At 38.4% G+C, this 144,179-nt stretch overlaps 5 protein-coding genes across 6 annotated transcripts; 3 read left to right on the forward strand and 2 right to left on the reverse strand.

Annotated features, from left to right (window-relative positions):
* Positions 1-15,259: 15,259 nt before the first annotated feature.
* On the reverse strand, positions 15,260-41,002 carry mrrf (mitochondrial ribosome recycling factor). The gene is made up of 7 exons (XM_052117335.1): positions 40,886-41,002; positions 35,528-35,706; positions 35,058-35,210; positions 29,201-29,319; positions 21,646-21,737; positions 18,254-18,413; positions 15,260-15,889 (listed from the first exon to the last, which is right to left on the reverse strand). The coding sequence occupies exons 2-7, from the start codon at positions 35,694-35,696 to the stop codon at positions 15,812-15,814; spliced, it is 771 nt and encodes a 256-aa protein (XP_051973295.1). The 5' UTR covers positions 35,697-35,706; positions 40,886-41,002; the 3' UTR covers positions 15,260-15,811.
* A 41-nt stretch (positions 41,003-41,043) lies between these two features.
* Positions 41,044-55,367, forward strand: rbm18 (RNA binding motif protein 18). The gene is made up of 6 exons (XM_052117342.1): positions 41,044-41,193; positions 41,845-41,958; positions 48,678-48,804; positions 49,377-49,457; positions 54,084-54,169; positions 54,480-55,367. Exons 2-6 carry the CDS (start codon positions 41,852-41,854, stop codon positions 54,640-54,642), a joined length of 564 nt encoding a protein of 187 aa, XP_051973302.1. The 5' UTR covers positions 41,044-41,193; positions 41,845-41,851; the 3' UTR covers positions 54,643-55,367.
* A 2,718-nt stretch (positions 55,368-58,085) lies between these two features.
* On the forward strand, positions 58,086-75,672 carry lhx6a (LIM homeobox 6a). 2 transcript variants are annotated; one of them, XM_052117329.1, is made up of 9 exons: positions 58,086-58,214; positions 58,895-58,966; positions 59,236-59,418; positions 61,255-61,376; positions 70,406-70,626; positions 70,729-70,829; positions 71,771-71,866; positions 71,984-72,179; positions 72,973-75,672. In XM_052117329.1, the coding sequence occupies exons 1-9, from the start codon at positions 58,137-58,139 to the stop codon at positions 73,050-73,052; spliced, it is 1,149 nt and encodes a 382-aa protein (XP_051973289.1). In that variant the 5' UTR covers positions 58,086-58,136; the 3' UTR covers positions 73,053-75,672. The 2 variants fall into 2 exon arrangements, with proteins under 2 accessions (XP_051973289.1, XP_051973290.1); XM_052117330.1 differs by having other exon boundaries at positions 71,984-72,158.
* A 2,804-nt stretch (positions 75,673-78,476) lies between these two features.
* On the reverse strand, positions 78,477-95,320 carry morn5 (MORN repeat containing 5). Its single transcript, XM_052117343.1, has 5 exons — positions 95,195-95,320; positions 94,339-94,486; positions 92,542-92,653; positions 92,324-92,455; positions 78,477-78,663 (listed from the first exon to the last, which is right to left on the reverse strand). The coding sequence occupies exons 1-5, from the start codon at positions 95,251-95,253 to the stop codon at positions 78,575-78,577; spliced, it is 540 nt and encodes a 179-aa protein (XP_051973303.1). The 5' UTR covers positions 95,254-95,320; the 3' UTR covers positions 78,477-78,574.
* A 76-nt stretch (positions 95,321-95,396) lies between these two features.
* ndufa8 (NADH:ubiquinone oxidoreductase subunit A8) lies at positions 95,397-99,475 on the forward strand. The gene is made up of 4 exons (XM_052117344.1): positions 95,397-95,564; positions 98,327-98,490; positions 98,892-99,057; positions 99,147-99,475. Exons 1-4 carry the CDS (start codon positions 95,514-95,516, stop codon positions 99,282-99,284), a joined length of 519 nt encoding a protein of 172 aa, XP_051973304.1. The 5' UTR covers positions 95,397-95,513; the 3' UTR covers positions 99,285-99,475.
* The last annotated feature ends 44,704 nt before the right edge of the window (positions 99,476-144,179 follow it).

The raw sequence follows: 144,179 nt of genomic DNA on the forward strand, positions 1-144,179 counted from the left end.
GTATTTAAATCAAATTTAAATGAATGAAATTTTACATTATTAGAACATTTCAGACTTTTCTTATGAACATGTCTAATCATGTAAATAACGGAGCCAATCACAGGAAGCTTGATGCATGCTATGTAGTTTATTAGACAACATCACCTTGCATTACTAGCAATGGAAACAAGATACAGAGCTGCGCACGCTGACCTGAACACTTCACAAAACAAGATGTTACCAAACATAATGACAAAATCAACAATAAAAATGGTGTAAATATATGTGCAAACAGTGGAACCATGAAAGCTCATTTATCATTTAAGCCCGGTGCATGCTGGGAACACCAGCTTTGAGAAGTTAAGTATAATGTGCTCATTTTAATTATAGGTAAAATTTACTCAAATTAGCAAATAAATATGACACATTTTTCTACATTAGGAATGATACATGATGTCACATTGTAAAGGAAAAAAAAACAACCATAAATAATATTCACTATAAGCTGAAGCATTATTTTTTTAAATTTTTGAATTTAGTACAAATAAAGAATTTACGTAATATTTTCCATTTCATGCTTTAACATATTCAATGGAGAAAATATAGTTTTTGCTATATTTACTTAATCATAAAATCCTTTTTTTTTTCTCAGTGTGGAACAAAAGGAGATGTTAGGGACTGAAATTCATCAGTCACCATTCACTTACATTGCATCTTTATTTCTATACAATGGAAGTGAACGTGACCGAGACTGACGTCTCCATATGTGTTCCATGGAAGAAAGAATGTCATATGGGTTTGGAACAACACGAGAGTGGGTAGATAATTTTTTCTTGTTTTGTGTGAACTATTCCTTTGATGTTGATTGGGAGATATGCAGGCAACATGCAGGCAACATGCTGTTGTTCAATTGTACATGAACAAATATGGTTTATAATGTAGCAGTTTAATGAGTCATTGTAGAAATGAATTAGTCCCAAAATAAGCAAGCAATCGGATATACGGTTTGTCATATCAATAAAAATAAAGCTGAACTATTGTATTTTAATCTAAGAGTCTTCTTCTGGGACCAGCAGCTGTAAGCACAATCATACAAATCTGTGAGCAATAGATATGAGCAATATGAATGTTACAGTCTCATGTCCACATTGTAAATCATAAACTTGTCAAAGACATCTGGATGAATGGATGGAAGTCTCCAAATATATAGATGGGATTATCCTTGTCTTCTGTCGCCCTCTACTGGTCGTCGATGTGCAAACATACAACACTGCTTTTATTTTTTGAAAGCTCTTTTCCGAGATTGAGAAATGGACAAAGTGTGAAAACCAAAGAGATTGATGAAAGTCTTGGTTCTGTAATTCAGCTCTCATTTTTCAAGGGCTGTTGAGGATTACAACCTCACTAAATCACCTGTTCGGATGTAGACACATTCATATTTCAATTTCACGAGGACCCAGCTGAGTGTATGTAAAACGCCAGTCCTCTTTGAACTATACTCTAATATCCAGTGCAGCACCCTTGAGTAAATTGTCAGCTGAACGAAGCCTTGGATGATCCAAGCCGCAAAACGACGACTTAAGTGCATATTTATTTTCTTCCAGAACGCTGAGGGATACCAAGTCTTTCCCAGAGAGCCCATGAGAGCTTGTACTCTGAGAAAATTGCATTCTGAGGTATACTACATATCTGGATAAATCCAGACTGTTAAATCAATTACTTGCATATATGAAACATGATATAGAAATGTCCGTTGGGATGAGGGAGCGCAATGGAATATTTTGAATAAAAATGATAAATCTTCTACAAAAGGTTTCAGTGTAATAATAGATGACCAAGCTGAAAGGGTTGTTAATGCTATCACAAACAACATGCTGTTGTTCAATTGGCCGCCACATGGTGGAGTCTTGTCTAAATTAGATAAATGGCGCAAGGAATTGTGCCTACATGCTTGTTTCTAATGCAAGGACATGAACAACTTTCGAGTTTAGCTGTCAGTAGGCTATATCATTTACAATGTCAATGTAGTTATTGTTTTTTTTATTTTTGATCTTGGTAAATGTACTACTGTAATGCACTATTGAACTCTGTTATTAAAGCAATATCACACGAGCAAGAGTTCTGTATGTCCCATCTATCGGCACTATTGCGAGTGTGATATTGCTTTTATAGAACAGTTCAGCGAAAAAGTAAATAAACAAGTAGGTTCAAAAAGCATACTTTAGAACTAACAAGGACAGCTTGAGATGTTTCAATCAAGTTATTGGAGAAACAAGGATGAGTGTATATGACCGAGAGAGAGAGAGAGAGAGAGAGAGAGAGAGAGAAAGAGACTGAGCATGTGATTACCTTGCAGTGATGAACGGTAAAGCCTAGGTATACTTCCATATTGATGAAAAAGGTATAGTCGAAGGTAAGCCTGTGCGTGCATTCACAGGCGGTTGGCACATACGAGCTACGACTGCTATTAGACACATGACTTTCTCTTCAGGAGTTTGGACCCATAAAGATGTATTTATATATATTGTATATATCTCCAGACCTCCCCACACACGCGCTCTTGACTTGCACATCCACTGTTGTTGCTTTTACATTAATCTCCTGATGTTTAGCTGCGATTACATCTTCTTAGCACTTTGTGACACCAACAGCTCAAATGTAAGTGTCGCCACCTTGTGGACCCACTAATTCATGCAAATAATTCCAGCCGCATGTGCATTCAAAGACGCGTGGTTAGAAAAATCAGGCTGTGCGCGTTTAGTGCTGATGATGAAATTTGCATCACACGTCCTGTATGCGGACGCTCAGCATTCGTATCTGACTGAAGCTGCAGCTGTTAGTTTAACTCTATTCCTCAGCTGTGCTGTGGTAGCAGTCATTTCAAGTCAAGTCATTTTTATTTGTATTGTGCTTTTCGCAACACAAATCCAAAAAGTTTCAAAGCAGCTTCATCGAAAATTTTCCCGTAATATCTTGAAGTCCTCATTGAGCAGTCTAAATGGAAGACGTATTGGAAATCATGCTTTAAAATGTTTTTACATTTGAAAAATGTTCTTTAGGCTCCTAGGGCCGGTGGCACCAGCTATACATAAGTTAGAACTTAGCCTAGTTTTGGCAAAAATGGGCAGTAAGTCACAATTTACACATTACTAAATATTTGAGCATTGCACCATTAAACTTAGGTAGAACGTAACCTATATTTATGGAAGCCTCCGACCAGGCATAACGGATGGAGTCATTCGGACATTATGAGTAACTCGCTCATAAGACGGTGTTTTGTTGCTACCTGCTGGCTCAAATCTTTAATGTCACTGGGAAGTAATAAAATTTACACATCACCAGTGCCACAAACTGAGTGATACAAAATAATGTTGTAAATATCCCAGTGCTGTTGGTGTACTGTTGTTTAAAGTGTTTTCGAGTGAAAAAAAAAAAACACCAGAAAAAAAAAGATTTGTTATGGAAATTTGGATGATCTCTAGGAGCTTTATACAGCACATGTCATTAAAGAGACGGTAAGTCTATCCCTCACAGCATTGCTTTCATTCATCAAATATGGCGTATGGTACCCTTAAACTAATACTTGTCTTGTGGCATTTGTTTTCTTTCCACATTAGGTACCACTTCACTGATGTTCACAAGCTGTTTTGAACATACTGGGGGAAAACAGGGACATTTCTGGCGACAGCTCTAGCCAGCGGGGAAATGCAGCCAAAAATGGGGACGACTGGTCACTCTATCCTAATAAGCCCATTGAAGCGGTTATGGCTGCTTTAAAGATTCTAACCTCTACTAAACTAGAAAAAAGATGCACAAGATTGATATGCATCTTTAAGGATCCAAAGATCAAAATAGAGATAGGCAACAAACTATTTTCGTCACTCTTTATTTTGGCATATCGTCTAAGGGAAAACAAGTATTTTTCCAGGCCTTAGTGTGGAAAGCATATGCTCTGCAGCTTTCTGCACTTGTTTTGTTATTTTCTCCATTTCCCGCACGTGACCTGTAAGAAAAATGATATGCCATGAGAATATTAATTTGGGAAACGGTGCCAAAACCTCTAGCCACATGAAATTATCTACTCTCAATGAGAAATGCCTTACTGGTCCTCCCATACTACACACCAAATGTCCGATCTTTTCCCAAAATGACAGTTAATCCCATCCATTGGTACACTGTCCCATGCACAAGGCCCACTTCCCATAGCAATGCTCACCCAAAGACCCCGAAACGGTTTTAATCATCTTGTAATAATATTCCTGGAGAAAGGACACATCAGGAACCAATTATTCAATAAGCCCCCCAACCCCCATTCTTTAATGTGACGTATAGGATGCTTCTACACCAGGGTGCTCTTTTGTAGTTGACGCTTTCAGCTGGCGATTTCGAAGGGTTCCAATATCACCGCCATTGGTTGCGCTCGATCCTCAACTATTGCATGATGGTAATTGAGATCAGATGTGAGAGCAACCTGCGTGAAGGCTAACCTGGAAGCATTTATTTTATGGAAAAGATGTTTAGTTAAGTGCAGCACTGTGGTCTAATGAGGCTGGACTGGGTTCTGTGATGAATATGATTGGTGAAAGCTCTGAAGGCTGGTTCCTGAGTCCTTCCTTCCTTTCGCATCAGGTTACAGATTAGTAGACTTCCTCGCCATTCTGTACATTTACCATCTAAAAGACAATTCTTTTTAATGAAGGTTATCGTGTATTAGGCGCAGATGCATTAATCCTTTTTCTTCCTGACTTAATGTTTGACAAGAGAGGCTCTGTAACGTATCATGTCTAATTATATAGAACCCTGAGGGTGTGGGGGGATTCAAAATCATGCATCAGCCCAGAGACTGACAAATACGCCTGTACTGGGTTGTTTTTTCTCCGGTCCAGTTCTATTATCAGTAAATAATGTTGCTAGTTCTAATTTGCAAATAAGCAGGCCCATAAAGAACCCCCACCCGCATATATCCACAGAATTTGAATGGCTGTCATTCACAAAGTTCTAGACATGCCCTGTTCCTTGTGTGTTTGTTTATTAAATTGGCTATTTTGGCTAATTTGATTATGCTTTCAGCTACCAATATGTTTGTAGTATTCTAAGCTACTTCAAGGACAATTTAGCTAGTTTAAATGCATTCCACCAATTTCCCCCAAATCAGCTGATCATTTTCAAAATAGTCTTTAAGATTTCATCTGGGCCTGCTAATTAGGCATTACACTAACAATTTTATCCAAACTGACTAGAATGACAGTCCTCCTGGAGCTTGTTCGTTGAATGCACCTGTCAGGGTAGCCTAAATCTTTAACCACTAGGCCACACCACCTCTCCTACAGGGGTTAAAAGTGAAGTTTTGTATGCTACTGCTTAGAAATCTTAGAAGCAGGGTCAAGAATTAACCAGGCCTCAGGGCAAAATTGCCACCAATAGTGACATTTAAAGAGTGGAGGTCTATAAACTTTAAAATACACTGTTTTAAACACCCTCAATGGCAGTTAATTTGAGCATTGACTTTAGGGGCAGTAGGTACACATCACTGATGTTCACAAGCTGTTACAGTAGGTACTTTACCTAATCTTTAGAAATGTTTGTAACACATGACTGGGGTCCACCTTCATTCTTTTCACTTTTGGCCAACTCTGAGGTGGCTGCACTGTCAGGTTTGATCACAAACTTACAGTACTCAAGAGCCCTCTCACCTTAGTCGCGTGTCCCACTAACTAGCATGGCAGGTGCCTCCCTTCTCATTGTGGAGGAAGGACTTGGATATGAATAATATATACTTTTCACAGACAGCTTGCAATGTGTGCATATATGTCATAACTCCCACCCGCCTCATCTCGCGCCTCTCCTTGCTTTGAGCCGTTGATTACGGTCCTCCCAAGGGGGATATCGGGACTCCGTGGAGATGGGGGATCTAGCGTTCCAGTCACTTAGGATCAAGACAGGGGCAGGAAATCACAACAGACTTAAAGCTAAATATATAATTCCTCCCGTGCTGGTAATCACAAGGCCCAGACAATTTGAAATGACAGTTTAACCACTTCAATCTCTAAGACGTTTCCGTTCAAAAGGATTCATCTAATGAGCGCAACCTGCGCGGCTCAAATTCCACATATAGCACAAGTTAAGGTCGTTCAGGTTGGATGGCAGTCAACCGGAAGGAAACAATTTCCCCAGCACAAATTCCTAGTATAGTTTAATTCAGCATAAAAGCTATATTTGCATTTCCAGAAGCAATACAGTACTTACAAAAAATATAACACCAGTGTTCAAGTTTTGGGTTGGATTTTTAGGTTTTAAACTTTGGTGCTGTGTAAATGAAGTGCTACATCAGAGCCACTTGCGGTTGTCATGACATATAGCATGGATTTTATTTCTGTCAGCTGTGCATGATAATCAACACATAATGTGACAGCCTTAAAAAGCACAATACAAAGTATTTTTTGTAACATAATACCATTTGTAACAGAATACCATTATCAAGCCATGACGTAAAAAACAAAATATGTGTTCAAAATGGCATTCTTGCCTTACCCTGAGTCACTATGGTAAGCCTGCAGTAATAATTTTACAGAAGTGTTGTCAGGTTAGATTTGGCGGTAAAATTCAGGCTTCTGTCAATCATCCTTGAGTGTTTATGTCACGTTATGACATCTCTTATACATATAGATCAGGTGGGGTTTATTCGGGGCTGTAGCTCTTCTGATAATATTAGGCATTTCAAGAATATCATGTGTACAGCTGCCATCTCACTTGATTCTGAAAAGGCATTTGATATGGAAGAATTGTATTATCTTTTTAAGATTTTGGTAATGTATGGGTTCGGGAATACATTTATTGGCTGGATTAAAATGCTTTATAGACACTCTGTAGCAGCAGTACAAACAAATGGATTAATTTCAGATTATTTTACTCTGAATACTCTGAATTGTTCCATTATTGTTCTGTCTTGCCCTGGAACTATTAGCAGCCACGATAAGTAAGGAGGCTGACGGCGGGAGGTGTGGCACATAAGCTTCTGCTTTATGCAAATTATATTTTATTAATGTCTTTGACCCTTCTAGATCTACGCCTTGCCTCCACAGAATTATTCATATTTTTTCCAGTCAATTGGTCTAAATCCGAAGCTTTGGCTCTGACAGTGTACTGTCCAGTTATGGCTTTCCAGCCAGGCACCTTCCAGTGGCCCAAACAGGGCATTAAGTATTTGGGGATCTTATTCCTAGCAAATTTGTCTGATTTAGTTAGTGTTCATTTTGACCCTTTAATAAAAAGGTTTTCAAGCGATGTGGGCTGGTAGTTCATTACATTTATCTATGATTGGGAAGGTTAATGTTATTAAAATGAATTGTATTCCATAATGTAACTACCTGCTACAATCTCTCCATAATATAGATCTCCCCCTCTCTTATTTCTCACGTCTCTTACAGACGTGTGATTGTCTGCGCAAACAAGTTGCTCGGTGGTATGCAAATATAGATTGACCGACAGGAAGAACATCCAGTCATTACATTCGGACCAAATGCAATGAATGGTCGATAATTTTTTAGACCACTTAAATTATTGCTTGCTATCAGGATGTGAAGAGACTTTCAACCGGTATAACAAAAACATTTTCTTGAAAAGACTGTACACCCTAGCTTTAAATCCAGGGAAATTAATTTCATTTAATTTTGCAGTGGTCTCTTAATTTTTTCCAGAGCTGTAGTTTATAAGGAGACTTTACATTGAGGTGAATTGCAGAAAATAGTGGAGGAAAAAAGTTATTTAAATATAAACACAGTTCTGCTTTGCAAGCATTGTACTGAATAATAATGGAGGAAAAGTTTGCTTGGCTGATATCAAATAGCAAAAGCATGCTCAAAGTCCAACTGAAGTGTTAAGTGACATGAGCTTACATCCATTCAACCTATCCTGCGCATTCACGTAGGCTATCATCATGATTACTTTTCAATGCAGTTCAAACCCGAGCCACATATTAAGATTTGTAATTCTTTAAAAAGTGCTCAGATTGACCCGAGTTCAAGAATGAATAATGCATTTGCAAGAAAAGGATTCATTTTGAACCTTCTTATACAGTCCCCTGATGTAGGCATGACTATCTGAGGGAAGAGAATCTGTGCTAATTTTCTTTTCCACTTTACATATGCCCTTATACCACCAACATCCTGGCGGAAAATCTCCATTCATCTCCAGCGAAGTGCATCTCACGCTTAAACTGATTGGATTCTTGATGAGGCGGTCGGGGTGGCTCGCGCACTTCAGGCGAGGACGCATTGAGCGCGCGGGAGCCAATTCGGTGCCACTGAAGTGATTAAACGCACTCTCGAGGCCCCCGGTAACTATCTGAGTGTATGGATGCATGCATGGACTGTAATCAGCGTGCACAGACGGGGAAAAGTATAATAGCATTTCTCTGCTCCTTTGCTGGAGACCCTGTTGTCTGTAAAGTGCTCATATTCCCAACTAACCAGCATATCAGTGTTCTGGCATTGTCACAAGACTAAGATGAATAATGCAGTTCAGTCTGAAATAATTTGCATGCAAACTAGGAAGGAGAATATGGAAGATTTTCATGCTTTTCCACATTGCAAGACAGAAAAAGGCTGCGAATAATACGACTCAATAGCTGAAGTGCTGACTCTTAATGTCTTGTTTTTGTGCATGTACTGACACCATTATGACAGGTTAAAAGGTCATGGTGACAGTCAGCATATATGTTTTTTTTTACAGATAAGACCAAGTGTGAATGCCCTCCCAAAATGTATTTGAAACGGATGGCAATCCGATCATTAGAATCTCAGGAGGTGCTTAAGACACATATGATATGCAACTCCATGTGTAGTCAAGTGTAAATGCTTCTGGTTGTTTAGGCCACATGCGTAAACATTATGTAAATGGGACTATGTCAGCATTTGGAAGTTTGGGAGCCCAAAGACAACAAAGGAAATGCAGCCAGCACATAACATTTGTTGCCTTTAGTACTGCAATTTTTGAAGTTTTCTGTTGATCTTTTCTGAGCAATAACATTATTTATAATAACTCCATTATATTTGCATATAGCATGGAAAACCATTGGATTTAGATATGGAATCTGTATAATCGTTTAGCAATACGATTGATCAAGGCGCATGAAGTAACTAAGTGTAAATAGGCCCGAAATGTCTGCAAATCAGAGTTTACTGTCAATTCAAGAGTTTACAGACCCAATTTACATGTATATATTTTCAGCGACACAGAAGGAAAAACATTTGGTCTCCCTGTTGCTATCGCAAACCTCTCCATCATTTTAGTGGTAAACACAGAGAAACACACAGTAATCCACTTGATAAATATCAAGTGAAATGAAGCTATCAGCTGAAAGCAATTTTCGGGGCAGTGCACGGAGCCAGCGACTTGGGATTTTCACCCCTCCATCAATCATTAGCCTCTTTCTCAGGCCAAGGTACACAATGCCCCCAAATTGCTGACATATGGACCATGGGGGGGACTACCTTCTCTAAACTCTTGTTTATTGAGTGATCCCATGTTTTCACCCATTACAGACTATGCTGTTCGGATTAGTTACTGGCACACTGGGGTACAACGAATAGTTTAGGTCTAAAAGGTGTTGGATATTAAGAGATATTTTACATTGCCATTCTTGAATAGTGGGTCTCAACTGGTTTTGCGTTAGAGCAAATCTTACCTCCAAGAGACATGGGTGTTTTGGATGGTTACGGGGGTGTTCTGTGTGGTTGCTAGGAAGTTACTTATTGACTCAAGTAAAAAGTCCCTATATTTTCGACCTTAGAAATGGCTCAGTTCCCTCAAGTCTTTGGAATATTTTTTTTCCCATGTTTTATTGTCATTCAGGTTAAAAATTTTACACTGGACATTTATTGGGGTGCCCAAACAGTGTATTAAAAAACCTTTATCACACCAAAAATTATCAAAAATGTCCTTAAAATAAAACATGAATTTGGCAAATAATGTGCAAAATTATTGACATGATATAGGCCAGTTAGCAAAAACATAAACAGCTTAAAGGGATAGTTCACCCAAAAATTAAAATTCTCTCATCATTTACTTACCCTTAAGCCATCCCAGATGTGTATGACTTTCTTTCTTCTGCTGAACACAAACAAAGATTTTTAGAAGAATATTTCAGCTCTGTAGGTCCAGTGAATGGGTACCAAAATTATGAAGCTCAAAAATCTCCATTGGTTTAATCAATGTCTTCAGAAGCACTATGATAAGTATGGGTGAGAAACAAATCAAAATTTATGTTGTCATTTTTATTTGTATAGTGCTTTGTACAACACACATAATTTCAAAGCAGCTTTACAGGAAATCATGCATTAAAAAAAAGAAAGAAAAAAGAAACTAATATCTATAATGTCTTACAGTGAGAATTGTGTAGTTTGATTAAATATGATTGTAAAATGTGTATAGAAATTAAACAATTAAATAATTATTGTATTTAGAACCCCAGGGAACACAACACTCCATAAGATGTTGGTTAATGGAGAAAAATAATATGGGAGAAACCAGGCTCATTGTGCGGGCCAGTTCCCCTCTAGCTAAACAATAAGAATATAATGCCAATATTAGTTATTTGTGTACAGTGCAAGTCATGGTTTTAAACTGGTTAATTAAGTAAGAGTTAAGGTCCAGTGTTTTAAAAATAAAATACAATTTTTTTTATGAACTTTAAGATGAATGACTAATGTCTCTGAAGTCCATCTTGGAATAACTGCAGAAGTTCACATAGATGCCTTGTCCCTTGTTAGTTGGCTGATGAAGGCTTTTGTTGGCAATTAAATGATAATCTATGTATTCCATTTCAAGAGTGTAGTCCATCATTAGACCGAGGTGATGCAGGCAGAGATCAATGAGGTGCATCACAGTTAAACCGACCGGTCATTTCGGTGAGTGGCATATGAAGTATCTGATGTCTTACAGTTGGAGTTGGCATTAGTTCATACTATGAAGTAAAAAAAATGGAAGTGATGTCTGGCTAGCACCGGCTGTAGTTTGTCATCATCTCTCAGCGACATGTAGCAGTGGAGTCCGACACCAAGCAAGAACGAAGATGGATCTAGCATGCTCTGGTAACCTCTGGATATTAGACATGGAAACAAATAGAATAATATTAGCGTAGATGCCATACATTTTATACAGATTTATAGATCATGATGGATGTTTCTGGTTCTGGCAGACCTAACTAAAGTAGCCTAATTGGATAAATTAGGTGTATGCCTGGCTAAATAGATGAGTCTTTAGTCTAGACTTAAACTGAATGAGTGTGTCTGCATTCCAAACAGTGTTAGGGAGACTATTCCATAGTTTAGGAGCCAAATATGAGCATGATGTAGCATGTCAGAAGGTCACTAAAGTAATGTGTAGCTAGACAATTCAAAGCTTTGTATGTAGTTAACAGAATTTTAAAATGAATACGAAATTTAACAGGTAGCCAATGTAATGACGATAAAATTGGGCTAATATGATCATATTTCTTGGTTTTAGTCAGCAATCTGGCAGCTGCATTTTGAACCAATTGAAGTTTATTTATTGAACTTGCTGGACATCCTCCCAGAAATGAATTACAATAATCTAGTCTTGAGGTCATGAACACATGAATTAATATTTCGGCATCAGCAACCGTGTCGTATGTGTTGTAATTTAGCAATATTTCTCAGGTGAAAGAATGATGTTCTACATACTGTACATTGGAAATTTGATTTTCAAAGGACAGATTGGTATCAAATACAACACCTACGTTTTTTTTAGAAGAAGTCAACGTAACAGTACATCCATCGAGAGTCAAATAATATTTTAGCTGCTTACTTTTAGAGGATTTTGCTCCAATCATTAGTACCTCTGTTATGTTGGAATTGAGTAGAAAGACATTTCTTGCCATCCAATCTTTGATTTCATTGATACACACTGCTAATTTGGAGAATTGTGGATATTCTTTGGGTTAAGTAGAAATATAAAGTTGGGTATCGTCGGCATAACATTAGAAAATTATTCCATGATTCCTGATGATATCGCCCAGGGAAAGCATGTATATGGAGAAAAGCAGAGTTCCTAAAACTGTGGCACTCCATACTTAACTTTTGTTTGATTTGACAATTCCTCGTTTACACATACAAATTGTTAGTGGTCTGATAAATAGGACCTAATCCATGCTAATGCAAGTCCACTCATGACAACATAATTCTCCTGCCTATTCAAGAGAATATCGTGATCTATCGTGTCAAAGGCTGCAAGATCTAAAAGATTATCAGATGATAAGAGCAAGTCATTTGTAACTCTGATAAGTGCAGTCTCTGTACTGTGATGGGGCCTAAATCTTGTCTGAAATGGTTCATATATTCCATTTCTCTGTAGAAATGAACATAGTTCAGTTCATAGGACACTACCTTTTCTAGTATTTTCAATATAAATGGTAGATTTTAAATCGGTGTGTAATTAGCCAATTCTCTAGGATCAAGCTGTGGCTTCTGGTTTCTTGGGACATGTCCTAAGGATAGCGAGGAGTTAATAATATTAAGAAGAGTTTCTGAGATTACAGGGGATACCTCTTTTAAGAGCTTAGTTAGTATTGGATCTAACATACATGAATGTGGCTTTTGATTTTTTTGATAAGCTTTGTTAGCGCTTCATGTCCTATGACAGCAAAGTATTGAAGTTGCTCATGAGCAAAATTATGAGACACTGTTTTCTGAGGTGCTGTGACAGTTGATTGCATTGTATCATTTTATTTCTGATTATTTCAATATTATGTGTAAAGAAATTAATGAAGTCATTACTATTGTGCTGCGACAGAATATCTGGTTCAGTCTATGCTTTTTTCCTAACCAATTTAGCCACAGTACTGAATAAACGCCTAGGATTGTTGTGGTTATTTTCTATAAGTTTGCTCAAATATGCTGACCTGGCAGCTTTTAGTGCGTGTCTGTAGCTACAGACGCTATCCTTCCATGCACCACCAATTACCTCTAATTTTGTATTCTTCCACTTGTGCTCCATTTTCCAAACTGCTCTCTTGAGATCATGAGTGTGATCATTGTACTTGCAAGGCTTTTTTCTTTCATTTTCTTTAATCGAAGGGTTGGGGGCACACTATCAAGAGTGCTAGAGAAGATTGTATTTAAATTTTCTGTTATTTCATCAAGTTCTTCTACACTTTTTGGCTTACTGAGTATGTGAGACAATTTTGGAAGATTATTACTGAAGTTATCTTTAGTATTTGAAAGAATAGTTCTACCTGAATGATAGCGTGGTGTAGATTGAGTGACATTTGCTGATCGCAACAAACAAGAGATGATGTAATGATCTGAGAGGTCATTGCTCTGCAGTAGAATTTCTATAGTATCAACATCGACTCCATATGACAGAATTAAATCTAGCCTATGATTATGGTGTATAGTCCCGTCACATTTTGTCTGACTCCAAGAGAGTTGAGAATATCAATAAATGGTAATCCCAATGTGTCATTTTCATTATCTATGTGAATGTTGAAGTCACCAACAATTAAAGCTCTATCTACATTAACTACTAGATCAGATAGAACATTTGCAAATTCACCAAGGAAACCAGAGTAATGCCCAGGTGATCTATATACTGTAGCAAGGGCAAAAGATGACAGAGATTTTTAATTTATATCTGAGTTGTCATATTAAGCATTATTAGTTCAAAAGACAAACTTATATCCTGTCATTTGAGTAACACCAAAAACTTTACTATAAATTGTAGCAACACCTCCTCTACACTTCAGATGAGGCTCATGTTTATAACAATAACCTGGGGGAGCAGATTCATTTAAACTAATATATTCATCTGGTTAAAGTCAGGTTTCTGTCAAACAGAGCGCATCCAAACTATGATCTGTAATAATTTCACTTACAATTAGTGCTTTGGTAGAAATAGGTCTGTTTAGTAGCCCTACCTTTATATGACGTTTCTCTTCAAATATAATTATTTATTTTTTTTTCAAGTTTGACCTTAATCTAGGCCTGGGTAGCTCAGTGGTAAAGACGCTGGATACCACCTCTGGAGTCATGAGTTCAGGGTGTGCTGAGTGACTCCAGCCATGTCTCTAAAGCAACCAAATTGGCCCAGTGGCTAGGGAGGGTAGAGTCACATGGGGTAATCACTATAATGTGGTTCGCTCTCGGTGGTGCACGTGGTGAGTTGTGCGTGGATGCCACGGTGGATGGCATGAAGCCTCCACATGTGCTATTTCTCCCAGTTTGGAATGCCCAATTCCCACTACTTAGTAGGTCCTCGTGGTGACGTGGTTACTCACCTCAATCCGGGTGTTGCCTTCGCTTCTGTGACCGTCAATCCGTGCATCTTATCACGTGGCTGGTTGAGAACGAAAACCACTAATCGGGACCACGAGGAGGTTACCCCATGTGACTCTACCCTCCCTAGCAACCGGGCTAAATTGGTTGATTAGGAGACCTGGCTGGAGTCACTCAGCACACCCTGGATTAGCACTCGCGACTTCAGGGGTGGTAGTCAGCGTCAATACTCGCGGAGCTACCCAGGCCCTCTATGTGTTGTAGTTTATGTGACCTGTGTGACGTTTCAAGGCAGCTAGCAGACGTTTGGCTTAACCAGTTTGTCTGCTTCCTGACCTGGACTCCAGTTAGTCAAATACTATCATTATTAAGTCTATTACTATAAATCTCTACTTTCATTTTCTTCTTCTTTTGTTTTTGGCGATTAACATTCTTCATGCATATCGCCACCTACTGGGCAGGGAGAAATTTTTACTAAAAATGACTTAAACATACACATCTGGAATGGCATGAGGGGTGAGTAAATGATAAGAGAATTTTCATTTTTGGGTGAACTATCCATTTAAAGCTGACTGAAAACAACATAGGGCCAAATATTTCATTAGCATTAGACATATTATGAAGTAACAGATGAATTTGCACCAAAATACTAGAGAGTTTAATTTGACGCACTGCCTTTAACATCAACAACAAAAGATATGGGAAGCTTTTTCTCCTACCTTGATATTTCTATCTATTTAGCAATGCTAACTATACACAATTATATGGTTAGTTACATCATATTATTTGCATTTTGCATAGGTTTTTCCATGATTTCCGTGACCCTATCAGAACAGACCTGAGACCAACCTTTGGGTTGCAACCCAACAGTTGAGAAACCCTGAGGTAAAATAATCGTGAAAAAGTTCCAACATTAATAAACAAAGAACAAGGCATGCAGAAATCTGCCTCAAAAGTGAATTAAAGACACACAAACAACAGAGTAGGCAACAGGACCAGAACAATAATCGATGCATTTTATTAAGTTTACACTGATAGATGAGATTAATCCAAATGTATAAACGGAAAGGACAATTTTTTGCCCAGTGGCGGCAACAGTGAATGCGAAACAAATGTTGGCAGCATGTTGTTGTGTGCACTCGTTCCCCACCCTGTGCGACTTTCACCATCCTGTAAAGACCACAGTTTACATTCAGTGCAGTGCTTTTACATAAACACCACATTTGTGGAATGTCTTTGATTAGGAGGAGTAGCCCAAATCACATTAAAAGTTCGTTTGTCCTCCATTTGTTTGTTTGAAGATGTTAGCACGAGGAGTGCCACAACCCACTGCCGTGCCACGACAACATTTGTGAATGCATGAGAAAAACACACAAACACCACCCAAAACCAGCATCTTCGGCACTTGCGCTTCCATTAGCACCATCATTAAGTGTTTTTTGTTTGGAATTGAGAGCTCAGGGGATTTTAGTTACAGTCAGAAGAACAGCAGACTGTCTTTGACTGGGGACGTAATAGGAGTTTGGAAGGCCTTGTTGTTTTCAACCAAGTAACTCCTTGGTTTTAGTGGCTAGTTGTTTGTCAATGTCTGCTGCAAAACTGTCTGCCATTTGTTGAACCTGGTGATGTTGGGAGAAAAAGCAAAGCAGAACAAAATGTTAATAGTTACAAATAATACATACTTGAATAATATCCTCATTATTCATGTACAACATAAAAATATAATGAGATACAATTAACTGCAAAAGGCCTATGAGGGAGCAAAACAACTAAAACCCAACCTTACAATACACCATTACATACTTGAGTGGAAATATTGCTATACAATCAAAATGTTCTTTTGTAATTATACTAGTATCGTAGTATGCCATTTTGAACTTGTCTGACATCTTGTTCTGCTTTTAGTGCTAGTACGTAAATATACTTCATCCAAATTGTCCGGTAGTCATTACCAAACGCTTTGAAAGATCAACGGCAACTGGGTCACAATTTAAATTGTGTGAACTTTGAGTGGCATGTCGATAGACAATCCACAAAAGAACTCCAACAAGCTAGCCTACAACAGCAGTCCCTCATCAGTGCCATGTATCATGTGTTTTGCTTTTAGGTGATAGTTAAGATTTGATGTGCGTGACGAGGAGGAGGGTGGGACTTGGCCATGAGGACACACGGCCCAGATAAAGACTAGCCGGAGGTGCCAGTTCGAGAGAGAAAGACGCACGCAGCTACGTTACATGTGTCTGTGTTTGTTTATTTTGGTTTTATGTTGAGTTTTATCATTAAACTTTACATTGACTGTTTAGTCAGTTCGCGCCTCCTCCTTGCCCATCCCTTACCCTGTTACAATGTGCTTCTGTGGTAATAACATTTTGCCCTACAAAGGATGTAGAGCTCTTTATTTTTGTCGCAAATCTAATCTGGATTTGTTTTGTAAGAGTTCCTTTCCCCATCACTTGATCATTGACACAGAATCGCTGTTGTATGAGTTGTTGTGGTGTGTATGTCAGTGTAATGTTGCAAAGGTTCATCACCAAGGTTCCGCTCTACTCCAGACCGTGTTTAGAACTCACACAAAGCTGAATAAAAAGTCAGAATCTAATGTCAAATTGGTAAATGCATCGATCTTGTTAAACAAATATACGTGCTACACACTTTTAATTAATTACGGAGCCCCTTAGAGGACAGGGCGGGACATTTTTTTCCTAAAATAGTTTTACGTTCCCTCGCAAGAAGTTTACCATGGATTTATTACAGAAACCATATTTAACCATTATATTCGTAGTGAAACCATAGTAATAATACAAGACAAAGTATAGTTTTAATATAGTACAATTGTAGACTTTATTAACCATAGTTTTTGCTGAAATAGTATAGAAATAACTATAGTAACCATGACTTTTGTAGGCTAACCATGTTTTGTCTTTGTTTTTTGGCAGAAACCATAGTTTTACTTTACTTTTCATAGTTACTGCAATATAACTAAACAATTTGGGCAGAAACCATGGTTTTATTACAGTATACTGTATCCATATAGTTTAACCGTGCTAATTATTGTGGTTTTAATGTAAATCCATAATAACCACAATATGATTTTTATTACCATAGTTTTCATTTTCCTGTATTTCCTTATTACTATGTTTTTTTCTATGAATATCAAAGTTAAAAAAATATGGTCACTATAGTAAAACCATGGCAAATTTATTGCGAAGGAATGCAAACCATTGCGAGGTCAAACAAAACTATTTAAAAAATAAATTAAAAAAAATCACGCCCTATCCTCTAAGGGGGTCAGTAATTAATTGCATGTGTTAATGCATTAATTTCGACATCTTAAACACACACACACACACACACACACACACACACACACACACACACACACACACACACACACACACACACACACACGTTTGGTTTCCATGTTTTATGGGGACTTTCCATAGACATAATGGTTTTTATACTGTACAAACTTTATATTCTATCCCCTAACTTTCTGCATTTTTACATTTTCCAAAAACATCATTTAGTATGATTTATAAGCTGTTTTCCTCATGGGGACCGACAAAATGTCCCCACAAGGTCAAAAATTTCGGGTTTTACTATCCTTATGGGGACATTTGGTCCCCACAAAGTGATAAATACACACTCACACACACACACACTTTTGTATTCCATGACTTTTCCAGTTATTCATCATTTCTAAATAAGGAATATCCATTTTATAGAGATTAAACTCATGATGAGCAATTTCTAACCAACTAAATATTTTAGAGCAGAGCAGAACTAGAAATATGCATATTTACTCTACAAATTTTCATGACTTTTCTATGGCTTTTTATTTTAGTATTTGTATTTCCATTGACATTTCTAACCCTGGAATTTAGAATTGTAAAATTCCCTGATATTTCCTGTTTTTCCATGACCGTGGGAACTCTATCAAATACAGTGATTCAGATTCGTTAGTTAATCCTCATTTGTATCACCTGTTTTTCTATCAAGCGAATGGTGTCTTCAGAGATGCCCTCCTTGGACTTCTTAACTTGACTGACAGCATTGGAGCGGACTCTCCTCAGTGAGTCCTTTGCCTTGTTACTGAACTGCTTAGCCAATTTCACCAGATTCTCTCTGTGCTCTCGCGTCACCCTAGGAGTCAAATATATGGTTAAACTAGCTTAATACATGAATAATTTTAGATCATAATAATCATTGAAAAAGGATTCTATCAGATGGGCTGAATACATTTGTACATGAGTACATGACATTTAGGCCATGTTCACACTAATATGTTTTCTTTTGAAACAAAACAACTGCGATGACGTTTTTGTCAGACAAAAGTTTTTCAAAAATGCTCTTCCAAGTAGATAGATTTAAAGATGCTGTCTTCGTGTTGTAGTGAGGACAGGGAAAATTGAGATATTTGAAAACGATGACGTATTTGTTGTCTTAGTGATCCATTCAACCCAAAACAATCAAGATGGTGGCCCATGTTGTAGCGGCATTGTTGTGCCTGCTCTCCACTTTGATAGCATTGTTAAAAATGTATTTTACTTTGAACAACCTTCACATTGCATTCTTTTAAAGGCGATGGGACGTTTACATGGAATTGCTGTTTTTTATATCGCCTTTTCTCCCCAATTTGGAATGCCCTATTCCCATACTTACTAGGTCCTCGTGTTGGTGCCTTCGCTTCTGAGACCGTCAATCCGTGCATCTCATCATGTGGCTTGCTGTGCATGACACCGCGGAGACTCACAGCATGTGGAGTCTCATGCTACTCTCCGCGATCCACGCACAACTTATCACACACCCCATTGAGAGCAAGAACCACTAATTGCGACCACGAGGAGGTTACTTCATGTGACTCTACCCTCCCTAGCAACCGGGCCAATTTGTTTGCTTAGGAGACCTGGCTGGAGTCACTCAGCACGCCCTTGATTCGAACTTGCGACTCCATGGGTGGTAGTCAGCGTCAATACACGCTGAGCTTCTCAGGCCCCCAGGGCAATGCTTTTTTTTTTTTTTTTTCCCATATGCAGTAAATGGATTTAAATCCTTTCAGACATTTCAGTGTGAACGAGAAACATTTGGAAAATGTTTGAAAACAGAAGTTTGGATGGAGAGCGTTTCGAAAACGAAAACTGCGGTTTCACATTTATGTATATTATTGTGGACGTAGCCTTAAAGAAAGTTGAATAGCTGTGTTAGGAGTAAATTATAGTCTGAAACATGTTATTTACATTTTAATATTATAACGCTATAATTTCAATCTGTTTATATGACATGAATGTAAGCCAGAAGCAGCTACGAGCTGGAAACTACAAAAAAAAAAATACATTTGACAATAATCATAATTTTTCTCTCCCAATTTCTGATAGGTATAAAAGTTTCCCCATCTTATAATTGCCATTTTGCATTGAGCCATTTGCAAACAGTCCAAGAGTAGTGTCTGTTTACTGCAAACAATGTTCATAATTACTGATTCTGAGCCAATCAAGCCTCCCGCTCTCTTTAGAAATGCAAATGCGTGCGAGAAGGCTGCGCTGATTACGGGTGAGACGTTCAGCCCCTTCATACAAGCTGCCAGACAAGCACCTGCTGCTGTAGCTGTTGCCCAGCTTCATAATCAAACAGTTTTGTGGTTTGTAGAATGAAGGTCGTGTGGCTATTTGGCTTGGGATGAGAGGAGAGCTGTGGAGTTTTCTTTTTTGTATCACATGGGGAATGTATAGATCATTGAAGACAGCATGTAACATTAAAATACAAAGATGTTAAACATGACCGGAATTTGTTTTTCTTTAAATAAAAAAAACCATATTTGGATATATTTCAGATGTAAAAGAACAGGATAAGATTAAAAGAAACACATGGCGTTCAAAGGGAAATTTTCAAGAACAAAACCAAACAAGATTATTAACTAGCTTTGCGTACAAAACCCACCACCAGGATGCAGTTGTGATGTCAGTGGTTGCCAGGGTGTTGCTATGCAGTTACTAAGGTGTTCTGAGTGGTTTTTAGCATGTTGTTGTCGCAATGTGGTTTGTCGGGTGTTCTGAGTGGCTGCATTCTGGCCCAATTCAAAAGAGCCCACCATCAAATCTCCATGATATTCTGTTTCCTAGAGATGGCTCAGGTCTCACCTTTAATGTAAGTCTAAGATATTTTTCTGCCCTTTTTTTCATCAGCCAGGCAAAAACAAGTCTGATTATGTAGAAAAATAGCAGCACACCTCTCCTCAACAAGCTGCATGATTCATTGTCTCATATCAACCTTGTCTCATACAATCAAATTACTATACCTAAATCATTTTTACATGGCTCGTTGTACGTATCGCAATGCTGCACCTGTGAGCACACGGGTCGACAAGTGAGCAAAGTGTAACAGAACCCTTAAAAATTGACATGGTTGCTTGAGAAATTGTTTTTCATCTTAGTTATGCTTTTATGACACTATTGGTTAGGTTTAGGTTTAAGGTAGGGAGTCAGGCTGCATGATATATAAAATTTATAGAAATATTGCAAATCTAAATAATCGTGATTTGTGTATCGCAAGGCTTTGCGATAACGGAATGATTTTAATACACAAACGTTCAAGGTGACTCATATAACAGAGAATGGACTGGGCGCCATGTCCTGTGATTCACTCTACGTTTTGTGTGTGTGTGTAGATAATAATGAGACCAGACGCCAGTATACAAACTCAAAAGTTGCTTTTTTGTTTTTTTTGGCCGCTGTGGTCTGTGTGGATATATCAAAGGATGGGCTTCAATTAATGGATTGTCCAGTGAAATCACTCCTCTCAGCCTCAAGTTCAGCATGGACAGACGACAAGCACGTTATTTGGGGGGTTGTGTTCAAAGTTCAACACGCTCTGATGACGTCTTCATTTGATTATGTAATCTCATATCTCAAAATTTTCCGACAACTTATCACATACTGCATTTTTCCTTCATATCGTTCATCCCTAGCAGGAAGCTTTGAATTCTATTTTGTATAAATAAAATGAAACCTGTTTTTAGGATCATTGTAATTTTTTATTGTCACATACATTTCACCTTGAATCTGCTATGATATGTGCAAGGAACCAAATAATATTTTGCCAAAAAAGTCAACACAGTCACATACTTTTCTTGAGATCAGGCTGGTTACTCGCCAAAGTTAGGGTCAGGGGTTTGTTCAAATGCAATGCTTGCCATAGGAATCATCACTAAAAAGTCACAAAATGGACATTAAACAGACTTCACCATTTCACTGAAGAACAGGAAGAGGCAGCCAGGCATAGTGTCAGATAGTAAGATGGGAACAGGGGAGAAAGTGATGTTAAAAGCAAAGGTGAGAGTGTTCATGAGGACATAGGCCATGGGCGGTAAAACACTCACTTGGGAATAGGCACTCTGATGATAGTGCCTTCCACTTCCGGGTTGAGTCCCATGCTGCTGTCTTGCAAGGTGCGGGTGACGGCTGCCAAGGCCTGAGGACACATCACACACACACATCAGAGCTAATGACAGCCAGCTGAGTTTGTGGTACCTGTTGCAACCCTTAAAGTAGTGCTACTAAACATACTTAGCATGAGCCCCCCCTAAAAATCTGTGTCTCTGCAAACAGCACGCAAATCTTTTGCCAGTGGCACAGCACTATGGCTTTTTTTCACTGTGGCTTTTCCCACTTTTAAAGATTGCCAAATGTATTGGAGTGCCAGCTGTAAAGGAACAAATCATTGGTTTGACCAATTGAACAAATGCATTCCATTCCCCCATTCAATTGTAAATGAGCAAGGATCAGCATCTGTTGACCGACTGAAGGAGCAGTAAATACCTGTATATTTTGTATATTTTGTCTGTACACACACAGACACACACACACGAAAATCCCAGGAGATCAACAGTTACAGAAATACTCAAATCAGCCCATCTGGCACCAACAAACATCCATGCAATTATCTAATCAGCCAATCGTGTGGCAGCATTGCAGTGCATAAAATCATGCAGATATGGTCAGGAGCTTCAATTAATGTTCACACAACCATCAGAATGGGGAAAAATTTGATCTCAGTGATTTGGACTGTAGCATGATTGTTGGTGCATGATGGGCTGGTTCGAGTATTTCTGTAACTGCTGATCTCCTGGGATTTTGACACACAACAGTCTCTAGAATTTACTCAGTATGGGTCAAAAACAAAAAACATCCAGTGAGCAGCAGTTCTGTGCACAGAAATATATTATATATATATATATATATATACACTCACCTAAAGGATTATTAGCAACACCTGTTCAATTTCTCATTAATGCAATTATCTAATCAACCAATCACATGGCAGTTGCTTCAATGCATTTAGGGGTGTGGTCCTGGTCAAGACAATCTCCTGAACTCCAAACTGAATGTCAGAATGGGAAAGAAAGGTGATTTAAGCAATTTTGAGCGTGGCATGGTTGTTGGTGCCAGACGGGCGGTCTGAGTATTTCACAATCTGCTCAGTTACTGGGATTTTCACGCACAACCATTTCTAGGGTTTACAAAGAATGGTGTGAAAAGGGAAAAACATCCAGTATGCGGCAGTCCTGTGGGCGAAAATGCCTTGTTGATGCTAGAGGTCAGAGGAGAATGGGCCGACTGATTCAAGCTGATAGAAGAGCAACTTTGCCTGAAATAACCACTCGTTACAACCGAGGTATGCAGCAAAGCATTTGTGAAGCCACAACACGCACAACCTTGAGGCGGATGGGTTACAACAGCAGAAGACCCCACCAGGTACCACTCATCTCCACTCCAAATAGGAAAAAGAGGCTACAATTTGCAAGAGCTCACCAAAATTGGACAGTTGAAGACTGGAAAAATGTTGCCTGTTCTGATGAGTCTCGATTTCTGTTGAGACATTCAGATGGTAGAGTCAGAATTTGACGTAAACAGAATGAGAACATGGATCCAACATGCCTTGTTACCACTGTGCAGGCTGGTGGTGGTGGTGTAATGGTGTGGGGGATGTTTTCTTGGCACACTTTAGGCCCCTTAGTGCCAATTGGGCATCGTTTAAATGCCACGGCCTACCTGAGCATTGTTTCTGACCATGTCCATCCCTTTATGGCCACCATGTACCCATCCTCTGATGGCTACTTCCAGCAGGATAATGCACCATGTCACAAAGCTCGAATCATTTCAAATTGGTTTCTTGAACATGACAATGAGTTCACTGTACTAAAATGGCCCCCACAGTCACCAGATCTCAACCCAATAGAGCATCTTTGGGATGTGGTGGAACGGGAGCTTCGTGCCTGGATGTGCATCCCACAAATCTCCATCAACTGCAAGATGCTATCCTATCAATATGGGCCAACATTTTTAAAGAATGCTTTCAGCACCTTGTTGAATCAATGCCACGTAGAATTAAGGCAGTTCTGAAGGCGAAAGGGGGTCAAACACAGTATTAGTATGGTGTTCCTAATAATCCTTTAGGTGAGTGTATATACACACCAGGTTAGTCGAATGGGATTTCTTTCCCGAGTGATCTTCTCTTTTGAACAAATTCAAAAGAATCGAGTCACAAGCTAATGTGCCTAGGGAATCATCATCTGGAGTTAATTCATGCCACTAAATACAAATAAAACTTAATGTGACATATATTCTAGAAATATGTTTTTGTGGTGTTTTATATAACTTTAATCTATAAAAGTTGTGAAATTATTGATTCATGTTCTAAAGTTTTTGATAATAAATGGAGATTCTCTGAATGTTTCTTTAAGTGTTTTCAGTTAATTTTCAGTGTTTACTATAGAAAATGACAATATTCAGAATGAATATTAGCTGCTATCTCAAATGATGTAAACATAGTTAAAACGAAAACCCAAACACTATGCAACAGAGTGGAATAGATTAAATGTGCACATCTATATTGTAATTTGAGGCTGAGCCCCACCTAAGATTAAAATCCTAGAAAGAGAATCACTCATAGTCTACAGGGATCCAGCTATGCGGCCCCTGAGCTTTCCAAAGTTGAGTAGCCCTGCCTTAAAGTAATAGTTCTTCTAAGAATGGAAATTCTATCATCATTTACTCACCCTCTTGTTGTCCCAAATCCATATGATGTTCTTGAAAAAAAGTTGAACAACAAAATGGTAAGTCAATTATGACAGAGTTTTAATTTTTGGGTGAACTATCCTCTGCATCTCTCCAACCCTTATCCCTCACTAGACCACCCCCTCCCAGATCAGTAAAGTACCCTGACCCCAGGTCCTTTGATCCAGAAAACGCTGGGCAGGATCTCGTCATGATGAAGCTCCAGAGAGAAGGGTAGAGTGCTGGGGAGGTGGGGTGGGAGGAGTGTGTGATGTAGGAAGTGCTGCGAGGCACTGTCAGCACCAGATCCCTGGGGACGGAGCTGAGATGTTGCAGTGCAGGGCGATGACCCACAGTGACCCAGTTTTGGGGGTTTCTGCTTGTTCACCTCATAACCTATTGCAACTCCTGTGGCCTGATTAGCCTCAGAATACACTCTAAACTTGTGTGGAGGCAGTGTAGTATGTATATATCATGGGGCTTCTGGTTTCATGGATGAAGATTTAGGTTATGTTCGGAATGGAATACTAGTGCACTGCTGACTGCATACTTTGCAGAATTTACTATGTACTAATATAGCATATTAAATAATATGAAGTGCAGAATGCAACAATATACATTTAAACAGTAGTATGCTACAATTTGCACACAACAACTCATTAATTTGAATATTTAATTGAGCATTTAATTAAGCGCCAGTTATCATCTCAGAAATACTTTGGATTTTTAAGTTTGTGAACAAATGTGTAAACTTTTGCACGGATCAAATAATTGAGCAAAGAAAAATATGTTGAAAATGGAGGCAGATATACCGTAACATCCGTTTAATTCGTCAAACTGAAGGGTGTGGGGACAAAATGTCTACCAAAAATGCCCTAAAAATTCAGAATGTGCCCTCCTAATGAATTCTTCATTTTTTTATTTGTAATACCTGAAATGGTTCGTTATATTTCTATTAGGTCTGGGTGATACACTGAATATTCATAATATTTTTGCGATGATTTAGTTGGCGATATAAAATTAAGCAATTATGTGAATATTATGATGATTGTAGTGCACTATTTATTTGGCCACTACATTTCTAAAAAGAGCGTGTCATTGGACAAATTTCATGATCCTTCCTAGATTGATGGCAAACGGCAAGTAGATTGTAGCATTACAGCTTGTTGAACTTGCCAAACAACGGTGTCATGTCCTGGTGCTACAATACATCAAACATGTTGTTCATTTACGTGACATCACTGCGCAAATCTGTGGATTTGCAAGTCAGAAACAGCAGCAGCAAATTGCAATTAACAGCCGGCCTCGCCCTGCCAACATGGAGCGTGATCACATGCACACTACCAAAAACCAGCTTATTCAAAAAACGACAACGTAAGAAACCCACGATTACACAGGGCTTATTATTCTCTGCTTTTGACGTTGAAATAGATAGCCGTTAAGACTGCTAATGCCATTAAGACTGCTAATGTTTGCATGCAAAGTGAAACCACAAAGCAAAAAACATTACATTTGCCGATCAGTTTTTGCTCAAACCGCTAAATAATATTGTTTTATGTACATAATGTAAAGCCAGTAGTTAGGTTCCTCTCAAGATTTTTTTATTTCTTCACCAACTATTGAACGGAGGGTTTTTTCTTTGCCATGGATACATTTAGCACGCTCACTGGGGGCTTTAAGTCTTTAATGCATGATTTTCTACAAAGCTGCTTTGGAATTATGTGTATTGTGAATGTCTACATTCAAGTCTACATTTTAATTTGAATAGCACCAACACATTTTTCTGTGTTGTGAGTTTTTCTCATTTTAATCTGCTGATAAATGCTGTTGTATAAGGTACATTATATAGAGCTCTGCTTTATGTTGCCAATGTAAGACACTGTTGTGTCACTTAAGATTTAAAATACATTAGTCGATTCCTTGAATAAGTTTGAGAAAAGACAATTTGTGGGCCCGTTTTTTATTTAATTTTTTATAATCCTATCGTATTGTGAGGCTTCTGCATAGTATCGTATCATGATAATTGTGTATTGTTACATTCCTAATTGTCATTTGTGATTATTTAAAAAAAGTCTGCAAATGAATTCAATGAATACACGGTCTTTGTGAGCTTCAGAGGGAACAGCGAACAAGTGATGTGCTCTGTGATGATATTATGTTATTATACAAATCTAGAAATGGGACACGGTATCACAGAAAAGGAGATGACAGTGTTTCAACAGATTTGTAATGAGCAACACTGCTGCACCTGCACTTTCAGTGTTCTGCCAAAATAAAAGCTCCAGGTGAAGGTAAAGTGAATTAGACAAAATATACTGTTATTGTACAAAAACAAATATAATCCTCATAATAACTCATATAAAAATTATATTTCAGTATTATATTGTATTATAATAAAACTGAAATGGGCTTCAAAAATGTTTTAGTAGAAATATATTTAGTTATTTAATTATTACTGTATTGTTGTATTGGTGCACGTAAATAAAAATGATTAAATATTGTTCTTGTGTTAATTTAGAGAAAAACATGCCTTAATTATTTATAGATTTTTATTTAATGCATTAAATTTAAAATCTTCTTGGCTACAATGGGTGTTTGTTTGAAAGAACATTTCTTCTGGTTAAAATACAAACAAAAAAACGTTTAATGCCATTTCATAGCAAATACATAATTATCGAAATACATATTAAATATAGCCAATAAGCTGAAAAATATCGAGATTGCATTTTTGTTGCCATTTCACCCAGCCCTAATTCCTAGTTATAAATATCATGGCATAAAATATTAATTATTGTTGATATAATTCTCATGGTAAGAGGTCATTTTCAATCTTGAGAATTTGCATTATTGACTTGATAAGTATTTGACATAAACAAAGGAAACAGTTTATGTTTGAATCGGTTCATAAAAATATGCCCTCGTAAATGCAAAAAATGCCCCTTAATATAAACGTAAATTGCTGACAGGGCGGGGGTATGATATTCTGAACAAAACTTACAAATAAAACAAATTGCAGTATGCTACGATAAACAGAATTGTGTGCTCTGCTTTATACTGCTGCATATCTTGGCAAATGAAGCAGGTCCTACAGGTATCCACTGCATACCTCAGAAGTAGTTTGAGTAGTATGCCATTCTGAACATCCCCTTAGTTTACTTTTAGACTGAATTAGTCCCATGAACTTGCACAATCAGTGACAATTTACTGTTGAATAGGTTTGTTGGAGTTTGACTCATTATAGGTTCAGATGTCTGTCAGACAATTTCACTTTACATATTTATATGAAAACTGTACACACATTCCCGTAATCTTAAATGCATTTCCCAGGGAGTTCTGTGATCTACACATCTGTACAAAACTCAGTGACTCATGCAGTCGTTTGCGTGCGAGTGTGATTTTCTCTTAACTTCATTTCATCATTAATTCCTCACATGTCAGACTTTTACGGTAAAACTGGCACTGTCCTGGTTAATATGTTTTTTTTTTTAAAAAAGCAGTACGATTCGTACTTGTGATTAAAAACCAAGGAAAGTTCAAAGTCGGCACGAAAAAACAAACATTGTAAATGATTCTGGATACCACACATGCACACGGGGAGAGAAAGCTAATGACTGCTGTCTGCACCACAACACATAACAGCCACTGCTGTTTTTCAAAAAGACTTGACCTTCTCTGGCCCTTTAATGAATGACTGAAAAACAATGGCCTCTTCTCCAGAAGTGTGTGAAGCATTAGAATAATCACAAAGCTGTTTGCTTTCGGTCTGATTCAGTCACCTCTTTGTTGTTTTATGCAGGCCTGGTAGGTAATGGCCAGTTTTTCTGACATCCCGAAAGGCTGCATCTGGCATTATGGTCATCGAAGCATGAAAACGTACCAATTGAATATTATGCAGGGTCTTTTTTTTGTATTAAGTTAATATAGAAATGATGAATAGAGAGACAAATCTATTTGCAAGTAGTTAATTGTTATATCAATAACATAACGTGTCACCTCAGTGTCACCGCACCCACTATTACCAAAAGGAAAGGTAAACTTGGGGATTTATCTGGGTATATATTAGAATATTAGTAAATCCTTTATACTATACAGTATAATATAGTAGAGATCCGATATTTCAAAGTACTTCAATTTGAAGTAAAGCAGGAAGTTCTTGCTGCTCAAAGTACAAAGTCCAATAGAAATGAATGAGTAAAAGATATAGAGCAATACACTAAACATAAAGAATGGCAGTATTATCATATTGTGACCCAGGTAACAATATAGTATTACATCCCCAGGTCCCCACTGGTTCCCACCCCTAATATACATGCAAGTGCTTGGAGTCTTGAAGGATGGATGGAGAAACTGGATTGTTGGGTTTTAGAACCACAAGGTAACCAGAGACTTTGGTATTGAGAGGACAGAGGCCAGGATGAGAGAGCATTAATCTGATTAGGTTTATCTGAGCATCAGGCAGTATGACGGATATATATACACATCAACAGAGAGTGTGGTGTAGGAGAAGGAAAGGAAAAAACAGAAAGACAGAGTCTCAATGCATGGAGAGGCAGAAGGACACAAGGAAAGAGAGAGAGATATCACACATTAACAAAGGGATAAGTTCCAGAGGGCATTTTTCGGTCATTTCCTGGCCTCTGACAGTTAACCACAGACTCTTGGCCTACGTTTCAATCGTTCTCCAAGAACAAAGGTCTCCCCCCCCAAATCAATCAATTTCTCTAAAATTCTCAGGCTGGAAAGAGTCCATCACACTCAGGTTTCAGCAAGTGAAAGAGTGTTTTGGTGTGTGTGCTTAACTATGCATGCCTAAGTATGACTGGAGAGGGTATATTATGAGGTTCTGCTAGGAAACCATCCATAGTTTTGGTGCCGTACCTCTGGGAAGCCAGTCATATTGACCACAAGGAGCTGAGGAGACTTCATGGATATCTGGCCCAGCTGGTTCAGTGGAAATTTGCCATCCTTTGTGGTGACTGTTATGTGGTCCAGCACACCTGAACACATAGAAACACAATTTTACACAAAGTTAATACCATAGTTTTTTCTAAAACTGTGAATTATTCACCCATTTACCACTTAAAATTGAAAAAACTAAAACATTTCAAACAAAGTAAAAGCTAATAACAGCTAGTCCTAACTTGGCACATCACAAGTTTAAAATATCAAGTAATTTTTCTGTACTTTGTGAAAGCGAAATGTGAGAAACAACAAAACTGACAGCCACTCAGAACATATTAGATATTTAATATATGGTTATTTAGAGCAGTTCCAATGAGTTTGGACCAACAAGATTTTACTGTGGGCAGAACTACCCAGTGAGATGCAGTGAAAGCTGCGGAACTACTCAGTGAGACGCAACAAAAATCTTGAAATTATCCAGTGAGATGCAACGAAAACCATGTAACTACCTAGTGAGATGCAACGAAAGCCCCGGAACTACCCAGTGAGATGCAGTGAAAACCATGCAACTACTAGATGTGTAACAATTCATCGATCTGGATCAATGCATCGATCCAATAACCAACTATCCAATGTTATCGATACAATGTGTAATTATCGATATCGACATTTTTTTAAGATGTACCTTTAATTTTAATACCCTCATGTCAACCTCATCCGTACACATTTCTGTCAAAGCAACCTTATTACATTTATTTCACTTTATGAGCAATAATATGCATTTCACATGGGACAAGGATGTGCGCAGGGTCTGTGAAGCCAAATTGTGCTATGCTATCTGTGCGGCATGTGCACACATCAACCGGGCTTCCCGTGAAATGCAAACTCCATTGACCGGATCTGTGTGAGTGCATTTGCCGGGTTCTCCTTAAAATGTGAGTTCTCATGACAAACGCAGAGCGGCTCACATGCTCGATTAATTCGGGCTTCCATCGATATTGTTGCACATGCAATCCATTTGAATTTTACATGAGAATTTGCTATTTTATAGCACCATGGAGAAGTTCAACAGCGCTGACATTCTGAAAAGAACTAATGAAGGAAAGAGAATATATCGGATCACAGGCCAAGATAATCGATATAAGATCGTATCGTGATGAAACACCCCTAGTAACTACCTAGTGAGATGCAACAAAAGCCACAGAACTACACAGTGAGATGCAAAAACCATGGCACTACCCAGCGAGATGCAACGAAAACCATGTAACCAGCCAGACTCAATAAAAGCTGCAGAACTACCCAGCGAGATGCAATGAAAGCTGCAGGACAACCCAGTGATATGCAACAAAAACTGTGGACCTACCCACTGAGATAACTACAATACTATGAGAACGCGCAAAATGATTCACAGGCAGAAAGCGTCATTACCCATGGACACATTTTTGTTGGCTGTTTACAGAGTCTAGAGCTATCAAAGAGACAGGTGAGATATCTCATGACACTTATTTCAGTGATATCTTTAAGGGAGTAGGAATATTTTTTGCATACCTTTCCATGAAGAGAAATTTTTTTTTTTAAATATTCGCTCAGCACCTTTAATACATTTTTATTTATTATTTCGGTTATTTAACATATCCGGACAATTAACAATACGTTTTAATGTTTAGAGACAAGATAACTGATTCCTTGTCAAATTAGAAATATATCATAGTTTTATCACCGGTACATTTTATGTGATCAGAATTTCTAAAGCTATGGCCAGTTGTGCAGTCCACCAATAACGTTAATGCAACAGGAAAGGCCACTTGTGACACAGAGTGCAGAGACTAGCAACAATGTCACGCAGGAGCACAACACCGAACTGTTGCGGAGTGCCCGTCTGTGTGGGTGGTGGTGAAAATATCCCCTACTGACTCGGCAACAGCTGCACATATGTATTTTTAACTAGATCAGATATTTTTAATAGTAATAACAAATTAAAATAAAAAAAAAAAACAGGATCTTGTTGCGGGAGCATTTTTTGCTCCCATATTGTTTTTATATTTTTTATTTCTATGGAATTTTTGCCCCAAGCCCCCATTAAATTCTGAACCGGATGCCTACACTTTATTAGCATCATTATGCACATGCTGTAAGAGGTCATTTAATATGAACTACAATATATACATTTTCTTCAAGTCCAGTTTGACTGCATTTATCAAACAAAATTACTTTTAAAATCTGAAATTTAGGAAGGTTGGGGGCACTGAGTTCAGAAAAAAAAAGAATGGAATGGAATGATTTCACTCTGCCTCATGACTAGACATATGTCTGCATTCTGTATACTTTCCCAAACTGTCTTGAAGTATGAACGAATGAAGAGGCTGCTGTCTATGACTTTTGTGACGACGCGTCTCGCTCCCCTCAGGGGATGAAAGCAGCTAACTTCTTCCATTCTCTCCAGAACATTTTGCCTGCACGTCTCCTTCCCTCATCTGCTTTGCCTCACACGACAATGTTTCTGTCTCTCTCCCCTGTCCTTCCTTACTTTATCCCACACTTCTGAGAGAGCGGAGAGCAATTTTTTCTACACTTTGATCTTTTCAAGACATAAGAGAACCTGCATGTGCCTTTTTGCTCTGAGAAAACACTCAAAAGCTTGAAATTCTCCATATATGTACCATTTGTCAGCCCACTTGTTGAAAAACAACATCTAAGAAGGTCATATTTTGCCTTTCAGTGATCTTTAAAAAGCAGCATCTGTCAACAGGCTTAGCAGTGCAAATGGGATTTCGACCAAATCTCCATCTTGACATATGGCGAGCAAAGGTTTGGCTGCATGCACTTGGCCTGGAGTATGGACTTGCCGTGGATAACTTTGGCCCTGGAACCCATTTCAGCTTGTGCATTCTAGCATGCATGTATGTGTTACCTGGAAGCGTTCACATCTGCTAACACTTGCATGGAGCATATTGCTGTTTCCTCTGTTAAAAAACTGAGGATCAACAGGGAAGCTATTAGCCAAATGGGCTTTTTGTGGTCATGGTACCACCTGTTGCCCTCTCTATTTCAAGTACCTAAAGGTTACTCAATATTCAGAAGCTATATTGGCCGGATGCTAGAATAGTTTTCAGGAAACAATTCTGAGTCCTTTGCTGGAAACACGTTAGAGGGATTATCATAAGGAAGCACAGCCCTTGTTCTTGAGATGAGGTGTTTGGAAAAATAAAAACAGGCCTGTGAAGCGATATCCTCTGACGGCAGATTTATCTGGCATAGGAGAAGGTACATTTGCAGAGATCCAAGCACAAACAGTTGATGATCCTATAGCTGACAGACCGACTGGCCGTAATCCCTGTGCAGTGTGCCCAGACACCAGTTCACCACATTAATCCCCTTCTCTGCAACCTCTCTCCCTTGGCCAAGGTGATTCTCCTGTCCTTTTCATCCATCATAATAAATGTACTACTTAATTAAAGCCAGATGATTTGCTTATCGAAAAGACGTCATTCCATTCTGCCATCTCACTGGCCTAAGTCATTCCATGGATTAGGCCATGTCCAAGTCCAAGACTGACCAAAGAGCAAGGATGGGGGAGGTAAGGTTTGGAAAAGGTCATAAGGTGAAATTTAACAACATGGACTTTGAAGAGAGGCTACCACTGCTAGACCCAAATGTCTTAAAATGTCTTTCGAAACTGGGCTGCAGCAAACAGGGTTGACCTGGTTGTATTTCAGGAAGTAGGATCACAAACAAGGTAAGTGACCTCACCTTGTAGAACAATGGTAATGGCCAGAATATGTGAAAAGGTGGATCTCTGTGCATTAATCCTCGTGGGAGGATGAGGCAACACAAAACTCCTTTAGCCTTAAATAACCTAACTGACCTCAACCATACAGATCAACTCAGAAAAGCCTTAATTGGAGATCTGGGCTGGTAATTGAAACATTGGTTCAAACCCAACAAGCAGTGATCAATGAACCATCATCATGTCATCATGCAGGGTTTCATGCTCAGTCCACTCCTGTACTTCCTTTTCGTGCATTACTATGTTGCGCAGCTCCAACTTTACCATTATATTTTCTTATGAAAAAACATCTAAGGCCACATCTCCAATGGAGATGAAACTGGGAGGAGTCAAAGCACTATCAGTATAGTGTGACGACAACAAACTCTCCTCGAATGTTAGCAAAACTAAGAAGATATGGGAGACACAGAGAGGTGAACATGTGGTCCACCTAAATGGAAAGAGATAAAAGCAACAAGTTCCTTGGTCTACACATCATTACCTAATTCACTTTTCCAACTATTCATTAGAATGCCATCTACTTCAATACCCCTGATTCATTACGGCTCTTTTCTTACATATACTGTAGAAGATTTTTATACACTACCACAGGCGTCATTTACAGGTGGGACAGGTCACTACCACTTTTTGCCTTTGCCCATTTTGTTTCCACCACTTTTTGAAATGGATTTCTTCAAGTATCTAATAAAGAAACATATCTCCTGTCTTTGAGCAGGCGTTTCCATTTCATTTGTGTGCGTTGTAATAAGTGGCGATTTGTTAAGTTTATTTTTTTGCAGCTGTTATCCATGGCGTTGAGTGACAGCGGGCAATGATGTTCTCTCGGTAGAGCTGGGCGACATAGTCAAAAATATCATCACAATATTTATTTTTCATATTGTTCGATATCCGTCATTAATGAGGATATGCATTCCACATGTTTGTTAGATCTCAAGAATCTTTGTAAACATACCTTGTTTGTTTAAAAGTAAACCCCAGAGGGTAAGCTACCTTTAAAAAACACTCTATTTAGGATTTAATCCTACATTAGGTGTGTATGACCTCTTTTCAATAAATTGTCTCCAATTTCGTCATCTTCAGCTGAAGTTTGTCTCCACTGAAAGACTTTCTTGTGACACTCCACACTATAGCTCACTAGGTGTCGGTAATGCACCATAAGCTGGACTGCCAAACTCCAATAAACATCACAAGACTAAACACTTTCTTGCCTGTGACAGTACTATGGATCATGAAAAAACATTTGACTAAATAGTACACGAATAAACAGCAATGGTGTTGATGTCGGAGTTGCTATTGTGTTCAGTCAAAAGCTGCATTGCATTGTAGCCGCTAGCCTGCTAATTAGGGATGTGCACGAGTTATCAAGTTGAGTCCAATTGAGTCCACTGGGCAGTGCTGTGGATGTGTTGTCATCAAGGTTTTGGATGAGAGAGAGAAGATATTATGGGTCAGTGCGTTCACGCAAAGCAATGTGTGGCAATCCTTGTACTATTTGGATTCCTATTGAATTCTACTCTATTTGTATTTGATGCATGCAAACCAACAGGTGAGGTTCAGCTTTTATTGGTGGAAAGAAAATGCAAATAAAACTTGGAAGCTGATCAAACCAGTATGTGTGTATGTGCGTTAAATCTCTGAACACCGGCAGAGTGCATTTTACAAAAAGCAAACTTTCACCACTTGTTTCTCTGAAAAATAACATGCGAAATTATAAAAATATGATGGCCTTTATGTAGACATTTATATCTGTACATTTCGCTCATGCCGTCAGTATTGGTTTCTATGTAAGCTCTGTGTGAGCGCAAATGCTTTTATGGTTATTTTTAAATCTTTTTTGTTTTCCATTTTTATTAATGCATATTGTTCATTTATGTATGCCCCAAAAGAATAATAAAGTTCTTTGAAGTTAGCTGTTTTGAACAACTTTTTTACCGTGAGTATTTCGGAGCCTTAGGGTGCTTTACTGTAGGTAAAAGTAATAAGCATGAGATATTTGGGCAACAGAGACAGGGTTGCATGACTGTCTGTGTGTCGCTAGTTCCTGACCTGGTGAGGTTCGGATGCTGAGGTTGCGGCTGAAATCGTCCTTCAGGGTCGTCAGGACAGTCGCCATGTCTTCCTTCACCTCCTCTAGACTGATAATATCCTCCACCAATGCTGCATTGATGTTCACTTTGCCTGTCTGGCCTTTTGCCTTTGCTAACATCAAAAAAGTAACATGAAGAAAGAAACAACAATGTCTTCATCATTGATGGCTTCAAAAGAAACAAGATCGAGATAGAAATAAAAGATTGTAACCAGCATGCAGGCTGACTTTTTTAGCCATTACAAATGAAAGCAGGATTTGGAGGTCAGACGGGGAATCTCTCCTCCCTTCATAAGGGCTCAAAACCCACTTGAGTGAACCTAAACAAGCACTGCTATGGAAAACAAATACAATATCCAATCCCACCCCTATGATAGAAGTTCTTTGTTGTTGCTCTGAGAGGGATAAGTAGCTGTGGTGCTCCACTTGCCTTTACTCTTCTTTGTGGCATAATGACGGACATAATTCGGCAGAACCACAGGACAGCTCGCTCGGGGCAAAGAAGGAACTCTTAAGGCAGCCACCAATGGGATCCTCGTGATGGAAGGCAGAAATCTGCACAATACTGGCCGCAGGAGGCTAAGATGACTTAATGCCATGTCTGTATAGCTATTGAAAAAAGGAGAGAAAATACTTTAATGCAAAGATGCAACAATGTTTAATGCAAAAACTTTATTTAATTGATCAGATTAACTAGATTTTACCACCAGGGGGCATGTTTAAAATCTAAAAGTTTTGCACTATAGCTAATGTGGACAGATCTTTACAGAGATATATGAAGGCTTGGAAATTGGTGACGATTGATCGCCTGATCAGTTGGGGTACCAAGACTAGGGCACAACAACCCAAAGTTTAAGGGCTGTAATCTTCAAAGGACCCAGTTTGTAGTCCCATCTTTACAGTTTGTTTGATCTTTGTTGCCACTTTTATTCGGATTGTAGAAAATAGACAGCAAATATTAGTAAGAAATTATTAAAATTGGTAAATGTTGCAAGACTTACTCCAACCTGGGTCACCAACACAAGCACTACAGCTGCAAACCGTTTGGCATCTGCTCCAACAAAATGCAGTTAAAAAATATTTAGCCTTAGCAAGCACCACTAATAAATAAAGATCACTGGTCCTTTATTTCCCACTCTTTAGTTGCATAAATCTTCAAATTGTGTTTGTTTATCAGTCTGGACTATATCAACAGTGCTTTCCTGCAGGTGCTTTACCACTAGCTTGCTCACGAGCTGCTCGCATCTCTGTCATTGCCTCTTTGTTATGTCTATGTGTGAGGTATCCCTCTAGTCAAAATACACCTTTTGCTTCTTATTCCCCAAAGGACAGCGAATGAAACAAGTTTGGCCTCTTGTGTTTTTACAGTTGCTGTGTTCCACCGTGATAGAGATAACATGATGGCACGAGTCTTATAGCAGCGACTACAGTTTCCCCCTAAACACGCACAAGCTGCGATTACTATCAGGCCTTGATGATGCATGTTAGAGGTTCAATGCGAGCCGCAGTTGTTATGGTTTGAGGCAGATCAAAAATGAAAAGTGTGACTCTATTGTCATCCATGGTAGATGGGAGGTGTCCGACATGGGTGATTTGGTCCAACGGGTGAGGATGGATAGGAGGTGATGGCAGTTTTTGAAGGGAAGTCAAGCTAAAAAACTGTAGCACAGGTGGTCCGTGGGTTACAGTATGCTGCAGTTAGGAATAAGAGCAGTTGCTTTACCCTGACTGTATGAGCTCACCTCATAAAATAAATGTTTATATTGTGAACTGATAAAGTCCTTCCTGTAAAAACCTAGACAGTGTTGCATGTCAGATTGGTTGTAGTATAAAGTTGCCGTACAGTTCATGGCGTACAATTGATCACCGCTTTACACCTTACGTCAGTGCATAGGAGCGAATCACTCACAAGTAGTGCTGCACGATTAATCATATCGTAATCGTAATCGTGATGTAAGCCTGTGCGATTATATGATGGCAAATGCTGCGATTACATTAAATAAATAAGTGCATGTGTGGATGTAACAGCCCATTCTCTCTGAAAGCTGTTTGCCCATTTTCTACACTGCTAATAAAAAGATGACCAGTCAGTCTCAGTTTAGGTAGTGGCACGTGTGGTCTTGTCATGCGAGTTTCCGGTGTGCAGCGTGGAAATCAGGTGAAGATGGACGCCGAGCAGACCGACACTGAGCTGGTGGCCAGAAAAAATAACACAGATCATAGTTTGGCGATATGTCTTTATTTCATCCTTAAATAAAGTTCATATAATATGGGAGTGAGCCATGTAAATAAACACAAACTCCAAAACTGTCTCGGTGCGGTCAGAGCCACATCAACCAGTCGTGGAAGAGACACAATCTGAGCGGGAGTCGAGACCGGGAGAGATATAAAGTTCTGCCGGGTGATGCACTCTAATACAGAGACGCTCGTCTCTCACCCCCGCTGTCTGCAGCTTGCAACGTGTAGCATCGTTGATGAGATCATCATGATAAGATCAATCTTATGTGAAAAATAACAACAAAAATAAAATGTGTGTGTGTGTGTGTGTGTGTGTGTGTGTGTGTGTGTGTGTGTGTGTATATATATTTTGGTTTTGGATAGACAAGATTGGCAAATGCTTATCAATAATACTCTTATGGCTAAAATGTTTACAGTGTTCAGTGGCTAAAATATCAAAATGACTAAATGTTACTAAAATATGACTAAAATGTCAACAATTTTCATTGACTAAAACTACATTAAAAAGCCCAGTTAACAAAACAAAGCACAGTTTCAGATGTGTTTGCAAGTGTCACACCAAATGACAAGTCTTCACAGAGATATAAAGAGACATGATGCACCGTCAGCAAAGTGGGATTTCAGAAAATGATCCACACACTGGACAAGAGGTACCAGCGATAAGTAGAACTTTTTAGAAAGAGGATTTGGAAATACCAGTTGGTAATGAAAAAAAAAAACAACAGCAACAGCAACATCAACAACAGTTTTAGTGTTTTGAGTGAACCACACTTTTATATCCAGTTTCCTTTTCAAAAGAGTTTATAGAAAGTACACGTTACATCCTGCTTAAATGTCCCTGTTTGTTTGGACAATCTTATTTTCATGAAAATGTGGATGTTCTTATTTATTGTTCCATTTTATTTAGGTGTAATATTGAGAAAATAACAAGTTTGCAGTAATGCAAAGAAGTTATTATTTAATTTTGTAAAAATATTTTAATTTGAAAAAAATACTTTGACGCAAAATATGCGCGTCGATTCGTCAGACCCAAAACAAAGATGGCGGCGCCGGAGAGTAGTAGCAACACGAGTGGCTCCTCAGACTATCAGAAGTGCAAGGCACTCGTTCCTCTAAAGTATGGGAATTCTTTTACATTAAAGGAAACAATTCCGTGATATGTCGTCTTTGCAAAATGGAGATGGCCTTCCATTCTAGCACCAGCACCTGAAGGCACACACACACAGTATTCTTAAGGTGAAAGGAAAGTGTCAGTGTAAGTTGTTATTTGCATGTGAATAAAGATGCTTTTTTTTCAGTATGTTCAACATAAATGTTGAATTCTGAATGTTTATTTTCATTATTTATTTTTTGTTGGAAAAGCACTTTCTGTATTACCTTAAAGCCCCCAAGTTTACAATAGTTACTGTATTCTTTCAATTGCTCTATACAAGTATTTTGGGTGACCTTTTTATTTTTTTATTGAATGCTAGACATCAAGTTGTTGTTATTTTAATCTGAAAGAAGAATTACAAGATGCACTTTTTTTTCAGAAAGCTAGGCCTATGTGTTTTCAAGGCTCCAAGGTTTTATTGAATGCTACCTCTGACTAAGAATGCAATACTTTGCACTTGTATAGTCTTTTATTTTGGAATTTTAAGAGCAATAAACATATATTGCAATGTTAAGGAATTCATGTTTTTTTCATGCAGATATGTAAATCAACATGTATAAATTGCTATTAGTCAATTAATGAGGAGATAATCAAATCGAAATCGAATCGGACTGGAAAAATGAATCGTTAGATTAATCGTTTAAAAAATGATCGTTTATCCCAGCCCTATTGAAAACACTGTGCATTTATAGTTGTTGTTGTTGCTAGTTTGTATGTTTGAGTTGAGAAATACACATTTCAGCATTATCAGTAATCTATTTGTGCATTTTCCTAGATAACCAAGCAAGTTGACTCATGTTACCATTTGTTTATTATATCACAATATTAGCCTCAATAATCGCAATATGACATTTCCCCCAAATCGTGCAGCCCTAATATATGTATACACACACACACACACACACACACACACACACACACACACACAGGTGGCCAAAAGTTTGGAATAATGTATAGATTTTGCTATTTCCTTCCGAAACAGGCACTTTAATTCAGCAAAGTGGCATTAAACTGATCAAAATGTATTGTCAGGTCATTACTGATGTAAAAAACAGCACCAACACTATTTGAAAAAAGTTATTTTTGATCAAATCTAGACAGCCATCACTCCAACATCTTATCCTTGAGTGATCATGCTAAATTGCTAATTTGGAACTATAAAATCACTTGCCATTATATCAAACACAGTTGAGAGCTATTTGGTTTGTTAAATGAGCTTAACAGTGTCTTTGTTTTTGAGTTACCACAGTATGCAATAGACTGGCATGTCTTAAGGTCAATATTAGGTCAAAAATAGCAAAAAAAAAAAGAAACAGATTTCTCTAGAAACTCGTCAGTCAATCATTGTTTTGAGGATCGAAGGCTATACAATGCTTGAAATTGCCAAAAAATTAAGATTTCATACAAAGGTGAACACTACAGTCTTCAAAGACAAAGGACAACTGGTTCTAACAAGGACAGAAAGAGATGTGGAAGGCCAGATGAACAACTAAACAAGAGGATAAGTACATCAGAGTCTCTAGTTTGAGAAATAGACGCTTCACATGTCCTCAGCTGACAGCTTCATTGAATTCTACCCGCTCAACACCAGTTTCATGTACAACAGTAAAGAGAAGACTCAGGGGTGCAGGACTTAAGGGAAGAATTGCAAAAAAAAAGACACTTTTGAAACACAAAATCAAAAAGAAAAGGTTATAGTGGGCAAAGAAACACAGACATTGAACAACAGATCATTGGAAAAGAGTGTTATGGATCTTAAACACATTGATCTTTTGTGGGATCAGATAGACTGTAAGGTGCGTGAGAAGTGCCCGAAAAGACAGACACATCTATGGCAAGTGCTACAGGAAGTGTGGGGTGAAATGTCACCCGAGTATCTGGACAAACTGACAGCTAGAATCTCAAAGATCTTTAAAGCGGTCATTGCTGCGTGTGGAGGATTTTTTTGATGAGAACTCTTTGAAGTAGTTTTTTTTTTTCAAATTGTAAAAGTAATTTTTCATGTTATTAATGTCCTGACTATACATTGTGATCAGCTGAATCCCACTTTGGTGAATTAAAGTACCAATTTCTTTGCATAAGACCAAAATCTGTACATTATTCCAGACTTTTGGCCGTCAGTGTGTATGCGTGTGTGTGTTTGTACATGTATATATAATCATTTTTTCACCTTTCATTTTAACGCTAGTACGCACGCTGTAGTACATGACAAATGTACTGTGAAAGCATCTGTCAGGTGCGTTAAACATAAGTGTACTGTAGTTCATTACATGCTACTAGGCTACATTACTGAGCCTTGAAAGAAAAGTCCCCCGTCGTTAACAAGCACTGCATTGAAAATACAGTGTGGTCAAAACACATTTCAATGTAATAATACAAAATCAAACACATACTTACTTTACTCATGTAGAATAGTTTACAGTATATTTACAAGCATGTCTTACTGCGCAATCCCTTTTTGACAACATGGGCTGCCCAAGGACACGCGTGAAATCATAGCGTTGTGTTGTATTACATCATCAAAACAGGCTGTAAACGTCACTGGGCGGCGCCGTTGTTGATGATATGAATGCTATGCTAACTGGCTCGAGTCAATGTTTTATCTGATATACGAGATGACTGTCAGATTTTAACGCGTTGACACCTTTTTATACATAGGGTATTATTTGTGTTAAAAGAGCAAAAGGGCACAATACTAAAAGAGGGTGAGTGATCTGCGTACGAATGAACTGTGTTAGCATCGTTTGCTAACTCTTAGCACAGACAAGAGTCATTGAAATCTATGAATATATATTGTCTACTCCGTTTACGTAGTTTATCTGTAATATTATTCGAAAATATGACATGGTTTGCATTATTGTGATTTTAAACGCACTAACAGCGGTGTGCTTTGTTCTGCATGACAAATGTTTTGTAAAATATCATATTGACATTTTCATTGTTGTCATACTTCTTAAAAATAAACCGTTATGATTGATTGGAGGACTAAAATGTAACTGTTTTGTAGATTTAGACATAAAATCGTATTATTGAAAATGTTTGGGAGAAATTTTGAGTTTGAGTAGCTGTCATTTAAAAATTCAGATGATTAATTTTGTATTTAAGGGATCACTCATACAATGCAATATTTTCAATACTGTTGTCTAGATAGATACTTCATTAATCCCATATGTTAAATTATAGTGCCTTAGCAAGGAGACGATACTGTGTATTGTTTATTGAAAGACCTATGTTTTGCATTTAAATTAATTGATACATTATACATTAAATTAATTAACTATAAGTAATGAAAGTTATTTGTTTTTTTGTTTTCTCTAATTCTAAAGTCACTGCAATAGCTCCTAAATTTTTTTCAGAACCCCAATGCAGTCAGCTGCAGAGTCTGTGGAGAATGCCTCCATCCTGTCAGGTGGCTTGGCACAAGAGGGTCATCGGCTTTGGATTGGCAACATTGACCCCAAAATCACAGAGTGAGTCTTGGCCTCCATAGAAACCATGGGCTGGGCTCACTGCACTGGCTCCCAGGCAGACCCGTGGACCTGCCCGGATGATTGATTAGCTGTATGTGTCTTTTTGTTGGAGAATGTGCAGATGATGAACAAGGCGTGTTAAAGAGAGCCACCCGGCCGTGGAGACCTGTTTTTCTGAGGGGCTGCCATCATTTCTCATTCACCTGGCGTGTTTACTCTGTGAACCTGTAGCTGCTGCTCAAGGTGGAGAGGGGGTGGGTGGGTGACACAGAAGAGAAGCCGGAGAGAAACAGCACACGTTGCGAGAGCACCCCTGGAAAATGTACGGCTTGCCTGGGCTGGCGTCTAGACAGGCGTTTCCTTCCCACTCGCTCCTCTGTTTTCCTTTAAATAACCTGCTTGAATGAAAACAGCCATGATGCCCACAGGCTAGTGATTGGGAAGATTAATTAGTTCACATGCTAGGAGTGTTTGTAGTAGCGAGCTCCGCTTCAGGCTCCTGCAGATCTTGCACACACACACACACACACACACACACACACACACACACACACACACACACACACAAACACATTGTGGTGAAGTTCTGCTATGTGAGGTCAGCGTTCACCCAAAGGCAGTTTTTTCCTGGGGTTTCTCAGTAAGTGGATAATTGAGAACAGTAATTGAGTTTTGGGGTAAAACTGGACTTTAGGTTTTGCACTGTAGCTCATGAGGACAGATCGCAAGAAAGATTTATGATGGCTTGGAAATTGGTGACGATTGATCACCTGGTCATTTGGGGTTCCATGCTTGCTGTTGCAGCACAACCCAAAGTTTAAGGGCCGTAAGTTTGAAAGGACCTAGTTTGTAGTCCCACTTTACAGCATTTTTTAAAATATTTTTTCCACGATTATTCATATGGATTGTAGAGAGGAGACTAAACTGAGACCACAACTGCTACCGGTAGGCCTCAGCTCCAACAGCATGCAGTTTTTCATAAAATCACTATGGTTTAACAAGTATGGTATTTTTAGACCATTAAGATTTTTAGCATTTTGATATTGTCCTGACAATATGTGCTTTGCCACCATCAAGACCTGATCGTGGTGGCCAGAACTTTCTCCACCATTCCACAAAGCATATAAAGGCAGCCATATGAATCCAGTGGTTAAATTCATATCTTCAGAAGCGATATGATAAGTGTGGGCAAGAAACATCAATAGTTAAGTACTTTTTTACTATAAATTCTCCTCCCTGGCCAGCAGGGTGGTGATATGCATGAAGAATGTGAATTACCAAAAACAAAAGAAGAAAAATGTGAATTTGAAAGTGTAGTATTGAGATTGTATTTTTGCTTTTCCGGTAACACTTCATTTGTCATTCAAATTGTATTACAGGCATCTGTGCGCTAACAAATTATGATCATCTGCTAGTTTGCTATAAATTCGTACGTTTTCGTAACATTGTTGGAAATAATAATCAATAGGCAAATTCAGCCAGGAGACTGCATGCACGGATTCTGTTTTTGCAGTAATTTATTGAAAAGCTGCTGTTTTTTGTCAGCCGTTCCAACGTGACTATCTCATTTATTTCATCTGATCTATCTTAAGAGACCTCAATATATCACAGGTTTGGAAGAAGTTGCAAAGTTCACATTTCGCAAGCTTGCATTCAGCAACAGATTTTAGTCAGACAGAAAATCATTCATTCTCTTACTCTAAACATTCTCTTCATTGTGCTAATTAATCTAGCTTATTGACTGTAAGTTTCATCAACATCACATTAATCACAAGCTGCTAGTCTGATATAAAAAATTGTTTCTGGACACATTTGAGCAGTTGCTCAATTTCTTTTCTGCTGAAAAGTGGTGAACGTGAATGCTGTGGACTTGTGGCGGTCAGTGCTTGGGCACAATGACAAGTCACGTTGCTGAAATAGCACAAGCCTTACACTTTCCACCTGTCACTGAACCTGTGAGTCTTTCCTGCTTCAACACTTAAATATAACAGTTGGTTTGCCATCCATCTAAAAAATACTGTGTTGTATATCATGTCACAGGTGTTTAAACCGTCTTCAGCATTGTCTCCAAAACCTAGTGAGCTGCCAATGAAGGGTAGTATTTTAAAGCACCATAGCTGTGCTCCTGTGACAAAGGCTGTTCCAAAATATAGGCATGCAGCATCATTATGCTGCTTCCTAACATACAGTATCTTGTCAGCATTGTATGGATTCCTAGTGAAGACACCAAGATGGCAGACAAAATATTTATGGAGACTTTGACACATTTCCGCTTTAATTTAACTTAAATGAAACTTTCATATACAAATTTTACTCTTGTTATTATTAACCTGGTAATCTAGTAAATAATGCTGTAATGTGGTATCAGTTACATCTACTGAGAAAGTGACTCTTCTGACTGCCATAATCCATTTCCCTTGTTTTTCTGTTTTGGGAAAGTCATAGAAACTTTTAACTCTATTTGAAACAATTGTGAGTAGAGTCTCTCATACCCGAGCAATATTTGTGTGGCAATCTGAGATTCTGCCAATGTAGAGCATTCTAAAACAGTCACTTGTGAGAATCCATAACTGTTAGGTAGCTGCCTTTAGAAGTCAGCTTTCTGTGTAGCCAATATGCTGCAAGGCAGCTCACTTGGTTTTGGAACAGAGCACCAAGTTCTCAAGCTCTTTGGCCTCTGTCAGATCCACCTACCCTAATCTGTATGTTTGAGTGACATCATTGATGCACGACTGGGCTATGATGACAACAGTGAGGACAAATTTTCTTTCGTCTAATGAGAATATCTGTCAACAATTACAGAGAGACAAGAGCTCCATCATACCTCACACATGCTCATTCACATCTCTTTGACACAAACATACAACCTCTTTCTTTCAAGGCCTGTTTCCCACACTTAAAGTACGTGGCCGACCCAGCCCGTTCACACAAAGCAGGGGCTGCTGTCGTAATAAGAGGCTGACATATTGACCTGTCCATGCTCCGCTGGGGCTCATTTAGGGCCGGTGATGGATCTACCATGTGCCGCAGGTTGTTTGTGCTTTTTGGCTGTTGAAGCTCTGCTTCGCTTTGTACATTATGCAGTAGGCAGCAGGGAACAAGAGGCCATATCCGATAGGACAGCCGAGGGGGAACTGGACTTGCATCACACAATTCAGTCATCTGAAATATACACGTGTCTGTTGGAATCACTCCTTGAGCTTGATATCCGTACTCTTCTTGATTCTGCATTCATCCTGTTCTGCTAAATATTTCTCAAGGTCTGTCTTTGCACTTTTTAAGCCAGCAATATTGAAACTGGACACGCTGCAGGTGGGTGGGCAGCTCTTCTGCACCTTTGGCCCCAACAGATGACATGCTTGGCTGACAACTACACAGACTCACAAACTACTTTACTAACTACTAACTGTTTGTTCACTCACTAGACGGACCCCTTCTTCCTCCCCATGGCACAATTTATTGCCCTCAGGGGAAGTGCATTGTGGTCCGAATAAGGCTCATGTTGTCCCTTTGAATCGAGCCACTATCAATTCTTTTATCTGCGGCAAGCCAGGAATATCCCGTAGCCCAGGCTCGAGAGGGTGGAGGCTGGGAAAGTGTGAAATTCTACTTGGAGAAAAGCTCTTGGGAGAGGAGGGGAAAACATTAATACCCAAGCCAGGACCCCCAAAAATCCCAAGCATCTTCTCAGCTCCTTGTACAAGACTACTCCCAGATCACACTTGCTGTCCTGCTGGAAGAACAAAAATATGGCAAGAAGTTCTGCAAATGTGTTGTTGTCTATCTAGTATGTGATTTTCAGTATCACTCAGCTTGGATTCTTGTACTTTTACCATCCATTTCCTTCTGCATGCTCGGATGCCTTCCTAAGCTACATTACTGAATGTATGGCATTTTGTTTTGGGAATGCCCTTGCATGTGCCATATTCATCGCCCTCACATGTCAGAATGAATAATTGGTGATGATGCCGACACATACCAGCAGGAAAGATACTTTTATTTACTTGGCATTGCTATCGTCAAATGTGGTTTGTGGCAAAACAGAAAGATTAATGCAACTTGGGGTGCAAATAGACCCTTTGCAGTCATGTTCGTACAGAGTCAAATCACATTAAATGTTAATGACTTTGATGACGTAAGGGTGAACATGCAAAAGCAAAAGGATACTTGGCGGAGGGAGAGAAAATGCTCTTTTTTATGTACAGACTGCATGCTAGACTGCCCTCAAATGCCGTGGACTTGGTTGTTTGTAGAAGCCTGTTTGTACTGCGCTCTCTCTGTTTGGATTGCACAGGTTTAACGTAATCAGAAGGTTCTTCTATTCTTTGGAAGAGAAATTCATTATTCCTGTTTTGAGTGCTCTACCTGTGCTCTTAGCTGTAACAAAGAATTAACCAATGGTTCTGAAGCTAAGGTTAATGCCAACATGAAATCAAAATGACCCTATTTGCTTTATTAATACACATTACTGGTCTTATTGTGAATCATCCATTTGTGAATGCTATTTCAAAGAAAAACTTGTTTTTGTCTTTGTCATCTTTCAATAAAGTCTAAATACTTGCTGCACCTTTGAAACTTTCTTTTTCGGCTGAAGTCACAAAGTCCCTCATATTTTTCAACCCCTCTCCTCCACCCATCTGTCAAAGAGAATATGGCCAGCTAGTTGCACTTGTGCTTTATGTTTTTAGTATGGAACATCCACTTTTCACGATCCAATGAATTTCTGACAATCCAAATTATTTTACATGAATTTTTAATCCAAAATCAAGTCCCTCCCTACATATATTTTTTTTCTTTTTGCAAATCCAGTTTAATTTGGAATACAGGTCCCATTACGGCTGTAAAATGGGATACAAATGCCATTTCTTGTTTACTCTTAAGGTTCTTCTGTGCTGTTGGGAGTCGTGGCCTAGAGGTTGCTAAGCACGCTTGCTCCAACACAATGAGCTGTGCTGCTTGTGTGGGCAATGTGAATTTGAATCCAACATTTTCCAAACCTGTTATCGCCTTCTTATCATGTCCTTTGAGGCCAGACTTTAGAAACCTAATTTCCAATTTCTAAACCTAATTATCAAGTGTTATATAGCATGATATCGCATGCAAGGACAAAGTGAGAATATCATTCCAAATATTTTGACTTCCTTCCAGCATGGATTTCAGAAGCCATGCATTTTTGTGTCATATTTTCACACCCTTATCCTGTACATTTATAGAAAGATATTAAGTGACAAAATAATAATCTGCTGCTGTCCTTTGTGATTTTCCATGTCTCCTATTGGCTTTTACAGGACAGCAGGGTGTTGAAGCTGCACACTGTTGTAATTGTTTGTCTTAAATTAAACACTTGAGGGAATTCAAGCTTCCGCTATTTTATATCCTCATTGTCCCCCTTGCTGTATCCTTTGTATTGTGTGAATAAAAGATTTACAGCAGCTAAAAAGGTGTAAAGAGACCTGTCGTACTGATCAAGCGCAGCTTACAAAGACTTATGATATCATGACATACATTATTCCCTTGTGGCTTTAATAATGGTTATTACTCATTTTATTCTTGGTCTATAAGTATTAGTGGTGTTTGCTAATGCAAGTATCACTATTACTCTTGCTCGTATTTAAGTGTTTGTTCAAATCCTTAACACTAACTCGAAGTTCTACTTTGTGCTCTGGACTTGAATGGAGCCTGATCTCATGGTGAAAAACGTGATTGTGGCAAAATTTTAGCAAATTGATATTACATGGCTCCTTACACGTACAGTTTTGGGCAGTTCCAAGATGAAATGTGAGATGAGTGGAGCTTAAAGCTAGTTACATTTTTGCAAAAACATAAAACAAAATTCTACCTCCCTATCCTAATCCTTCAACCTAATCCCAACAGATAGTGTCAAAAAAAGCAAATGAGAGATGAAAAACACAATTGCTAAAGCAACCACATAATTTTTTGAGGCTTCTATTATATTTTGGACTCGTGTGTTGACTCACATGACACTTTGGGACTCTTACCCCAGTCCTTTGCATTGCAGATGCAAAGCCCTAAGCAGTTAAGCTACTGCTTAATTTGGTTGGGACCAAATAAGCTTGTAAATGTAGTTGGCAAAACGTTAATGCAAATGTTAAAATGGATAACCTCATGCACTATAATAAAAGTGTTTTGATGTCATAACTTAAGCGCCACTACTGTTTATTTCATCAGGAATCTGCAGCGATAGTACGAGCCATGTACAAATATTTTTACAAGAATGTAGTTATATTAACATGTTTCTAAGAGACCAGGTAGCATAAATGATACCTCAAATCATGTGACTTGTTGAGGGGAGGTGTGCGATTATTTAAATAAGTGATCAGACTTTTTACCTTGCGGACGATTAAACCATTGGAAAAATCCCATAGACTTACAAGGGAGGAATCCATGCCATACTGTATATAGTGGCTCTTTTGATTTGGGCCAATGAGCAACCACTTCTCTAATATGTAGAACCCCCTAGAAACCATAGCATCCTAAGCATCTGCATAGTAACACATTAGTACACATAGCAACACGCTAAAAACGGCCTTGAATATTGACAAGTTTTGCACAGGCAAAAAATCTAGTTAGTGTAATTTCAGCATCCCTCCTAATCATGTCACCATGAACACTGAACCCCAATTTTTGGAATATATTTCAAAGAAGGAAATATATTTAATAACTTTAAAATAAGAACATCTCACTCTTTATCCCTGCAGGTACCATTTAGTGAAGCTCCTGGAGAAGTTTGGCAAAGTGAAGCAGTTTGACTTTCTATTCCACAAATCGGGTCCTCTGGAGGGCCAGCCAAGAGGATACTGCTTCGTCAACTTTCACACCAAAGAGGTTCTGTGCTTTCTCCTCACCACTGAGAATGAGCAATTGCAAATCAATGACTGATCGATTGACCCCTTGATGGTATGGACCCACAAGGGACTTAGACAGCTGATGGAGATCAGGAAGGTTTTGCTCTCTAGAGTGTAATGTGAGGCAGTTTCAAGAGTGTTCTTGAAGGGGAAATGTTTGTTTACAGATCTCCTTCACACCCTTTATGAGAGCTTGGAAAACTAGTGATCCATCCTCAGCCATTATTGTTCCCTATCATTATGCCATGCTTCCATTAAAAGCTGCAAAGTGCAAACATACAAAATGGAAAGCTTAAAATCAAGAGGCATTAGAGATTATTTCTTTAAAAAAGGCCAAGTAGATGGTTAAAAATATAATTTTAAAACTTAATTCAATGTTTTATAATTAAGTTGTGGGTGCCACTTGGTGTCAAATTCTCTGGTCAAAGCATAGTGTCATATGTTTATAGAGACATGTAACCATAACATATATATAATCATGAATATCTCATTTTGATGTTGGCAGTCTGTGTTACCACAATCAAAATTTATGTTATTTTCTGTCCATTACAGGAGGCTGAGCGGGCCATTCAGTGTCTGAATGGAAAGTTGGCACTTTCTAAGAAGTTAGTGGTGCGCTGGGCGCATGCTCAGGTAAAGGTGGGTATTGCAAAATTAGTTAGGTATTTAACCAACCCATAACCCAAAGTATAAACTTTGGTGCCTGAATGATACTAAAAATATTGCGGCTCATTGAGTAGAAATGTGCTTTTACTTTCCTAAGTGATTGAGTTTACGATTTTCACCTTGAGGAAAATAAAATACCATAGATGTTCATTGAATGAGTCACATAAGCCATATCTATGGGCTAGAATATCATAGAGACTTGGGTGTGGGCAACCACTTAGTATCCACACAAACAGCTTAGCAATTACATAGCTTTGGCACCCACTCAACATTTTCTGAAGATTTTTACACTTTAAGAAAAACGTCCATTCTATCCTGGACAAAAGTCAATGCTTTGTTGTAGCATAACAAACTGTAGGAACTAAGGAGCATTTTTGGAGCAGTAAGCAGCAGTGCCAAAAAAAATTATGAAGGGACAAGCTAGAATCTATTTTCAAGGGCATTTATTTACATTTATGATGAGAATTTTTTCTATCCATAAAACACACAGCATGTATCCAATTTTCGTCACCACTTGTCAATTTGAACCATTATGGTTGTTACTTCTAAGTCTACATTAAATACAAATGTAGCCGTAAATAATGCCATAGAATCAGGCCTAAGCCTTGAATTGATTATTATAAAAAAATCAAATGTAAAATAAAGTCACTTTGGGGGTAAATTCAAATATTTGGGGCATTTTTGTTATTCCAGTCCTGGTTAATTTTTGACCCTAGTAAGAAGTAGTAATAGCTAAATATGTTGAATATGTAGAGTTACATATAGAGAGGGACTCCTCAGGCAACCCTGGTCCTTAACAATAGGCAGCTGCCTCTTTGAGTGAGGAAATCCTGTATGGTTGAGAATCACTCCCCTTCTGTGAACCCCCCCTGGCCCTCCCCGTCTAAGGGGAAAGGGACACCAGGCTGGGGTCAAGGTCGACAGAGCAGAGTTGTTGACAACAAGTAGCAGCAGACAGGTCTGGATTCAGGTCCTCTTGACCACGCTCCACCCAACATTGTGGGGCTGGTGAAAGTGTATATGTGTGGATATATCAGTTTGACCATCTCCCTGACAACGGACCATAGATACAGTTTTGTCTGGGTATCGGTGTATTCTTCAGCAATGTGTTTATATCAGCCATGCCCTTTTGAAGCGCCTTTGTTCAGTGGAGTTATCTGATAAATGCGGTGTATATAAAATATGATTTGCCCTTCGTACATGACCACAGTTGTTTGGGTGGAGCGCAGCATTCTAAAGGAAAATAAACAAAAGGAAAATGATGAACTCGTGACCTAAAGTAATATACGTATAGGATGAGGAACAGGCTGTAAGAATGTTGCTTCATGGCTTTCTGTAACTTTAACCTCTTCAACTCAACCAATTTTTGGGCTGCTTCTTGCAATCCCTCCTTATGGATGAATAGATTTTTATTTTAATCTTTGTTTTTTGTTTTTTTTTGTCCTAAATTTGAAAGCATGTAATTCTGGTTCTATTCACACCATCTCCCTCTAAAAAGTCTTATTTTATTCCACTATATGGCAGCAAGTATTAGAATAATTTTTTTCAAGTGTCGATCTGGCGGTTTAATGCATTTTAGCCCTCACAGATGTGCTTGTCCATAGGCATTCAGTCTAATTTTCAGTTCATGCACCACCCCCATTGTTTCATTGAATATCTCGGCTTCTGAGTGTACTGTAACATCAATCTAGGTATCATTAGAAAGCTGAGATCCTCCATTTTCCGAAGGAACATGTAATCTCTATTTTAAAACAATTAATACCTCGCTATTTGAAAGACTTTATTTTCCTATAAATATTTCTACCACACGACCTTTAAGTGGTCCTGATTTGCAGATGTTGATGTTTTCAGGCCTTTTTTTTGTTATTTTATTTAACATAGAGGTAAGGTAGGTAACCATGCCAAAGTGATGGTTACCTATAAAAAGTTCTGATTCTAAGCTTTTAAACAATACCCCATATACCTTACTTTTGTGTTCAGAGACTTGAAAATTTTTCGTGCATTTCCAGCACATGTCAAATTCAGTCCGTTTTTGAAATTATATTAAAACAATTTAAAGGCAGACTGCTTTGTCTTGCTTAGGCTTATTTCATAGCTAACATTTTATGTATCCCAAGTACACACAATTAAATATTTTCACACCTTTTGCAGTCGTTGGTAGACTTACAGCTTGATTGGAAATTATGGGCAATATTCTGCTCATAAGCAATATTTACCTTTTCAGATTGTTATTTTTTGTTTTTCATACAAAACGTATTTAATCTCAAGCATACTCTTCACTGACACTTTTCAACTTGGTTAACAAGAACAATAACTTTTGAAAAAATGTTTTTGAATTGTTTGGCATGATGGAAATGATGCCACAACTATGGGACAGCATTCATTTTTGAAAAATTATTTTGAAATGTAATAAACATTAAAAGGGTTTGTTTGTTTATTTAACTTTTTGCCTAGATTATCATAGTTTTAAACATGTAATAATTTATATTTTATAAAGGATTTACATAGTTTAATATTGAAAGTCTGGGTCTGGGACAAAGCTTAAACATAAAATCTAAACATAAAAGGCATTAAAAAGTACCAAAAATGAATTTGAGGGCTGGTAAAAAGTTCAGAGTCAGATTAGGCCCTTGTGCATCAATTTAAAAAAGTTACTCCGAGGTCCTTGGAGGACAAAAATGCTCACGTCAAAAACTGCCATAAAATATTATATATTCATATTATGTTCTACTTTCACTGACCAACATCAGTCCTGATCATAACTACCAATTAATTAAATTAATTTTCAGGAATTATAACCCTTTAAATACCAGTTTGTTTACATAATGCCACGGTTGTTTTACACACACACACACACACACACACACACACACATTTTTCAATCTACACATACAAAACACACTCTTACATCCATACAGCACACCCACACAATTTTAGCTGCATCATTTATTCAACTGGCCTGCAGTGCTCTATAATACAGCAAACAGAAAATAGGGAAAAAGGATGCATTTGCTCCATAGGTTAAACATGAGAAAATGGCCATCTGGTGGAAAATATAAAACATTTGAAGCCATGGCTCTGAATGAAAGCATAATAATCATAGAATTCATGATTTTATGCTTTATTGGCACTGGGATCAAATATTGCAGTTTTAATGAGTTCCAATGGGGACATTTTTGTCCTTAAGGTCCTGAGTGTAACTATTATAGTTATATTGTAAGCATTATAGATGTATTATAGGAATTGAGGTTGAAATATTAAAATTCTCCAAAAAATACACACCTTTGGCAAAATTTATGCCGTTGGCATTAACACAAAAATTTCCCGAAGATCGCACAAAGGTTTGTGACCTTCATATAATAAAAAGAAAACGTGAAAATATGTTTGTTTGAATAAAAATCATTAGTATAACCATTCAATGAATTTCCAAGGGATAAAATTAAGTCTCGTCCTATATTATTTTTGGCTGAATATTCTGTTTTACACACAAATACCGTACACTATGAACACTATGGCTCTAATAAAGTGCCTGACGTGGTCTTCTGCTGTTGTAGCACATCTGCCTCAAGGTTCGATGTGTTGTGCATTCAGAGATGCTATTCTGCTCACTACAATTGTACAGAGTGGTTATCTGAGTTACCATAGCCTTTCTGTCAGCTCGAACCAGTCTGGCCATTCTCTGTTGACCTCTCTCATCAACAAGGCATTTCCGTCCGCAGAACTGGCACCCACTGGATGTTTTTTGTTATTAGCACCATACTGAGTAGAGACTTGTGTGTGAAAATCCCAGGGATCAGCAGTTACAGAAATACTCAAACCAGCCCGTCTGGCACCAACAATCATGCCACGGTCGAAATCACTGAGATCAATTTTTTTTTCCCCATTCTGATGGTTGATGTGAAGATTAACTGAAGCTCCTGACACATATGTGCATGATTTTATGCATCGCACTGCTGACACATGATTAGCTGATTAGATAATTGCATGAATAAGTAGGTGTACATGTGTTGCTAATAAAGTTCTCAGTGAGTGTATATGATATCATGCAAGTTAAATGTGTTGTGGAGGCCGTTTCATGTTGTCTTTTAATATTGAACATTTTATCTTTAACACTAACTTGTCATTTCACACATATTTGGTCATTTTCTCTTTAGTCTTCCATTATTATAGCTAATTTATTCATTCTTTGTTTTTATTCCCCACAGATTCTCATAACATGACTTGGCTGTCACTTTGTCCAAGGTCGTAAGGATTTTTGACTGTCAGTTTTGAGTGGAATGAATGCGCATGCCATTGCTTTGCAGTCCAGCTTTTCCCTCAATGTTGTAACGTGAGGATATGATTAATACACATAGCTGTTATGACCCTTGTTTAGTCCCTAATAGGACCAAATGAGGATATTATAGGTGGCTAAGGCCATCTCTTCTTCCTGGCCTTTGGCCTTAAATGTTCAGCTTTGTGGTGGAAAGTTGGTACTCATTTTTCATAAAAAAATCAAATAAATCTTCACTGCACGTATCCTCATAAGTGTGCCTCACATGCGGTCATCCCGTTCTTCTGTCCCTCTTGGTGTGTGCGTTTGCTCTATTTCAGAGATTTGAACCCTTCAGAGGAGACAAGAATCTGCCTGCCAGTTTAGAGCCATCCAGTGATGCAGAGGACCTGCCAACCTCACTGAGGTTTGGGACATTACCGCTCACCCTCTTGTTTTCCTTCCATCTGCCCCTATTTCTCCCTTTATGTTTCCCTCACTCCTACACAGTTTTTTTTTTTTATTCTCCTGCTAATACATTTTCTCAGCCTCTCCCTTTCCAGCTGAAAAAAAAGGGTTGTGTGCTCAATAGCTCCAATAGTTATTTCTGAACAAAAGTGTGACTCTTTTAGAAAACGGCTTTTATTCCCCCATCAGAACAGCCTTTGAAGTGCTCTGTTTGGACTGGAGAATTCGGTTAATGCTCCTTTGTCTCGTTTTCCCTCTGCTTTTTATAGTGTTAATGCAAAGATTCGTGCCATTGAAGCCAAGCTGCAGATGATGGAGGAGAACCCAGATGACTTTACTGGGCCTTCAGCATATCTCTACAACAAGCCACCTGAGAAGAAGGACAAGAGGTCCCAGCCCTACCACAAGCATTTCCGCAAATTCAGGAGATGACCTCTCCTAAAACTGGCTTGAGTGTCCCTGCACTGAACGAACTGAGGACAGAGATGTACAGAGATAAGTTGTTCTTATCTCTTGGCCACTATGGGACTGTAGGGAGGGTAACACTTTTGATTTGTAGTGTTGTGCTGTTTCCAGGCCAATGGAGGAGTACTGTTACCATGAAAGACATTAGCTGAAGAAAGCGGGATATAAGAACATTCTAGTGAAATTACTTTATCCATTTTTTTTTTTTTTTAAATATTGATGTTAATGATTTCAGTTGTTCGGGAGTTGATATATTGACTTTCACACCTTCCTGAATATTTAATCACATTTCTGTACACATGTCCCTTCTTGATATTCTTCCAGAATGCAGCTTTTGTTGTTTGCGTAGTTTTTTTTTTTTTATTCATTTGTAAACTGCCCCATGTGGTTTCATGCTGTGCTGCTTGTGGGAGTGTTGTATTGTGTTGTGAGTGTTATGAAATTTTACTATCCCAAATCTACACACTAAGAATATTACCTGCTTTCATTAGAATGTTTGAGTCACATTTATAAAGAAAGCACAATACTCTGCTCGGTAGAGCTGCACTGTTGCTGTACAATTCTTTAGCTATCAATATCTTACCTTTGCCTTTTTATGTTAAAAGTGAAAAGGGCTCATAATGGACTGTTTGGATCAAGTGAAATTGTACAAGTATTTTGATATGTCATATTCCAAAAAATAAATCAAATGCTCCACATATGTAGTGTTTTTATTATTGCTGTTGTTGTTGTTTGAATTTAATAGAATTGGAAGTCAGTATGCTGGGCTTCTCTTGCATTGATGTCTGTAAATGTTTGCTATTAGTGGCTATTATCTTTTCCTTAATGCGTTTATTAGTGCACAGTATTCAAATTAGAAATAATACAAACGCAAATCAGCTAGCCTTTTGTCTTAGAATTAATTTAAATATTCAATATCTGTTGAACCCTTAAATAATGTGTTTAATATTTCGAAGTTATTGAGGCTGCTTCCGTTTTAAATTCGAATGTCCTTGCGCCGTTACCAGACTTTTAGTAGAACCGCAGTGGATCTGTACCCCTGCACATCCTGCTTAATTTTTTTTCATGGGTTCATTTATTTTGGGACGGTGGTAATTTTCGAGTGTTTTATATAAACGAATCAGTCCGTCTAATTGACTAACGGTGCTAATTTCTGCAGAGAAGAGATTTAAAAATAATTATAAAAAAAAATCCTGTTGGTGGATATAGTGATTTAACCAAAGCGAAATACATTTAGGACGTCAATATAATTGCTCTTTCATTCGAAAGCTTTGATAAACGGGTTCATATTCAAACGAAAGAGGAATAATGGTGCCGTTCTATTGGAATATGAGTGTCGCTTTCCTTTATTATCTTCGTTTACACTACACATATAATACCTTTCATGCTAACTATAGGCTATACATGCGCACAATCTTTTTACCGCCGTTATGCAACTGCTGCATAACAGGAAAAAAGGCGCACTCTCTAGGCTACATGAATATTTGATATGTATTTTTTTCAGCGTTCTGTGTGCAGCCTTGGTAAAGGATATATTGAGTGTTTTCCTCCCATGCCCATATTTAATTGATTTAAATTTAGACAAAATTTTAAGCATGCAGTTTGCAATATAGAATTCAGTCAGCTGAATAAAAAAATTACATGTAAAACTTAGGTCATTAAATAGCCTATTCTTGTTGATAAATACAATAACAGGATGTTCCTTCAATGAACGACGTATAATGCTTGAACTGTAAATAAAACCAATCAATAATTGAAAAAAATAAAAATAATCCAAACGATTCGCTTTTGGACGTTGCGTCATTGCGTTGCGCATCTAGATAATAACAGACCTTTAACGTGAGACGTGATTACTTAAAGACTATAACCTATGATGCCACATTTAAAATAAACATGATAACAGGGTTTTTATGAAGTCATTACCATTACTTAATTGAATTTGAGAACGTTTTACATTTCCGTTTTTATTCATTTTCATCCAAACAGATTAATTCACTTTCATTCAGCCAAAATATTTTAGTTTGATTAGGTCAAAACACTGTACTATAGTATTTGTGTTTAATTTAATTAATTTTCTTATGTTTGTCCAACTTAATTTATTAGTGATTAGAAGCCTATATGCCAGGTGAACTGTATGCAGTGAAACTGTTGTACTCTCAATTTAATAGCATCTGCTTATGGAGTTTAGCAGCACTTGAATCAAATATCACTTATTCAGTGCTTAAGCACTAGCGCCATTCTTCACCACAATGATAACCCCCAAAACTCCAGCACAACAGACACTCTTTATAACCTCAATATAACAGAACGTTAAACATTAACAAATCTCCTCATATTCACACCTTGCTCAAAACTGCATAAAATAACGCTAAATTTCAACATTTATTCACCCCATTCAGTCCCATGCAAAACGTGCTAGGGATATCCCCTGCCCAGTTTCATTCATGTAGTCCAAACTCAAATGGATTAAGTAAACTTCATTTTTGCAAATGTAATTGGATAAAACGCAATGCAAATCAAGTTGTGACCAAATGTTTTACAATTGTGTTGCTTTAGTAAACTGAACAAGCAGCAAAAATAAATAAATAAATAAAAATGTAGTGTACTGTCACAAAAGCTTGCAATTGTTAACTTCAATTTATGAGATTTATAAGAATCTTTACAACATAATAAACTGATGTTTAAAAGAGAGAAATGTTTACATGGGAAAACGTAATTGTTCAGGATATACATCCCTAAATACCCTTATACATTTATTTTGTTGTCGGTAAACTCAAAAAGAGATTGTGCGTGTTATTGTGTTAAGTTTACATGTTTACGTGGTCAGATCAATTGATAAAATCTTAAATCTTAAAAGTATATAAAAAACGACTGCCAACCAATTATTTTCTGCGAAATATGCACACACACACACACACACACACACACACACACACACACACACACACACACACACACACAAATACTCAAACTCACTCACACACACACACACACACACACACACTCTCACTCACTCCTCTGTGTCATATCATACTGTATATTCCCTCCCCTCTGATCTGTAAACTTTCAGAAGGTAGGCTGTGCTCTGACTGCCTATGAGGAGAGCTGGAGCAAAACCTGCCAGCCCCTCAATTTTCTCCACTTCCTGTACTCAAGCAACTGCATCCCAAAAGAGGAGGAAAAGTCGTGCAAATAGTCCTAAATAAGGGCGTCCAGACGAACTGCTCGCGCTCGGCCGCATCTGGTCCGGTTTACTCACCTATCACGAATCTGAAGGCTTCATTTAGATTCGATTTTTTTTTGTTTATCTATAAGTACTTTCGTTATTGATTGACTGTCCGAAAGGCAACGGGTTGATGCAAGACCGAATCTGACCGCGCAGCCGCATGCGGATAGCGATTGAGGGATGACAAATATATAAAAACAAGTAGCTTCATCACGTGTTATTTAGTGTATTCTACATGTATTGGAAAAATGAGGCTTTGGCCCCTCTATCAGAGGGAAATCAATTTTTATCCGAAGGAATTCCCTCAAAACAGGTAAGATATTTTATAGCTATTATCATGTGTGTATTTTAACAATGCGTTTAAATCCATGGAAAGAAAAAGTTGGAGGCACAAGTGAAAAAGAAGCCTCATTTTCATCGGATGGCTTTGTGACAGCTCCAACATGTTGCTCAGTGTGACATGTCGTCCCCAAAGTCCTCGCTTTATCATCACCCGAAGCCTCTTCACCTTAAAGTGATGTCACGAGAATCAGAATCTTGTATGAATCGTGTGATTTGCGGTCCATCCTCTTCACATGCCAAGTCTGCAGAGGAAAAAATAGATTTTAATTACTGCCATTAAAAATCAAATTTGCAATTCTTTGGGTGGCCCGTTGCTTTCTCTGATTGGCAGTTGAAATTGACACTCTGGGTCCTCTTGTCGCGAGCATTTCAAGCTATTTGTAATTGCAGGTAGTTTATATATTTTTTTCAGCTACTTGGATTGCATGGAAATACGTCTATGGAAAGAGGCACGGGTTAAGTGTGGGGGGAAAAAATCAAACCAAATTGAAATCGCTTCATTAAAACAGGCGCTTTGTTGCGAGGCTCTCAATGCGCAGTTAAAAGCCGTTTTATTGTTTTGGGGCGCATATATAGACCGGAGAACGATCTCGGAGAGATGAGATGCCTGAGATGGAGCACTGTTGGTTGACTGTGGCTTCTGTATTGTAGGTGATCTCTCCAGATTCACAGAGCACACCGGGAGCATCACGCTGCGTGGACGGTCAACACGGACACGCAATGGTGAGTGTTTGGAGTTGAAGCTAAGCTTCTTTTGGAGTCTTTGTCAGTGCCTATGACAGAACACTCTTTACTTTCCCAATGCAGCATAATATTTTCCATTTGGCAAAATCATGGCAGATTTGTGATTGTCCACAGATTGGAGTCTTATCAACTTTTTGAAATGCTTCATTTAGCCCTAAATTATTTCAGTAAAACATATTCGTGTCATAAAAATAACTTTCTTTATGCATTCCAATGTGTAATTATGCTAAACCATATACCGTCTGCAGTCACACTCTGACGGAGAATCTCACAGATCTAATATGGAGAAAGACGACACTCGCTCTTCGCCTAGTCCCCCCTCAACACCATCCATCTGCTCGCCGACGTCCACCGCCTCCTCCGTGCCGTCCACCGGGAAGAACGTGTGCGCGAGCTGTGGACTAGAGATCCAGGACAGATATCTACTCAAGGTACGAGAGCGCGCGCATGTGTGTCGTCTCATGTGACGAGTCTGTTGACGAGTTGTATAATTTTAGTGTTTGGAACCGTTTCAAGCTTTCTGACCGTTATCATTTTGTAAACATTGGGCTATGGTGTTAAAACGATCAAGTATTTCGTTGTTTACGTTATTGTTAAGTAACCCTCATGGTCTGTTTAAGGTCTGAGAGTGCCTCGATCTATTTTAATACTTTGAAAATATTAATATTAATATTTCATGGCTTTTCCTTATTCAATTAAACTGAACGCACTGATTGTCTCAGATAACCAACTGTAAATATAGCCTAAAACAATTTATAAATGTCATTACTTTGCAAGATTCTCTGACTGGTGTTCGCATAATCACACTGGAAATCGATTGGATTTGTAGGTCTAAAATGGTTGTAAACAATGTATTTTTTTCTTCAATTTGTACATTTTGGGGTTAAAATTACCCCAAACAAAAACAATGTTATTTGCATACCATGTCTGCATGCCTCATTTATGACATAACACAGCTTTAATGGCCAAAATATCTATCTATTGGGTTTTTGATTCGGTCAGAGAACACAAAATAATTTCTGGGAGAAATGATATTTCCGAAAGTGACTAGCCTATTAATACTGTTACACAGACATCAGTGGGACCCCAAACATAAAAGTCACAATGAAAGAAGGTCAATCTCAACAGAACATGAGGGTTAATAATAAAATAGGCTATTGAATATATTTGAAAACGTAGATATTTTTTCGACTATTTGCTACGATAAATATCGCTTGTTTGGCTAACTTTCGTGTTTTAATTTTTTTTGAGGCTCTTTAGTGTTGTTATTGACAGCATCGATGTCCTCCCCGAGCGTGTGCATGTGCTCGCGTGCTGCTTGTTTTTCAGGAAGTACGTGTGTGAAGCGCGAGGATCATTAACGCACTATCTGTCTCAGTTTGTTTTTGTTTTGGGTCTTTGCGGCAAGTAATTAAACAACGCGTGTGAGTTTATAACATTGTAGCCAAGATGAACGATTTCAGACTCTTTATCTATTCATTTAGATTTTGTTGTTGTTGTGCAGCGGGTGTTTTATTTGCACCTCAAAATGTCTGAAATAAAAATAAAGACCATCTAACGCTTAACTAAACTCACTAGAATAAACGGTAATTACATTTATTTAGGTTTTACCTTTGTATTATTATTATTATTATTATTATTTATTTGACGGAATAAAAAAATTTATAAAACATTTGTCTAAGATGCCCACATGTGACCATAATTTTCCAAAGACAGTTTGCTTGCAGTTAATCATGCATTTGTGGATTCATGGACGGATTTATGTTGCAATTTCGATTAACAGTATAAATAATTCCGCTTGAAACTCAACAAAACAGCTGCTTATGCATGCGTATTTAGAATTAAACACAATTCCACACAACCCAGTTCTAAAAGAAGTGTCAGTATTTTAACTATAAAATATAATTAAATATTAAAAACAACGTTTTATTTAGTAGCCTGACACATTTTAAACACCAATGATTTTGAGATTGTAAATATATAGCCTACATCCGGTACGTGTGGTTGTTTCGACCTACTCATTTTACAACATTTTGAAATTGCATTTTACAATTTCTAGGCTTGCATTGTAGGCTACATAAACGTACGTATAGAGCAATAGCTATTTTTTTTTTAAATAAACATTTCGTGTCAGAAAGCACTTTAATAACAGTAATAATAACAATAATTATAATTATTATTATTATTGTTGTTGTTATTATTATTATTATTATTATTATGTTTATTAGTATTAGGCTACTATACACTCCATGTTTTTTTTATTACAGGTTAATAATCTGATCTGGCACGTGAGGTGTCTGGAATGTTCCGTTTGCAGGACTTCACTGCGACAGCAAAGCAGCTGCTACATTAAAAACAAGGAAATCTTCTGTAAAATGGATTATTTCAGGTAGGGTAAGTTTTTCACTTTTTGTCCTCAAAAATCTGAGTGAAATATACTGCGACATTATTTCCTCATGGTTGACATGTTTTCCGTGTGTGTTGGGTATAAAGGTTAAGATTACATCAAAAAGTAACGATCTCATTTTCACCACTACAAATAGATACACGGAATCGCACAATTAACCGTTTGAAATATATTTTAATTGTGTAGTTACAAAGTCCGTGATAACGACCCCGTGAATATATTTACATTACAAACAAACACAAACGTTTGTCTCGTACCACGTGTAATATTTTTGCGACCTAAAAACATACGCGACCACCATAATTAATTAAAATCTAAGTAGGCCTATTTTGTATTTGTAGATCATTTAGCTTTCATCAAGATATAAGATAAGACATATCTTAAGAGAACATAAATAAGGCTCCCTTGAACTAATGGAATACTTAAAAAAACAAAACGAATTTAGTCTGATTTTTGTATTATTTTTTTTTTTAAATAAATAAGCGTATTACAATAATCAATCTCAAGCCCTTAAATGTCCTTTTGTATGCAAAAAGGTTTCCTATTACTGCCCACAAAGGGATATGGTGCCAACAGGAATAAAATGAGAGGTCTAAATAGTATTTGATTGCATGAATATTAGTACACTTCACCATTGAATAGTGTTCAAATCAAATTCAAGTTAAATAATTTAATCTAGTAAGTGCCCAGCTCTTTTTAAGACCCAGTAACATACTTATTGAGAGGCATCGAGTGAAAGAGATCCAAGAGGCAAAAGCTGTGAAATTGCATTGAGGGTACAAGCGTTGTGATATTGCATGATTGCAGAGCACTCAGCAAGGCCTGTGAAGGGCAGTGTGATGTTGGCCAGCATTCCCTGCTTATTGCCGGTCAGTGTGAATGACTGGCCCCTTTAAAGTCAGTGCTGTGTTTCAGGACAGGGTTTGTTTTCTACATTAAATCCAATCATTTGCAGAGTTGCTCCATGAGATCTTCTGAGCAACAGCAGTACTATTGAGTCTGGGATATTTGGTATCTCTCAGTGGCTGTTTATTCGTGAGAGATTTAAAGGGGCAACTGAGATAATGTGCCAAATAGGGTGTAAATGGATCATATTGGGTAGGGAGTATTGTATTGATCTTTTAGAGAAGTAAGCATGCTGTCAGGATGGAGAGTTAAATAATTATGCAATGCAACAGTTATCATTATCAATTGAGAAATGCTTATTGATTGGGTTTTTAAAAATTGTTCACTTGGTTTAATGAATATTGTTTTATGATCATTATACTGTAGATCTTAAGTTTAAATGCTAGTATTCACACATTTTCTTCTAATTGATATTTATTTACATGATCAACCATGACAATTCACAAGAGCTTCCCTTAAAAATATTAAAGAAGAAAGAAAATTATAATAATTCAATACACTGTAAAAACTGGTAATCTGCTATTGTTATTTTTAAGGAGCTTATTCTAGTTGCCCTAACTCTTAAAATTAGTTTCACTGCTGTAAACAAATGTATTAGGTTGATTCATAAATTGTAATAATATCTAAAATTATTAAAGGAATATTCCTGGTTCAATACAAGTTCAGCTCAATCGACAACATTTGTGGCATAATGTTGATTGCTACAAAAATTAATAATAATAAAAAAGCAATAATTGAGGTCACTGTGAGGCAATTACAATGGAAGTGAATGTGATCAACAGGGTTTAAACAGGGAGGGTTTAAAGGCAGAAATGTGAAGCTTATAATGTTATAAAACCTGTTAAAACTCCAGTATTATTTGAGCTGTAAATTTGTTTAAATCGTTGTTTTTAAAGTCGTTTTAGTGTTTGCTGACCCACCATAGCTACGAAGTTGTAAAACTGGCTATAACTTCAAACAAAAAAGTTTTGAAAGTGATTTTATCACACTAAAAGTCTTTTTAACAGTGTGGATTTTAATGTTTACAGATTGGCCCCCATTCACTTCCATTGTAAGTACTCGTTTATTTAAGGAGGGGCAAGTCGAAATGTATTTTTGTGGAAATCAATTTTGTGCCACAAATGCTGTCTTAACTTAATTTAGATGTAACCACATTTTTAGGTTTAGACTTTTTCAGTGTATCCAATAATTTTTATATATGTTATATTTTTTAATAATATTTATAGGTACTAATAGATCTACCAAAATAGAACTGAAAAGTCTGCCCTCAAGGAGTTTTTTTGTGTCGTTTCACGTTACTCAGTATTTCAAAAAAGCAACCACAGGGATTTCGGTTTTGTCCTTGCTAAATACAGCCTAAAAATTAAGCACTATTCCCACATTCCTGGTTCTATAATTAAATCCGTTTTTGTTTGTTTAAATCTCTTTATATTTCTATTTAAATTGTACTTTCTTTTTACATTGATATGCGAGTCCCCAGCAGCAGAATAGTGATTGACTCTGTAATGTATTCATGTTTGCCCTGTTAAAGAGACAGTAATAGCTACAAGCTTGTAGACTCAAGTTCAGTGATCTGAAGTAGAGTAAACGTGGATTTTCCGATGTTGGCTCTGAAACATCCCTCTTGTCAAAGTCCTCTACAAACCGGAGAGCAAGAGATCATTGAGAGGGGCCAGGAAAGAACTTTCCATCAGGGTAGATGAGTGTTTTTGAAAGGGACTAAAAGTGGCAGGCTTCTGAGTGGTTTTCACCTTTTTTTCCGCCTTGTACCCAATTGAGTCTTTCATATAAAGAGGTCGACTTACTACTCAAGCACATCATAACCACTATCATTAAGCAGAAAATAGCCACCTGCATAATTTCTCAAAACTAACATTTTATGTTCATATTCATCAGAACTGAAATATATCCTGTGGTCTTATTATTCTGGTTCTTCACTGTCAAATTATTTTTGTGACCTCAGTCAATGATTTTGCTTGGAAATTATTTGCATGTTCTCTTTCATAGGGTAGGGAGTTTCTACTGTCAAACTACAAACAGATTTAAACTGCACTGAGGTGGCCATTATGATAATAAGAACAGTTGTGACATTGAGAGTTGTATGCATCTATAGCATAAGCTCTCGAACCCCAAAGCCAGACCGATTTGGGTCAGTTTATTCTATGGCAGCTGGATTCCTGCTACAGAACAGCATTACAGGACAGCCAACATATGCTTGAAAGGAAAAGGATCTCCATTGATTTCTTGCAGAAAAGAGATATGTTTCATTTATGTTAGTCTTACATCTGTGCCAGATTGACAGCTACTCTAATAGAATGTAATTGCAGGAAATCAAAGTGGGTTTACTCTGTGTGCAAGGAGGGGGGGGCGAGTGAGCGGTCAGAGATCTGGTGGTAAGGGTCAGAGTGGAGACTGTACCTACACTATGTCTGCAGATGAGGGAAAAAAACAACAGTCACAAAGACACGAGCATCAGGCCACACAGGAAGTCAATGGAGGCTGTTAATCAGAGGAGCTAAAGGATAAGGACAGAGTGATGGAGTAAGGCGGTAACCCGAGTGGGTTTGTGTGGAGCTGAGATCAGTAGTTTGGAGTAGACTAGATGACGTACTGTAACGGCCCATATGCACATACAAGACTTCTCTGTGTTTGAATGTAGAAAGGTAAACGGAGATAAACAGAGCTTCTGCAAAACATAACCTGTTCAGTGATGGAGTGAGTTTAAAAATGTTTATAGACTGGATATAGATTTAAAAGAGAAGAATTTTTTTTTTAAAGGATTTATTCTGAAGGCCAGAGATGTCGTCACATTTACCAAATCTCTCCATGATAAATTCCATACAAGATTACGAAATGTTTTAGTTTTTACATTTTCAGAAGAACACTATGCTTGGGTTTTGTGTGTGGTTGCTAACAGTTTTGGGTGTAATCTGATTACAAAGTAATTTGTTACTGTAATCTAATTACTTATATTACAAAAACTATTGTTACGAATTGTATTTTAAATTCTTGTAATCAGATTACTGTTATTGTCTTAATTAATTAAAATTGTGTTAGAAATATTTCTTAAATAATATTTACATTTACATTTACATTTATGCATTTGGCAGACGCTTTTATCCAAAGCGACTTACAGTGCAATTATTACAGGGACAATCCCCCCGGAACAACCTGGAGTTAAGTGCCTTGCTCAAGGACACAATGGTGGTGGCCGTGGGGTTAGAACCTGCGATCTGATTAATAGCCCTGTGCTTTAGCCACTACGCCACCACCACATATTATGAATAATACATTTAAAATATGAATTCATACGTTCATATGTACATCTGTATGCATTTCTGTGATAGCTGAAGGGTTTGCGGCAATGAACGAGGTACTTAATTTGAATTTGTTGCGTGGAAAAACAAAAACCTTTTTATGAAAAGTGTTTTAGACAGTAACTTAAAAGTAAAGTAATTAGTAATGTGATTACTTTTCGATTATGTAATCAGTAAAGTAATATGATTATAATTTTTAGAGTTATTTACCCATAACTGGAAGACATGCAGTTTCTAGGGTGTTTTGGTTTGTTGCTAAGGTGTTACTTAGTGCTTGCTTGGGGGTTCTGGGTGTTTGCATACTGGCCCATGTCATAAGAGCCCATCCTGATGTTTCTTTAATATTAGAGTTATTGTTTCAGAAAACTCTTTCAGAAAATTTAAATTGTTACCTGCTCATCTGAAAAGCTTTCCTCACCCTAAAAATAACAACTAATAATTTCTAAGGATGCCCTTTACCATCTTTACTGACTTAATTTATGACTCATGTAATATATTAATGTTTTCTAAATTCATAAGAAAGTTTTGTGTGGGTAATATACCTACAGACCATAATTGCACATTGTCAGCCACCGACTGTATCTTGTGAGACACAAAATTTTATTCCTGCAGGGGGCGCTTGACGCTCTAAAAACCGAATCCTCCATAAATCTGCATTTAAATCTCAAAGAATCCCCATCCAGTAATAATAAACAACTTTGATTGGCCCATCCTGGTAAGCACTGAGAAAAGTAACATAATGTAATACTATGCAACACCGCTGTCTATGCTAGAGAGGGGATTGCGGGACACTAGTTGGGTGATATCAACTCGTACAACGGAGGGGGGACTTCAGTTTTTTGTGTGATTGTAACAGACTCACAGTCACGCAATTGCAAGGTATCTCATACAAAATTATTTTCAGCGTTGATAAAAAAATATATAAACAATGACAGATGCATCATTGGAGGGACAAATCACCCCTTCACAGCACCCCATGTATGTACAGTAATAGTGATTCTTGCCTTAACAATTTCAGCAGTCTTGCTACACATATCCATAATGTCCTGAGATTTACCTCAGATTATAATACTCTAAGAGTATATCAAATTGAATCAATAGAATTTGTACCTTCACAAGCTTCCTTTTTTCTAGCCAGCTGTGAATTTCTCTTGGGCTGAGGGAATTGTTCTGCAGCTACAGTAATTTTCCCTGGCGAGTTATGATCTGCTGGACAGAAATAAATCCAGAATAAGCACAATGACGCACATCAGACATGCTGCAGATCTGTATGAAGAAAATAAAATCCCCCTTAAGATTTTTATGGCTTTTCTGAACGTTTTTCGCAGTAGATGAACTGCCATGAGAGATTATGAGTCTTTTCCGCAACGTTTCTCCTCTAAACACATGGCTGAAATGCATCATTACTCAAACATTGTATTCTTTGTCTGGAATGATGCTGTCAGTATATGGTTTACAATGTACACAGAAAAGTCTTTGAGTCATTTTTGCAGGCATTAATACGTAAGGCATGTTGTGTGTATCAATACTTTGTAAATAAGAGGAAGGTAAATATTTTTCAAGGTTTGTGATTCAGGTTTGGTTTCGGTTCTTGACCGAAACATCCTCCTTAAGTGGAGATTGGCAGAGACAAATTATTCCACATACATACAAGTGCTGGTCAAAATGGCAAGTTTAATAATCACAGTAACAACTCCTTGTTCCCTTGAGCCCTGTGGGGCTCCCTGCAAGGCTGTGATGTCATGTTTGGTGCATAAACTCTGCAGGGGCCCCACTGCAGGGAATCTAGCATGCTAGGCCCGTGTCATCATTCTTTAGTAACCTAGATGGGGGAAACGCGGCCAACCAGCTATCTTGATATCCCGCACTTTTGTTGCATTTGGAGGCTGTGTATGACATTTTGTTTACATAAGAGTAACCAATGGCAGTGGGGGTGTGTTGGAGGGGGTCATGATTGGCCATCTGCAGAGCATTAATCTCTGCTTCTAGCTACATTGGTCCTCTCAACACTGGAACCCTCTCTTGGTCACCCAAATGTGATGTCTGGGTCAAAACAGCACGGTCAGCCCAGTCCAGTCAAAATAACACCTGATCCTCTGTCTTCATTACAGCCGGTTCTGTGTATTTACTGTGGGTTTATATGGATGATTGTTTATTAAGTCAGGTTGATGACTGAATAACAAAAGAGGTGATTGAAGCAACAACACGACCAAATGTCTTTTGGAAATGCAGACGAAATTAAATATGGAATATTTACAAGTTGTTTGCAAATATGAGCTGGCAGAGAAATGGACAATTAACACGTAATGTCAGTAGTAATATCAACAATATGCAGCATTTGGGGGCCTGGGTAGCTCAGCGAGTAAAGATGCTGACTACCACCCCTGAAGTCGCAAATTTGAATCCAGGGTGTGCCGAGTGAACCCAGTCAGGCTTCCTAAGCAACCAATTGGCCCGGTTGCTAGTTTAGGTAGAGTCACGTTGGGGTAACCTCCTCGTGGTCACTATAATGTGGTTCTCACTCTCAGTGGGGCGCGTGGTGAGTTGTGCATGGATGCTGATGAGAATAGCGTGAAGCCTCCTCACGTGCCGTGTCCACGGTAATGCGCTCAACAAGCCACGTGACAAGATATGCGGATTGAAGGTCTCAGACTTGGAGGCAACTAAGTTTCGTCCTCCACCACCCATATTGAGGTGAGTAACTGCGCCACCACAAGGACCAAGAGCGCATTGGGAATTAGACATTCCAAATTGGGGAGAAAAGGGGAGAAACTTAAGCTTTGGTTCTGTGTTCAGAGAAGTATAAATGCAGCTTAATGGTTAACCTCTTCAACTAAGGGGCAAATTTTCACACTGAAATGTAAAAGCTCACCATTTACACATACTGTGGACTAATTGCCAAAAATGTGTCAGGCACCTAATTAAATAATAATATTGTATATGTTTACAATCCTATGATTAAAATATTTTTTATAAATATATCCAATATTTAAAATATATCCAAAATTTAATTTCACCAGATGGCAGCAAATACTACAAAAAAAATTTCCTCACCTTCCTTCACAAAATGTCAATCTGAAATGTAGGTGGCGCTCTAACACGTTTGAGCCTTCACAGATGTGCTTTTCTATAGACATTCAGTCATATTTTCATTTCACGCACTGTCATTAGAAAGCTGATATTGCCCCCTTTGCAATGACGCATAACATTTTATCATCAATATTCGCTAACATATTTTTCTGATAATTTGTTTAGCATGCTTTTCCTGCAGGACTGCATATTTTGTTGAGAAATAACATTTGATAATTCACACAAGAAAGCTCACATACAAGTAAAAAATGGCTCACTTTGTACAAAACTGCCTAAGGTAAAAGCCGATATAACATTTTTTTCTACTTGGGGCTTACAGTAGCAGTGAGCGATGCATAAGGGACATTTGTATTTAATGCGATTCTTTTGAAAATCTTTCAAACTGTGGTATTAGGTAAACAAAATACACTGTACAGTTGCATTCCTGTGAAGGATAGCGTTCGTTTAATATATGATTTGTCTGTTTAAGTGCCACAGTATTTGAAAGACTTTTATATTAATATTTATGTCTACCATATGACCTCTAGGTGGCGCTGATTTGCGTGCAAATTTTTTTTTTGTTATTTTATGTAACTTAAATGTATAAATAGATGTTATCTATGAAAAGTTCAGATTTTAAGCTTTCAAACGATACCCCCATTTGTCAGACTTGACAATTTTAAGCATAAACATTTTTCACTACATAGCACCCCTTTCTGGACCTGCCGGCAGGTCCACAGACATGAAAAAATAAAAAAAATAAAAAATGACAATAGTAGTATGCAAATAATGCAAGATAGCAGGCCAATCGCAATTTAGTATGCAAATATTACTGTGCTGTCATGGCTGTCAGTACGATTTTGAATGGCGAGCATTCTAGCATTGTAGTTCAAAGGGAGATTTACCAACTTTAATGTTAAACTTAAGAATGTATAAAGTTTAAAATAACAAAATATAAATAGCACACCTAACATTTGAATGGAGTATGCATATTATGCATTAAGTTTGAGATTAACTATAGAAAATTGTGGAGAAAAAATTATTTCAATTGTATTATTTGTACCTGTGTTATTACTGTATTATATCTGTATTATTATTACAATAATATATGTAATACTGCAACTTTGATGCCCCTCTACATGTTAATTACACAAAAATATAAAATGCAGAAACCAAAAAGACATTATATATCATAATATGTATTTATTACATGTTAAGAAGACTAACCCTGCCTTTATTCATATGCTTATTTTAAAACACATTATTTCACACAAAAGAAAAAGGGTTGGCTTAAAAATAGAGGTGTTAAAGGTATGCATTTCACACTTTGTTTGGATAAAATCAAGACCCAGAGTGTGGATCCTATCAGCACAGTTTATCAGCAGACATTTCCTCCCGACCCGCGGCTCATAGAATTACTAGTGGTTTGTTTGTGCTGAGAGTTTTATAGCCATGTCTGACATGTTTAGCGGTTATCTTTTTGGAAGCAGTTCAGCTTATCTGTGTTCTGTCTTTTGACATTGAGAACTTTATAGAGAGAGAAAATACTTATTAAACTGGAATACGTTAATGGTGTTAAAGAGTTGAGCATTTTCATTTCTGAAACCGCAATGATTGTGGAAGTGAATATATAAAATTACCCTATAATGTTGTGTTATTGTTAATCCAGTACAGTTTTTAGAATGAGTATTGATGCCCAAGCCCTTCTCTGTATCACAGTAGGTTTGGTACAAAGTGTGCTCGCTGTGGCCGACAGATCTATGCCAGCGACTGGGTTCGGCGAGCTAGGGGCAATGCCTACCACCTGGCCTGCTTCGCCTGTTTCTCCTGCAAACGTCAGCTGTCGACAGGTGAAGAGTTTGGGTTGGTGGAAGAAAAAGTACTTTGTCGGATCCATTATGACACAATGGTGGAGAACCTGAAACGAGCAGCTGAAAGTGGTACGTGTGAGGAATTTGAACAATGAGGTTAAAGTATTGCCTCTCTCAAAATATTGTCTAACCACAGTATCACCTTTTCCCTTTGCCCATTTTTTCACACAGGAAGTGGGCTCACTCTGGAAGGGGCAGTGCCATCGGAACAGGATAGTCAACCAAAACCAGCCAAAAGAGCGCGAACGTCGTTTACTGCGGAACAGCTACAGGTAAAATGATCAAACAAGTTGTATTAGGTACATCAAGAATTTGTGGAGACTTGCTATGAGGTTAACTGGGATTTTTTCCAGTGATTTAATATAACATAAAAAAGTTATATTAAAATAAAATAATATATATTGTTTTTTTTAACTAATAAATTACCTTAAATAGATATAGAAATAGTGGAGACTTGTTATGAGATCGCTACTACTTGAATATTTAAAGGAATATTCTGGGTTCCAGACAAGTTGAGCTCAATTTAAAGTATTTGTGGTTTAGTATTTCAATTTGATACAAAATACATTTTAAAATTAAAATAATACCTAAAAATGTAAAAAAAATAATATATATATTTTTTTTAAATATTTAAAAAAAGAAGCTAAAATCACAGGTACTTAAGCATTAATACACCCTGTTTTAAATGTATAGCCACAAGACGTAAACAGTAGACATGTTAACATGATTTTAGTGTAATAAAATCACTTACTAACCCTATCTGAGTTAAATCCAATATTACAACTTAGTTGTCATGGCAACACTGGAAAATCCTCTAATCTGGTAAACGCTGTATTATCACACTAAAATCATGTTAACAAAAGTTTTCTTGGCTATAATTTTGAAACAATGCGTATTTTTATGTTAATAAATTGGCCCCATTCACTTCCATTGTAAGTGATTCATTGTAACCGCGATTATTTGCCTTTTTGTTTTTAAATAAACAAGAAACGAGTTGAAATAATTTTTATGGTAATAAAAATTATGTCACAAATGCTGATAATTGAGGTTAACTGGTATTGAACTTAAACATTCTTTAATGTGCAGATAACTGGAATTTGTTTTACACACGTATGTATTCCCGCCATGATTCAACAATATATAAATTCTATTAAAAAAGCTATTTTTCCAGTAAATTACCTAAGGTTGGTTGTGTTCCTTGGTGTATGCACAGGTAATGCAGGCACAGTTTGCACAGGATAACAACCCTGATGCTCAAACCTTGCAGAAGTTAGCAGACATGACAGGATTGAGTAGACGAGTCATACAGGTAAAGAAACAGAGTGTCTTGCCCTCTTTCCCCCTCTCTCTGCACTTCATGCTTGTTTATTTCTATTAAATGCAATAAAAAGATACAGCTTCATGACAGTTGGTTGTATTTTCGTAGGTTTGGTTTCAAAACTGCAGAGCGAGACATAAAAAGCACACTCCACAACACAGCGGCCCACCTCAAACTCACCCGCAGGCCCGCATGCCCCCCTCACTCCCAGACGAGCTGCATTACTCTCCCTTCGGCAGTCCTGAGAGAGCACGCATGGTGGCTCTGCATGGGTACATCGAAAGTGAGTGTTTCCTGAAACATGGTAATTATACAACTTCAGTTCCTATACAAAAATGTGTTAAGATCAAACATTAAAATGTGTCCTTCAGTGTTCAGAGTTACAACGTAGTAATCAGAATTCAATGGCATTACAAATAATTTTGACTCTTTCCTGCTTATAGTGAGGCACTTACAATGGAAGTGAATGGGGCCAATTTTTGGAAAGTTTAAAGGCAGAAATGTGAAGCTTAGAATTTTATAAAAGCACTTACGTTAATTCTTCTGTTTAGGCTTGCTTATTATTTGAGCTGTAAAGTTGTTTAAACCGTCGTTTTTATGGCGGTTTTAGGTCAGCGTTACATCACCATGGCAACAAGTTATACAATATTGTAATTGAATATAACTGTACACAGAAAAGGTTAGTCAGTGATTTTGTTACACTAAATTCATGTTAACTCACGTATTGTTTAAGTCTTGTGGCTATACTTTTGGAAGAATTAGTATTTTAACAATTACTGATTGGCCCCATTCACTTCCATTGTAAGTGCCTCACTGTAACCCAGATTTGTGCTTTTTTAAAGGAAAGGAATACATTTTTGTTGTAATCAATATTAAACCACAAATGCTCTTGATTGAGCTGATCTTGTATTGAATGCAGAACATTCTACTTTTATCTACATATTGGTGCTAGTAATGCCAAGTAAAATGCGTTTGATTCCAATGGAACATCAATAGCATACTGATCAAATGTATACCTTGATACACTGTAAATTGCTTTGGCTAAAAAAGTCACCCAAATGCATACATATAAATGTTTATTTTGTTTGGTTTCGCAGGTCATCCGTTCTCGGTGCTTACTACACAGAGTATCCCTCATCAAGCCATGACATTGTCCCAGCTCCCTCTCAGCCGCTAACGCCCCCCTGCCTCGCCATGACCCCTGACTCTTTCACCCTGACCTCCTGCTCCAAACTTCCGCCCACGCCTCCGCTGACCCCAAAGGTCGGAACTGGCTGAAGGAGAAGGTTACGGTCCTTCGTGCTCTTGACCTCTGAACTCCCAAGGAGAGAGACTGTTTCCTCTCTGGTTTCATTGGACAGGATTTTACTCACCTGCATCTACTCACATTTGGCTATGGGAAACCATATTTGTGACCTGTGAATTAAGGACTTGTGTCACCAAGACCAGGATCTGGAGTTTTGGACAAAAGAAAAAAAAAAGACACTTGAGCACACACTGTAAAATACTAAAGTGCTCTTGGTTCATCCTCTTCTCCTGATAGTCTCATCTCACACAGCTCTTGTTCAGCATTCGGAGATGACTTTGAATGCAAACAAAAGGAATGTAAAGTTACCAGCATCAGTGTTAAAGGTATAGGTTGAAAAATGCAAGGATGAATGGAAAATAAATGGCACAGGACAAGGTGGTAAGACATATTTTATCTAATTTACCTCGATGAAAGATGCAAAACATGCTTTGCCTAGTGCCACAATTGAAGATGTATGTTGTACTAAGGCATTCAAACGTATTTATGCTACCTACAAGACCTTAAATTCAATCCACCGTTTCTATCCCTCTTTCTCTTACTCCCATATTTAAAGGAATATTCTGGGTTCAATACAAGTTCAGCTCAATCGACAGCATTTGTGGCATAATGTTGATTACTACAAAAATTAATTTGGACTTGTCCCTCCTTTTCTTTAAAAACGCAAACTGGGTTACCGTGAGGCACTTACAATGGAAGTGAACGGGGAAAATGTGTAAATGTTAAAACACTCCCTCTTTCAAAAGCAATATGCATGTTAACATGATTTCAGAGTCATAAAATCACTTACTAACCATTTTTGTGTAAAGTTATATCCAATTTTACAACTTAATAAATAATGATGTAATGTCAACAACCTCATATAGATTTTTTTAAAGACAAAGAGGGACGATGAATTTATTTTTTTTGTTGTGGTAATCAATATTATTCCATAAATTCTGTCGATTGAGCTTAACTTGTACTGAACGCGGAATATTCCTTTAAGAGCAAAGTTGTATGGTAAAGGGGCAGTTTTACCTCCTATGTGTATTGAGATATAATATGGTGCCGAGCTCGATTGGTCCAACATAGAGACTTTAAGTTAAAAATTGTGCATTGTTTGAAATTGGAGTTTTAAATGTCCATTTTTAATTATTTATTTGAGTAAAAAGATTAAAACAGTTTCAAATTGTGTTCACAATTATTTGTTAATTATTCACAGCAGATGGTGAAATTGTTTCATGCAACAAATTATGGATTGTTTTTTTTTTTCAAGAGGTTTTAGTTTTCAAAGATCTTAAGGACATCTAAACCTCTAAACCCTGATAAACTGCAGCTCTCATAATAGTTACAATTTAAAAAAATGCATTGCAATAACTGTTGTTATTCAGATTTATTTGAGTGGTCTAGAGCAATAAAAAACACAGTTAACATTGATCTTCAGATGAGATTATTTAAAAGTAAAAAAAAAGTAGAAAAATATTAAACACATGGGGATCAAGAAGAGATTATCAATGACAAACAACATTTTGTGCAAAAGACAGAAAGAGAGAAAGGAAGATTGAAACTAAAAAGAGCACTTCAGTCAAATGTAAAGATAACTACATGTAAAGAAATTGTATCTTTATTTCAGCAGTGTCCTAACTTTATGTGGAAGACGAATGTGTCTGTGTTTCATTATTTTACATGTGTGCCGTATATGCCTCAGCCGTGACAACAGAGCTGGAGTGTTGTATACTTGCTGCAGACACAACAGATCGGAGCTGTGTACAGGTCTGAGACCTGGGGAAAAGTCAAATATTGTAACTTAAATTCGAGAAATACATTCTGATGTTCTGAATGGGGGACAAGGCCTCAACATTCTTGTATTTATTAAGACAGATAGCATGTAAGCACTTTTCCCCACTGCCACTTGACTGTTTTGTAAAAAAAAAAAAGAAAAAGGAAAAAAGAAAAAGAAATAAAACATAAAAAAAAAATGTCTTTGCCTGTGCATTCTAAATGTTTTTGAAAATGAATGAAATAAATACTACAAAACTTGAAAACATTGAATATTTCAGACAGATATCATATGCATTTATATGTATGCTTTTTGACATATTCTTTATTATTGCTATTTTCCACATTGTTAGAATTACATATATGTAAATTCATAAAAATTCCTCTAATAACAAAAATGAAAGTGGGAATTATGTGTTTATGGACATAAAAGAAACTAAATCTCTCTTATATGTTTGCTTCTTTAAATTAGCCGCCATTTGTTTATATTACAGCTCTGCACTCTGTTGACATTCTCTCAACCGACTTGATTAGATGCCACCTGAGATGCTTGCAATAGTATAAAAAGGAGATTCCATGTGTGCTGGACATTTGTCTGCTTTTACTTGAATATTTGCTCCAACTTATCCAATAATAATAAAAAAAAAATTAGTTTTAAGAAATTCATATAGGTGCAATTTATATGTCTACAAAACTAATTTAAAGTATTTAAGCATAAGCCATTAGTTTGAATGTTTTTTTTAAACTCGATAAACATCAATTCAGTCAAGTGACTAAACAATTGACTGGTAGGGTATATTCATATATCTGTACACATGAATAGGTCAGTATTGTGTCTGTGTGTGCATGAGTTTGCGGCCTAAACGTGTAGCAGGAAGCAATCACAGGCTGATGGAGGAGCTGGCAGACCCTTCACGGGTCAGTGTATGGAGTAATGACTCCATCACTGATTCCATCGGCATCACATACAGGAATTCTCTGTCAGTCCACATCACAGGATTGATCCTGTATCCCGTGTTCAGATTCAAAGGACACACCGAGACTTAATATTTTCCGAACCTACACTTTTTTACTCACAAACACAAATACATGCACAAACGTCCACACAATTTTAAATGCAAAAGAATTTGTCATTTTTGTCAAGCTGAGCAAGAATCTGACTCATTCACGTCAATGGAACATTGAGCTGTATTCAGCTGTTGAATGTGAGCACAGTGTCATTCACTTGGAAAGAATACAGCAATGATGTAACAATATTTTTGTTCTTATTTCTTGCTTACGTTGTGCAATCTTAGCTAATATAATTTAGAGGTTAAAATAAAATATGTGGGATGACTTCATACCTAAAGTGTTTTAATGATGATGTTCTGATTTTATTCTATTGTGGTTTAAGTAGCTATATACAGTACTGTGCAAAAGTCCAAGCATTTGTTATAAGATGGTTATTTATATCTTCAGCTTTAGTGTGTCAATAGGAAATATAAATGATAGACTCCCAAACATTACTTTTGCAAATAGAAAAGATTAGAACAGAAGAACAGGGAGCCCTGCAACAGATGTAATGGCCCCCACAAAGCCCCCCACTGAACATTGAGTCAGTCTGAGATTACATGAAGAGACAGAAGCAATTGAGACGGCCTAAATAGATATAAGAACTGTGGCAAATTCTCCAAGAAGCTTGGAACATCTTATCTGCTACATAGGAGAATTGGTGCTGTTTTAAAGGCAAAGGTGCTCACACCGAATATTGGTTTACTGGACTTTGTATGACATTAAGTAATAAATGAAAACTATTTATGTAATCATTTATGAAGACATCCTCACTATGCAACATTTTTGTGCCTAAAACGTTTGCACAGTACTGTATATATATATATATATATATATATATATATATATATATATATATATATATATATATATATATATACACTCACCTAAAGGATTATTAGGAACACCATACTAATACTGTGTTTGACCCCTTTCGCCTTCAGAACTGCCTTAATTCTACGTGGCATTGATTCAACAAGGTACTGAAAGCATTCTTTAGAAATGTTGGCCCATATTGATAGGATAGCATCTTGCAGTTGATGGAGATTTGTGGGATGCACGTCCAGGGCACGAAGCTCCCGTTCCACCACATCCCAAAGATGCTCTATTGGGTTGAGATCTGGTGACTGTGGGGGCCATTTTAGTACAGTGAACTCATTGTCATGTTCAAGAAACCAATTTGAAATGATTCGAGCTTTGTGACATGGTGCATTATCCTGCTGGAAGTAGCCATCAGAGGATGGGTACACGGTGGCCATAAAGGGATGAACATGGTCAGAAACAATGCTCAGGTAGGCCGTGGCATTTAAACGATGCCCAATTGGCACTAAGGGGCCTAAAGTGTGCCAAAAAAACATCCCCCACACCATTACACCACCGCCACCAGCCTGCACAGTGGTAACAAGGCATGATGGATCCATGTTCTCATTCTGTTAATGCCAAATTCTGACTCTACCATCTGAATGTCTCAACAGAAATCGAGACTCATCAGACCAGGCAACATTTTTCCAGTCTTCAACTGTCCAATTTTGGTGAGCTCTTGCAAAGTGTAGCCTCTTTTTCCTATTTTTAGTGGAGATGAGTGGTACCCGGTGGGGTCTTCTGCTGTTGTAGCCCATCCGCCTCAAGGTTGTGCGTGTTGTGGCTTCACAAATGCTTTGCTGCATACCTCGGTTGTAACGAGTGGTTATTTCAGGCAAAGTTGCTCTTCTATCAGCTTGAATCAGTTGGCCCATTCTCCTCTGACCTCTAGCATCAACAAGGCATTTTCGCCCACAGGACTGCCGCATACTGGATGTTTTTCCCTTTTCACACCATTCTTTGTAAACCCTAGAAATGGTTGTGCGTGAAAATCCCAGTAACTGAGCAGATTGTGAAATACTAAGACCGGCCCGTCTGGCACCAACAACCATGCCATGCTCAAAATTGCTTAAATCACCTTTCCCATTCTGACATTCAGTTTGGAGTTCAGGAGATTGTCTTGACCAGGATCACACCCCTAAATGCATTGAAGCAACTGCCATGTGATTGGTTGATTAGATAATTGCATTAATGAGAAATTGAACAGGTGTTCCTAATAATCCTTTAGGTGAGTGTATATATAAAAAACATTCACAATATCACTTTTTACCAAAATATTTTTTTTACAAATATTACCAAACAGTTTATTAGTATGTTTTGTTTTTGTTTGTTTTTTCTTAAGGAATGTAGTTCATTATTAAAATAGTTTAGTTGATTAAGAATTGAAAAATGCTTTATAAATGGATAGGCTTATGTGACTTAAGACATACAGTAGTTGTGTTTTAATTTCCATAAGGTTCCATAAATCCATAATACATTATATAGTCTGTGGGTTTCAATCTAATGGTTGTCACTGTAGTGATATTTGCATTCTCTCCCTTTGAAACAAGCCAAATAAAATCAACATAGTGTCCTCATTTTAAGCATAGACTATTACATTTTTATATTAATATTTTTGAGTTCAAAATGTAACGTGATATTAGTTTTATTTTCACAACACATGTCGATGTCATATTACACCAATTTGCAATGGCTTTCTTTGTGTGTCAGAATTCTCACGTCTCCTATAGTGTGCTGGTTCTTGGATAGTGGCCAATGAACTCATCCCAGCTCTTCCTGCAGGTACGCACAATCCACTCATGTTCTTGGTCATCTGCAACGGAAGATAAAAACATATTTCGCTTATTTTTATTAGTTAAAACATGCTTTATGGTATTACATTAATACCAGAAAGAATTAATGCATACACTGTAAATGCGTCATATTCTCTTCCTCTTTTGATTTTTTTTGTCAAAAATCGAGCTCCAAATGGCATGTGTCAAACTCATTCATATGCGTTAAAGGCAATTTACATTTTTACGTGGAGGATTAAGACAACAATTATGAAAATTCGCTCTCGACAGCCTACTTCAAGCGACAATCAATCGCTCCCTTTTTTCCTTTCCTTCCCAGAGATGATTCCGCAACCAAAAACAGTGGATAATATACTGCTTTTTAAAAATGGTTAAAACTGAAAGGAGTTGCTAATTGCGGAGCGAGAGGTAGTTCTGCTGCTGGTGCTGAATGTGAGCGCGCAGCTGCACGCACTTGAGCGCTCACCCCCATGAACGTGGCGAACTGGGCCCATTGTTGAGAACAGGTCTTAAGCTCTCCTCTGATTGTCGGTAATTGCACGCGATGGCCCTAAACGGCCTCTCCACGCGCCTCCCGCCACTTCTACCTGGCTCCCGCGCGCGGCAATTGAGACATTTCCAGCACGCGACCGCTCTATTCTGGGACAGCTGCATGCTAACATCTCACATCATTCTGTCTCTCCCACCTCATGCTCTCCTCATGGAGGTCACACTCGAGAGAAACATTTCATCACTATTTTAAACCTATTAATACCTCCGTGGGTGCTCCAACCAGTGGCTGATGGACAGGGTCGGTCTACAATTACGTTTTGGGAAACAGTGGTATAAGTCTAATTCACACGTTCATATTTGCACTAAATTACCCCCTCAGGACTTATTGTTTGCCTGGCATTCATGTACTTGTTAAATTCATAGGCTAATACAAAGCTATTTCAGAGCACATGTGTCACTCACATCAAATCAGTACAAATAGATACTACGGATCAGTTGTCAGGGGCTACAGGGGCTTAAAATGTTAATTTTGACATGCAATTTAAATGACAATAGTGCTTAAAATATAACTGAGTAATAGGTTAGTCTACATCCAGAATAGATCAATAGAAGCTTATAAAACCAATACACTTTTCAGTATTCAGTGCCTACAGGCCTACACCGATATCAGTGTGGATAACTATTGCTTTCTTATCTGAAACAGGCATAACAACAAAATGTATCTAGAGGCTTATTCATGCTAGGCAATCAACATGGATATCTTTCAACGGGCTACAAGTTGCTCACTTGAAAAATCCATTCTCATGGGCTCTATGAGACAAAGAGTTTTTCAGGACATCTGTGGGCCAATTATTCATTGAGGTTCTGGGAATACCAGTAAATTGTGTAAAAAATGTATTACAGCTCTAAAAAAGTCATGGAAATGAACAAAAATCTAAAACGTCCTATAAATGTAGAACCTAGAAATTGGCAAAATATTTAATTTTGCTCTTTGTGTGTTAAAAAAAGATATACAAATGCCATTGACTAACGTCGTGGTTTATTGACTAATTCATTTTTTCCCACTTATTTATTTCCTTTTTATATATTTCTATCTTTTTTGATGATAAGGAAAAGAAGTTTGGGCAAGCAAATTTTTACGTTGCCAGCATTCTTTCTTTGCTGCCTGTATATTGTTCTAAAATAGAAAGAGACTAAATGTATCTGTTTCTAATAATACCCTAGTTTATTAGTTTAGTTGATTATCTTTTCTTCTGGCTCATGTAAACCTTCATTCAGGTGGACTAATACATTTGATAAACATTTTCCCACCATCAAAGCCCAGGAGTCAGAAGTAGGGAAGCAGTAATGTCACCTTGTAAGAAGGTATTTATCTTAATCCCTAAAATACAATAAAAAGGAAAAGTGTTTCCTTCCAAACAGAGCCACACTTCCCATTAATGGCTTCAGGATCTCTGCTTATTGTTGGTGATTCCTACAATGGAGCAGAAAGGCTTGAGTTTAAGGTGTGTGGGTCAACACCAGGTTGAATATCATCTACTGAAGCGGTCTGATGTTACCTCAAAATAGAGACTTGGTGGGTTAGGCCTGGGCTGTTTTCATTGACGGTGGGATGTGCTGATTTTAATGCACTGATGATTAGCTAGTTTCAAACGAGCAATAATCTTGTATTGAAGGAGTGACTAGACTTGAGAATCGAGGGACCAGAATCCTATATAGTCCACCCTGAGCATATACCCACCAAATAGTATTGCACTAAAAACAACACAAAACAGCTTAGCGAACGTACTGTATAGCAACACCCTGGCAACCTCCCAGAGTACCCTAAATTAGTTTTCCAAGGGCAAGAACCACTCACATTTTCTTCCATAAATGTAAATATCATTTTTTTTTAATAATAAATGTTGTCTATCCATTAATGCATCTTAACAAAAGTCAGTTAAATTTAATTACTGCAAATGGAGTCTATAAACCTCCCTTGCTCATTTATATAGTGTTTCAATATTTAAAACTCTGTAAACAGGATTTCTTGGCCCATCATAAAAAAAATTCCTGCCTCCCACTGCTTGCTTATCTCCAGGTAGATTACAACAATTTGATGCACACTATGTAGTTTGTAAAGTCTCTAATTCTCTCTCTAGGAAAGGCTTATTACAAACACTACGCCCCCTGCTCACTTTTTAAAGCTTATACAGTAAGGAAGGAACCAGAGGAATCGTCCCATGTTCTTACAGGCAAACATTGCCCTCTTACTTCCCTTAAAGGGTCACAACATCCTCCTTTTTCAGCACAGTTGAGCTCTCACCACATTTTTTAAACGATGCACTCAAAGTGGGTATGATCAGTAGCGGAGTGAGGAGAGAATGGGGAGTGAACCCAACAACTGTCTGATCTAGTCACTCTTATGCACCTCAGTTTTGAGTGAAAAAAAAAGCATAATTTATGGAAAATTTTGGCAACATTAAATACTGTACTATTTATCACACTAGTGTGCCTTAATGTTTAAACAGAAATTTTGTTTAGAAATGCCTTTATTTAGTAAATAATTGCACAAAGTCACACTTGTGGTCTTCCAGGTCAAAAATGATCGGCCTATTGAAATTTGCATATAAAAATCTCATTATGCTACATTATCACCAAATATAGGATTAGATCTTTTTGCCAACTTGTTTTCTTTCAATTAGGCCAGGTTTTGTATTTCTTTTAGGAATTTACTGATCATAGGCCTCATTGACCTGAGCTTATGCACCTAATTTGTGAGTGAAAAATAGCATTCTTTTTTTTCTGCCCAATTCCCAATGCGCTCTAAGTCCTCATGGTGGCGTAGTGACTCAGTCCGTGTAGTGGAGGAAGAATCTAATTTGCCTCCATGTCTGAGACCCACTGTTCCCCACCGAGAGCGAGAACCACATTATAGCAACCACGAGGAGGTTACCCCATGTGACTCTACCATCCCTAGCAACCAGGCCAATTTGGTTGCTTAGGAGACCCTGCTTGAGTCACTCAGCAAGCCTGTATTCGAACTCATGACTCCAGGGGTGGTAATCAGCATCTTTACTCACTGAGCTACCCAGGCCCCCTTGAAAAATTGACTTTATTTATACAGCACATTTAAAAAAACAACAAGGTTAAAAAAGTGCTGCACGAAGAATAAATAGAAAATATAATAACACATAAAATATGGGGGCCATTTTATTGTGTGGAAGCAAGTCATTCACACAGCGTAAGAGGGGTCTGTTTTTATTTTTTGCCTGAACCAGACTCTCAAGTTCCTGTTTTCTCTTTTTTAGCAGCATGTCTCAGCCTTGCCCTCTTCAGCTGCCTGTTTTTTGAGATCCTGAGTACTACTGGATCCTTTGCAGTCACAGTTGAGTCTCTTTTCAAGCAGACTCTGCTGCTGCTGGTGTTTGTTAGTGGTTCCTGATGAACGATTGTTCTTGCAGAGTGTGTGATCCACCTCCCCATATTTTATATAATCTTGTCTGAAGAACGCGACTGCCGTCTTCTCCCTGGATTGGAGGGTGTACTTGACGGTCTGAATGGCTATTGAATGTTACACATTATGAGTAAATATACTTTCTTATGGCGTTTGCCTAGTACCATAATAGCACACATAAAAATCAGGCGCATGTACGTAATATGAGCACACAGAACAGTGTTCGGGGGCGTAAAACCATCCTCGCAAGGGAGAATTTCTGCTCCGGGCGCGCATAGAACAGTATCTGGAGTGCATTTCTGCTCCGGGTGCATGCGGCTGTGAAGAGTGCTTTTTCAGACATATTTTCAGAGGGGAAAAAACATTGTCTTGTATTCAGACAAATACGGTACAATACAATTATTAAATTAAAATCTGTATCTTTCTGGCAATGATCATTTAAAACGTATAAATTGCATTATTAATTTATCAGCACCGTATTCAACATGTAAAATGGAGGTCAGGCTCATTTCTGTAAAAGCTAGCAGATAGGAGCTTGCTCCTGCTTGCATTAGCTTACATATTGTATAGATAACGTGTAATAAGAGAAAGATATCAACACGTTTTATCCTGTTGTTGACGTTAGCCTTGTTGGATTATACATGCAGAAGAATTGAAAGAAATGATTTGAATCTAGGATTTACCCAATTTCAATCCTGGAAATCCACAGCATCATAAATGGAAAAACTTCAGGTGCCAGTAAGTCTCACATCTGGCCAATAAAACTAACAAAGAGAATTGTCTAGATCCCATATGACTTGAAAACTTCTCTGCTCCCTAAGTTCAAAGGTCGGAGCAATAAAAGACAGAACACACACTCTTGGAGTTCCCGAGAGACTCGGCACACACAAGATTCTGTCCTCCGATATAAACCAGTTTGCTACACTTAGACTCATCAGATCGCATGACATCGTGATCATTGTTCAGCAAAAAGCATCTTAAAAAGGACATTCCTTAATCCAGAAACATCTCACACAAAGTCACAGTACTTTGCTGAATCAATCCTATAAAATATACAAGACTGCATGGACCCACACACAATGCCTAGTCTTGCTAGGCATTCTGACAATTGCTTTGAACTGGGGTAACTTGTATAACTGACAAATTAATGATTATAGCCTGATATACCTCTTTAAAATGTGTGTAATATTTTATCCATGTTGTATAACCAAGGAATTAACCCGTTTGATTTGTAACCAGGGATTTTCATGTTTTGTTACCTACACGTATAATATCCATGAAAGAATGTCCTGCTTGGTAGCCACTGGTTTGCTTGGTTACATAGAGAAAGCTGATGACAACGAATATCATGTCTCTTGTACCATTCTCAAGATATAAAAGTTCATGATTAAATATGCACTATTTTTGAGCGGGAGATTTGTAAGGCTCCGGAACAAAGGACCATAAATCAACTGTCGGAAAAGACAGCCCAGTCGACCGTGTGACTCTGAAAAGTCACTTCTGATTGGCGCAGGACACCATTGGGGATGTGGCCAATTTCAATTTCCAAACAGGAAGAACACTCTCTTCGCTCGCTTTTCTCTTCTGCCTTCACGCGTTTCATCTTCTGCTCGTCTAACTGCTCAGACTTCACTCTGACTCTTCCCTCGTGGTCTTCTCTGGATCTCGTCGTATCCTGATCCATGCCATGTGAGGTCCAAGAAAGCTCTCACTCTCTATTGAGAAGACCTTGCTTCAAATCCAACCTCATCATTCATACAGACAATAACTCTGATCTTACAGAGGTCCAAAACAGAGACGGAACGAACTTTCGACCAAGAGCCAAGAACCAAGCAACACAAATAATGCAAGGAAACACCACTACACACATCTCCAATATTGTGCTCAAAGTGCTGGTGTATTTGCTAAATACTTTGGGTAATCTGATAGCAAATCGATGTAGACTCAAAGAAGGTTAAATGGTTCTTAAGGCATTGTGAACAGACTCCATGAAGTTCATTTTCACTGTATTGATAATTTATTTCACATTCTGTCACTCTCTTCACCAACCTGTTTCATGTATATATGTGTTAGATTAGATTTATGTTTAGAATATTAAAGGGCACCTATTATGGAATTTTGAAAATTACCTTTCATGTAGTGTGTAACATAGATTTAAGTGAACAAAAACATCCTGCAAAGTTTTATATATGAAAGTTCACCGTAAAAAAAGTTATTGTCTCTCAAAAGTAGGAGTCGACTCTGAGTCAATTTAATGAATCGTTTTTCCAATGAGTCATTTTCCTTTTCGTTGTGACGTCAAGACGAAAAATTATCAAATTGGCCGCGCCCACTCATTGCTCGCGCAGACACCAGGGAAAACTTGAAAACATCATGTTGACAACAATACGCTGTGTTCTGAAGTGCATATCAAAAGCGACCTTTTTTTCACTGCCCAGGGACGAGCATGTGCAGAATCAGTGGCAAGAGTTTATATTTACAACTATACCACACAAGTATAACCCGAACCTTGTGCTGTGTTCGCATCATTTTAATGACGATTGCTTTACGAACATGAATGCTTTCAAGTGTGGATTTGCGAGCCGGTTGATACTGAAGGAAGGTTCAGTACCAAGTTTATTTGGATCAGCTTCCTCCTCCGAATCACAACCTGTAAGTATTATTAATAATTGTTGCTTTTATGTGTTTTTTAGCATGCTTAATAAGTATTTGTGTGTGTTGTGTAAGTTACGCTCAGCGCAGCTTCTAGGTCTCCAATGTCAATTTTTTTGAAATATGTGAAATGTTTGTCGATGTTATTGGAGTTGTCATAAAGAATAGAGCAATAATTGTAGTAATGCAGTGCTTTACCAATATGTTTATGCGTTGGGCTAACGCAAACAATAACTGATTGGCTGTTTACCACCGAACTTTGGGCTATGATCGCTAACATAAATCAACTCAAATTCCTTCTCTGATTTAGATTTTTTTACTACAAAGCAGTGATGGGTGTTCCGTTTCCGACAATCTCTGCACAGAGTATACCAATCACAACTGACTGGGTCGTCTGACCAATCACCACAGATTAGCGTCACGCAAAGGAGGGGTTTGGAAAAATGAGTTGTTGAACGAATCATTTGGGAGTTGGTGAGCAAATCAGGTAAACATAAATGCATATTATAAGACAACAAAAGTGTTTTTTGTCATTGCATGCATGTAAAACTGTTGTTGGGGACTCCCAAAACAATATTAGGAACATTTAAATGCCATAATAGGTGCCCTTTAATAAAGTTTGTCTATATTCAAAGATGATTGGCTGTGGTATATTTGGATAAATAATCTCATCCCTGTTTCTAAAAGATTTCACTTCAAAGCTGTACCTAAATACGTGTGATATTATTTTCAATAAGCCATGAGAATAATATTACTCCAATAAGTGAATTAACCATAATTCACTTATTAAAGCTAATTTATTGAAGAATTTTGGAGAATTTATTCAGACAATCTAGTTATTTGTCATTTATCTCATTTATAATAATTGTCGAACGTGACTATTTCCATTATACATTTCATTACCTAATAATGTACAATAAGGACAGTTTAATTTAGTTCATAGCTCACATATTTTAAGACTCTAAATTCCCAAATATATAATGGTGTGAGAATGAGGGCACTTTAAAGTTCCCTTCTAAATGTGACATACCAAATATCCTACATATAATGGTGTGAGAATGAGGGCACTTTAAATTCCCTTCTAAATGTCGCATACCAAATATCCTACAGCCTACATTACATCCAGGTTGCTGCCACTCATCTCCATAAATGAACAATTAGCTTAGCTAATATTATTGGTTAATAACAGTGGGTTAAATAATGAAATTGGCAACATCACTGTATCTGGCAGGATAGTTAACATTGTAAGCTAACTTACTTACCTCAGGCTTGCTTTCCGACGTGCAGCTCATTCGGCAGTGTGTCCAGTTGTCAGACTTGCGGTATAGCAGACTGAAAAACCCCCCGCCCTACTCTGACTCGGATTGGCTGTCAGGTTTTGGCATTAGGAGTGATGATTGTTTAGGCAGAGCCTAAAGTTGCGTAGTTTATGGTAACTATGTATAGCAGGTAAATGCTTGCCAAAAGTTACATAGTGTAGCTTTAATATTGCCAAAATTATCCACAAATAATGCTTTTATTTCTCTCAAACCGAGGTGCATAAGATCAGGTCAATGAGGCTTACGATCAATAAGTTCCAAACAGAAAAACAAAACCTGTCCTACTTAATAGAAAACAAGTTGACATAAAGATTGAATCCAATTTCTGGTGATAATATAGCATAATGATTTATAAGCTATTTTTAATACGCCGGCCATTTTTGACCGGGAAGACCACAAGACTTTGTGCAATTATTTACTAAATAAAAGCATTTTAAAAAAAACTTCCTGGTTAAACATTAAAGCACACTTGTGTGATAAATTGTACAGCATGTTTTCATATTTGATTTAATATTGCTAAAATTATCCACAAATAATGTTTTTTTTCTATCCACTCAAAAATTAGGTGCATAAGATCAGATAACATAAACTAGCATAAGAAAATACACTTTGGTTCAAAATGACCGGAAGACAACATGAGGGTTAATAATGCAGTGAACAGCACCAAGGATTCTCACAATTGCTTGTAAAAGAATGAACAAATAAATTATACAATGTTTTGTAAGCTCACAATACATTACTCACACTGGTAATTTATATCTGTAATTTAACACACAAATAAATGCCAAGCTATGTACTCTCTATTGAAAATATGTTAATGTTTTTTACACATTAATAACTTTTGAGACTTATTCCAAGCCGATGATTTACAAATATAATTGCTTAGATTGGTTAACACATATTAGGGATGGATGGATGGATCATGGATGGATGGATAGCATTTGTGTTTGGGACAATCAATGTAAACCGCATCTCTAACGAGTCCCAGTCAAAGACACCGCACATCACTGCATATCTTATAGCACTCATGTTAATAAATGCGTGCTGCGCAAACATATAAAAGGAGTTGCATTTGAATGAAAGCCTCACAGTACTATCAACTCTCTCAACTTACTGTCTCACTTGTCAAAGGGTAAAGGCCACACCTTCTCATGAATAATATCGAGAACACCCGTGAGGTAGATTTGCTGAAATTCAATGGAAAGCCTAAACCACATACGTCAAATAGAGCGTGAAATGGAGGACACTTTGAAACGCTAGAGCATTCAGGTGTACACATATGCTAGCGGATGCAGAAGCAAAATAATACTTTGCTTAAGGAGCAATAGTGGTACTGGTAAAGCTTTCCGTAGCAAGCACCACTAACTACCGTCAGGGACACAATAAGGTCGTCCAACGGAATTAATACTTTGAACATGCCTTACACGGAAGGCTTTCACAGTTGCACACCATCTCAGTGTTTCAGCATCTCCCTTTGAGCACATTAAGATGCTTTCCTCACACAAACATCGATGGGGGTTAATGGGGTGGAGAATGCCGCGAAAAGGGCCCCACTGGGAGTTGTAGGCCCCTGGGCTTCACCCCAAGTAAGCCCATAAGTTAATTCTCCCCTGAATACTGTATGCATTTTTTAAGTAACATGGCTCAACAGTTGTAGGGCTTGTGCACAGAGTATACAGTACAGTTATTGTACTGCTTGGATTGAGGACAAAGACAAGGGGAAGATGGCAGACTGGACACATGCAGTACACCCAGTCAGCCTTGTGGCCATCCCAAAGGGACAGTCCTACATGGAATGGGGACAACTACTGCTTGCAATAAACCACCCTGCCTGCTTCAAATGACCAATGCATAGAGATTCTTCAGTGCTTCCTACCATCTGCTTTTCTTGTGCTCTCCAGAGTTGGCCCACAGCCTGGGCATTTCCGCAGGCCTTCCTGTCCAGCCTGGGCTGCTGCTGCCTGGGCTTGCCAGCCCTTGTCATCCCTGCCTCCTGGATCCTGCTGTTTCTCTGCCCCACATCTGTAGTTGGACTTGTCCCTCTTTCCTCCTCCTCCCAAAAACATCCTCTTGCAGGGAACGTGGTTCCTCTTCATTCGCCTCTTAAGTGTCGGTGGCCTCTGTGATCCCTCATCCTGGAGGGAAGCTACCGACAATAAATTCTATCTTCACACCCATTTTGTCAAATTTACCATAAACTCTAGACTATACAAATAAATCTATAGGATGCACCACATTCCCTTTATAATATGCTCCAATGTAAGAGTTGACATTAGGCCTGTCGTGATTATTAAATAATCGTCTGATTATTTGAGATAACTGCGATTATTGTGTACTTCAAATTCCAATCACGTAATTGATAAATAAGGGAATTGTAAGCGAATATATAACTGCCATGAGCGGCACACATTTGTGTTTCATTTCCTGGTGTTATTGCATTATGTGAGGTAAGCACTCCAAATGAACTTAAACGGCCTCACTGATTCACACCGCGAAACGCACTCAGAGCAGCTCCTGAGGAGTGCATGAAGATCAACCACTGCTGAAGCACTCTGATGCACTGTCTGTGGAGGTTCGTGACAAACAAACTCCCATGAAAATATAAGCAAGGACTTTCATATAGTGAATGCAATGTGCTCTGGTTTCACTTTGCCATAATGGCAAACGTTCTTGGTCATTGTAGGTTCATACACGCACTGTTAATGACACGCAGTGACACAGAGGAGGAGGCGCCTGCTTACTCCATTTCTATGGAGATGATAGTATGAAGAAATACACTAACAGGCCAAACAAAAGTCACAATACTTAAGAGCCTATGATTGGATAATTATTGCAGTGATGAATCTGTTTCAGCTGGCAACAATTCCTTTAACCCTAATTGATGCAGTGTGTAGCTTCTCATTTCTTAAACAACCATGTCGGAAGACTTATCCCGTGGTCTTGGAAAAGATGTTACTATGTTTCAGAAGGGGCAAATTATTGGCCTGCATCAAGGATAGGATAGTGGTGAACCGTCAGCTTCGTGGAAGAAATGTGGTCAGAAAAAAATCTTGAATGATCGTAAGTGGAGATCTCTTAAATGCTTGGTGAAGTCAAATCGTAAAAAAGTCGGCAGTAGAACTCACGGCTATGTTTAATAATGAAAGTCTTCCTTCATGTGAAAAAAGAGCTCATGGGTTTAATGAGAACCTTAAAATATAATGTGAAAGTGAAAAAAAATTAGGATAGAAATATTTTACTATTGGATAATTTATCATATTATATTATATTATCTATTCAGGTTGGGTGGGTTCCAAAAACAACAGGGTAAATGTAAAATGGACCAAGACTAATGTTAACCAAAAAGAGACATATTAAAAGTATTTGGAAATATTTTGGTATATAAAATATAACCTCGCGACCGACTTCGGATAAGCGGTTGAAGATGGATGGATGGAAAATATAACCTTTCATGTCATAATATTTTTCAAGTTAGAAAAGCCTTGAAGGAAATAATATATTCCTATTATTACAGAATATATGACAAGTTAAATAGGAATAAATTAAAATCTTAAGTATGACAATTTATTGTGAAAACCTAAAACAGGCAATCTTCATATTTGCAATTATTTGTTTTACAATTATTTTTCAGCCAAATTTCATAATCATGACAGCCCTATTATAAGTTATTATTTTCATGATATTGTTCATGGCCTAGTGCACTGGATGTCACTCCCAACTACCTTTGCTTGAAAGTATTGGTCAACCTTTAAAGGAGAGCTAACGCTCCTGTTAATCTGCCAAGTGAGCCTGGTTATCAGCCAATGTGACAGTCCCCAAATTGCTAATTGATCAACCAGGCCAAAATATTGATATTTACTTCTGGTAAGTACCATTTACAATCTTGATGGGTTAACTATATTCTAAGAAAAACCCTGCTAAGAACATAAATGTAAATGCAAATGAAGTCTGTGATGTGGACTCTTGTAGAGATGGGTGGGCTTAGGCTGTGGCAGTCATAACCAGATGTGACCGGTCTACAGTATTGTGTAAGTCCCAGTCTCTGATGTTTGCTCTCACTTTACAGCCACATGTGGTGGGGATGTAATCCCAAAAGATTGGAAATGATCTGATCTGAAGACTGAACATGCATCACATTGTCGCAGACGTGACGGGGTATTTGCTAACCCTGAATAGAGCCATGCAGTGACTGACACATGGAAATGTGAACGAACATAAAGGAACACAAAAACCTGTCCAATATATAGATATGCATACACAAATCTTTGTTCTTGAAAGTCAAGCAACACAACTTTGAGAATACATTTCTTGCGCAATAATGACTTGGCCCAGATAGACTTTTTAGCATTTTCTGTGCTGATTTTAAGAGAATATCTGTGGAATGGTTTAAACGGAGCAGATAGTAATACACTGTTATTGGAGGTTCAAAGCATATTCATCCATCCATCCATCCATCGTCAACCGCTTATCCTGTGTACAGGGTCGCGAAGCATATTCATATTAGACAAAATATTTACTAAACCAAAACTCAAGGGTAAGGAATTGTGTAGAACTTTGTGAATGACAGGCATTCCAATTCTGCGGAAATCTGCTGAGCTTTCCATGTGGGCCTGATTTTGACACATAAGGAAGAAAGAAAACCAACCCAAAGACAAACTTTATTAGCATCACCATGTTGCTACTAGTCCTTTACCACACACAGACTCAGCCCCTTTACAATATCAATAAACAGCTTTCAAATAACTCTTGAATAACAGAGCTGTTATGAGCTCAGCCTCACAGATGTTTCTCCATACTAACTCTTCCGATATCTGTTCAGGATGTAATTGTCTTTGTTAAAATAACTGTAGATATATGAAATGGACACGCATGCTCAAAATCAGACTGTGAAGAAAGGCTGGGCTGCAGATTGTGTTCCGTATAATTGCTCTAGACGTTGTTTACCGAATTTTGTGTCTCACAATACTGGAAAATACAATACGTGGCCAAGAAATTCCCAAGCAATCTTCTAAATACAGATACCTGTATATGGGAGCAGATAGAAGAGGGATGCTGAGTCTTATATATTTGTATATCTTAGGCATGGGACATCAGGGAATCCTGTTTATTTGTGTGTTAGTTACGATGGATTTGTGCAGACAACCTTATAGACAGATAGGGACAACAAATGCACACACGTGAGTGTACATCATACACACACACACAATCAATAAATGAATTTAAGGTACATAGTAATTCCACAAACTGCTTTATTCGATGACGTTGCTTCGCATTTCACTGATAGGAGATTCTGGCACAGGGACTTGAATTCCTATCTATAAGGCTGACATACTGAATTTACCTCAAATCAGAGATCCCACGCTGGGCACTGGAAAATGTGTTTTACATTTTCCTTGAAAACAATTCAAATGACTACAGCACAGAGGCATGTCTGGCTGGGAGAAAAGACCTACAGATGAGTTATCTTACAATCTCACTGTTCAGTCTTCAGTCCTATAGTTCGCTATAATATCTACACGCATTTAGCTAATCCATTTATGCCACTATAATGCTCTTGTGTTCTTATGTGTTCCAGGTGGTACGACAAATGCAAAATGTTTGCTAAAAAGTACTGCAGCAGTTCATGGACTGAGATAAGGATTGGATTAAGAAATGTATTGTGATTTCATGGAAATCACTGTGTAGGAAATTGATGGGGTTCCTTGGGTTATTATTGGTAACACACACACACTATTCCTTTAAAACTCCCGCAATATGGGATTGCAAGATTTATTCTCGTACCTGTGTTCCTCAGAAACTTGCCACCATAGTCTTTGATGACTCTGGTGTTGGGATCATAAAAGCCATCACCGCAGTCATAGCAACCATCAGGGATGGCCCGTGGGGGGTCTCGATCAGTTAACTGGGATTCTCCTATTCAAGAAATGACACTTGATTTTCATTCTGACATTTTTAGAGAATCGTTATGTTGCTAACCTATAAATTACCAAAGACCATACCTGCTGGTTTCAAGCCATTACACCTCTCAGAGTAGAACCGCCTGTCATTGCCATCACAGTAATCCCAGTCAGTCTCTCTATATTCTAGGCCATCAGAAAATGTGTACTTTCCCTATGTGCAACAACAAATATTTAGTCCACATGTCTGAACTACCTTTCAAGCTTCACTGAAAATTTCTTTTGTTTGACACTTTCTCCTGCATTGATTTTGCTTTGGGGTGTAGCATTATAGTAACTTATTACATGGGTCTAATAAATATTTGATTCTGATTGGTCAGTCATTCAACTGCTAAACTTAACGATTGTGTAGGCGACCAATTTCTGACATAACTGTGCTTGTGACCCTATACTCTCTTTTTTCTTACACATTACAATAATTTCACCTTAAAACAGTATTTTATCTCCATTAATATATTTAATTGGTAAATATCAATGTAATAAGTGAGATAAGCACATGAAGCCGGTCATTATCACAAAATAAACCCCTCCAAGGTGATACTGTTAGGAATTCCTTGTCTTGTTTCACTGTTGCCCTCTGTCTGCCATTTTTGTCACCTTTGCATTCCATAGTTTTCACTTTTGTCCCTTGTTTAGCTCCACTGTCTCACTTGTCATTGTTTAGAACTACACTTCCCAGAATCCACCTGCCATCATCACTGCCATTTTGTTCATTGTTTTCACCTGTGTCTCATTCTGTCATCACTCACTGTGTATTTAAGCCCTGCTTTTTGTTCACTCCTTGTCATTTGTTGAATGTTGTTGTTAGCCAGGTATGTGTTCCCTGCCTGTGGTTTCTAGTTTTATGTTTATTTCCCCATTGAGGGTTTTCCTTTGTGAATTTTCTTGCTTGTTTACTTAATAAAGTTGAACTGCGATTGGATCCGCATCTCCTCGTCTGCTTCGCTGCCTCCATTCGTAACAGATACGACACCAGCACAAACTGTCTTTTTATCTGACAGTACTTTATCCTGTATGTCTATGTTTCTTTTATACCAGGTACATGAGGATGAAATCATGCCCAACTAACAGGATTCCCCATTTTTTAAGGGACAATTTTAAAGAACATTTTATTTGCCCAACGGGTGTACTATTTAAAGGATTAGTTCACCCAAAAATTAAAATTCAGTCACTGTTTACTCAACTCTGTGTTGTTATATCCCCATATTACTTTCTTTATTTTTCTTAACACAAAGGGAAATTGTAAAAAAAAAATAATATTGTGCTCAATGATGTCATACACTGTCAGTTTATGGTGACCACCTCTTCATGTTTAAAAGAGCACAAAAATATAATTCAGAAGTCTAAAAATTATTCCATGAGACTCATGATTGACATTTTTGCGTCAACTATACCTTTAAGCAAAAATAAACGAGAGGTCATTATGTATATTCGTTAGAGCAAACAGATGACAACAGATGAGCAGACAATGTGCGGTACAGGGCTTCATTCATGACCGTTGCCATTGTTTCACATTCTGTTGTCATTGACTGTGACAAAAATACATGAATTTGTGTATTAGACACCTATTCCTAGTCCAGATCATTACCATGTTTTTGTACATTTAACAAAAACAACATGTTAGCCACACAGTCAAACAGTTTTATTATGCTTAATTATTTTCCAGGACATGTAGGAATTTTTCTCATTTTACAAGAATGTTCCATGATTGAAAAACTGCATTGCAAAATTGCAGATATTCCAGGATGTGTGGGAACTCTGAAATTAGTGGCATTATGCTAAGTCATTGTCATTGGACAGCCATGCCTGCAGTTTTAACATCATAAAATGTTTAAAGACCTGTTTGGATATTCCTTTCTCCCAAGTTCCCTCATATTTGCTTCCAGTGGGAAAGTGTAGCACTCCTTTTCCATGGAACATGCCGTCTTTCATCTCTCCGACATATCTGGTCTGAGTGGGAAATGTGTACTCTCCCATTCCCTCCATCCTTTGAAGACCAACATAATATAAGATAAATTAAGAAGAAATAAGATTAAAAAGCAAACGGTCTTACCTCCCTGCACAATATAGTCTTTTTTTCCTTCTTTTGGCTACAAATCATATACACTTACATACAAGATGAAAAACAGGATTGGGCAAAATTCAGAATTCAAGAATTAAGCTCCCTTTTAGTCCAATACAAGTGATGCATAACATTAATAATTACATAATTAATTTTAAATAAATATACCTTTTTAATGTGTAAATTTTTTCCCACAACTGATATATTATAGGCGTATTAACTATTAACACAGCCATCAAAATGTTGCCATACAGTACCACAAAATGTCCACCACATATATGTATAATAATAAATATTTACATAAAAATTTGGAAAATTGTGTACTAATAATAAACGTGTATCAGATTTTTTTTTAGTCTCTGTAAAGTGAAGCTTTTTCTGTTAACAGCAGTTGATGAATTAATTTGACTTGAATTCCAGTTTTATTCTAAAATTCTGCATCCTGCAACCTCAATTCAGGAACATTACTGGAATTTAAAAGGCATTCTCAATTCAATTCTGAATGGTGCACAACCCTGAAAATACATTTGTATTAACTACAGTAAAACATATTGCAAGTATAGTGGTTATACATAATAATAAGTAGATTCAAATGATAAAACATGTCAATGTCATTACAGTAATTTGATTTACCTGCTATTCTTGTAGTCTCCATTATAACTGCTACCCATAAACTCCATGTTAATCAACATTGAAGCAACAGCAAAACGCTGTTTCCATGGAAACACAACAGAGAAGTTTGCAGGTTGTTTAGATCCAAGATGGTGTAAAAGATTCGCCAGTTTCCACACATATGGCGTCATCGAAAGGCGCCCGAAAGTCACCGCGCATACTCAGTAAACTGCCCTTCTCCGTCCGGCCTCGTCCTGCTGTCGACGGGGACCTTGAGTTGTTTTGTGGTGTGAACTGTCAAACTCATTTTGGTTAGTTTTTGTGCATTAAAAGTAACACCATGCCCGGTGTGGTTGAGGTTCCGACTTCGCATGAGCTGAACGTCGAAGAGGTACGTATGAAAATGTGGAAAAAATAACCAAGCGCGAGTCTGAAGCTGCTGGAGTCACGACTGCTAGCCAGTACAGTTCATTTAAACATTAAATGTGTAGGACTAGCATTGCGTTGTATGCAGGTTACTTAACCCTTGTGCGTCCATTTTAAAATGTTACTCAGTGGTCATCAGAGGACAAAAATATCTGCGTCAAAAAAATCTGCCATAATAATATTATATATTCATATTTCCAGTTTCAATGAGTTAATTATTTTAACCAACATCAATCCTGATCATAACTACCAAATATTCATTCATTTTCAGGATTTTAACCCTTTAAATGCCACTGCTGTTTTTACACACACACACACACACACACACACACACACACACACACACACACACTTCTTAATACACTCATACAAAACTCAATTTGACATCCATACCAACACACCACTCAATTTATTAAGTTGGCCTGTAGTGCTCTATAATACAGCTAAAAGAAAATATGGAAAAGTATGTATCTCCTCCATAGACTAAACTTGAGAAAAATGGTACCATCGTGTGGAAAATATAAAAAATTTACATTTTGAAACCAGGGCTCTGGAATGAAAGCATAATATAATATAATCCATGCTTTAATGGCACTGGTATCAAATATTGCTGTTTTAATATGCTCCGATGGGGACATTTATGTCCTGAAGGTCCTGAGTGTAACTAATTTGTGTACACAGTGTATTATAAAAAGTATTATAGGAACTGAGGTTGAAATATCAAAATCCCCCCCAAAAATACAAACATTTGGCAAAATTTATGCTGTTGGCATTAACAGCCAAAATGATTGAAAAAGACAAAAATGTTCCGAAGGTCGCACAAGGGTTAAGCTTGAGAAAGTCAGTAGCGATTTGAAAGCATTGGGAAACTGGTTTGTGAACTGTGCTTGGCTTGTTTTTAGCTAATAGCTGACTGTCCTTTATAATATGTTGACATTTACTAGAACTAACATTCTCACATTTTGTCTGAGCAGTTTTATTATTGAGCCACATTAGAGTATTGGGTGAAATGTCATGCACTGCATGCAGATTCATTTAAATTTCTTGGCAATAACTTATGCGATGAAGAAACTGCAGATAACTTTTTTTTTTAATATGTAGCCATGATTTATTTAATTTAATAGATGTATTTCTCACAAGGGTAAATAGGTTAATGCATTCAATTAAAGGTAATTCATGTTTCTTCTACAGTTGAAGTCAGAAGCTTACATACACTTAGGTTGAAGTCATTAAAAAATTTTTTTAAGCACTCCACATATTTAATATTAGCAAACTATAGTGTTTGGCAAGTCTTCTAGGACAACTTGTGCATGACACAAGTTATTTTTCCAACAATTGTTTATAGACTTTACAGATTGTTTCACTTTTAATTGACTATATCACGATTCCAGTGGGTCAGAAGTTCACATACACTAAGTTAACTGACTTTAAAAATAATTGTCAAACCTCCACAGGTCTGGTTCTTCCTTGGGAGTAATTTCTAAATGCCTGAAGGTACCACGTTCATCTGTACAAACAAGTACGCAAGTATAAACACCATGGGACAACGCAGCCATCATACAGCTCAGGAAAGAGATGCATTCTGTCTCCTAGAGATTAATGTAATTTGGTGCGAAAAGTGCAAATCAATCCCAGAAAAACAGCAAAGGACCAGGTAGACAAATATCTATATCCACAGTAAAACGAGTCCTATATTGACGTAACCTGAAAGTAGACAAGTATCTATATCCACAGTAAAATTAGTCCTATATCGAAATAACCTGAAAGGCTGCTCAGCAAGGAAGAAGCCACTGCTCCAAAACCACCATAAAAAGCCAGACTACAGATTGCAAGTGCACATGGGGACAAAGATCTGCTTTTTGGAGAAATTTCCTCTGGTCTGATGAAACAAAAATGTAACTGTTTGGCTATAATGACCATCGGTATAGTTGGAGGAAAAAATTGAAGCTTGCAAGCCGAAGAACACCATCCCAACCGTGAAGCATGGGGGTAGCAGCATCATGTTGTGGGGGTGCTTTGCTGTAGGAAAACTGGTGCACTTCACAAAATAGATGGTATCATGAGGAAGGAATATTATTTGGATATATTGAAGCAACATCTCAAGACATCAGCCAGGAAGTTAAAGGTCTGTCACAAATGGGTCTTCCAAATGGACAATGACCCAAGCATTCCTCCACAGTTGTGGCAAAATGGCTTAAGGACAACAAAGTCAAGGTATTGGAGTGGCCATCACAAAGCCCTGACCTCAATCTGATAGAACATTTGTTGTCAGAAATGAAAAAGCATGTGTGAGCAAGGAGGCCTACAGAGCTAACTCAGTTACACCAGTTCTGTCTGGAGGAATGGGACAAAATTCCAGCAACTTATTGTAAGAAGCTTGTGGAAGGCTACCCAAAACTTTTGACCCAAATTAAACAATTTAAAGGAAATGTTACCAAATACTAACAAAGTGTATGTAAACTTCTGACCCACTGAGAATGTGATGAAATGAATAAAAGCTGAAATAAACAATTATTGCTACTATTTTTCTGACATTACATATTCTTAAAATAAAGTAGTGATCCTAACTGACCTAAGACAGGGAATGTTTTCTATGATTAAATGTCAGGAATTGTGAAAAACTGAGTTTAAATGTATTTGGCTAAGGTGTATGTAAACGTCTTGACTTCAACTGTATATGTGCTTTCTGTATGATTATAACAGTGCTGTCACACTGTGTCTGTGCAGGTTAATGTATCATCTGCTGTACTGAAGGCTGCTGCTCATCATTATGGCTCTCAGTGTGACAAGGCCAACAAAGAGTTCATGCTGTGCCGCTGGGAGGAGAAGGACCCTAGAAAGTGTCTGAATGAAGGGAGAAAAGTTAATGAATGTGCAGTTAACTTCTTCAGGTACTGTGAAAAAACGATCTGTGCTGTGACAGCAGTGGTTGTAACTTAACAAATAAAAGACACAAAATGCTTGAAATGAACATTTATAGTATCTTATTTACTCTAATGTGCAGCTACCTTGTTAACATTATTTTCATTTTGTCACGTAACTGCAGTGTGACAGGTGTCTGTCAGTAATGCATACAAGGAGCAAGTGTAATGACAGTTGAGATGTGAAAACTTGCACTTGCCATAGGGACCAACTATTTTATGCACAATTTAAATATATGCATTGAACAGAATAACAAAAGATATCAAGGTAAATATAAAAACGAAAAGCCAGAAAGTTCCTCCCATCTGTTCTTAAACCGAAGTTACACACTAACCTAATGGTGTTATGCTAAAATACTGTTGTTCTGCAGGCAGATAAAAGGAAACTGTGCTGAGTCCTTCACAGAGTACTGGACCTGTCTGGACTACTCTAACCTGGCTGAGCTGCGTCACTGTCGCAAACAGCAGAAAGAGTTTGATAACTGCGTGCTGGAGAAACTGGGCTGGGAAAGGCCTGCATTAGGAGACCTGTCCAAAGTGGGTCAACCTATTTTAATAACATATTTTTTCCACTAGATTTAATTGATGTTGGAAGGAAGTTTTCATTCATTGACCCTCTCCCACAGGTGACCAAGGTGGCGACAACTCGGCCCCTGCCTGAAAACCCCTACCATTCAAGACCAAGACCTGAGCCCAACACTCCCATAGAGGCTGAGCTCCAGCCATCCAAGCATGGCAGCCGCATGTTCTTCTGGAACTGGTGAAGAGGGCCAATCACTGTCCTCTGAACATCATATCCACCGCCTCCTTCCTCCAAACTACCACCAGACCGAACTGGAGAGTACCAGATACAGCATGCCAGTGGTAGCACTGTTATCCTAACATTATGTGTAAAAATGTCAATACATTTTGTTCACTCAATACATATTATTGAATTAAAAGGAATTAATTTAAACTTTGACTGCAGGTTGCATTTTTTGGTTGGAAAGTTGGAAGGTAGGGTGAATTGGGGTTAGATGGGATAATGACTTTCATAACTTTCAGTTCAATTAACGGTGCAGACAGGACACCATACTAAACTACTCTTGACAGTGTTTTTTGGGCAACCACTCAGTGTAACCGCTATTAAATCAGCAGCGCAAAATATACAGCGTGACCAGTGTAGTCCGATACCCAAACAAATGACTAATATTTGACGGTTCTTTTGAATCTACAGCGCGAAACATACAACACGACCAGTGTAGCCTGATCTACACAAATTTACAGTGTGAAACACAGCGTGACCAGTGTAGTCTGATTCTCAAACAAATGACTCTTATGAGCCAGTTCTTTTTAAATAGACTACACAGCACAACCAGTGTAGTCTGATTTCCGAACAAAGAACACTCATGATCTGGTTCTTTTCAATCTACAGCGCAATAGACTACACACCGCGTCTAGTGTAGCACGATTCCCAAACAAATGACTTGTATGAGGCAGTCCTTTTGAATCTTCAGTGAAAAACAACATACAACACAACCCGTGTAGTCCGATTCCCCAATAAATTACTATGTGCAGTTCTTTTGAATCTACAGCACGAAATACACAGTGCAACCAGCGTAGTCCGATTTCCGATTAAATTACTGTCATGAGTTTCTATTGAATCTTCAGCGTAATACATACAGCATGCACATTATAGACCGATTTTTGAACAATTGACTCATATGAGGCAGTTCTTTTGAATCTACTGCATGAAACATAAAACGTGACTAGTGTAGACCGATTCATGAACAAATTATTCTAATGAGCCGACTCTTGAATCTACAGCACGACCAGTGTAGCACGATTCCTGAATAAATTACATGTTTGAGGCGTTACTTTTGAATCTTCAGTGAAAACATACAAAAACAACCAGTGTAGTCCGATTCCCGAACAAACGACTTTAATGAGCAGTTCTGTTGAATCTACAGCAAGAAACTTACAGCATCACCAGTGTAGTCCGATTCCCGAACAAATGACTCCCATGAGCCGGTTCTTTTTTGTAAAAATCTGTATGAACTGCACATAATTTTTTCGACTCAAAATTAACCAAGAATTGTTACTGATATGTACTGAAAGGGACAGTTCACACAAAAATGAAAGTTCTCTATCATTTACTCGCCCTCATGCCATCCCATGTGTATGGCTTTCTTTCTTCAGCTGAACACAAAGATTTTTAGAAGAATATTTCAGCTCTGTAGGTCCATACAATGCAAGTGAATGGTGACCAAACTCCAAAGGCTTCTAAAAGCACATAAATGCAGCATAAAATTAATCCATAAGTCTCCACTGGTTTAATCAATGTCTTCGGAAGTGAGCTAGTTGGTTTTGGGTGAGAACAGATCAAAATATAACTTTTTTTTTTTTACTGTATATTTTGACAGTAGCCTTCTTGGCAATCATGCTTTCAATCTCGAATACACTTTCTAAAGCACCATCTAGTGCTGCACATGCATCAAGCAACAGGAAGTGTAATTGAGCTTGAAATCATGATTGTGCCAAGAGGCTGCAATAGCAAGATGTAGAGTGAAAAAGGAGTTCTATTTTGGTCTGTTCTCATCCATAACCAACTGTACCACTGACTTTATCTAATTTTTGGAGCTTTAAAGGGCTGATTCACTTTCATTGTATGGACGTACAGAGCTGAGATATTCTTCGAAAAATATTCATTTGTTTTCAACAGAAGAAAGAAAGTTATAAACATCTGGGATGGCATGAGGGTGAGAAAATGATGAGAGCATTTTCATTTTTGGGTGAACTATCCTTTTAAGGCTTGTGTGACTTTGTAATCACTGGATAGTTCTTGATGTGATTGTCTAGGTAGAGGCACACATTATGAATTTTGTTGTAATTAGTGACGTTGTATCTGTGAAACGTGTTTATTGGATCACTCATTCAACCTTAACTCAATTTGTTTTTTTTAAGATTTATTTCACAACAAAATTCCATCAAATTATTTTGAGTAATCTTTAATAAAGTACAATTTAAAAACCACAATATTTTAAGTTTTATTAGTTTAGTTTAATTATACTTTACACAATTCAATTTGATGGAATTTTGTTATGAACTTGAAATGTGTAAATCTTAAAAAGTGTTTATTCTTGTCATAAATGTGTTTTCATGCACATAGTTTGCTCTGCTGACCAGCCACCACCTCCTATCTTAATCTGGTGGTACGGTGTGTGTTTTAAAACCAGATTGTGACTGTGTAGTGTCATGCACCTCAGGGGCTGGAAGGTTCATCCCCTCGGGTTTTGGCCAATTTCCACCAGAGCACCCTCTTTACTTCCTTACCAGCCCCAGGAGCAGGGCTGTCTGAACAACACTATTCAAGTTCAAAGAGTCAGTCCTACACAGCCACAGAGCACCACAGGTCAATTGGCTCTACTGGCAACAGCACTGCCTTAAGTAAATAAACCTAAGAGCAAAGCTCCATTTTGCTGCATAGTTTTCAATTTTTAACATTTAGTGCTTTTACATGCACACTAATATGCTGATGACATCCAAAAATCAGCTTATTCAAAAACTCAGACAATTCAAGAAAAATGTGACAAGATATTTTAAATAATCAAATTATTCTCTGCTTTTGATGTCAGTACATAAACAGGCATACACACAACACTTGAACACATTGGATAAGCTGGTAAGAATGCCAGTAAAGATGTTTACTTGCAATGCGAAATCAGGGTAATGTGCAAAACGTTAAACCATTTATGACCTTACGCAGATAAAATAATACAGTGTAAGATGTATACATGACCACTCACGTTGTTGGCTAGCATAATCATTGTAAGCTTGTACATGTAAACATACGATTCTATTGGAACTACAGCAATTACATCACATTTTAAAAAATGAATTATTGTTTGAGGCTGACTGAATCATGCAGGTAAACATACCGAGTCTAAGAAGTCTTGAAAAGTCAAGCGCTTTTTCTGTGAGGTCCCACAAGTGAAATTTAATCAAACTGGAACAATAATTTTTTTTTCTTTTTCTTTTTTTGTGTGCTCAAATTAAGCTCATAGTTGCTCTTGCCTCATTCAGGTTAAACGTCATTCTGGATGAAATACTTATACTCTTTGAATAACCAAAGAAAGCTGCCTGAGAGGCACTGGTGAATTTGCTATGATATTTTCTTGGCTGAAGTGAAGCAGAAGAAAGGAGAGCCAGCGTTGTGCCAGTGGAACAGAGGAATTATGGTATAGGAGCCCTTAGGGTATCAGATCAAGGGAAATATGACACATACTAGGAGCACTAGTTAACATTGGGGCAAATAAAATTGACGGTAAGTAGTGGTGTAAGTTTTATAAGACAAGGTCGTTTTGGAATTGGTCAAGGCCCTTACTATAAACTGTGGATTGAGGTAAAATAAAGCAATAAGCCACAGGAGACCGCTCATTGTGGGAATTTTACCACAGGTTTGGGGGTTTCTTCTGGTGTTCTTGGGATTTGAATAAACCCTGAAACCTGAGTATTACACTTTGGGCTCTAACTTGTCCCACACCATTTGTGCTTCAGACATTAAAGATGCCACAAATTATACTGTTCGGCTTAAGTTATCATACAAAGGTGTCGTATTTACTTTTCTAAGAGACCAGACCTATTATTTTGGCCTGGTGGTTGATAAAACGGATGAAAAAAAGTCCCTTGCAGTGAAGAAGGGCAGATCCATTTCTAAAGAGTTAATGTATGGAACTAGATATAAAGCCTACTATAATGGCCTAATATAAATCCTAATCCTACTCTAGAAAGTTAATAGTAAATAAATTATGAAGTACATTAACAGGGCCGTTATTCCGTTACTAGGAGGCCACCGCAACGGTTTAATTATCAACTTGTTTCTTACATAAACCTATCGATTCGCTTCAGAAGACATTCATTGATCTACTGGAGTGGTGTGGATTACTTTTATACTGTCTAAGTATGAGTTTTGGACTGTCAAAGTGCTGGCACCCATGTACATCCATTATAAGGACCTGACAGAGTTCTGTCTTCTAAAAATCTTCATTAGTTTTCTGCTGAAGAAAGACAGTCATATACATCAGGGGAGATCATTTACATTTTTGGGTGAACTAGTCCTTTAAGGACTAGCAAGTCAAACACCATTGTTGTCATTGAGCCAAATATGTCTAAACACAAAGTTCCCCTAGATATCCAAAGGTGCGGTCCAATCCACAGACTCCTGCAGGAAATTTTGACAGCGGTGAAGGTGACCCGGACAGCTTCACAGGTCTGTGTACTGTGTGTAGGGAGGCTGGAGTCTGGAGACAGGGCCTGGGGGCTCGTGGCAGCGCTTGTTCAGACCTCAACAAAGGAAATGGGGGTCACTGTTGGTCGAATCTCCCGCAGCACAGGAAGCTCACTTTGGCAGCGGAAAGAAACACAATACTGGACTTTCACAGAGCAACAGCTCGCACGGGAGTCCACGGTGATAAAACACTCAAACAAACCAGCTCATTCTTGTCCCTATACTGTCAATTTTCCTATTATTCACTGATGAATTTGACAGGATCATATAAATATTTGAAACAGTGATGTGCATAAACTGCTTGTTGCTGAGCGTTCCCTTATCATCCAGTCATCGGGTCACATGTGTGTATGCCAAGGGACTCAATGTTATGAAGTGTGAGTAATGATCTGTTTTGAGACCCACAGAAAGAGAATCTGCCTCCACTCTTGGGGAATGTGACTTTTTTAAACCGTTACCGTATTCATTATTAAAAGTAACTAATTACGTTGTATTTCAACTTTTTGTGGATAGCAGCACGTTATGCTACTTTTCTCACCATTAGCTAGCTAAGCCACTTTTTTTTTACATTGGAAGTGATACATTCTTGACAAAAATTATTTACAACGAATTTTTGGTGCACCAGAATCTTTTTTACATAATGCGTCATCAGCTGAGAATTGAACTCTTAAACATTGAAGAGGGCAACCAATTGGACAGATTTTATCCCTCACAGCCTCATTGTCATTTAAGAAAAATGTAATACAATTATTTTAAAAAGTAACTTGGATATATTGTGTAAATATAACAAATAAAGCACCAAACGTTTCTTACAAAAAAAAAGAAAAAACATGTTATCCCAACACTGCTTGCCGTACAGGTGACATGTTGAAAAAGCCTATTGAGTGTGGTTACATCTTTTTGAGAATACGTCTAGATATTTGCAGAACAGCAAATAGTTTTGACTCCTTGTTGTGTCTGTGTTTATGGCAGAGTGCATGCTATATGTTCACTCTGGGCTTTCTCCTCTTCTCTGATCTGGCGTGTTGAGAGGTGCTTTCATGTTTCCACTTAAAATGGCCTCTCGCTAGAGTAGCTTTGAACTTGCATGCAGGTCTAAGTAAAATACACAGGCTGCCACTGTCCTGTAGAATTGCGCTCCAGATGTCTTGATGTGTAACAATACATGCATATTTTAGGATAACACACAACTTGATCCATACCACAAGTATAATGGGATTTGCATTTAAACTGGATTAATGTCGTGTTTGACAGGAGAGTCTGATTTTACTCATACATACATATGCAAACAAATCTCATGGCAGTTGGCAGAATACAAAAAACGCATAGAATACCTTGACATTCTAAACATTTTTAGAAAAAACTAGGTACTGTAGTGTTACTAGACAGACAGACAGACAGACAGACAGACAGACAGACAGACAGACAGACAGATAGATAGATAGATAGATAGATAGATAGATAGATAGATAGATAGATAGATAGATAGATAGATCAATCGATCAATGATGGATGGATGGATAGTCTTTACATCAAACCCTCTAGCACCACCAACAGTTCAACTTTGCACTTTTGTTTATGCTAGTAACGTTTGAGCAGTGTTCTGCGGTTGGCCGTAATTTTGTGTTAAAATGCTGTATTTTAGCAGCACATTGGTGATTAAATGTACAACTTGGTATGTGTCATTGACACCATGCCCTGAAGGTACCTGAGAAGTTTATTGAGACCCCACCCCCCAGTTTGAGATAGCTTTGTGACATGGAGCATTATCATCCTGGAAATAGCCATTAGAAGAGGGGTCAATTGTGGATATGAAGGGATGCACTCAGTCAGCAACAATACTCTATAGGCTGTGGCATTCAATCGATGATTGATTAGTATTAATGGGCCCAAAGTGTGCCAAACAACACTAAAACATTCCTCACGCCATTACACCACTGCCATCAGCCTGGACTGTTGACACAAGGCAGGTTGGTTTCATAGATTCAAGCAGTTTGCGCCAAATTCTGACCCTACCATCTGTGTGCCTCAGTAGAAATTGAGAATCATCAGAACAGACTAGGTATTTCAAGTCTTTATCTGTCTAGTTTAGGTGGGCCTGTGCCCACTACAGCCTCAGCTTTCTGTTCTTGGCTGACAGAAGTGAAACCCGATGTGGTCTTCTGCTGTTGTAGCCCATCTGCCTCAATGTTTAACATGTTGTGCATTCTGAGATGCTATTCTGCTCACTATTGTACAGAGTGGTTATCTGAGTTACCGTAGCCTTTCTGTCAGCTCGAACCAGTCTGGGCATTCTCCATTGACCTCTCTCATCAACAAGGGATTTCCATCTGCATAACTGTTAATCACTGGATGTTTTTTTGTTTTTGGAACCATTCTGAGTAAATTCTAGAGACTGTTGTGCATGAAAATACCAGGAGATCAGCAGTTTGTCTGGCACCAGCAATCATGCCACAGTCAAAATCACTGTGATCACATTGTTTCCCAATTTTTATGGTTGATGTGAACATTAACTGAAGCTCCTGACCTGTATCTGCATGGTTTTATGCTCTGAGTGGCTGCCATGATTGGCTGATTAGATAATCACATTAATAAGTTGGTGTACAGGTGATCCTCATAAAGTGCTCAGTGAGTGAGTGAGACATAATTTTGAACATGGTTCTCCAAGGGATTTAAAAGGAAATCATGGCATTACCATTGTGTTTGTGTCAAAAACATGGTATTACTTGAATACTATGTCCAAAAAAACATAAATACATTTCCAAAAGCTTTTCCACATCAGAATCTGTGTATTTCTATAAAATATCGAGGAAACACAAAGTGATGAGCGATCATTTGTCTTATCACTGAACTTCAACTATGTTAGGTGTATGCTGCAATTAATTATTGTTAGAGTGATATGATTTTAAAGCGACTGAGTAATGGCTGTTAACTGGCACTTTGAGAATGTAAATCCCACACAACTTTAACCTTAGGACCTCCCGCGGTGATTCACCATGTATTTCCAGTATCATGCCTCACTAAAGAGACACTCAGACATCTGATAACTGATGGCAACTACACAGATTGATGTTTGCATTCCAAATGGCGTGTGAAGTGCCTTTTCTGTTTTGAAAAGGCTCATGACAGCTTTCGCCTGAGCTATCCATTTAGCGACTCTTTCTCAGAGGGCAAAATGAAGTGTTAGAACTGAGACAAGACAGCACAAGAGTATAGTCCTGACCACCTGTGTAATTTTGAAAACAGATTTTTTTTGCTAACTAAACACAGGCATAGCCTGTGAGTTTGGTTAAATGCGGTCTCTCGCAATAACTGTCACGTTGGCGTGAGTGAGCGCATGTTGCAAATGAAAGGTGTCAGTGTACGGATGATTGTATATTTTCTTTCAAACTGAATTGCCTATATAATGCAACACTGCACTGGGTGAAAATTGTTAGCATTTCTGAAGTGTCAGTGCTTCACAAATGTTTTGCAAACTGATACTGAAGTACGTGATGGCACACAATGTCTAAACGCATCCCGCTCTTGCAGGTGTTGCCATGCTGTTTTTCCAAAGATTAATTGCAGAGCTGAATCAACTCTATGCCTATGGCAACATAGCCATTTTACATGCCAATTGCACTGCATCCTCTAGAGTGTACGCATGCTTTGAATGCAACAAGCCTGGCTGGAGGCTCGAGACATGATTTTATAGTGTATATAGATAGATAAACAAATAGAGGAATGATTGATTGCTCATTAGAAGAGTTATAGTGAATGACAGGCCCAGCTGTTGACAGCTGCAGGCGAATATAAAGTAGGGCAACTGATGACGGAGGGCACGGGGCTCTGGATTTGAAAAGGAGGAAAACGGGTTCAGCGCTACAGATCCTCTCGTGCCAGCCCTGTGTTTGTGTTGGCTCATGCCCAGGCTTCCATTACTCCTTTTGAGATACAGCTTTCAGGACTATTTACAGCCCTGGCCACAGTGTTCGTGCGAGCTCCAAATCCTTTTCTTTTTTTCTTCTCTCCTTCCTTACCATCGTTCCTTGTTGGTGAGGCAGTGTTATATACTGTATTGTTTGTTGAAACTCAATGAATGGAGAATGAGCACAGCATACTGGTGCAAGACGAGCCAGGATGTTCACCCTACTGAAAAGATGGCCAAGATTAATTTACATGCTGATTTAGTGCTGGTCTAGAGTGCAACAGTCTTATTCCAAGAATGTAAAAATCCCATAAATGTTTTGTACTAACTACGATTTTTAACTAACTTATAAAGTTACTAACTTTAAAGACAGGTCAACCCTTCCGCGGTAGTCAATCGATGGTATATGCTAATGTTGGAGCCATCAGTGTTATTTCAACTTAATATAAAAAAAGTTTCATGTTTAATAGTGGAATTCCTGGAGAAGAACTAAATTATCCAGGATTCTGAGGGTGAAAATCCACCAATCACTTTGGAAAAAACACTTCCGGAATCAAGACGGCTGAAATATAGGCGGTCAATGTTGCACTTTATTGTTGCTAATAGTCATTTTGTTCATCAGGCATGACCTATTTAATGAAAATTAATAAGCAAGTCTTGCTGGTTAAGCTACCCTGCTGAAAAAGCCCCAAACATCTCAAACCAGTCTACAGTGGTTAGCTGTTCTGTTGGCCTGGCCAAGCTGGTTAGTCTGGTCTATTTTTCTGAACTAAGAGGGGTTTGGGGCACTTGTCAGCTGGTCAGACTGGAAAACCATTTGGCCAACCAGATGAACACCAGCTTGGCCAGGTCAGGAGAACAGCTACACCACCTTAAGACTGATTAAATTAGCTTAAACCAGTTAAGAACCAGAAAACCACAAGGCTTAGGACCTTTTTCACGCATCGATATGTGTCATTATAATTATATATATATATTTTTTTTAGATATAAATAAAATAAAAATAATTTGTCTTTTCAAACAATCAGCTAAAACCATCAACTTGACATTTCCGTCCACAGATCTACCGATCACTGGTTGTTGTTTATTTTTCTCGCACTATTCTCTATACACTCTAGAGACTGTTGCACGTGAAAATCCCAGAAGATCAGCAGTTACAGAAATACTCAAACCAGCCCGTCTGGCATTAACAATCATGCCACGGTCAAAATGACTAAGATCACGTTTTTTCCGCATTCTGATGGTTGATGTGAACATTAACTGAAGCTCCTGACCCGTATCTGCATGATTTTATACATTACACTGCTGCCACATAATTGGCTGATTAGATAATCACATGAATAATTAGATGTACAGGTGTACCTAATAAAGTGGCCGGTGAGTGTATATATCAACACTACTTTGGGAAGGTTTGAGCCACAGGGTAAATTATAGGGGTTAGCACACTGGATGTGTCTGGCGGATGATATGGCACTTTCTAAAATTCAAAACAGTTATGTTTTATTACAGGACGTGCACCACCACTGACAGACGATGAGCTATGACTCCGGAGGCTGCACATTATGTAGTGCTACTCAATGCAACTAGCTTAGTTTTCCATTAAATTCGACCCAAATCATTATCAAAGCACAAAGATTGTTTTCTCTAGTCATCACTGGATGAGATTGTGTACATGTATTTTTCAGATAACCTACACAATGTATTTTCAGTTACAAACTATGTCTTTTTGTGGTTTGACAGTTTAACAGATACTATGTTACACAAAGATAAATTTCATAATAAATGTCGTCATTGCTAATAGTTCAGTTTCCGCAGTTACACCAGTTTCATACACTTACCTGTAAACTCATCAACGTCACTTTGTTCATTCTTTAACAAGTACAAACACCTTCGTAACTTTTGTGTGTATAGTGATCCACCACAACCTAGTTTGGAATGCAACTATGCCTCTCCTACCGGTGAGCGGCGAATGGCTTCAGTAAATGTTATATCTCTCCCTTGTGGTTTCCCAAAGCTTAAAGCTATTGGAAAGCACACAAATTAGGCTTCAAATTTAAATGTCAGTTAATGTTAATAATGTTGATAAAACAACGTGCCGATCAGTAATTGATATAGCGACATTTTATGACATCCCTAAAAACTGGTTGGTTTATTAGCTTGGTGAAACCACCAGCACACCAGCATCCAAAACACCACATACGCTGTTGACATTTGGTCTTTTCAGAAGGACAGCAAAACTGCCCTACTCTATTTGCCTCCTCTTGACTCTTCTTTTATCAACTCTTTTCATTCTGAGATGGACTTACATCATAGACACCAACTCACCAGCCAATACATGCAATCATACACCACCAGCCATTGCAGTTTTTTTTTAATTCAAATTATTTGTTGTCCTTTTTCCATACTGTCAAGTTCCTGAAGGGCTTTTTCCTTGATTCCTCCAAACATCTTGGCACCGACTTGAAGGCAACGGGCCTATATTTGTTGCTCCCAGGCAAACATATACAGCGAGATCCCATGTCAGCTTTCTGGTTGGCACTCCTCCGAATGCTCCTACAAGGCAGTTGCTCATTTCCCATGCGTATCTGCAGACATGTCATTTTAATGCATTTGTGTATGTGGTTTCAGGGATCTTGAAGAGAGTGGTGAAGGGGAGGAGGTGCAGGATGGAGACATTCCTCCTCCGTGCGCTCATCTAAACAGATTGAGTTAAAAGCTGTGCTGAGCAGCCGAGCTCCTTTGGTGGTACGTATCTGACTCTACTCAGAGCTGGGCTTGAGTTTCCTATGGATGTCAAGGTGTGTTAAGCTTTCCCTGCAACTCGAGTTTCTCGGGCCGTGGTGGGCTATCAGTCACTGCTGACCACCTCCCACTTCAACCCTGGATCTAATCCACAAGCTGCAGCTGCGCTCCGGGAGTCCCAAACCCTTCACCTTCTATCAGCTATTCCAAGACTTTCTTTATCTGCAAACCCCCTTGAAACATTTTATTAATGTTTCAATAATTAACAATGGTTCCAGTGCATCTGTCTACCTTCAAATATTAATGTTGTGCATTTTAAGAGCTGATCAGTATAAATTATATGGTCATGGTTTTAGCTTCTTGCCGTGCAATCACACTTCTAAAAATGAAGGTTCCAACCCTGCTGAAATGGCTAGCATATGTTGTGTTTTAGATGCTAGTCTCCTGTGCATCAGGTTTCAGAACTAGCTTAATCATCAAGACTTCCTTCGTTAACCAAGTTTCCCTGAAAGACCATGCTGATCAACCAATTAGACCAGCATCAAACCTGTACGAACCCACATAAACGAGCCTGGACCAGCATGGAAGTTCCAGAGCTGGTCTTAACAGCAGGAATATAGAACCAAAACAGGTTTTTACAGTCTGATGTCATAGGAGAACCTTTTGAAGTTCCTCAAAGAACACTGTATACTCTTGTTCATCTATGATGCTACTGATGCTTTAAGGAACCCAGAAACCTATATGCTGATCTGAAGAACCTCTACACTGAAAAAAACATTTTTGAGTGGGGTTTACTTAAAAAATCTTGGAAACAATTTCCATGCAGAAATTGCTGGTAACTGACCATATTTTCAATTTAAGGCTACACACAATTCTTGGTGGCTTTAATTAGACATTCTCAAGTAAAGTTTACTTCACAGTGTTCTGTTTCAAGTAAACTTTCTCACTCTTAGTTTGTACATTTTACTGCAATTTAGCACCGAATTAAGCCATGCTTCAGAAGTGTACTAGCATTTCAATGCTTTTTGTAACGTATTTAGTCATGTACAACATGACACATGGGAAGCCTTCCACATGGAAGCTTAATGCATGCTATATAGTCTATTAGAGAACATAGCCGTATTTTAACCCTTAAACACATACCACTGGTCTTTGGGACCTCATTCCACCCCTGTCCCTCATCCAGTTGTGCCCACACCTCTTTAGTATTTCTCAATCTATCTCTTATAAATAGTGTGACACACAAAAAAATGCCAAAATTATATAGATATTTGTTTTGTTTTTGCACTTCCATAAATATATTATATATATTATATACGTATCTTTTTTTAAATAATTATTTAAGTTTAATATCACAGGATATAGAAGATAAATTAATACTGTGTTCATACAAATAATATATCACATTGACTTTCTGTGCAACAATGAACTATCAATAAAGGTGAATTATCAGTATTTTATATGCATATACAAATAGATAATATACATGTTATTTCTTACTCAAGGTGGCACTGATGTTTCTGTGATTGGCTTGATTTACATTTGACATTATTAACTGGTGTAGAAACAACATAGAAATAAACACAGCAAGTGCAACACATGAAAAGTATAATATGACTAATGTCATTTGGGTGTACTACTGAAATAATGTATAATGTGCATCTATTTAGACTCAACATAAGATACGCATAAGCTACACATGCTGTAAATTACACATACATTACACTTGTGTGGATTATGTGTAGCTCAAAATGTGTTCGACAGCCAGTTGCATCTCATGAAATTTCAGTGTGAAAATTATGAATCCTGTTCTTGATTTGTCCTGATTTGTTGCATTATCTCTTTAATTTATGAAAAATTAAAAAAAATACAAATATGTAAAAATATATTAATTTTGTATTTTTTTTTTATTGTCTTGAAACAATTAAAAAAATTGTGCACTTTCTGGGCATTTTGTACATCCATTTTTGATAGATATAAGTGTCTCTATAGATCAGATTATGTAAGAGTGTTTGGGAAAATTACCATGCATTTAAGGGTTAATGACAAAAGAAACAAGATACAGACCTGCACACGCAAACCTGAACTCTTGGTGCACAAAACACAATGATGGGTCATTTTGAATTGAATTTTGAAGATGAACTTCAGAAAACAAGGTTACAAAATGTAAAAAAAAAAAAAAAAAAAAAATGGTGTAAATCAAATAGCAAATAGTGAAACCATGCAAGCTCATAATTATTCAAGCCCGGTGCACGCTGCAAACTCAAGCTTCAAAAAATTAAGTAAAATGTACTTATTTCATATACTTGTATAATTTACTCAAATTAGCAAATAAATATAGCAATATTTTCTACTGTAGGATTGATACAGTGTATGATGACATTATCATAAATAATATTTACTTATAAGCTAGAGCATTCATTTGTACATTTTTGAATTGAGTATAAATGTAGAATTACTTAAAATCTTCAAGTTCAAGCTTAAACTAACTTATTCAATGTAGAAAGTACAAAATCTTCTCTGGTATATTTACTTCATCACAAACACATTTGTTTCAGTGTATTGAAATGAATCAAGAACTATAAAGGCTAGGGTATACTTAGTTTTTTCGTGTGCTGTTCCGTCTCATGCACAGTCGAGCGTTCAGCCTTCGAAAGTACAGTGTACTCTTTTTTTTCTGTGAGCTAACATGGACACATTTGGTGTATGTGCACTATGACTGCTTTGTGATACTCTTTTGGCAAACTCAACAACTTAGGCCACACGCGGACAGTTCACGTACTGTGCTGATAACGAAATTTGTGCTATGCGCATTTGTTGGGAAAGTTACTTAAATATAGTAATCCAATGCAAATGACAAATTATTTCTCTAAAATTGTAATCAGATTAATTTACTCATTGGAAAAGTAATGACATTACAAACTACTTTACTTTTAAGTTTCTTTTTAAAACACTTTTCTGCTCAACAAATTCAAAATAATCTCTATATTTCTAACCTGTTCATTGTTACACAGAAGTCATACACTCCGAACCTCACATTTCTCCTTTACAATGACTCTTTATGGGGCCATAATTCATGCATTCTACATAAATAATATATTTAAAAAATAAGCATAAACCTATAATGTACTTAAAGTACTTAAAATAATTGAAAGTCTATATCTGTAATCTTATTATTAGAAATTAATATATAATGTATTACACTACTTTCCTTGACTAAAACGTAATTAGATTACAGTAATGATTTACTTTGTAATTGGATTACACCCAGCACTGGTCATTTGCAAATTGCGCAAAATGTAACAGCACACGGTATATTTTGTTTTTAAGAAATCTCCAAAAACACAAACCAATTTATAACATGATGTACCATTAAATTAATAGAATGAGCAAAAATCACATATAACAGTATTTCCTGATAATATAATATAATATAATAATTCAGATAATTCAAAGACATTCAAGTTTTTTGGCAGTTCTGCCATGGAGTTTTCCAGCTGTCTTGGCACTGCAACCATATTTTGTGGTTCCTTCATTCAACAGAACCTCCACATTTCCGCAAGTTGTCCGGACATCCAAGCAAAGTCACAAGTCAAAGCATTTATGTTTTCAGGTAACCACAGGATAGTGTGGGTTAGGAAGAATCCTGTTTACAGCAGAAAGCCACACTTGCTGGAAACAACTGTCCAAGCGGCAAATCCAGGGAAGTCAAGAGCTTAGTCACTGGTTGGACAACAAAATAGTCTTGGCGCTTGACCTAAGATTGCAAGAGGATCTGGATTCTCTAGCACATTGTCTAGAGAGACCTCTGCACACCGTAATGCAATCTGAATTCCTCTGTTTATGATGGATTCACCCAGCCATCCTGGAAATCAAAAGAAGGATGTGAGGATCAAGTTCACGCTCGCGGTGTGTGCCGGTGTGATAAAGGTTTAGATTATATTTACACTGCACACCTCATTCAGTTACAGGAAAGCTGGAAGTGATTAGCCAGTAGAGGGATCCCGAATCCAATTCTGTTTTGTCACTCATTGTAAAGGTCAGTGCTTTTGATATGATTACAACCATATTCATCAGCTCTCATGACATCATTCTTGTTTACTGTGGACTTTCTGCCCCTTCAACTTCCACCAGCTATTTAGATTAACGGCAAATGACAACAGACAGCGGCTGTTGCCGTAACGACTAACAGAACGTGACTTACAGATTGTGGTCAACTGAGATGGGTTTTTCACACACAAAATTGATGAAATTGAATTCACTTTTATTTTACACCATATTTACTCAAAAATTATTCAAAATATATAAAACTAAATAATCACTCAGTTGTCTACACTTATCGGCCAATGCTCATAATCTCAACATGGCCAATATTAGCAAATTATAATCATGTCATTTAATATTATAATTTTTATAATAATTCATAATATAAATGTATGGTCATATATAAACACTAATACGAGAACACCCTATTTTATATAACTGAATTATATTTTGCTTAAACAAACAAGGCACAATACTTTTAAAGGGGTCATGACATGCCTTTTGTTTTTATTATTTTAATGTGTTCCTTGAGTTTCACTTAGCATAATATTAGCAAAGATTTTTGCACAAAATATATTTGTAAAACATGACCATTTTCCACCCTCATTATGACCCTCTGTCTGCTTCTCTTTTAAGACTTGACAGTAAACACCCGCTGTTAAGATTGGCTCTCAGACTGACTGACCTGCTCTCACTGCTCACCGCTAGTGGGCGGGGCTACATAAGTGATAAGGTAAAGTAGGTGTAGATGTGTTGTTGATGTTGAGGTGGTCAGAAGCAAATGTCTACCACAGTGTGACATCACAATGTAAAGGTAGTATACAATGAGCCATTTTGGCAGCTTGGTTTCAACAAAAGCTTGCTTTGCAGTGAAGAGGAAGTTTTGAGTTCTGAAACTTATGTTTTATAGTACATTGACCTCTCATGACTCCTTTAAAGGCTGCACTAAGTTCAAGTAAATCAGTGAATCATTTATGTGAACTAGTTCATTTACATGAACTGTCTGAACTCACCAAAATGGAAATCCCAATGCTAAATTTAAGGAAATAATGTGTTGTGCTGATGCCTGTTTACATTTTCACGTAAAAAGCAGAGAATAATCCGATCATTTCAAGTCTCATGTAAACATGGTTTTCTTTCGTTGTCAGATTTTTTGAATAAGCTGATTTTTGGTAGTTGTCAGTGCAGTGATGTGCATTGAATCTCTGCAATTGTCTGTGTTCATAGTGTTCCAGACCAGCTATCGGTCAATACGTTGTATTCTTTACCTCAGATTACGCTAAAAAGTCAAATTTTCTCGGCTTGGGTAGCAAATATCTGTATCTGAAAGGTGATTGACTCTTTGACCTGTATGGCACGACTTCCTTTACTACATCCATTGACCGTTGGACTGTTCCAATTTCTCCCAATCGGGTTAATAGAAATGGCTGGTCTTTATTTGGAACAAATTTCGTTAGTGGAGCAACAATCGACAAAATAATTTGACAAATTGTGTCTAAAATGTAAGTTACTTGATATTAACTTCTTATTCATAAAACTGTTGCACATAAGCAAAATCACACACGCAATCACTGTTGAACTGAATATCAGAAAAGCTGTCTCATGGTAATGGCTGAATCTTAGCCATGCTTAGATTATAATAGTACAGCAGCACTCTTTCTTGTATGATATTGCTTAATTATAAAACCCAACCTATCCAACTATCATTATTTAGATTTATATAATCTGCTGTCGAACACATCCGAGGTGAGATTAGTGAACCAAATTGAGGAATCTGAGTGGCGCAGACAGTAGCTGAGGCTGGAAATGGAGCCGCACCTTGAAAGCAAGTTGCCAGCTCATGCCAGGCAGCTGTATAGTTGGGTGTTATGTGTGAACTTTGATGTGATTTGATGTTCTGTGAGCACTCAATGAGAGATGCAGTCCAGTCCACCCGTCCAACATCCAGAACACAAATAAGCACCTCACTTCCACGTTTGCCTTGCCTGTTAGTGTCCAGCCGTACACAACCCAATTACAACCACCATGGCTTTAATTGTGTATGCGGTGAGTTTGCGAAGAGAAAGTAAAATAACTTTTTGCAAAGAAAAATAAACGGCTGGGGATTTTTCCTGGGAGGAAACCTTTAGTTTACTATATGACATGTTTCTTAATAGTGCTAAAGTGTTCTGTGTTCTTTAAATAAACAATGGGGAGTTTTGCATTGAGGGGCATGAAAGAATGCAGGATTTCACTGCTCCTCGCACACATGTCAGCAATTTGGCTGCCTTGTGTATTTTGGATGTAAAAAAAAAAAAAGCAGCATTTCAAAGTAAACGAAAGAGGGAGAGTCTTGTCTGCCTGGCAGCTGCGCTTGCTACAAAATTGCTTTCAGCTGATGCTCTGCAGCTCAAACTTGCTTGGGTAATGTCAAGTGATGCATTGCAATACTGAGAAAACAACACAGACAAAAATAAATAAGGGGAGAGAAAATGGTGGAAAATTCCTATGCTTATACTTGACCTCTGAGACCCCTGTACTCGTCCAGCTGAACCTTAAAAATGTAATTAAAAAAAATATATAAAAAAGACCAAAAGGCGTTCCTTAGAATGTAAATACAAATAGTTATTTCAAATAAAAAAAAAATGTTTACTCAAATATATATATATATATATATTTTTTTTTTTTTTACTATTCTTACCAGTTTTAATTAAGTTACCATTACTCTCTAAACCTTAAAGTTGTCATTATCATTTTGGAATCATAACTCAAATATATACATTGTTTAAACTTTGGCTTTGAATACATCTAGCTCAAAATTATAAAGTACAAAATTGCGGCTGTATGGCATACCCATAAGCCCTTGCGCTTGAATAAATTATGTATGTTTGGTCAAGACAAGGAAACTTATCTACAAATTAATTATTAATAATATATTTAGTTACATACTACATGGAGCCTGTTAAGTTTAGGTCAATCTTCTCAACTCAACTTTACAAAACTTTACAAAAGTGCAGTTCCCTAACTGTCACTCACTCATCGCCCTGTCGATGTAGTGACAATAGGGGTCACACCTCTGATCTTTGATAAAAGGCCAATGGGAATTGGCGAGTGGTATTTGCATGCCTCTCCCCCGGACATACGGGTATAAAAGGAGGGGACATGCATACAGCTCATTAGATTTTCTATGAGACGGGACTTCAACACCACGGCGGACGCACTGTCACGCCAGGTCACCTGCAAGGGAGTGTGGAGACTCCACCCTAAGGTGGTCCAGCTAATTTGGAGTCGATACGGGCAGACAAAGGTAGACCCATTCGCCTGCCCAGAATCTTCCCATTGGCCGCTCTGGTACACCCTGACTGAGGCCCCCCTCGGCATAAAGCACACAGCTGGCCACCTGGACAACACAAGTATGCATTCCCCCAGTGAGCCTACTTGCACAGACCCTGTGCAAGGTCAGGGAGGATGAGGAGCAGGTCACCCTAGTGGCTCCCTACTGGCCCATACAGACTTGGTTCTCGGACCTCATGCTCCTCGCATAAGCCCCTCCCTGGTGAATTCTCTTGAGGAAGGACCTTCTTTCTCAGGGATGGGGCACTGTCTGGAACCCACGACCAGACCTCTGGAACCTCCATGTCTGGCCCTTGGATGGGACGTGGAAGACCTTCCCACTTGATCATTGATGCCATAGCCGTTGCCTACCAGGCCCAGCACGTGCCACCCCTGCAGAGCTACGAGCCCATTCCACCAGGAGTGTGGCAGCCTCCTGCGCTCTGACCAGTGGCACCTCCCTAGCAGACATTTGCATGGCTAAGTGGCACGCAGCAGTCTGTCCGTCTCGCACCGCCGATCCATGTAACCCAGTTCAGCCAGTTGTGGCGTTTTTGTAGGGGACCCTTAGTGTCACTACATCGATACAACGTTGAGTGAGTGACAGATAGGGAATGTCCTGGTTACCTTTGTAACCTCCGTTCCCTGATGGAGGGAATAAGACGTTGTGTCCCTCCTGCCACAACGCTGAACTACCGTTGAAATGGCCGAGACCTTATTCTCGGTGCCTCAGCACAAAACCTAATATTATGCACATCCCCTCCTTTTAAACCCATTGCATGTGGCAATGTCTTGGAGGTGTCGGTTGTAACCATGACGCACCTGGAGACCTGTTCTAGGGGAACCCTTGCTCGTAGAAATGCAAGATCGTTCCAATGGCTGAATGTATGTCTGGGGGAGGGGCATGCAAATACCACTCGCTAATTCCCATTGGCCTTTTATCAAAGATCAGAGGTGTTTCTGGGCTCTCAAGAGTGACCCTAGTGTCACTACATCGACTCAACTTCTCGTTCCCTCCATCAGGGTATGGAGGTTATGAAAGTAACCAGGACAATTTATGTGCAAGAACTGAGGAGAATGTTCCTAGAGTTCTAGAACTCCTAGAGTTCAGTCATAATTTCCATCATCAAAGATGTGTTATAACTCAATTTAAATAATAAAAAAAATGATACTTTAATCACAGATGAGTTAAATTTACTTGTAACTAGTTAACTGTACTTAAAATAATTAAGTTCTCTTAACTTGAGCTTAATGAGTATGTTTACTTGAAAAAAGCATTCAAACCGATTGCCTTAAGTCTAAGTTAGGTCAACTAATTTGATTTTACAATGCAGATACATAATGACACACATTAAAACATTTTTACAATTTCACTAGTGTGACGCTCCTGTTCTACCCTCTCCGTACGGGACTTGTATTGGCTTTTCCGACATGGTAGGCAGACGAGCTAACAAGGAGGCTAAAGGCTACAGCCTCTAGTGTCAGTCGCTAATGCACCTCTTGAGGTCAGGACAATGAGGTTTATACACATTGCACAGCTGTCTATCAGCTGGCTTCCGTTACACTAGCATACAACATCAGTTATGATGAATGATGTGGTTATTTATTTTTGTGAAATTTCATCTTTTATATGTTATGGTTCTTCAGCATAATCATAATTATCTGTGTTTTTTTTATACATTGTTATGTCACTATGTCACAAAACACAAAAATGCATGTTTTAATGTACTGAGGTCCATCTTTTCAAAATAATGGCAGTTGATAGTGACTCACTTTTGGGTCCTTTTTTCATGGGATTCCTGCATCATATTCCAAGTATTCCAGAAACTAAATGATTTGGTGAGAAACAACTCAAAATTTAAAAAGTTTTTCAGTGACAGTCTTGACATCGGTTCTGCACTCATGTGCGCTATGAGAGAAGTTAATTCAAAGTGGCTCGCTAGAAAAAGAAAATGCTTTCTTGTAACAAACTATTTTTGTTTTTTTATTATTATGTTGTAATTCAGGTCCAGTAATGTTTAAACTAAGCTTTGTCTAAGGTGGATCAAAGATGTCTTAGATTCATGAAATTATTTAATGGCTCTGCAAAAAACAAAAAAAAAAGCTCTGTTCAAGTGAGATGTGCTGCCTATTGCATACATAGGCAACTGCCTTTTAAGTAAAGTAATATAACTGGAATGTAACATTGTAAATTACTGAATTGGTAAGTTCTACATAGGCAGCGACTTGACACACAAGTGCACGACTGACTTTAATGCAGTTTGAATTTAGCATGTTAGCTAAGCTAACAACACATTATTAAAATAAGCATAAAAATACAAAGCACACACAAAAATTGGATAAAACAATCAGTTTTTAATTAGATTGAACTATTTATCAATACCTCTCCGGGAACCAGCACCTTATCGTGGTGGAGAGGTTTGTGTGCCCTTATGATCCTGAGGGCTGAGTTGTCTGGAGCCAGGTGCTCCTGGTAGGGTCTCAGATGAGGGGGGCCAGACTAAGAATGGTTCACAAAGACTCCATGGAAAAAACGGCAAGAGGAGGAGTTACCCTGCCCGGAGGAAGCCCGGGGCCCCCGTCTGGAGCCAGGCCCAGACGGAGGGCTCGTCGGCGAGCGCCTGGTGGCCGGGCTTGTCACGGAGCCCGGCCGGGCACAGCCCAAAGAAGCGACATGACACCCCCCTCTACATCCCTTGGGCCCACCACCCATTGGAGAAACCGCAGGAGTTGGGTGTGCTACCATATGGGTGGCAGTGAAGGCTGTGGGTCTCGACGGACCAGACCCTGGTGGCAAAGGCTAGCTCTAGGGACGTGGAACGTCACCTTGCTGGGGGGAACTAGTGGCGCTACCAGTTGGATCTGTTGGGGCTTACTTCGATGCACAGTTTTGGCTCTGGATTCATACTCCTGGATAGGGGATGGACTCTATTCTTCTCTGGAGTTTCCCAGGGTGTGAGGTGACGGGCAGGTGTGGGGATACTCACGAATCCCCGGCTGAGCACCGCTAGGTTGGTGTTTACCCCGGTGGACGAGAGTGTCGCCTCCCTACGCCTATGGGTTGTGGAGGGGAAAACTCTGACTGTTGTCTGTGCATATGCACCGAACAGCAGTTCACAGTATTCAGCCTTCTTGGAGACACTGAATGGAGTCCTGAATAGTGGGAAAGGACATATGGGAAAGGACAGGGACACCTGGAAAGGCGTGATTGGGAGGAACGGCCTCCCTGATCTGAACCAGAGTGGATGTTTGTTATTAGACTTCTGTGCTAGTCATGGATTATCTATAACAAATACCATGTTCGAACATAAGGATGCTCATAACTGTACGTGGTACCAGAGCACCCTAGGCCGAAGGTCGATGATCGATTTTGTAATCATGTCGTCGGATCTAAGGCCATATGTTTGGACACTCGGGTGAAGAGAGGGGCAGAGCTGTCAACCGATCACCATCTGGTGGTGAGTTGGGTCAGGGGGTGGGGAAAGACTCTGCACAGACCTGGGAAGCCCAAGCGAGTAGTGCGGGTGAACTGGGAATGTTTGGAGGAGGCCCCTGTCCACGAGATCTTAAACTCACACCTCCAGCGGAGCTTTTCAGGCATCCCTGCGGAGGTTGGGGACATTGAACCGGAGTGGGCAAGGTTCAAAGCTTCCATTGCCGAAGCCACAGTGGAGAGCTTAGGTGCCACAAAGGGTGGTAACCCTCGAACACCGTGGTCTACAGAGGCAGTTGCAAGGTACCGACAGGCTTGAAGGGCTGCGGCCTCTGCCGTGAGGGAGGCAAAGCAGTGGGTGTGGGAAAAGTTGGAGAAGCCATGGAGAAGGACTTTCGTTCCACACCAAAGTGCTTCTGGAAAACCGTCCGCCAGCTAGGAGGGGGAAACGGGGAACCATCCAAGCTGTATACAGCAAAGATGGGACGCTGTTGACCTCAACTGAGGAGGTTATTGGGCGGTGGAAGGAACACTTTGAAGAACTCCTAAATCCCAACCCGCCCTCTATGCTAGAGGCAGAGCCGGAGGCTAATGGGGGATCGGATTCAATTTCCCTGGGGGAGGTCACTGAGGTATTGATGAGATCCGACCAGAAATGCTGAAAGCTTTGGATGTGGAGGGGGTGTCATGGATGTCACGCCTCTTCAACATTGCGTGGAAGTCTGGGACAGTGCCTAAGGTGTGGCAGAACGGGCTGGTGGTTCCCCTCTTCAAAAAGGGGGATCAGAGAGTGTGTGCTAACTACAGGGGTATCACACTTCTCAGCCTTCCTAGTAAAGTTTACTCCAAGGTGCTGGAGAGGAAGGTTCGGACAATTGTTGAACCTCAGATTAAAGAGGAACAATGCAGGTTCCATCCTGGCCGTGGAACGACGGACCAGATCTTTACTCTCGCAAGGATCCTGGAGGGGGCCTGGGAGAATGCCCATCCAGTCTACATGTGTTTTGTGGAGAAGGCGTATGACCGGGTCCCCTGGGAGAGACTGTGGGAGGTGCTGCGGGAGTCGAAAGGAGTCAGTTGGGGTGGTTTGGGCATCTGTTAAGGATGCCCCCTGGGCGCCTCCCTAGGCAAGTCCAGCTGGGAGGAGGCCTCGGGGAAGACCCAGGACTAGGTGGAGAGATTACATCTCCACACTTGCCTGGGAACGCCTCGGGGTTCCCCAGTCAGAGCTGGTTAAAGTGGCTCGGGATAGGGAAGTTTGGGGCTCCCTGCTGGAGCTGCTGCCCCCGCGACTCAACTTCGGATAAGCGGTTGAAGATGCATGGATGGATATTTATCAATATTTTTCGCTACTGAATTGATTTGGCCAAAATGAGGTATCTTAGAAGCAGGGCTTGACATGAACACCTGCTAAATGTGGTAGAACACAGCACTGGTGTGTAACTTGGTCACTCATACAAGCCACTTTAGCGGAGACTAAGAGGCTGCCGCAGATAATATTAAAGATTGTTTCACAGCACGTGCCGGTTTCCCTTTGCATTGTGAAAGGGCATATCCTGTTCACAAGTTTAGATCATTCTATTAAAACTTATTGTATTCCATTGACAACCATAATTTTAAACCATAATAAATAAAAACAAATCTGCATATAATTTAATTTTATATAAATTTTTCATCAAAATGTTTGAAAACTCCTGGTTTAGAGGATGCACACACCATCAACCCCACACAACCATCCCCAACTTCCATCCTGGACCTGATGGGGTAAACCTCAAAGGACCATTATGCTGCAAGTCAGGCTAAACTTATTAAGTAAATTATCAAGTATGACAGAAACATTTACTGGTTATTTTAGTAGACATTAACTTATGAAACCAAATAGACGTCCTCCTAAGCAACTACAGGTTAAGTGGCTTTCTCAAGTGCAGAGTGATAATAAAAGCTCTCCATTGCATGGGTCACTCTTGATCAAAGCCAGTAGGCTATCACTACCCCATTATGAAAACCTGCATGAGGGATGGGCCTCAAATAAAGCTCTTAGGCAATAAGACATTTTTTGCATTTACAAAGTGGACTGCCTTCTGTATTAATTGTTCAAATTCCTGAGTTCCAGGTGTTCCTGAGAACCTTGTAATGTACCCTTTGGAGTGGAGCCACCCACCATTTAACTGCATTTGGCAAATCATAGATTCAACATCACCATCAAAATAGGCAAGCAGTTTTTACTGATTTCTGAAAATATATTTAACAAATTTTACCCTCATTGTTCTACTAAATTCTAGACTGACTTTAAAAAGTTCACACTGTGTAAATTTGTTCCCAGTGTGCTGTTGTTTACATTGCTAGAGCTGAGGAATCTGGAAGCGTTTGGTGGTTTTGCTCACTGGGAGCTATCAGATGATTTCTTCGTAAACTATTTTGATATCAGCTCTGTGGAGAGTTGACTTACGCCTGAGAAACGAGCCCCTCTGGGCTCTAAGGCCTGGTTGCGCTGCAAGAATAAACACACTGACAGGATGAGACCACAGTCGGCCTATCAAAGAGTGGGAACACATCAAACAGCTGCCTGGCAGTTATACACTCTTCATCCTCCTAATATAATTCAGTGTTGCTTTTTCAACAGCCTTGAGGGTACTACATAAATTGGTGAGCCAGAGTAGCACTAGTCTCATCCTTAAAGCCAAGGTATACTTCAGTTTTCTGTGTGCAACAAATTTTGTCATCAGTAAAATACGTGCATACCATCCACATGCAGGCCTGTTTTTCGAGAAACGCAGAGAGTGTAACATCTTTGCGCAACATCTGCACATATGCCTGGCATTCCTGTAGTAAAGAGTACCACAAAGCAATGGTAATGGGCATGTGTTGAACACGTCCTTATGGGCTCATGGTCAAAAGAGAAACTTTTAAAATTAACTTTGAAATTTACAACGGCATGCGGAAAAACAAAGTATACACTAGCCTTTCGAAGGTACACCTATGGACCGCCCAGGCCCATATTGCACACAAAGCACCTTTAAAAATCGCAAGCTCTCGGCTCAGATCATTGTCTCCAACACAATATCCGGCAGTTGGAGTACATATTTTTTTGGAAGAAAACTGTTGAAACGGTACTGGGTTAACATTATGATCACTTATGAGGAAGAATTTATTATTTGATTTGCCTAACTTTTCCAGGTTTGTGGCTTCAAACCTTTCAGAGATATTCAGAGTTGTGTTTGAGGTACTTCTGTGAAATAATGCATTCTTATTGCTTTTGGGTAGACAGTTATTCTGATCACAAAGTCTACATTTCTGCTCATTTCTTCTGTGTTGACTGTACAAGTGTTCACAGAGACTGTCATGCCCAAGTTTTATCCTGTCATACTAAACAGACACCTAAACAGCATGGAAAAATAAGAGGAACTGTGATTGTTCACTTTGCACATCACTTAGACAGTCTCTAGGTTCGTGTAACAATCCCATTCATTTTCTCCATTGGTGAATAGATTTATAATGATAACTTATATACTTTTTAAGACTGAACTATACTGCAAGCTTTGAGGTTGTGTTTAAAAGTGGAAGTTCTGGTGAGGAACAACACTACCCATGATCCTGAGGGAGGAAATCCACCAATCAGAAAATCGTGGCAAACATATTCTAAACCATGAACCAAACCAGCCAGCTCCGAGGTGAATCAAAACATTACAAACTTTGAAGTATTTGAACTGGAGAGTGGAACTTAGCATCTTTCATGAGGGAATGAACTACAATCCCATGAAACATTGAGAATACAATTGAATTAAAAATGATGAAAATATGTAAAACTATTGATTTAAAGTTGTTGATTATAAATTCAGGCATAAAACTCTGAATGGCACAAGCTGATAGGTTCTTTGAACTTGCTATCTGTTCAATCAGCTTGCTTACATGTGATATGTGAAGACAATCTGCTCACATGGTGTAAGCTAATAGGTCCTTAGACATGTAATTGGGAAGCCAATAAATTTGTATACGCTCTTTTTGCCTAAAATGTCAATTTTCTCAGTTGGCAATAAGCTGGTATTACTGCAAAAGTTTTATTTGAAAAAGTAATTTGCTCAGGTGGTTGCTGGGGCTTTTTCTTTGCAGTTTGCACGGTAAGGTCTGCTTTTGGCAATGATTCATAGACGAGCGTCTTTATCAAGGAAAGCCATAGCAAAATCAGACAAATTGGCACTATCTTAGGTCATTAGTTTAAATAAATCCACACATAGCTAGGCTGAGTCACTAGCTAAATAAACTTTGGGCTTTCCTGGTCCAGATACACATTATGAGTCACAAGCCATTTAAGCCATTTGGCCAGCAGGCCAAGGCACACCTAGTTAGCATACATTTGGTGCACATGACTCTTCGGAGCAGCAGCAGTACACAAGTCTTGACGGTAGATCTACTTGTTTGGGGGGTTGTGTTATGTGTTTGTGCAGCTTACATGCTTTGTTGCGAGATTGTATTTTATGTCATACATGCTGATGAGGCATGTCTTGCTTTTTTTTGTAATCGTGCAGCAGTAGCAGCAGCATGTCCACATATTTAACTCAGTATGTCTCTGTACTTGCTCTGCAGCAGCTACAGCAGCATAGAAGATCTAGTCCGCCAAGACTATCCCATCATTAACATGCTGATTCTTTCCGAGAGTTCATAACTAAATTATATTGCAAAATATTCAAATATAAACAAATATATAAGTAGTTTGAGAGTGCAGGGAGACTGACTTGATTGCCTCATTGACAGTGCATGGGTTAGTGGTCGTTACCTGACTCGTTTGGCAGGCTTTGTTGGCCATAGTTCTCTGATTGGTGGGTCTTTCACTACTGGATCACGGGTTGTGTAGTTCTTCATCAGGTATTCCATGATTAAACACGATTAAAAAAAAGAAACAACACAGACTGATGTCTTCATTAGAAGCATTTATTATCGATTAACAACCGTGGAGCTTACGGTAGATCTGTTTTTAACCTCTTTGCATGTGATTTCTTACTGTACTGACTAGACCACCAGAGCGAGTTAATTATTTAATTTAATTTTGTATTTTTTTTTAATTCTTACACTTCACAGCAGACTGGAAGAAGTAAGATGTTTGTAAAGACTGATTATGATGCGATTACGAACCCGATTGCCTGTATGTGCGACGCCATGTTTTTTGCATCATAATGCTGCATGAGATTCTGAGTCACAGCAAAAATGGTGCTAAAAACTATCCCTTCCACTTGAGAAGTGGTGAGAATGAGTGACGGGAGGCATAGAAGTAGGCTCAAGTGGACTAAATATTTATTTGTTTGACGTCAGTAAACAGTGCCGCATCACTGCATCAAAACAGCCAGCTCAGACGGTAATGGCTTTAAACTTTTATTTTGTTTGTAACATAAAAACATAAAGATTTTAATGTTGAAAATATTATTTTAACAGCTGTTTCATTATGACACTTGCTTAAATCATTCTATCGTAGTAAACAGGAACACAAATGCAGATCACACCAGTTTGATCGCATGCCTCTGAGCACAGTGTAGTGTCATTTCATTGGTTTGATCATACAGGCGAAGAGTTTAAAGGTTTAAGTTATCGTTAATGATAATCATGGACATTGGAAGTCTGCAGCAATTACGATTGCTTACCATCGAACTCTGCCGCACACCTAGACCTGTAACAGTTTTAAAATGACAACAACCTCCATAGCAAGCTTGTTCATTCTGACCTATAACTCAAATGTTTTTATTCTGGGAGCCACCATTGCCCTGGATATGATCCCACTTTGGAGCTAATGGCTAAAATTTCCTGCATACTTTTTTGCTAAATAATTGATCACATGTGAGTGTGTCGGTGCGTGTTTCCTCTATTTTGGAGGCGATATCATGCAGTCAGAGTTTTCCTGTGATACTGTGATTGCTTCCCCTCGCCATGGCCAGGGAAACGAGATGGAAGCATTACACCACTGGACCGAGGTGCTCTCATCAAAGTGTTGTGTTATTATCACTATCGCAAACTGCCCTGGACTCAATCCACATGGGCTCAGCAACTACACAGCATCTGCCATCAAAATGACGTGGCAAGGAAATTTGACAACAATTAAGCTTGAAGGCCTGCAAGATGTTTTCAAGACAGAAATCAAGGGGAAATTTTCAACTAGGTGTTCCATGTTCTCCAAGGGACGTCCAGCTGTTGCACTCATGCACATTTTGGAGTTCTTTGACATTGTGTCAAATTAACATGATCCTGCTTCATATGAGTGTACACTTTCTGGCTAACTTTGCATGCCAAAGAAATCATAATTTAATAAATACTTATTAAGAGTTCAAGGGTTTGCTTCAGAAGGGTTGCTTCTTTTAGTTGAAGAGGCAAGTCCAGTTCCTGGCTCTTGTGCACACTCATTCAGTACTCCGTCCAAACAGTTATTTGAATCCAATTAATTTTTTTGCCCCTCTTCATTTATTCATCTTGTGAGGAATGTTTTGTATACATCTAGTAAAACCATGGAGTACTCTCCAACACTGAGTGAAGGACCTTCTGCATTAATCTAACTGCTTTATTTTTTGTATTTTGACAAATTTGTGTTTCCAGGAAGCGTCTGAGGTCAGTGCAGCATCTGTTGCTACTTATGTCCAAGATGCATGCGTTGCTTTGTGTTGGTTGCTGGGGCAACCAAGCCTGCACAATCACCCCTAAATGGCCACATCTTTAAAGACCTCATGAGGCTGTAAAACCTGATGATTCTAAAGAAATTTACAGTGATGTCATTATCAAGATAATAGATTGATAACACAAAATGTAATAAAACTCAATTACACACATAATGCTCCTCTTTACAGTCATAATGTAAACTCAGAAATCTTGTTTTACCAAAAATGGGCACAAATGTTCATGAGTGAAAACATGACATATTATTATGAAATATTCATGCCAAGAAGAATAAAGCCAGACATCTCAAGAATTGCCTGTGGATGCTCTGTACTGCTTGAGAATGTCCCAAGACATTTTTAGACCACATACAAACAATTAAACTTAAATCATTTTGTGAGAAATCACAGTGATAAATGAATTCAGGATTTATTTCATTATATAGGTTTTGTTTTTATAAAGTATATACTGTATATACAGTGGCAAGAAAAAGTATGTAAACCCTTTGGAAGTACCTGCATTATTGTATAAATTTGTCATAAAATCTTCATCTAAGTTACAATAATGAACAAACACAATCTGATTTTACTAATACCACAAAATATTGTATTGTTCTTGTTCATATTGAATACATCATTCAAACATTCACAGTGTAGGTTGGGAAAAAGTGAACCCTTAGGTTAATGCCATCAACAAATGCTAATAAGAGTTAGGCGTTGGCAAACCTGGCATACAATTAATGAAATGAGATTGGAGGTGTGGGTTAGAGCTACTTTGACTTATAAAAAGCACTCAAACATTTTAAGTTTGCTATTCATAAGAAGCGTCAGCTGATGTGGACCATGAATTGCAAAAAAGAGATCTCAGAAGACCTACGATCAAGAATTGTTGAATTGCATAAAGCTGGAAAGGGTTACAAAGTTATCTCAAAGAGAGATTAGATATTCAGATATTATATATTCTTAGATATTCATCTGTCCTCAGTTAGAAAAATTGTCTATAAATAGAGATGATTTAGTACTGTGGCTACTTTCTCTAGAAGTGGCCATCCAGCCAAGATGACTGAAAGGACAAACCGCAGAATGATTAATGAGGTAAAAAAGAACCCTAGAGTGAAAGCGAAAGACTTGAAGGAATCATTGTAACTAGTTAACATCTGTGTTCATGAGTCTACTACACGAAAAACATGAAACAGGCATGGTGTCCATGGCAGGACACCACGAAGGAAGCTGCTACTTTCCAACAAAAACATTGCTGCATGTCTCGAGTTTGCCAAAGACCACCTTGACACTCCACAACACTAATGTGAAAATGTTTTGTGGACTGATGAAGCTAGGTTTGAATTGTTTGGGAGGAACACGGAGCGCTACATATGGTGTAAAAAGGGCACCACATACCAACATGAAACAACATGCCAGCTGTGAAGTGTGGTGTAGGGATCATGATTTGGGGCTATTTTGCAGCTTCATGGTATGGACAGCTTGCCAGCATCGCGTGAAAAATGAAGTTTATCTAAATATCCTACAGAATAATGTAAGGATGGCTGTATGCCAGCTGAAGTGCAGTCAAAATTGGTTGATGCGGCAGGATAATAACCCTAAACATCGAAGTAAATTCACTAGAGAATGGCTTAAAAAAAACAAATCCACCTTTTGGAGTGCCCAGTCAGAGCCTAGACCTTAACCCAATAGAGATAATATGGAATGACCTCAAGAGGGCCGTTTACAGCCATTTAGACATCATAAGAATGAGCTGAAAGCCTTTCTGTAAGGAAGAATTGTCCAAAATTCCTTCTGAACGTTGTGCAGGTCTAATCCGCAGAAATGCTTGGTTGAGGTTATTGCTGCCTAAGGAGGATTGAACAGTTGTTAAATCCAAGGGTTTACTTACTATTTCTACAGCACTGTGAATGATTAATGGGTTGTATTCAATAAAGACATGGAAGATTATACTTGTGTGTTGTGTGTTGTTAGCTTAAGCCCATTGGGTTTGTCTATACTTGTGACTTTGATGAAGATGAGATCACATTTTATGACCAATTAATGCAGAAAACCAGCTAATTCCAAAGGGTTCACATACTTTTTCTACACTAGTTTTGGCTGGGTAAGAGCCATTTACATATGTCTTCAGAAAATGTAAAAACCTAGTTATATTTTACAAGTCCTAGCATAGGCCTTTAATTACATTTACAATGTCATGGAACCACATCACAGACTGATCTTGTTTGAATGAGCTGCTTCATAGAGGATAATTTTGTCAAATGGCTCCATCGACAGGCTAATGAATTAGAGATCTGTGCTTGACAACACTGGCTCACTCTGCTGATGCCTCAGATTATTACTGTACTTTTTGGCGAAGTCCACTCGCTGTGCTTTTGTCTTTCCATTCTTGAGCTGAAATGTTCATTCATTCACTTCCACACAGAAAACGGGGTTCGGGGATCTGCCAACACTGTCACTAAGGGAACATCTAAAATCCAATGAATCAGTTTTGGCAGCCAAGTCCATCTCAAGGATATACATCTGTGGTTCCCTACTGGCACAGTCCCTTCTGTATACAGATGAAGGTAATGAACTAATGAATCAGGCATTCCATTGATAAGTACAGCTCAACTGAAAGTCTTGGTTCTTCCAAAGTCACTTAAAGTAATAGTTTACCCAATAATTCTGTCTGAAAAATTCTGTTTAAATTTCCAAGTTCCAAACCAAATATGACTTTCTTTCTTCTGCACAACACAAAACAAGATGTTTTAAAGAATGTTGCGATCACTGATTTCCATTCAAAATAGTTGCAGTTGATAGTGCCTCACTTTAGAGCTCAAAAGAAAATTGAATACAAGTTAAGCTCAATCGAAAAAATTTATCTACAAAAATAAATCTGCCACATTAAGGCACTTACAATAGAGGCGAATGGAGCCAATCCCTATACGTTAAAATATCTGCACTGGTTTAGCACTCGCTTTACTAAAGGAATTATGCAGATCAGGCAATGGCGCCCAAAAAAACGTTGCTTAATGCAATTTGCATGGGCACTTCTAATCTCGTGGCAGATTCTGAGGGCTATTTAATGGAGGATACAGCAGACCACCATTATCTGACACACTCTGATCCGGACTGTCCAGCATCACTGCACTACTGTGATAAAAAAAACAGAATCATGTCTTAAACATGCCGAAAGTGCGTATGACCACACTGCGTATCTGGATGCCAGGTTATAACACACTTCTCCATCATTTGAATATTACTTGATTAATTTACTGCTGATATGATTGACTGATATTTACAGAAACATCTAATTTAAATAAAATTGTGGTTACCGGCTGCTTTCATATCTAAATTGCTTTGGCCAATTTTTGTGAATGAAGCACAATCTGCAATGAACCTAATTTACATAGAATGGAGGCATGTTTGCCAGAAAGGAATGTCAATGATTTAAATTAAAGAGGACAGCACTGATTGCACCTTCTTAAACTAGATTGCGGGTGGTTAGAGAATACAATTTTAGTATAAGTATAGTCACAAGACGTATATGCGTGCTAACACAGCGCTCACAATTTGGCATGCCCAATTCCCAATGTGCTTTTAAGTCCTTGTGAGCACGTTGCCACGGAGACATACATGTGGAGGCTTCATGGCATCCACCGCGGCATCCACACTCAACTCACCATGCACCCCACCGAGAACGAACCACATTATAGTGACCATGAGGAGGTTACCCCATGTGACTCTACCCTCCCTAGCAACCGGGCCAATTTGTTAACTTAAGAGACCTGGCTCGAGCCACTCGGCACGCCCTGGGATGCGAACTCGTGAACTCCAGGAGTGATAGCCAGCGTCTTTACCACTGAGCTAACTCGTAAAAGTAGTCCATGTGACTCGTACATCATATTTCAAGTCTTTTAAAGTCATACAATCCGTTGTTTGGTGAACAAATCAAAATTTAAGATGTCATTCACTCTCAAATCAAATAATTGATCAACTCCCAAATCAAGTATAGCAACACACCAATAACATCAGACCTCACTGGATCTGGTTTGTCTTGTGAGCAAACGTTTTGAGGTCATGAAATTTGAACCAGCGGTGGGGTTTAGTGGGTTTGATGATATAGACGTGTAGCCATATTTGATTTTGATAATAGACATACATTAATAGTTCGTACTTGAACGAGGAAAGAATGAAATTGTGTTTTTAAAGATAACTTTTCAATAATAATATTTCAAATCAGCAATAAATCTGACAAAATAAACTCTAACAAAAAGACGATGTGCTCGTTAACCTGAAAGGTGGGACTTCCATTCCTACAACTGCCATATTAAGTGTTACAATTTCTCCCATTCATTTTTAAACGAGTGGCCTGTCTTTTCCTCTGACACTGCCCTAATAAGTTGACATGAAGTCTTTTGGTTGACAATTTTGAAGCAAGTTTCAGACTCCGTTTTCATTTAATCTGAGCATAATGAAGCCTAACACATTTGTTTTAAAACAGATTATAGTGCCAGTTAGCCATCATAACTCAGTTTTGACAAAATGTGTAGTTACAAGTATATTGTCTCTTGTTCTTCCTTGGAATACAAACCCACATTAAGGGGAATGTTAAAATCAGTAGAAGACGGTTTTGTGTATTGGGGGGCAGACAGACTTTTAGCAACGCGTGTTAACAGGGCATTCTCCATGTTGTGAGAGGACCACCCCTACACTAGTTTCCCCCAAAACTCAACCAGATGTGTAATGAGCTTCTCCGTGCTAGTAGTTGTAATTATTTTCACCTGTCCTGTGACAGTCTCCCATGTAGATGCTAATGAGCACCACCCCACCACGGCCCTCTTCTGGTCCTCAGAGACCGCGTGAACCTCGCAAACTTTGCCCTCATTTCTGCGTGGTCATTGGCCCAGAGCTACACCTCTTTTCCAGACAAGCTGAACTAAGTCTGTCACCAACATGAGCAAAGTCCTGCCAAGGGCCTACATCAGATTCTTACTCTTTGCTTTTTTTCTCCCTTTCTCTCTAAATCCATTTTTTATCTGGAGTGCTATTTTCCGTCCCTGTTCAGCAACATGAGGATTTAATTTTCCCAGCTCTACCAAGCCCCCATCTTGCTCATTTTTACCTTACAGCTGTTGTTTTGGATTTACAAAATAGCTGCTGTCAAATAAGACAATCTTTCTCCAGCGCCACCCACAAAGCCACTGAAATTGACGGGCAAGTGTCAAGGCACGTCAAGGGCTGCTGCAGTGACCGTGGATGACAGCCTCCCATTCAGTGCCAGGTAGCGAATCGCAGCTGGCGTGCTGTTCACACCTTCCTGTGGTTTGTTACACACTGTGAGGAATGTCATAAATTCTCTGCTCTCTTTTTCACCTTTCATCTGTTTACGCATACACTTGGTTTTCCTGTCCTGTACATAAAAATTAGGGATTTGGAAAAAGAATCTTAATTCTTTTTAACATTATACACACATTTCCAAAAATATTCCATACTTAGTGACAAAAACTGATTCTTTAAAGGAGAAGTGTGTCATTTAACACCCCTAGCTTCACCAAATGGAATTGCAAAAATAACTAGCTTGATAAAATTGGTCAAACTTTTGATGTTGGTCAGACAGCTAACTAGCTTTTGTTTACTTCAGTATTTGTTACAGTTGCAGTTTGAATAGTCCCAAATGCACTTTATACACTGTGTACTCTTTTATCTAGTGTATGTATTTTCAAAATATAGGATCATCTCAAATGAAATGCTAACGTTTTTGACTACACAGAGGTATTCGCCATTTTTCAGCTGACGGAAGTGATGTTTCAAATGCATGTGATGTATTGCTGCTAGCTTTAGCATGTTAGCCACACTCAGTCCAACACTTAACACTTAAATAACGTACATATTAATACAGAGGTAATGGTGTAGAATTCAACTCACATTTACAAAGTACTGTCTGCTGGAGTTTCACTAATTGTCACATACACCATTAATAAAATGATTATAATATTTTTTTGTCAGCATTGTGTCCAGGTAAATGCCGAAACATACACTATGCAAATATGTGAACACAGACGCAACTTGCAATGCAAGCTCGATTTCACGTGTTGTTGCATTCTAAAATGTGTCAGAACTTATTATTTTAATGCAACTGCGTGTTGCATTCTCAACTGTGAACTGCTCACTTCTATGGTGTTTTCTCTTTTAACTCAGTGTCATGGCAGAGCAACAGTTTGAAGAGAATATTGCTGAACAATTAAGTTAAAGTCAGTATATTTGATAACGCAAGTACGCAAGTACGCATTGGCTATTCGGTGGTTAAGCGTTTGCACATGCGTTCACGTACTTGCATAGAGTATATTTCAGCCTTAACCCTTCCCCTCCCGGTATGTAGGGCAAGCTGTGACCGCTGAGTGATAAAGTGTCCAACATTCCACACTATTCTGGTTGAAAAGGTACATCATCATAAAAGGTACTCGTAGTAGTCTTCTTTTCATTGCATTTTCAATATGAACGCAACTACACTGTTTTTGAGCGGTATGCAACATCAGTGTTGACACTTTTTTCCTTCCCGCTCCTGCAAGTTTCTATCCAGCACGCGAACGCTCCCACTGAATTTTACTCCATGTTAACCTGCTCAAATAATGTTTTATTTTTCAGCCATTCTTGTAATGCGCCATTGACTATAGCCTACTCTAAATATTGTAAAATGTTATGCATGTGTTGTGTGCACATTTTTTATGTAGGTCTTTCTGTTTATTATTATCAAAAATAAATTAATTGTAAAATAAAATAATAATGACAATATATTAAGATATATTATATATATATATATATATATATATATATATATATATATATATATATATATATATACACACACAATATATGTCATCCTAAACTAAAGTGTAAGAGCAGTGCATATGTGTCAAGAGCTAATGTAGGTGTCACAGTTCCCCCTGACACTCACAGTTCACACACCCCACGATCTCTCTCTCCCGAATTCTAATCACCTGCACCTGAAGCTCGTTCCCACATTCATCAACCTCACAGTATTTATGCTCCACTCCCCCGTCACTCCTTGTCTGGTCTCAACTACGATCACAGACTCACTTACCTGCTTCTTCCTGGAGACTCTCCGTTATATCCCTAACTCGCCTCTCCAACGAAGTCCTGTTCCTAGCTCTACTCCTCCTTCTTCCAGTTCCGGTTTCCTCGCTATTCAGTGAACTGCAGTCATCACCCAGGTTTACTCGCTATTCAGCGAACTGCAGTCATCACCCAGGTTTACTCGCTATTCAGCGAACTGCAGTCATCACTCAGGTTTCCTCGCTATTCAGCGAACTGCAGTCATCACCCAGGTTTCCTCGCTATTCAGCGAACTGCAGTCATCACCCAGGTTTACTCGCTATTCAGCGACCTGCATCCATCACCCTGGTTTACTCTCTATTCAGCGAACTGCATCATCACCCAGGTTTCCTCGCTATCGATCGAACTGAATTCTTCACCCAGGTCTCCTCGCTATTCCGCGTATTGCAGTCATCACCCAGGTTTACTCGCTATCCAGTGAACTGCAGTTATCACCCAGGTTAATCCGCTATCCAGCGAACCGCAGTCATCTCCCAGGTTTACCCATTCCCCTATATCCCTCAATAAACCACACCTCCGGGTTTAACACTACCATCGAGTCTGAGTATCTGTTACAGTAGGCTATGTGTCTCTTTTTTTTACATTACATGTGTTAGCCAGCAGATGGTGGCAAAAGGTCATTTGTGTGTGTAATATTGTGGAGTCAGTTGGTGACATGAAGTGAATCCATTAGTCATTGTTTACATAGAACAGTGCTCAGTGATCGCTGGAAATAGTTTTAAGCGGCTTTAAACTAACAACTTCAGCATTACGGCCCATCACAACTGAGAGACACAACAGACTGATTGATTACAGAACTCAATGTGCTTACCTCTTACCGGAGATTCCACATTGGATACATACTGTTTAAAATGGCAGAGGACATCGCTGTTTCTTTAGGGAATGAACGCACTGGCTACCGTGAAATAGAGAGGAATACCCCCGCTTAGACGGCTATTTTACCACTGAGAAAGCTGACAGCATCTCTGAATGGGTTTGGCAACAGGTGATCAAACACGCTCCTTCTCTCTATCTCTCTCTCACACACGCAAACACACACACACATACACACACATCCATCCATCCTTGTTTATCCAATAACTTGTTCGAAACAGCACAAGCCATGATACTATTTCTCAAGTGACATTTTTGAATCACAAGCAGAGGCTTGGACACATCATTTGGTTTGAACCAGCTACGGCAGATTCTGATCCGTCACGCAAGAAAGTAGTTCCATGAACAAATGCGTTTTTCTATGACCGTACTAATATAAGCAAGATCACACTCGCAATCGTGCTATATGGCCCTAAATCAGCACTGCTGTGATTCGGTCGCAGGCCGAGTGCCATAGGCAATCACAGCAGTGCTGATGTAGGGCCATATTGCACTCTTGCTTGTGCGATATTGCTTAAATCTCTCTCTCTCTCTCTCTCTCTCTCTCTCTCTCTCTCTCTCTCTCTATATATATATATATATATATATATATATATAGCATTCATGAATCAATAGCCTAATATAAAAATAGCCTAGATATGAACTTCTGATTTTTTAGGCTCTTCTCTGACCGCCCACTTCCGCACACAACTCAAGGACATACCGTCCGCTACCACCTTCATTTCGGAAATGTAATACCGCAAGAAATCTCATCGGGTTCCGCTGGTCCTGCGAGAGTTCTGCGGGAATGCAGACCTCTACCTCTCGGTAACGTTAAATGTTGGCTAACTTCAAGCCTTTGTTCAAGATATTCAGTAATAAAGAGACAAGTTAAGCTTACCAATCCCTCTTTAGCCACTTGGGCATTGTTTTCTTAATTTCAATTAACTGTTTTAATTTTCATTTTTTTTAGCTTTCTTTTTCTGTTCATCACAGAAACCTATTCTCCTCAGCCATGTTGAAAGTTTAGGACTCCTCCCATATCGGAAATTCGGGTAGCAAAATTATCTCAGAGTTTCCCAGTTGTAATTACAACTTAAGGGGTCTTTCATGTGCAACTTCTGAGTGGAAAACTCGTATTTACGATAATTCCGAAAGCACACGAAGGCAGCATAAGGTCAATTGGTTGAGTCAATGTTGCTGTGTCATCTAGGCAGGATGCTTAAACAGAGAAATCTTTTGAAAACACCACAAAGCCACTGGGTTTACATTTTTGTGGGGAATCAACCTACAAATGGCTTACAAATAATTGTACATTGGGATATGAGTACTTATTATAACATCAAAAAAGATTAATACACACACACATAATCTTTAAGGATATAATTACACATAGTCTTTAAACATAGTTTACTTTTGCAATTACTGAAGTTAGATCATTACAATCAGCAGCTTGATGGCAAAGTAATAGCCTGTCATTAAACATGGAGTCTGTTTTACATATGCTAAACTGTAAACATTATGAACATTGCCTCTTTTTTTTTACTAAAATAAACAGATTGGTGGTGTACGAATAAAGGAGCTTGAATCAAGGAAATGGTGAGTTTAAAAATGTCACAGTTGACCAACCTCTCTACTTTAATCTGTTTTAGAATAAATGAACCTAAAGTTGGAAGACTTCATAAAGGAGTGGACCCCTACAACTACTGTAGACATTACTGGTATTCGATGTGTTTGTTTATGGTTTGTGGTGGCTCTAATACAACAGAGTGACACTGATCAGGGCGAGATGGAGGGGCTGATACTTTCCAGAGTAGAGCTGTGATTGGATCAAGTGTTTAGTGAGGGGTTAAGAGAAAAAAATACAACTGAGGGTTGAAAGGAAGAGAAGCAAAAGACACAAGTCGGTCATGCTAATGTTCTGACATCAGATGTGGCTTCCAGTTTTTATTTTTATGACCACTTGGTGTCAACCCTAAAGGGATAATTCTGCAAAAATGTTGTTCCAAACCCGTATGACTTTATTTCTTCTATGGAACACAAAAGAAAAGAATTCAATTCAATAGAGAGGCTGAATTCAATTCAATAGAGGTACATGGTAACGCACTTTATCACTTAATAAAGCACCCAAAAGTGTCATAAAAAGTAGTCAATGCAACTTTTGCGTCATATTCTGAGTCTTCTGAATGCATATTGTTTTTATGGTAAATAGAAATCTGAAATCTAATGTGGCAGCTATGTTGATAACATTAAACCTCATTGGTTCTTCATTGGTTCCAATGAGGTTTGCTGTTATTGATTTGTCACCATATTGGATTTCAGCACTGCTTGTGGATTTGACTAATGATTTAAAGGAATAGTTTACAAAAAAAAAAACTTCTTTCACCATTTACGACTCATGTCGCCTCATTTGGAGTTCCGCATTTTCAAACATGGTGTGTTGTTTTCATTTCATCTTGACGCAAGTTTGTACATGTACATACGCTAATGACATTTAAGAGGAAGACTATTAATAAATAATGACTAAAAGGAATATTTCACTCTAATGTCTTGTTAAAATTCTGTAATTTCTGGTCAGTTGGAGCTTGATAGACCCAGTCCCTTTTTACTAATATTATATGGAAAAAGTGATCAGAATATTTTTCAGAAATTCATATTTTGTGTTCTACATAAGACAGAACATTTTGTGGGTTCGTAACGACACAGAAATTAGTAAAATCAAACTTTTTGTATTCACTGTATTTTCCGGAAATAAAGTCGCACCTGGTCAAAATTGCGTTGTTGAGAAAAAAAAACAGAGAAGTCGCAACTCTGTATAATTTGCACTGACAGAGTGTTACAAAATGAAGGCAGCGAGTGCAGACGAGGAGAGCGGATCCAAATGCAGGCTTACTTTATTGATAAGCAAAATAAACAAACACAAAGGAAAAACCCTCAATGGGGAAACAAACATAAAACTAGAACAGCACGGGCAGGGGAAACACACCAGGCTAACAACATTTCAACGATTGACAAAGACAGAACAAAAAACCAGGGTATAAATACACAAGGACAGGATGATTACAAATGATAAACAGGTGTGAACAATGACACAAAATGGCAGTGATGACGGCAGGTGGATTGTGGGAAATGTAGTTCTAAACAATAGACTGGTGAGACACAGAACACAGGGCAGACAACAGGGGAACGTGACACAGAGGTTGCATATTGCATGCATTAGGACCTGGGAGCAGCTGCCCGACTTACCTTCCCTTTAGCCGTTAGCAGAGAAGGGTCTGTCTGTGTCCTGCAAGACTACTACAAGACACACCCACTACAAAGCACGCCCTACCACAATTTACGCCCCTTCAAATAACAGGCAAAATGCTAGTCTTTCAATCATTAGATGTCACATAGATAACTGAGTCCCACAGCAACCCACCAACACCTATTAGCCCTAACCCTAACAACAAACATTGAAAATGAAGTATGTAAAATTGATAAATATACCGCAACTTAAAGGTTCTACTGAATACAATCCTACTGCCATATCTGTAGGTGGTGACAGTTAGGAGAAATGTGATGAAAATGAAGAGGAGAAGAAGCTAGCTTATGCTAAGCTAACAGGCTAACTGGTTAGCTTGGGAGTGAACTAGAGAAAACAGATACATTTTTAATTTAACCATTTATATCTTCGGTTTAATAATATATGTCACATATAATTTAAAAGTTATTCTTTGTAAAGTGTACACAGTTAAGACATAAGCCTATAGAGTTTGCATAGGATTTTAAAAGTTATTTTAGCCAGTAGAATCGCTTTTGTGATCCTGGGGAAGCATGTCAAGACACATGTCGTGAAGATTATCCCAGGTGTTTGAATCGAGAGCATGTGCTTTAAGTAATCATGTGTAACAGTTTTTCATATTCTGTTTATGTTTCATGAAAAAAACATGACAAACGTGAAGAATAAAACACATCTGTTTAAATCAAATGTAACTCTATGCTGTTTTAAAATAAACAGCTTTTAGTCTTTGAGTAAAACAATATGCATTTTGTATTTTCTTAATTCATTAACATTAGCAACTGTCTATCTATGGATATTTCAGATATTTGCTATGCACTAATTATTTGGGTCTCTGACTGTTTTTTTGTTTTTTTTACTAGGCATATAAAAATGTTTGTGTGTATGTGAGGAGTTTTTTCTTATTATGTTCTATAGAAGAAAAAAATGGTTGCTATTGCTCCTATTAGCATCTGCACATCTTCCCTCCTGTACGCTCTCTCCTTCTGCCCCTGCGGCCTCTGGATGGAGTGAAGACGTAGCCAGGCCTCAGTTGTTCACAGGTTTCCTCTAAAAGACAATAGGGTGGCAGTTCGAGGACGTTCCAGGGCCAGATTTATTGCTGAGGAAACAGAGATGTGTAGCAAAGTGAACAATAGGGGATTCACACAGTGGCGGTGGCCCTCGGACAGGCACTTTTAACCAGGACTCTTTCCCCTATAGCCAGGAACTCCTTTCCTGCAGAGTTGGTATAAAGGACAACTGCCCTAGTCAGAAAGAGCAGGAGGGACTTAAAATAGAGATCAACATCTGACAGGGGGTCTTCCGCATGCCTGACAGCACATGCCTGTAGTTCATCACATACTGAAATTTGGGTTTACAAGCCCTCACGTGGAGACACTGAAATTCCTGTCTATACTGGCCTGATGCTCATCTCTTGATATACAGAAGCACCGCCTCATCTCTGCCCTCCAGTATCTTCTGTCTGGTTGAACTCAAGAGTGCGCCTCCTATCTGTACACACAGTATTGTGGCCCCACAATGTTTTTAGACACTAAAGCCACACTTAAAAACATATGAATGTCATTGCATTAGAAAACAAAACATTAAACCCAGCATCATTTAGTGTACAGAAAGATACCACATGCACACTTTTAAAGCCAAACATTACACAAAAAGAATTTTGTAAGGTATTAAATAATAAAACAAATATATACTGTTAAGACATAAAATAATTAAGCCATAAAAGACATAAAAGTATTTGGACACTTGGTTATCAAATGTTAGTTGTAATGTGTCCATAATTAATGTGATGACACCTGTGGTTACTCTGGACACCTGTGTGAACTTGAAGGGAACTGACCTCAAACATCCACTAAAAATCACTTAGGGACCAGTTGATTAATTACAGAAAAGATCAAGAAAATCAAAATTCCCTATCAATTCAGTTCACTTGGCAATGCCGTAAGCATTATGGGGAGTGTTTTTCTTACACAATCTTGTTGAAACCCTTTTACAATCACGCCAATCCTCTGATTAGCAATGGTTTCTGAGCCCCGCCCCTTCAGGCACGCAGTTGGCCTAAATAAGTGGCTGCTTTGTCACCATTTCTTCAGAATTTCTTTCCTTCAAGACTGCTGGTCTTCATCTTGGAATCCTTTCTGCTTGCCGTTGATATACACTTACAGCGGACAGAACTCCTCAGCGAGATGCAGACAGGACTACCCATCACCTGATCAGTGCCTGCACAGAGAGGCTTTCCGCTCCCCTGTGTGTTCCGGTGAAGAGTTCTCCACATCGGCATTGAAGACGTTCTTGGTGAACAGGTTCTTCGCTCTAGATGCTCGTTTATTAACGTGGTGCTTTAGTGGAGACTTTTAACTGCTTCCCACAGTGCTCCGGCTGGAGTTACTGTATCCTTATATATATATATGTATATATGTATATATTATAAGAGCCACTTGCGTGATACGCGCCTTTCTAAAGATGTCATTCCGCAAGTGTTTTCTATGTGAATGGCACATCCTGCAGCCTGAAGATCACGAGAGCTGTGTTCGCTGTCTGGGCCGCACTCATGCACAAGCAGCTCTCGTGGAGACAGACTGCCCTCACTGCAAGGGCATGAATCTCCGGACTTTGCACTCTGGGATCGACCTCGTTCTGAGGGAAGGTCCAGCCTCTCATGCCCTCCTACCCGCCTCTTCTGTGTTAAGTGCCGAGGGACCACATGAGGAGTCAGCGGGGCAGTGAGGCTGAGCTGGAAGTCTTATGGGAGGATCTTGTGTGGGCACAAGCCACGCGAGCCTCCTGAACTTCCGATCTAACGTCCTCATCTGTGCAATGTGCACGTGATGAGCTCCGGCCATCTATTAGAGTGCACAACCTCATTATCTTTGGCGGCTCTGGCGATTAGGATGATGCTTTGTCACTTGCAGCTTTGGGTGAGTTGTTCACTGAGAATGTTGCCCCTTTTTCCCCAGCGAGGGTGAAGAACATGCACATGCCACGGACAAGGAACTTCTTTGCATCCTTGTGAGGGTGTTTGAAGAGCTCGGTCTTGAGTGGTCCCCTCCAGAAGAGCCAGAAAAGTCTTGCCTGGATGAATGGTTTGGCAAACCGGCCATCGTCAACAGACCGCAGTCCGGAGGAGCACGCCATTCTTCCCTTAGGTCCATGTGGAGCTCACAAAGACCTGGTGTGTGCCTTACTATTCGCGCATTCAGGTTGGAGATGCTGCTGTTCTCACTAAAGTGGACCATGCAGATACAAAAGACTATTCAATGCTTCCCCCTGTAGAACAGGTGGTTGCAGCTCACCTCTGCCAAAACACTGCCATGGGATGGAAATCCTGCCCCACCAACCCTTCCAAGCCATATCGACTGACGTCCACACTGGCTGGAAGAGCTTATACAGCAGCGGGCCAAGCTGGTTCAGCACTCCACAACATGTCAGTGCTCCAGGTTTTTCAATTTAAGCTCCTTCAACGAATGAATTAGCAAGGCTCCGATCCAGAGCTGTTCAAAGAGCTCCGCACCACTACAGATTTGGCGCTGCGACCCACAAAAGCTACCGCTCAGGCCATCGGCAAAGCGATGAGCAACCTGGAGTTTGTATTGTCATATTTGGCTAACTCTCAAGGAGATGCTAATGCAGAGAAAGCCATCCTACTCGATACCCCGGTGTCACCTGACACGTCTCTTTGGTAACACCGTAGAAAGCTTTTCAGAGCACACTCCTGATCTAATTCTGGTCAACGCTGAGCAAAAAAAAAATTCTTCTCAGCCGAAAGCTACTAATGAGCCTTCAATGAAAACACGCAAGCCACGGCCCAAGTGTTAGCACCTGCTGTTGAAAATACGGTAACGAAATAGCCGGGCTATAGAAACGTTAATGACATGCCCAGCCCTGTGAAGAGGAGCCCAGAGCTCACTGTTATTCAAGGCCCACAGCCGATAGGCTCGATTCAAGGCACACAGTGTTTCTCCCCTCTTCCCCATTACTGTTCATCGGGAACGGGACATTGTTCAAAGATTGTTCAGAGAGATTGTTCTCGCAAAACAGAGATTCACAGTCTCCTCACAAAAAAGTGATAGAGACTGTCCCAGACTGTGATACACACAGTGGGGTTTATAGACGTTATTTTCTTGTTCTGAAACATAAAAAATGGAACCAACAGAAATTATAATTCATAAATTGTATAAAATTGAACATGTGACAGCCCTGTCCTGACATTTAAGGGAATATTCTGGGTAGAATACAAGTTAAGCTCAATCGACAACATTTGTGGCATAATGTTAATAACCACCAAAAATAATTTCGACTCATCTGTTACAGTGAGGCCCTTGCAATGGAATGAGGACAATTTTTGGAAGGTTTAAAGGAAGAAATGTGAAGCTTATTAGTTTATAAAGCACTTACATTAATTCTTCTGTTAAAACTCAAGTATTATTTGAGCTGTAAAGTTGTTTAAATCGTCATTTTAGGGTTTGTTGACATTACATCGTCATGCCAACAAAGTTGCAAAATTAGCTATAACTTTACACAAAAAAGGTTAGAAAGTGATTTTATCTCACTTAAGTCATGTTAACACACATTGTTTATGTCTTGTGGCTAAACTTTTGAAACAGTGAATATATTAACGCGGATTGGCCCCATTCACTTCCATTGTAAGTGACTTACTGTAACCTAGATTTGTGCTTTTTTTAAAGAAAATGAGAAAAAAGTTTAATGTCATTTTTGCAGTAATCAATATTTTACCAAAAATGCTGTCGATTAAGCTTAACTCGTAGTATTGATTCCAGAATATTCCTTTAAGAAAAACACCTTAATTCTGAGAACCTAGTTAAACATTTCAGTTAAAATCTACCTACTGTAGATTGGACGTTTAACCTAAAACCTTGTCGTTTATTTGTGACAACTTCCTTGTGTGACAACTAGCCTCAGCCCACTTTATATAGTAGCTTTTCCTTAAGTGTTAATACCATGACTGATATTAGATATTCAGCTGAACTGATCTGTTGAAGATGAGTGGGGTTCCCGAGGGCAAGAAGCAAGTCCACCTCTCTCAGGAGCTAAAGGAATTACCACAGACA

This window comes from Xyrauchen texanus, chromosome 44 (assembly GCF_025860055.1).
Source record: "Xyrauchen texanus isolate HMW12.3.18 chromosome 44, RBS_HiC_50CHRs, whole genome shotgun sequence".
NCBI lineage: Eukaryota > Metazoa > Chordata > Actinopteri > Cypriniformes > Catostomidae > Xyrauchen > Xyrauchen texanus.

Coding starts and splice junctions, on each gene's coding strand:
- ndufa8 (XM_052117344.1), top strand. CDS start 95,514: ATGCCCGGTGTGGTTGAGGTTCCGACTTCGCATGAGCTGAACGTCGAA. Junction 98,491..98,891: donor TGTGCAGTTAACTTCTTCAG/GTACTGTGAAAA, acceptor GTTGTTCTGCAG/GCAGATAAAAGGAAACTGTG. Junction 99,058..99,146: donor CATTAGGAGACCTGTCCAAA/GTGGGTCAACCT, acceptor CCTCTCCCACAG/GTGACCAAGGTGGCGACAAC.
- rbm18 (XM_052117342.1), top strand. CDS start 41,852: ATGCAGTCAGCTGCAGAGTCTGTGGAGAATGCCTCCATCCTGTCAGGT. Junction 41,959..48,677: donor ATTGACCCCAAAATCACAGA/GTGAGTCTTGGC, acceptor TTATCCCTGCAG/GTACCATTTAGTGAAGCTCC. Junction 54,170..54,479: donor GACCTGCCAACCTCACTGAG/GTTTGGGACATT, acceptor TGCTTTTTATAG/TGTTAATGCAAAGATTCGTG.
- lhx6a (XM_052117329.1), top strand. CDS start 58,137: ATGTATTGGAAAAATGAGGCTTTGGCCCCTCTATCAGAGGGAAATCAA. Junction 58,215..58,894: donor AAGGAATTCCCTCAAAACAG/GTAAGATATTTT, acceptor TCTGTATTGTAG/GTGATCTCTCCAGATTCACA. Junction 72,180..72,972: donor TGAGTGTTTCCTGAAACATG/GTAATTATACAA, acceptor TTGGTTTCGCAG/GTCATCCGTTCTCGGTGCTT.
- mrrf (XM_052117335.1), bottom strand. CDS start 35,696: ATGGCATTAAGTCATCTTAGCCTCCTGCGGCCAGTATTGTGCAGATTT. Junction 29,320..35,057: donor CAGCATCCGAACCTCACCAG/GTCAGGAACTAG, acceptor CTATGTGTTCAG/GTGTGCTGGACCACATAACA. Junction 15,890..18,253: donor TTCGCTTGATAGAAAAACAG/GTGATACAAATG, acceptor CAACATCACCAG/GTTCAACAAATGGCAGACAG.
- morn5 (XM_052117343.1), bottom strand. CDS start 95,253: ATGTTGATTAACATGGAGTTTATGGGTAGCAGTTATAATGGAGACTAC. Junction 92,654..94,338: donor AGAAAGGAATATCCAAACAG/GTCTTTAAACAT, acceptor TGTTGCACATAG/GGAAAGTACACATTTTCTGA. Junction 92,456..92,541: donor TAATGGCTTGAAACCAGCAG/GTATGGTCTTTG, acceptor TTTCTTGAATAG/GAGAATCCCAGTTAACTGAT.